General features: G+C 54.0%; 5 protein-coding genes across 7 annotated transcripts in view; 3 read left to right on the forward strand and 2 right to left on the reverse strand.

The window, feature by feature from the left end:
* The first annotated feature begins 1,225 nt into the window (after positions 1-1,225).
* E2F1 (E2F transcription factor 1) lies at positions 1,226-5,004 on the forward strand. The gene is made up of 7 exons (XM_050907589.1): positions 1,226-1,420; positions 2,140-2,230; positions 2,848-3,067; positions 3,537-3,689; positions 3,847-3,961; positions 4,076-4,280; positions 4,544-5,004. Exons 1-7 carry the CDS (start codon positions 1,226-1,228, stop codon positions 4,792-4,794), a joined length of 1,230 nt encoding a protein of 409 aa, XP_050763546.1. The 3' UTR covers positions 4,795-5,004.
* A 5,806-nt stretch (positions 5,005-10,810) lies between these two features.
* NECAB3 (N-terminal EF-hand calcium binding protein 3) lies at positions 10,811-40,617 on the forward strand. Its single transcript, XM_050907305.1, has 13 exons — positions 10,811-11,025; positions 16,060-16,084; positions 17,771-17,879; positions 24,868-24,893; positions 25,237-25,334; positions 34,625-34,761; positions 34,954-35,075; positions 35,393-35,472; positions 35,911-35,964; positions 36,633-36,745; positions 38,469-38,546; positions 38,899-38,990; positions 39,886-40,617. Exons 1-13 carry the CDS (start codon positions 10,933-10,935, stop codon positions 39,912-39,914), a joined length of 1,056 nt encoding a protein of 351 aa, XP_050763262.1. The 5' UTR covers positions 10,811-10,932; the 3' UTR covers positions 39,915-40,617.
* On the reverse strand, positions 32,033-33,151 carry ACTL10 (actin like 10). The gene has a single exon (XM_050907304.1). The coding sequence runs from the start codon at positions 33,149-33,151 to the stop codon at positions 32,033-32,035; it is 1,119 nt and encodes a 372-aa protein (XP_050763261.1).
* Positions 40,618-44,164: 3,547 nt separating the features above from the next.
* CBFA2T2 (CBFA2/RUNX1 partner transcriptional co-repressor 2) lies at positions 44,165-108,867 on the reverse strand. Of its 3 annotated transcripts, none has more exons than XM_050907235.1 (11): positions 108,814-108,867; positions 61,028-61,171; positions 56,838-57,079; positions 53,962-54,051; positions 53,195-53,376; positions 52,307-52,560; positions 51,519-51,604; positions 50,200-50,395; positions 48,192-48,260; positions 47,635-47,825; positions 44,165-45,440 (listed from the first exon to the last, which is right to left on the reverse strand). In XM_050907235.1, the coding sequence occupies exons 1-11, from the start codon at positions 108,839-108,841 to the stop codon at positions 45,147-45,149; spliced, it is 1,776 nt and encodes a 591-aa protein (XP_050763192.1). In that variant the 5' UTR covers positions 108,842-108,867; the 3' UTR covers positions 44,165-45,146. The 3 variants fall into 3 exon arrangements, with proteins under 3 accessions (XP_050763192.1, XP_050763191.1, XP_050763193.1); XM_050907234.1 differs by lacking the exon at positions 108,814-108,867 and adding an exon at positions 95,648-95,735; XM_050907236.1 differs by lacking the exons at positions 44,165-45,440; positions 108,814-108,867 and adding exons at positions 47,407-47,442; positions 95,648-95,735.
* A 25,005-nt stretch (positions 108,868-133,872) lies between these two features.
* The window catches only part of SNTA1 (syntrophin alpha 1), a 14,484-nt gene continuing 9,156 nt past the window's right edge, over positions 133,873-139,200 (forward strand). The window contains exons 1-2 of the mRNA XM_050907158.1: positions 133,873-134,146; positions 136,650-136,835. Of these exons, the coding sequence (XP_050763115.1) occupies positions 133,873-134,146; positions 136,650-136,835 (460 nt within the window). The remainder of the gene's footprint in view (positions 134,147-136,649; positions 136,836-139,200) is intronic.

Raw genomic sequence — 139,200 nt, forward strand, 5'->3', positions numbered from 1 at the left:
ATCCCAATCTTTCTGTGTGAGCTGGACCCCTCGAGCAGTATCAGAGCCCAAAGCCTCAAGACTTGCCCGACAGCCTCATCCATGGTCTTGGGGCAGCTTTGCAACAAGGGAGATGGGACAACCCTGACCTCATCCCTTCGTCCCTCCATCAGTTTTAGACACGGTACAAGAGTCCCAACATCCCCCCGAGAACGTTGCCCCACAGTACAGCAGCCCTCCTGCTCGCAGGCTGCACCCCAGCACGGCTGAGCACCCCTTGCTGCCCACCAGCTCCTGACAAGCAGGGCGTTGCTGCGGGGTGCCCCTGCAGCGAGGGGATGCTACGAGCCTGGGCAAGGCTGGGGTTACCGTCACCCCCCCGGGGAAGGGGCACATCCGGGGGGCAACCTGGGACACCCCGCAGAGCCCAAACCCGCCCTCTCCTCCATCAGGGGCCCCACGAGTGGGCAGAGTCCGCGGGAGGGCGGGGGGGGGCTGATATGAACTTTGCTCGTGGGTGTGTGCGCCAATGTCCTCCTCCGCCTTCCGGAGAGCAGGAAACCCGTCACCCCGACGGGGCAGGAACCGGAGCCCGGGCCCGGGACACAGAAAGCCCTCCGTGTTGCGTGGCGAGCTTTTCCCGAGGCTTAAACAACAACAACAAAAAAACCACGGGTGGGCAAAGCACGGGGCGGGGATGCTTCGCAGCGGGTATCCCGGGGGCGGCGGGGGGGGGGGGGGGGGGGGGGGGGGGACGACGGCGGCGGCCGCCGCCGTCCCCCCGCCCCCGCTGCCGCCCCGCCGCTCCCCCGGCCCGTCCCCGCCGCGCTCCGCACCCACGCGGCGCCCCCGCCGCCTCCCCGAGCCGCCCCCCGATTGGCCCCTGCCTCGGCTCGGCGCCGCCGATTGGCCGCCTGTCAGCGCGTCCGGCGCCGCCGTCCTCCACCAATAGGCGAGCGGCACCGCCCGTCGCTTCGGCGGCGGTGACCAATGGGACGGCGTTCCCGCGCCCCCGCCGAGGCGCCCGGCGGCGGGCGCAGCCAATGGGCGGGCGGCGGGGAGGCTCGCGCCGCTTTCGCGGCAAAAAGGATTTGGCGCGCAAAGGCGCGCGGGGCCGGCGCGCCGAACAATACGGCGGCGGGCGCGGAGCCGAGCGGAGCGGAGCGGCCCCGCGCCCGGCATGGGCCGCGCCCCTGCCCGCGCCCTGCCCGCCGCGCCGCCCGCCGCCCCGGCGGCCATGTGAGCCATGGCGGCGGCGGCGGGCGGCGCGGCGGGGCTGGCGGCGCTGCTGGGCAGCGCTTCCCCGCACCTCCTCATCGTCTCCGCCGCCGAGGAGCCCGCGGGCAGCGGCCACCCCGACGCCGACCTCCTGCTCTTCGCCACGCCGCAACCCGCCCGCCCCGGCGCCGCGCCGAGACGGCCCGCGCTGGGCCGCCCGCCGGTAACCCCCGGGACCGGGACCGGGACGGGGAGGGGGCGGTGCGGGGGCGGGGGCTGCGGAGCCCGGGACCCTGCGGGCTCCGGCGGGGCCGTGCTATATACGGGGCCGTGCTATATACCGGGCCGCCTCGAGCCGGGCTGTATACCGGGTCGGGCTATATACCGTGCCAGGCTGTGCTGTGCCACGCCGTGCTATACTGCTCCCTGCTCTGCACCATGCTGTGCCATGCCATGACCTGCTATACCCTGCTAGGTTGTGCCATGCCGCGCTCTATATCATGCCATGCTCTGTGCCATGCCGTGCCCAGCTATGCCATGCTATACCAGCCGTGCCGTGCCATACCGTGCCGTGCCACGCAGCGCACCTGCCGAGCGCGGCCCTTCCCCAGCTGCTGCTCCGGAAGCCGCACGCCCAGGCGCTGGGCCGTGCTTTGCTTCCCCCTCCTGCAGCTCGTACCTGCTTTGGGGTGCTCCCCGCAGCGTGGCGGGGCCCCCTGTGGCTGGGCCAGCCCCCCATCCCTGCTGGCGTGCATGACAGCCGGAGAGCTGCTCCCGTCAACCCATTCCTGCCGGGAGTGGGAGCTTCCATACCCCGTGGTGCTGTGCCCCTGGGGGGGTTCCCTCGGGGGGTCCCTCGCAGCCGCCCTCCGTCGCCAGCACTGTGGGGGGCAGCGGGGCCGTGGCGGTGGCCGTCCCTCTGATGAGCCCCATCCCTTGCAGGTGAAGAGGAAGCTGAACTTGGAGACGGATCACCAGTACATAGCAGAGAGCCTGCCGGTGGGCCGGGGCAAGGCCAGGAATCCCGCTAAAGGTACCGGCTCCGCTCCCCCTGACCCCCCCCGAGCCAGCCCAGCCTGGAGCAGGGGGTCTGGCAGCCCCGCTCTTGCTGCCCACGGGCTGGGCTGCGCCTCCAGGCTCATCCCTGGCAGCTTCTCCCCATCCCTTCGTGTTGGTTTGGAGAGGCTGTTCCTGGGGCCGGGCTGTTTCTGGCCACTCTCTCCAGCCCGTGCTGCTGTCCCCTGGGCTGGGGGCATGGTTGTCCATGCCTGTCTGCTGGGCACCACACTGGCTCCGTCCCTCCCTGTGGGATGGAGCCGTAGCCGCCGGCACGGTGTCGGTGCAGTGTCCCACATGGACCCTCTGTCATCTCCCCCCGAGCCCTGCCTGGCACCTTGGTGTCACAACTGAGCTTGAGGTCACGACTGAGCATGGGCGCCAGAGCCTGCGCCAGGTCCTGCAGCACCCTTCCTGTGGAGGATGTGGGGAGCTCACCTCATTGCCCTGAGAAAGCAGATGGGGTTTGGGGTGCCAGTGCTGGTCCCTGGTCCACGAGCCACCTGCGAGCGTGGGGGGGTGTTTTGGGACCTCGCAGCTCCGGCACTGCGTTTCCCTTGTGGCTAAATCACACTTGTCCTCGGCGGCTGGTAGGGGCAAAGTCTCCAGGGGAGAAGTCCCGCTATGAAACCTCGCTGAACCTCACCACCAAGCGCTTCCTGGAGCTGCTGAGCCAGTCACCCGACGGTGTGGTGGACCTCAACTGGGCGGCCGAGGTCCTGAAGGTGCAGAAGAGGCGCATCTACGATATCACCAACGTCCTGGAGGGCATCCAGCTCATCACCAAGAAGTCAAAGAACAACATCCAGTGGCTGTACGTCCCTGGGCCGGGCTCATGGGGCTATGCCTGGCCGTCCCCTGGCATGGGGGAGCCACCTGTGTCAGGCTTGGGGCGGAGCAGGGTTTTGCTGGGATGGGGAAGCTCAGAGCAGTGTCACCGGATCATCTGCTCAGGGGTTGAGTGGTGGCTGCCCCTTCACGTGGTCCACAGCCCCGGGCGAGGGCTGTGCTCAATTGCGGGTGGCTCCCGAGCAGCATCGGTATTCCTGTGTCAGCTGCAACTTCCCCTTGGGCTCCCTGAGCCAGCCCGGGGAGTGGGGGGCTGCGTCCAGGCTCGGGGAAGGGATCCCAGGGCTGTGCCCTACTGGGAAATCCCCACAAGGCTGATTCCCTGGGTATGGGAATTTAGCCTGGTCCAGGTGGGGACAGTGCATGGGGACAGTCACGGTGTGGGGCAGAGGGAGCTGTGGGATTACATTCCTGATGGCTGCGGTGCTCCCCAGGGGCAGCCAGGCCACCGTGGGGGCCCCCGGCCGGCAGCGGCTGCTGGAGAAGGAGCTGCGGGAGCTGCAGGCGGCTGAGCGGCAGCTGGACGACCTCATCCAGATGTGCACGGTGCAGCTGCGCCTGCTCACCGAGGACCCTGCCAACCAGCAATATCCTTTGGTGTGGGGCTGGGATGGGGCTGGCTGGGTGGGGGAGGACGTGGTCGAGCCCCGAGGTGAGCCCGGCTGCGTTGCAGGCAGGGCGTTTCGCAGCCTGCCCCGCTGCCGCATGAAAGCATCCCCGTGTCTGCTCCTTGACCCGCCACACCGCAGCCTACGTGACCTGCCAGGATCTCCGCAGCATTGTGGACCCCTCGGAGCAAATGGTGATGGTTATCAAAGCCCCCCCGGAGACCCAGCTGCAGGTCTCCGACCCAGCGGAGGTGAGCTGGGGCCACCCTCGGCTCCCCATGTCTGCACAGCCTTCAGCAAAGCCCAGCCCAGGCTCCTCAGGCATCCTTGCGCCTCCTCGTCTCACTCCTCTCCCCTCTCCCCAGGCTTTCCAGGTCTCCGTGCGAAGCACTCAGGGCCCCATTGACGTCTTCCTCTGCCCCGAGGACAGCTCGGGGGTCTGTAGCCCCGTCAAGAGCCCCTTCAAAGCCCCTGCAGAGGAGTTGTCTCCCAGCCATTCGCAGCCCAGAGCCTCCCCGCTCCTGCATCCCGCCCAGGACGTGAACATGCCGCTGCTGCCCGGAGAGCAAGGTGGGCGGCTGGGCCTGGGGACAGGAGGGAGCTGGGGACAGGGGTGGTGGCACGGTGGCTCTGGCCAGGGGCTCTTGCTGTGTTTGCAGCTGTGAGCCCCTCTGCCGTTGGCACAAGGAAGGAGCTAGGGTGATGCTCGGGCACCTCAGCAAGGCAGGGAGGCGGGAAGACAGGTTCTCCTGCATAGCCAAACCCAGCTTTTTTGGGGTTTGCCCAGTATTGTCACGTATTGTGGAATTTACGGCTGCTTCCCATCCCCACAGAAACACTGCTGCCAGGGATGAGCACGCTGCCCGGCAAGTGCCCGGCAGAGGAGGTGAGCCTCTCACCGCTGGCCTCCATGGACGCCCTCCTGGAGCAGAGCCGGGAGGATTTTTCGGGTTTCTTGGCGGACGAGTTCATCAACCTGTCGCCGCCGCAGGCACAGGACTACCACTTCGGCCTGGAGGAGGGCGAGGGCATCAGCGAGCTCTTCGACTGCGACTTTGGGGACTTCACGCCCTTGGACTTCTGAGGCTCTGCCCAGGTGCTCGCGGGGGAGTTGCCAGGCAGGGGGGGGCCACCCCTGGGCTCCTGCCCTCGCAGGCAGGGCAGGGCAGGCAGCCCCTCCGGCTGCAGCGCCCGCGGCTCCTCTCCCCGTCCTTTTTTGCAATATTTTCTTCTTAGCCCTCCAGCCCCCCTAGCCTGGCGGGGGCCGGCGGTGTCCCTGGCTCCAGCCCCGTCAGGGGGGATGCCAGGGTGGGGGGTCCCATCTCGGGGGACCCCCGACAGGGCCCTGATCACGGGGGGGCTGCCCAGGGCAGAGCCGCTGCCCGCCCCCCCCCGCCCTGCCCCGGGTGCCCGTTACAGAGCTTTAAGCAGTCCTGTGTATAGATTTGATTAATTTATTATTGTCCCCTGGGGACAGCGTTTAATTTCCCAGAGGGGTTGGGGGGGGCTCTGCAGCAGACTGGGGGTGCCGAGAGGTTTCATCATACTGGGAAGGGGGTGGCGGAGATGCGGGGGGCGCTGGGTCGGGGCTGTTCCCCCCTGTGTGGGGGGCTGCCCGCAGCCCGGCTGAGCGTGGGGTATTTATTTATTATTTATGGTGTGTGGGAGCTCTCCCGGGACACGGGGGGGGCAGGAGGGAGCGGGGGGACGGTGCTGGTGGGGAGGGACATGGAAGGTCCTGCCGGGGGTTACGCCAGCACGTCCTGGCATTGCTCACGGCCAAAACGGGGCTGCTGGCAAGGCCACCGCGGTGGCAGGTGGCTGCGGGAGGGGGGACGGGGCTGGATGGGGCTGGTGGCCCCGGGACCATGTGCATGTCCCCTCAGGGGGACACAGGGATGTCCCGGGGGGGGTGCATCTCTGCAGGCGAGGACCCAATGCTGTCTCCAGGCTTTTCTTCCCCTCCCCACGCAGCCGTTCAGCCTTTCGGCTCCGTCTTCCCCCTCTCTGGCCCACTGGGGCTGGGAGAGGCGGAGGGGAGGAGAGGGGGGGTCCCGGGGCCCCTGGGGCCGGGCTGGAGACGCACTTTCACTTTTACTGCCTTTTAACAAGCTTGTGTTCCTCTGAGCTTCGTGTTTAATAAAGGTTTCTACTGACTTTGGCCTTCGGTGCAGGGCTGCACTCAGGCGGCTGAGGGCCTTAGGGGTGGTGGGGACCCCAACCTGAGAAACCAAGGGGTTTGGGGTTATTTTGTGGGTTTTTTTGTCCGTTTTGAACTTGAAATGCACGAGCAGGTATGTCACTGCCTGGGGTTTGCAGGAAGTGCTTTGGTCCTTGGGGTTTTTTTTTTTTCCCCCCTGTGACTCCACGCACTCCCGTGTGTGGGATGGGAGCTGGGGCTGATCCTGCCACCCTCTGCTCCTCCAAAGAGGCCGTGCCCCAGGGGGACGGGACGATGGGTCTGGATCGGGATCGCTTCTCCTTTCAGCAGCCCCTGTCCCCACTCAGCTCCTCTCCTGCCTGGCCCCCTCCCCTGTCTTCCCCCTGGTTTTGGGGCAGCGTTTGCACAGGGGTGCCTGCCGCTGCAGCTCCTGTGCAGGGAGGAGGAAGGCAGTGGGGGGCGGATGTGAAACCAGTCCATGCATCCACCGCACCAGCAGGCTCCCAGTGACTTCCCAGCTACCCCGTTCGCCCCAGCACCTCTTGGTCCTGCCTGAAGGCAGTTGCCAGCACCAGTTTGTGGCCCAAAGTTTGAGGTCCCTGTGTCCACGCTCACTGGGGATGAGCTGGCTGCAAGCGGCAGCCCTGACCCTGAGTGCCCCAGCCTCCTTTGCAGCACACCGTCCCCTTCCCGGGGAGCGAGGGACATCGGGGACCCTCTGAGGAGGGATGCTTGGAGACTCTAGGGACCCACTGGCAGCCCGGAGCGGGCCCGGGGGGGCCATAGTCCCTGCCCCAGTGGCAGGCAGGGACATGCCACTTCCTTCCCATGTTTGTGTGCTCACTCCCCTCCTCCTTCTGCCTGGCCTCCTGCCTGTTTCTTCTTTAAACAGCCTGATAAATATTTCACCCCGGACCATGTTGTGTAAGCTCACCCCGCTCCTGTACCAGCTTTTGCAAGGAATGGGAGCCCAGGTTCTGGCTGGGCTGCCGGCCGGTGCTGGGGTGGCACGGCGAGCCCATCACCGCTGCCTAGCCCCCCACCTCCATTCTCGTGCCTCCATCCCCGCACTCAAGCGCAGTTCCCGGCTCTTTGTGCTCCCACAGGATTGTTCTTGCTGCAGGACACGCGTGGATAACGGTGTGCCGGTGTAGGGTGGCAAACCCCATGGCTCAGCCCCGTCCGTGGTGCCAGCTCCCCGCACTGTCCCCGCTCCCAGCCCTCCTCTCCGCAGCCCCCTGGGACTGGCCGGGGCTTGGGAGCGGGGCCAGCCAGGGCCCTGGCGAGGAGGGGAGCGTGCCGTGCCGTCCCAAAACCCAGTGGCCAGGAGGGCAATGGCACACACACCCTGTCTGTTCCCTGGGCTTGAGTGGGATGAGCCAGTGGCTTGCTGTCACACTGTCACCCTGTCAAATGGGGCTTTTTCAGGCAATTATACTGAAAGAGTTCTCCTGCTGCTCCCGCCCCACAGAGCCAGGGGCAGGAGGATGGGGACACCAGGGTGGGTGGGCATGGCCCCTGGTCCCCTGCCTGCTGCATCCTTCTTTATAAGGTCGATGTTGGTCACCTGAGGTGACAGAGGTGCTGAAGCTTTCATGATTTACTGCGGGGTGCCCAGCCCAGCCATATGCCAACGCGTCCTCATCCCCGCACTGAGCAAGGTCTGGCCGTCCTCCTCTCCTCTTAGTTTTGTTTTCAGGGAGGGTGATGGTGATCTGCAGAGCTGCCCAAAGGTGTGAGACTCTGGCGAGGGGAAAGCGGCCATTGGATTTCACGGGAGCCAGCGGGCGCAGGGAGAGGGGAGACGACTCACACCGACGTCCTGAGCTCTGCAGGGCTGTTCCCATGAGCGAGCTAACCCCCGGTAGCAGCACAGCTTTTCCCTTTTCCCCTGAGCAAAGGCGAACCTCTCTGACGGCATTCACCATCACATTCCCCTAATAGGGAACCTCAGGGGATGATGAGCCCTTGGGATTCCCAGTCCCCATGAAAGCAGGCCCCTTGGGAGGGACAGGACCATGTCCCCCACTGTGGCCATGCAGCCCATCTCGGGGGGAACACGTTGGCGGCTCCACGTGAGCCAGAGCACCGTAAAAATAACCGCTCTGCCTCCCAGGGATGATTCATGATGCAGCTGAAGGGCTTCCCTCCTGCTATTTCGAATCGCTGGAGAAAGAGCTGATGATAGCTCGTGTAGGGGCTCTTGTTTCTAAAGAGCACGTGGCAGCTTTGGGAAGTGGCCCTGGGCGCTGCCTGGTTTTATGAGCTATCGTCTGCACCGCGGATGCTTTTCTTTGTTGGGCAAAGCAGACACGGTGTGGGAGATGGGCACCCTCCATACATCCTGCATGCTCCATGGGTCCTCGGCTCCTGTTTGTTCCCATCTCCCATTCCCTGGCAGTAACCCTGCAGGGATCATGCCCGTCCAGCTCTGGGGGTGCCTGGTGCTGTCAGGTTGCGGTGGCGGCTCCATTGGCACCGGCAAATGCTGCAGCGGGCGGGCAGGCATCCGCAGGCTGAGCTGTGCTGGATGCAGACGTGGTGCTGAGCCCAGGCAGTCGTGGGGTCTCAGTCGTGAGGTTTGGACTCGGAGGAGTCAGGAGAGCCCAGCAGTGGGACGAGCTCTGGGACAGGCTGGCAGTGGCTGGGGGAGCAGCATTAGATGCTGACACAGCATAAAGTTTGCCAGAATTTATACCTTTAACCTAATCCCCCTTGGAGGGTCCGGGCAGGTTTTGGGGTCTCTGTAGGGCCCTGTGGTACGTCTGGCCCAAGGTGCCGTGCCCCTGCCAGCGCTGCCTGCTGCCTGCCTTGCTTCTGCATCCCGCCCCATGCTTCAATATTTCCACTTCCGAAAACCACTCGCGTTTCTTCCGCAAGGAAGTAACTCAGGGAGGTGAAGTGCAGCATTGTTTATTCAGGAGACACCGGTAAGTGGGTGCTTCATTTAATTCCTGCCCAGTTGTGGCCCTGTGCTCCCCCAACCTGAGAAGCAGAGCAGAGCCCTGGCGTCCCCCCCAGAGCCGGGGCCAAGGCCATGTCCCCCTTCCCTGCTGGTGGCTTTCGGGGTGCGCTTTGGAACCGCCTGTGGAAGGAGCTGGGGGCACCCACTGCCTCCTGCCGCTGGCAGAAGTTTTGCCCTTGACTTCGCCCTCCCTTTACAGCTGCTCCTTCCCACGCTGAACCTCATGCTGACCCCAAGGCATCCCGATAGGGACCGAGCACGGATTTTAGCAACATGGGAACGTGGAAAGGCCCTCCCCAGGGCTTTGCTTTGACCCACAGCAGAGCCCCACCATCGCCCAAGCCCCTTCCCATGCTCCCTGGCAAGGTGATCCTCTGTCCCCGCTGCTGTAGGGCCTCCCCTGCCTGCTTCTCTAGTACCTGCCTCCATTTTAGTTTGATTTGATGATGGCCATGCTCAACAGCTCCAGCTCTTGGACCTCTTTCTGCCTCCCCGGGTACAAGGGACAGCCCTGTGCCACGTGGGCTGGGTGCATGTGCTCCCCAGAGCCCTCGGATACCCCTGCCCAGTCCCAGGTGCATTTTTTCCGCCTCTTTTCCCTTGCACACACCCGAAGCAGCTGAGACATGGTAAAAATAACTGTGATGCATCCTTGCAACTGCTCCGGGCTCAGCTTGCAGCCGGTTGTCCCCGGGGGAGGAGGAGAGCGAGCAAACTACACGTGCTGTGGCTCGGTCACGTTGGGCTAGGGAAGCATCTTGGTTTTGAGACCTGGGTTAAGAGAAGCTGAGCTCAGCAAAGGGTTGGCCTCGAGAGGTCCATGTGAAGGGAGAGGTGGTGCAGATGGAGGCAAGCCTGGCTGGGATTTTGCATCCGAGCGAAACTGGTGCATGCCCCTTTCTGTAAGTAAAATCCCGGGATACTCTGAGAGGGACAGGAAGAAGCCCACCACCCCAAGAAGTGACTGCAGCACATGTACCCCTGGAGCGGTGTGAAGCTCTGCCCAGGCACAGCTTTATCTAGTTTATTTATCTAATTATCTGTTTCTTGTTTGTGAAAACCTTTGAGGACAGGCTGGGGTACAGACATGAACGTCTGTCCTATTCCTCTCCGCACACACAGGCCTCTGGGTGCCTGTGCCGGGCGGGGATGGAGACGTGGGGCCAGCAGCATCCACACCGGGACCACCCATGGCCAAACTGGGACCAACCTGGGCCAACTGGGGCAATCAGGGCTACCCTGGGGCCAACAGCCTCCACACCGGGACCACCTGTGGCCAAACTGGGACCAACCTGGGCCAACTGGGGCAATCAGGGCTACCCTGGGGCCAACAGCATCCACACTGGGACCACCCATGGCCAAACTGGGACCAGGTGGGGCAACTAGGGCTACCCTGGGGCCAACAGGGACCACAGTGGGACCACCCATGGCCAAACTAGGACCAGCTGGGGCAACTAGGGATACCCTGGCAACCGGGACCACACCGGGACCACCCATGGCCAAACCGGGACCAACTGGGGCAACCAGGGATGTTACACCACAGTGTGACCACACTGGGACCACCGTAGGCTGCACTGGAACCAACTGGGAGCACAGTGGGGTGCACTGGAGCCAACTGGGACCAACCTAGGGCAAACCCATAGCCGACTGGGCCCCGGGAACAAGCGGGGGCCGCCCGCAAGCCGAGCGGCACCCGGGGGACCGCGGTGACCGCCGCGCCGCCACCACCACCCCCGCGTCCCTCACAGCGCCGCCCCGCCCCTCTCCCCTTCGCCAACGACAGGCACGGCCCTGAGGTGCCAATCACCGGCCGCGGCCAACCGGATCGCCGCGGGGGCGGGCTCTCAGCGGAGGCAAAGTTGCCTGGCGGCTGCGGCGCTGCTCCGGTGAGTCCGGCTCCGCGCCGCGCTCCCTACGGCAGCGTACCGCGGGGCACCGCACCGCTCCCTACGGCAGCGTACCGCGGGGCACCGCACCCTACGGCATCGCAGCGCTCCCTACGGCAGCGTACCGCGGGGCTCCGCACCCTACGGCACCGCAGCGCTCCCTACGGCACCGCACCCTACGGCGCCGCAGCGCCCGCGCCCGGCGGGGCCATGATGGCGTGCGCCGAGCTGCTGGCCGTGTGCCTGCTGTCAGCCGACCGCGGCCCCGCGCCCCGCCGCCAGCCGCTCCCCATCTTCCACGACGTGAGTACCGCGGGGCGGGCCCCCAGCGAGCCCCTGTCCCACCGCCGGGGCTAGCGCGGGCCAGGCGGGCTGCGGTGCCTCCTCACAGGGAGCCGAGGCGGGGCTGCACACGTAGGCGTCAGGGTGCGGCCCTTTCCCGCCTGCCCCGGCTGAGGGACCAAACCCAAGGGACAAGCGAGCGGGCCCTGCTGCTGACCCAGGCCTGAAGCTGTGAATCAAGGCGTGGGTCATGATGTCTTAAATAATACTCGGTGTTGTGTCCTTTTTCTGAATTATGGGCCTCTGAGTGGCTAGAAATAGCCCACTCCTTATCAAGAGCTGGCTGTCGTGACTCCTGGAGCGGGAGCTGTGTGTGTCTGGCAGGAAAGCTGCAGAAGGTACTGTGTAGCTGTTAAAAGCTGTGGGATCCCACAGACAGAGTGTGTCTGTTGCCTGCTGCAGCCCCCGTCCCTGCCTGCTCCTAACGTGCCTGGAGTTGTGGAGGAAGATGCTCTTTGTGCAGGTTGGAGGTTGGCCGGGCATCCCGGTGCCTGTGGGTGGCTTGGGGGAATTGAAGATGCAGATAGTGGCCGTCTTCATTTTCATGAGACAGGTCCTGGGACAGTCCCTCCCATCACACTGCATCCCCTCAAGCCCCGTGCTGAGGGTGCTCCTGTTGAGAGGGAGCTGTGTGCCCTGGGGCCGGGGCTCTGGGGGAGGCAGTGCCTCTGCCCCTGTGGCACCCGTCAGGGCAGGCAGGCGGCTGCATACCTGGCCATCTCCCAGGGCAAGTGGCACAGCCTGGGTCAAAGCCCACCTCCAAAGTTGGAGCACGTCAGAGGTGTTCAACACCCCTGCTTCTGGCCGTCTCTCATGAGCTGCAGAGTGCCTGGGTCGGGAGGGCAGCGCCCAAATCTCCCTGGTGGGCCACCAGCCCTTGCATTCCCCTGTGTCCAGCACCACTGGGGTCTAAGTCACCCTGTGGAGCCAAGGAAACGTGTGAGCGGAGGTGCTGCCCCTGCCCTGCTGTGGGGAGGAGAAAGCAAGCGAGGGTTAAGGGTGAGGGTTGGTGTGGTGCCCCAGCACCCGGACAGCCCAGGACAGTGCCAGCTGTCATCTCCGTCCTGTCCCGGTCCGGGTGGTGCCACTCCCCATGTCCCAGTTCATCCCGGAGGAGGGGAGCAGGAGATCTCGGGCAGCGGTTTGGGAGGGTGAATGCTGTGCCTGGTCTGGTCCTCTGCCTGGAAGACCTCCTGGCATCACCAGGGAGCAGCTGGAAAGTGTGGCTCCCTCGGCCGCAGTGGTGCTCGCAGCTTCCAGCTGGGGGTCAGGGTCTCTCTCCTGCAGTGGGGGGATTTCAGACTGCAGGGCTCTCCAGCCAGCATCATTAACCACACTAATTACTTGGCTGATGGAAGATGGGCTGGAGGGGGGTTGGTGGTGACAGCTGTGTTCCAGCTCAGCTGCTCTGGGCACTCGCTGAGTCTCACATCTATCCCTCAGGGCATCATTAAGGCAATTAAAATGGGAAATGTTAACAGCACTAGCGGCTGCTTTCCGGGTTCTGGCGGCTTCCCTTCCTCTTCCCCGTGGCTCCCTTTGCTCCTGCCTCAGCTCCGGAGCTTGGCAGGGTGAGTTTAATATCTCCACTTTTGGGTCTGGGCAGTTGGCTGGTCTCCAGCTGCCCCTCCAGCCCTGTCAGGGCGAGCTGCCCCCCGCCGCAGCGTGGCAGGATCCCAGCCTGCCCCTTGGGCAGCGGGAAGGCAGGGCTGCCCATGACAGATCCCAGGTGGCAGCCGATGCTTCCCCTGGGACCGGAGCTGCTGTCTCCCTGCCTGCAGATTGCCTGCCTTCAGGAGAGGTGAGGAGGAGGAGGGTTTTGCCTGAGATGCTTCGCTGCAGGCGTGGTACAAACTGCAGTGCTGCCATCGCAGTTGTTTCTCTGTGCAGACATCTCAAGCCTCTGGGAGGTTTGTCCCCCAGGCTGGTGCTCGGGGCTTGCTTACTCCCCTCTCAGTGTATGAGAGGTTCAGAAAAGCCGCTTGGACAGCCTGCCATTCATGGCTGGTGCCTGGCCGCAGCCTGCATTAGCCTGCGGTGGGTTGATGAGCACGGTGTCCCCAGGGCAGCTGTCCCGTCCCCTCCCCAACAGCCGTTGTGTCCCTGACTGTGTGTCCAGCAGCTGTGGTTGCTTCCAGCCCTGCAGGCAGGGAGAAGCCCTATAATGTTCTTCCTTCCTGGGGTGTGGGGGGTTCATCCCCCAAATAAATGCCAGTTCAGTGCTTTTTCCATCGGTCCCAGTGTGTCTGCTGCTGCAGGCACTGAGTGGGGCTGCAACTGCTTGGATCCAAGCCCAGGAGCCGGGGACTAAGGGAAGTGTCTCGGGCTTGAGGCAGTGTCCCTGTGTTTCTGAGACTGCCAGCCCCCCGAGCACAAGCAAGGGATTGTCTGTAGGGCCTCTCCAGCACCCGAGGCAGACCTGATCCCATTCCCAGCCTGGCTTTGCATCACTGTTCCCTGGCTTTGTCCCAGGCCTGCTGTCTGCACCAGGCTCTTGCACCCGGAGCAGCACTTACCTGCCATTGCTGTGCATGTGCCTGCGCCCTGGGGGGCTGGGGGTCACCCCATGGAGCGTGGAAGCAGCTCTGTGCTATTTTTGCTTGGCTGGAGTTGGATCCTGTCTTGTGCACAGGAGCCATCGGTGTTTTCTGGTGCATGCAGCGCTCACCGAGGCACCCCTCTGCAGCTGGGGTCGGCCGAGGATGGGCTCGCTGGAGGCGGCGAGGAGCCCCGCCATCCCTGGGGGATGTGGAGCAGACGTGGCCTCGCCTTGCAGGGCTCTCGCAGCTCCACTGCTTGCGCCACGTTTATTTATTTTGACCTTCAGGCAGCTGTCGTGTGTGCACTGGCAGTGCTTTTCTAACGCATCGCTGGAGCAGAGGATCCTCTGTGTGAGGGAGAAGCGTCATCTCTGTTTGCTGAGGTTCATGCTGAATCCAGGACGGGCTCACCTCGGATTAGAGACCTTCTCAGCCTCATGGGATCCCCCCTGAAATTGTGCTCTCTGTCTGAGCCTGCAGACAGACCCTGCTGAGCAAGGTCAGCCTGTGAGTGGGAAATGTTTGGCCTCACTTGAATCTGCATTTAAGTGCCTGGGTGACACTTGACTGTCTTTGGGATGAGCTAGCTGGCCTCAGTGACATTTGGAGTCATAGAGATGTCATTGCATGAGCCATGTGTCCCTCCGATGACAGAGAGCTCTGCAGGGTGAAGCTTTTGCCTCAACAGAAAGTGGCGTGCCCGAGGCAGGGAGGCAGCAGGGTGGCACAGGCATGTGGGACCCGCTGATGCTGCCCCTGCCTGCAGGCAGAGCTGTCCCTGCAGCCGGGGAGCCCTGGCATGTGTAACCCTGCAGCCGTGAGACCCCTGATGCGCAAGCGAACCCTTTACCCTGGAGAAAGTTTTGCTTTAAAACCCAGAGAAATCCCCAGCCTGTGGGAGCTGCGGGTTCCTGTCTCAGCTGGTCGTGGTAAAGCTCCAAAGTACATCCAGTGAGTCCTGTGAGTTCAGAGAGTGCCTGCCCTGCTTTCCTGCAAGGGAAGCAGCCTGGCTGTCTGGAAGCCTGTGCCCTGGAGGGACGGTTACCTAACGCTGGTCAGCTCAGGGCAGCCTCCGTTCCCTGTAGCGGCTCTGGTCAGGAGGAGCTTGCCTTGCTCAGAAGAGCATCCTCCAAGGAGATGTCCCTGCTCCTGGTTTCGGTCACAGGGAAGGACCAGGGAGCTCCCTGCTGGGACCGGCATCTGAAAAGCCTCTGCCCAGCTGCAAGCCAGCAGCTTCCTCAGGAATGAGCAGCGGAGGTTTCTCTGGGCAACTATTTCTTTACCTCAAAGCGATTTTTCAGGGATGTTTCAGTGGCTAGATGTGGGCTTGTGCCCTCAAAACACGCAGCAAAGCTGTCAGTGAGCGGTGCAGAAGGGAGCTGGGGGCGGAGGGGGCAGCTGGCAGCAACACGTCTTCCTGTGACAGGGAGCAGAGCTGGTCCGGGGGTGGTTTTATCAGCGGTCTTCAATTTGCAGATGCGTGGAAAAGAGTGTAACAAAGTCTGCTTTCCCCTTTTCCTGCCCTTTTTCATTCCTGATCTTTCTTCAGACCTTCAGATTTCTTCATCAACCAGGATAATTAAAAAGGATGATTAAAAAGAAGAAAGTTGCCACACACACAACTTTCTGTCATTGGCTCTGTTAGGATGTGCTGGCCAAAACCTCATACTGTTTGGTCTGCAAGATGTTCCCAGGCTTTGGAAATTATGCTGTTCCTCACCGGAGTCAGCCCCGGACCTTCTGATAATTATTGGTGAAAGAGGAGCCAGGCAGGGATAAGAAGCCCAAGCTTTCTCCTGGGCTGCGGGCAGAAGCCTCGTGGTTGGGAACCTGGATTGAGACCCTGAATTGGAGCAGCTCTCCAACTGTGCTCTGTGGCAGAATTAGTTACAGATTAATTAATTCATTAATTATTAATTACAGTGTGTGTGCATGTCGAGGTGTCACAGGAAGGATTGTTGTGAAGGGTGATTACAAAGTGCAGGACGAGAGCTGCTCCTCGGTGCAGACGGTTGAAGTGTCAGTGGTGATGCACAAAGTGCTCCCGTTATGGAGTGGTTTTATGCTTAATGTTCTTTCGTTTAAAGGGTCTGAAAAATTAAACACTTTCCATCACAAGGGTGCAGTGAAGCCCTTTCTACTTCGTCTCCCTCTGTGTTCTCTAAAAGATGCTTGGTGTGAGTGCTGGGCTCGCTCGGGCGGCGGTGGCTGTGCCGAGAGCTTTGCCCATTGGAGGTGAGAAATGGTTTTAGTTGTTCGCAAAGGGGAATTTCCCCGGAGCAGCCTGTGCCGTGCTGGCCTGCCCAGCCCTGGCAGCGGGGGCTTCTGCCTGGCTCCCCCGGGCTTCAGGAGGTGGTTTTCCCACAGTGGCAGTGCGGGCTGCCGCCTGGCTTGCCATTCAGCCGTGCTGCTCTCCCTGCTGCCTTGCTAAACCCTGTTGTATTTTCTCTTGCAGATTTTCCGGCGAGCCGACAAGAATGGTGAGTGCTTTGTTCCTGCCGCTGTCTCCCCCTCGCTGCCCGGGTCTGGGCGAAGGAGTGCAGCCTGTCCTCACTGGGAGGTTTGACTGAAAGAGTGGAGGAGGATAAGGGCAAGCAGCTCTCTGGCTGCAAGAAAAATGCTTTTCTGCTTTGCCTGGAGGAGAAGGCACTGGAGCAAAGGGCCTGGCCAGAGGCTGGGGAAGTGGGCTCGCCCAATTCACCATCCGTGTGCCATGCAGGACAGAGCACTTCCAAGCCCTTCTCCTGCCTGCATGCACACGATCTCTCCTCTGCGCTGCTAGCAGCGAGAAGGGAAGGCAAAGCAAGCTGTGCAGCAGGCAGCCCAGGGGCTGTCAGGCTTCTGCTCCGTCCCTTGAAGGATTGATTCAGTCTCTGCGGTCAGTCCAGGGTTTTACAGGTGCCCTCAGTTGGGTGGCCCTGTTCCTGGATGCCCACCAGAGGCCCTGGCATTTGAAAGTTAGGCTCTGCTACCTGGTTTTTAATCTGGCACCAATAAACCAAGAAGTCCAAAATCACGAGTCATTTCTCTGAGCCTTCCCACCCCCTCTTGGGCTCTTCTCCTTCACGGTACCTTGCAGGCTCCAGGAGCCACTTTTGGTGCAGATCAAAATGCAGCCCAGGAGCTGAAGTCCTCCACAGAGAGGAAGGAAAAAGCTCTTGAGTCAATGGAGAGATTTTCTTTCCATAAAAATCTGATGCTGTCCTCACTGTGCTGTTTGTAATGGACTCTGTACTTGGACAGTCAGCTTGGACAGTCATCTAAGTACAGAGTGTCTGCATGTATGTCTGAAAACGTTTGTCCTGGTTTTGGCTGGGATAGAGTTAATTTTCTTCTTCGTAGCTGGTACAGTGCTGTGTTTTGGATTTAGTGTGAGAATAATGTTGATAACATGCTGACGTTTTAGTTGTTGCTAAGTAGCACTTGTCCTAAGTTAAGGATTTTTCAGTTCCCCATGCTCTGCCAGCAAGCAGGTGTGCAAGGAGCTGGGAGGGAGCATGGCCGGGGCAGCTGACCCCAACTAGCCAAAGGGATATTCCATACCATGGAACGTCATGCCCAGTATATAAACTGGGGGGAGTTGGCTGGGAGGGGCAGATCGCTGCTGGGGCATCAGTCAGTGGGTGGTGAGCAATTGCATTGTGCATCACTTGTCTCTTCTTGGGTTTTATTTCTCTTTTTGTTATATTCCTTTTCATTACTATTATTAGTATTATATTATTATTATTATTAGTTAGTATTATATTTTATTTTACTTTAGTTATTAAACTGTTCTTATCTCAACCCATGAGTTTTACCTTTTTTGTTTGTTTGTTTTCTTTTTCTTCCCCTTCCTCCCCACCCCACTGGGAGGGGGGAAGGGGAAGCGGCTGCGTGGTGCTGAGTTGCTGGCTGGGGTTAAACCACGACAACATTGCAGTGGGGTCTTTTGGAAGGGGCTGAAATTCCTAACTGAAATTCCAGCAGCAGTGGCCCTGCTTGCCAGCGCTCCTGGGTTTTTGATGGGGACTGGTGGGACATGCTTTCAATGAGATATGTGCTCTAATTATTATGCACAACACGCCCAACTGTCCCACGCTCCTAGAGAGGCTGCTGGGAGGATCACTGGGGCCTGTATGCTTCTTTCCGCAGATATATAATTATTCTTCCCTTTTATTTAAATGCAGATGATGGGAAGCTGTCATTTGAGGAGTTCAAGAACTATTTTGCTGATGGGATCCTGAGCTCGGAGGAGCTGTGGGAGTTGTTCAGTGGCATTGACAGGCGTCATTCAGAGTAAGTACTGTGGTGGCACAGAGGAGAGGAGACGAAGGAGAATATAAAACTGCTTGACTGTAGATGGAGGACATTTGGAGGCGGGTGCGATAAATAGTCAGGGTGAGATAAACCTACCTCTTGTAACACGCAGATGTTAAAACCCATTGAACACCAGCTACGAGCATTGGTGATGAGAGAAGCCAGACATTTTGAGAACAGTTGTTATCAGATTTACTGTAGTTCCATAAAAGCAAGCATCCATTTAAAATTACATTATGTTAGTTTGAAAAATGTATTCTAGAAATATACAGCTCTGTAGAGCAGGTTGTGTCTGCAGGAGGAGCATGTGATGGTGTGAGGATGATGCACAGACTGTGCAGAGTCACAGACTTTGCCACTGCTGACACAGGGAACCGCTTTTCACTTACGTAGGAGCTGCTTTCCACCAGAAGTGGGCCTTATGAGCGTAACTGTGAATTTAGGCCAGCTAATTTTAAAAAAAGAAACCCCCAAAGAACAGGAGAAGTAATTGCACTTAGCCCTGGTCTTCTCTTGACTGGTGCTATCTGGAGGAGTCTGTTGGGCTCGGCTGGGTTTCTCATCCCAGTCTTTCGGATGTCAGCGTGGCCTTGCTGGGGTCCCTCTGCCCTGCCGGCCGCTGTGAACGAGCATGTTTTGGCACTGGGAGAAACTGGCCATTGATAAGTTACATGTCTGGGAGCTGCCTGTTCAAATGGAGGGGTGCTGCTGGGGGAAAAGGTGGCTGCAGCTTCCTCCCGGTCTCGGGCGGCAGGCTTGGCTCTGGCTCGTGCCACTTCCCTGGCACCCCAGGAAGCACCTCCTGCACCTCTCTGACGCCCTCGGCCAGGGCAGTGTCTGAGCAGGTCCCCGCCAGGGAGAGGTAACTCAGAGCAGCCTTAGCTGCACACGCTGGCCCCAGGGCTTTGCAGGGAGCCAGGGCAGCGGCACGGAGGGCCTGTGCCACGCCGAGCTGCCAACAGCCACCGACTGCCACCGAGCCGCTGACAGCGGACACCCAGCAGTCCCTGGCTGCAAGTCCCCACATCATCCACCCAGGACTGGGGGAGTGGGGATGATTGACTCCTGCCAAGTGTTGGGGTGGTGGGTTTAGCTGATGCTCCCACTTTAGTGACGGGGCAGAGAAGTGGGCTAGTGTGTGCAGCCCCTGGTGCCAGTTTCTTTTAAGCCTGGCTGCCTGTTGCTGCCTGTCTTGCTAGTTGGGCTTGTTGGATGTGGTCAGCAGGAGGTGTCTCCTGAAAATAGCTGTCTCTTTGGGCTGTGATCCCAGGGAGTCAGCAGTGAGCCATTCCCTTTCTTCTGCAAATGATCCTTTCCTCTCGCTCCATTTTGAGGTGACCTTGGAGTCACCCCCCCATACAGTACCGCTGGAAAACATGGGTTGCAGCAAAGCAGAGAGTTTTAACCGTGCCTTTAGCTGGATGGTTAAGATCTCCTGGTTTACCATCGCTTTCAGGCCAGGCTTCTTCCATCTGTCCAGAGCAGATAAACAGGACTGACTGAAGGGCCCCGTGTGAGCGGCTGTCTGTGAGAGCCATGCACGGCCCTGGCTGCAGCGGTGCTCTCTATAACTTGTTACCCGTAATGGTGGTGCAGTAGCTATGACAACATGGCAGTTGCAGCACTGAGCTGGTGACATCTATTAGCAGGGCATGACCGTTGGCTCTTTGATCTCTTTCTGCCATGAAGAGCAGAAGGGACCCTGCGGACAGAGCTGGTTTCCAAATTCCTGCATTCAGTGACTTCAAGCAAATGTAGGAGACACCATCCCTGCAGCGCTGCGAGGATGCCCTTGTTTCTGCAAGAGCAGAAGGGAAAGTCCAGCCCTGACGCCATTGCAGGTGTAGTTCTTGTTTCTGTCCCTGGCTGGGACATGGTCCATGCGCACGTGCGCAGGGTCAGTGCATGGGACAGCTTCGGTGTGAACAGGCGGGAGCGGGATGGGACGTGGGAGGTGGCAGCAGGGAACTGTACATGATTGCTTCAGCTTCATCCCCAGCTCGAGGAGGAGGAGGAGGTGGGACCTTCCCAGAGAGGGAGCCTGGCGCTCAGCTTATTGCCTGATAAGAGGCATCCTGCCCCCTGCAAACAACGTGGGGCAGCGCTGCCTCTGCCAGAGTGCTCTGATCCTGACCCAGAGCCGTGTGCCTGCTGGGGCGAGGGACTTGGAGAGACAGGCCTGTCCTCAGGGAGGCACGACCCCATCTGTTCCCAGGGACTGCTTGCCTGCTGCACAACGGCAGGTAATGGAAATCAAGCAGTGTTCAGCGCGCTGGGCCTCGTACAGGTCTCTGTGGCTCTATGTGTAGAGCTGGACTTTCTGGCATTTGTTTTTTGGGGTGTGCAGGGGAACTTGCTCCTTTGTACAACCTCTGGTGTCTTGTAAGGGCTGTGCTGGTGCCCTGCTGTCCCCTCGACGGGGAGGCTGGACAGCCCTTTTCCTCCAGGCTGCCTGCTTGCCTTGCGCTTGCAGGAACTTAATATTTTTGAGAGCTGGCTGAAATTTGCTGCCAGATTCAAGAGTTATTACCCGAGGTAATACGCAAAGTGTTACAAAGCTAGAAAGCAACTACAAGCTCTACAAACATATCTGGCGTGCTGCTTCCATGTCCCGTAGCTTTTCTGATGGTGGGAAAGTTTCACCTGTAATCCAGTGGGTGGATTGGGCCACAAGGGTGCTGTGCTCATCAGGTCTAGGCTGAAACTTGTGTTTCTTTGTCGGTGCCAGCCTGACCCAAGGAGAGACAGCAACAGAGACCTTTATACCCAGGCACTCTCCGTGTCTGGGTAACGGAGCGCTGCCCAGACACATCCTGACCCTCACCCATCACTGCAAACCTGCAGCTGCTCCCCTGGGTCCCAAAGCTGACATCTGGGAAGATGAGTATTTCAGAGGTCTCATACATTACTTGTTCTCCTTCCAGAGAGCCCAGGGCACCACACTCTCCTTTTCTCCCCGTCCTTCCCATCTGATCTTTGCTCCACGTCCCATCCACCCGGCACTCAGGTGGGATGCTGTGGCCTGTGTGTCAGGCACCTCTGTTGGGTTCAGTTCAGATTTTACGTTTCCCCACGAGGCTTTTTTTGTTCTGCATTTCTGAAAATTGTTCCACTTTGGCTTTAAAGTATCTCCTTGCTCTAGTTCTTTGACACTTAAAAAATTACGTTGAAACTGAATTCAACTCTTTATTGCAATTTGGTACAACAGCTAGGTCCATTTCATTTAGCTTGTCAGAAAGCTCCACACCAGCTCTGGCACTGGCGCAGAACAGAAAGATTCATTCCTGGAGAAGTGCATTTTCACCCACTGAAATGTCTGGGTGAGAAGAGGCAAATGTTTTTGAAGAGATGAAGAAGCTCCGTTGCTGCAGAAGCGTCTTGGGAGATGCACAGTGCGGTTTGCTCTCTGAGCAGCCATGTGTCTGCAGCCCAGCCAGGCGGGATGGCAGCAGATCCCAGGCTCTCATGGGGACTACTTAATGGAGAGTCAGTTACAAAGGGCTTTGGACTGAATGTTGTAGTGTTGCATAGGTTGCATGCCTACTGCTCTTTGCAGGGGACTATGACACCTGCCCAGGGAAGTGTCCTGTGAAGCTTGTGTGTCTTTCTGTCCTGCATCTGTCAGGAAAATTTAGAAAAATAAGGTCTGGCAAATTCTCCTTTGCATGAGAACGATCAGATGGTGGTGGCAGGAATTGGGTACAGACTGCCCAGAGCCTGTGTCTCTGACCTTGAGCCACAAGTGAAAGAGGTGGGAGTGCTGACCTGGTGGTTTTTAAAAACTCTCAGTGGAAATAACCTCAAGCCTCTGGTTCTGTGGAAGAAGGGACTTGTGTGAACTTTTCTTCCCTCTCTTTAGTCAGCGACTCAGAGCCGCGGTGTCTGCCAGTCTCTGAATGATGGAGAGTGACTGAAACGCTCTGGGTCACACTGGAAAGGTTTGGAAACCAGATCTCTGACGGCAGCAGAGGTTCCCAACATGATAAATGATAAAAATAAAAAAATTCCCATCTACTTTGCTGAAGCTGATTGCATTTTTCTTGCATAAATTCCAGGCACATTCTGACAAAATCCCAACAGCATAATGATGACAAGATCCTTCATCATCAGTTCAAGCTTAATTACAGTTAATCAGTGGTTTGAGCACAGTCAAAATACAGCTATGTGGAAATGTGGAGAGTCTCAGGATGAGTGCTTTGGAGGCAGAGGATGGCTCTCCTCTTGAAGTGGGAGAGGGGATGGCAGAGAGAGGAGCGGAGCAAAGCCTGCTGCCCGGTTGCAGCCCTGCAAAACGAGTCAGGATTTGACGTGCAGGCTCTTTACATGAGCTCCTCCTGGTTTCTGGTATGAAGTAGCTTCTGGTAGTAGGAAAATGGCACCATTGGTCCTGTGATTTCCTTGCTGTGCTCTGTCCTGCCCCTAACTGTGCCTTGGGGGCTGCTGCAGGATGTGGAATGTGGGAAGAGGTGGCCATGCAGCAGACTGCATTGGGAAGGGAGCAGATCTGCCACTGGACAACTCCCAGAGGGCTGATTTTTGCCACAAGATCTTGGTGATCAGTTCAATGTTTAACTGTTCAGTGTTTTAGTGATTGATTAGTTAATGTTTATCTTTAAGCAGCAAACAGACAAGATAGAGTTACTAATGATCTCTGGCCTCTCCTTAGAAGCCATAGGGTTGGTGTTGATCGTAGCTCTTTGTCACGCAGATGCCTGCTCGCTAGAGCCAAGGTGGGGAGCTGGGCAGTGGGTTGAGCTGGTGGCCACCTCTTCTTCCTGGTGAAACCAGTCCCAGCCCCAGGTTCTCACTGAGGATAGGTGCAAATGCCTGGGTAACGTATGCATTAGGTGTTTCACTGTGTATTCTATTATCTTATGTCCGTATCCCCTCTTTTGTGATTTTTACCCATCTCTTGGTTGGGAACCAGTGGCTGCAGTTATTACTCTGGGGCATGGGTCTAGCAAGCAGTGCTGTGGATGCTGCAGTGCCAAGTCTCTTGTGGCAGTGCAGCAGCAGTGGCTCTGCAGGCTCCAGGCAGCTTTCAGAAATAAGTGGAAAAATTAGGAAGGAGCAAGACATTTTTCCAATTTAAATTTGTGCTTCAAACCCCAGTCACTCTATCTAGGAGAGCTGTGCTCAGATGCATGGAGCTGCTCGGAGATGGGATCAGCAAAGTTTGATGGAGTGGAGTCGTCAGAAGAAGGGGCTGTGGTTTTGCTGATTATCTGTATTGCGTCTCAAGGGAAACACTATTTATTTATCCACTTTAAAAACTGTCTGCAGTGCCAGGACAGTGCGCCAGAGCCCTACCTTAATCAGCTCCTGCGGTAGGTGTTTAAAATAGATGAGCCAAATCACATCCTAAAACTGCCTGTCTCCATTGCCTAAGCAGGCGCCTGATGCAATTAGCTAAACAGAGGGGTCTGCAGTCCCACTGCCGCGGGTCTGCCATGACATCTCGCACCAAAATATTTTCATGATTTGAAGCACTGCCTATTATTAAAGTACACTAAGTGGAGGCCCAGCAGAGAGAGAGAGATGCAGAAACCAGCCTTTGAAGTTTGGGGCAAAAGCTATAGGAAGATTTTGCTTAAATTATTACACCCGTTCCTGGCATGGCATTTTGGACGCTTTGCACACTCTCCTCTAATTTTACCTTGGGGCGTTTTTGCCCCTTTGCCCTGTGAGCAGTGTCAGAGGGGGGACAGGGTGATGCAGCCGTGGTTTGACTTTGCCTGGACAGCGGCACTGCAGCTATCCTCATGCTTGGAGTCCAGCAAGCTCCAGGTATCACTGGTTCCTCCATGTGTGACAGCACTTAAACACTTAAAAAAACTCTTTCATGCTCTTTTCTGCTTTTCCAATCAGGATTGAAAATGGTTATAATCATTTAGGGGATTTTGAGACAGCAGAATTTCTTGAGCGGAGGCTGATTTGAATAAACAATATCCTGGGGCATTTCCTTGCAGGCTCTGCAGGTGATGCCAGGTATCGCAAGCAGCTCTGCCTCCGTGGCTTTGGCCACCTGAGCGGATCCGACAGCTTCATGCAAACACATGGTTCTGCTTGACATCCCATCCTGAAAACATGACTTTCTGGACATTTCCTCCTCCCTCTCCGCCCCAACAGTGCCTTTATTAGCAACAGGAGGGACCTGTCCAAGCCCTGCAGGGATGCCAGCATTGATTCTCCAGTGCAGTGCTCCCTGTTACTGAAAAGGGGCAGGGGGCTGGCCCCTGCCTCCAGGTTTTTGGACCCAGATCCCTGCTTTAATGGCCTTCACGGCAGGAACAACCCCTCTCGTGGACCACAAAGCTATCCAGCCCCCTGCCCTGGGAGCCTAAAGGCAGCCCCACATCACCTGGGCTCTGAAGGCAGGGAAGAGGAGGAGCAGCCGGGGGCACCCGTGGTGCAGATGGGAGAGGAGGGGGCCTGGTGCCGTAGGGCAGCCATGAGGGAAGGACCTGGGCTGAGGTCAAGGGAGACGAGGAGGGAGCCCTGGCTGAATGCTTTGCACCTTTGGGGGAAGAGGTTGGGTTGAAGAAGCAGCTTCTGGGGCCCCAGAAATGGGGCTGCCAACCCAGCTGCCCAGCCCAGGGGTGCGGGGCGCTGCCTGCCTCCCCTGACCTCCCTCCCGGCCCCATCCTGCTCTCACAGACACTTTCTCAGGACATTCCAACTCCAGGAGATGTTGGTGGAGGAGCTTTGCTTGCTCCTTCAGCCCCTGAAGCAGAGGTGATGCTCTGGAGCCCTGCCTGGGTGCTGCAGATGCTGGGCATGGCTCCTGAGCTGCTGGCTCTAAACTTGTGCAGCTTTTTATTTTTCTAATACAGCTTTTGAAAATACATGGGAGGAGCAGTAAATCCACTGGGGGCTCAAGACAAACCCTCAAGACCCTGCTCACCACAACTGTTTCTCCCGAACCAGCCCACCATCTAACAAGAGCTTGTTTTTCTGTTTCTTGCAGTAATGTGGACACGGAGAAATTGTGCGGTAAGTAGGGTGATACTCCTGCCTCGGAGGGCTTCCTTTCTTGAGGGTCTGTGGTGGGGCTTTGTGCATGTCTGACCTGGGCAGGACTGGGCAGTCCAGTGGCATTGACAGTTCCTGTGCCTGAATCCCAGCACAGGATCCATGCTTTTCCCAAGGGGATGGGACATTTTATCCCTGGGTATAGGAAAGGGCTCTTCGTTTTAGTCCAGGTGGGAGCGTGACTCTGGAGAGGGATGCGAATGCCCCCCTGCAGTGCTGGGCTGTGTGTGGGAAGCAGAAAGTGCAGGGCAGGCAGAGATGGAGGCGCTCGGGAAGCTCACCGTGGTCTTCTCTCCTGCTTCAGATTATTTCTCGGCATATCTCGGAGAATACAGGAATGTGCTTTCCGCCCTTGAAGCCCTCAACTCTGCGGTCCTGGCAGCCATGGACAAAACCAAGCTGGTAAGGATGGGACCGTGGGAGGGCGGCGGGGCAGGCGAGTGTGTAACAGAAGCTGTGGTGATCTTAGCTGCTTGCTTAGCATTAAACTTAGGTGTCAGAGGCAGCAAATGTGGTACCTCCCGGATCAACGGGGTTACCTGCGTGTGCTTCGGTGGTCTCCGTGTGCAGTGAGTGCCGCAGCAGCACAGCCTGCAGCATGCCTGGAGGAGGGGAAGCCGTGCTGGAGGAGGAGGATGGTAGAGCTAGTGCTTTTGTGCTCTGGAGAAGTCTTCTTCCTCGTAGGGCTCTGGCAGCGGTTGTTCCAACAGCTCCTTGCAGACCGCTTGCAGGGTCCTGCCTGGGGACACTGTTTCTGGGAGCATCGCTGATAATCTATGATGTGTTGCATCTCTGAGCCAAAGCAAGGTCTTTTCAACAAACCAGTGTGGTGCGAAATGGGGACTCCAGGGTTGAGCCTGCGCTGGACTGACCCCAGCAGCTTGTGCTCAGCACAGCCTGTGCTCACAGCAATAAAAGTTGGCTGCCGGAGAGGGGGCAGGAGCCACTGCGGCAGGAGGGCTGCTTTGGGAAACAGCGAGGCGCTGGGGAGAAGGTTGGAAATGGTGAAATTCACTGACTCCCAGCCTTGTGCCGAGTTCATCCCTGCGGTGAATGCTCTCCCTGCAGCTTGTACTGATGGGAGGCACATTGGAGGCTGTTAATTAGGGCAAGCAGCCTCCTCCTTTGTGAGCCCCCCTGCCTTTGCGTCGGAGAGCAGAGGTCTGCAGTGCACAGCGTCACGGGCTGAATACAGCCGTGAAAAAGCAGTGGCCAATACTGGAAGGGACCCTTCTCGGGGACCAGCAGCCCCCTTTGCATCTGAAACGTATTAAATGGTTTAGCTGTGTGCTTGGGGCTGATGCTGTTTTACAGCCATGGGAAGGGCTGGCCCTTTCTTTCCCTTCAGCGTGGTGGTTTCATGCTCGGTAGGAAGCGGATGAAGGGCATCATCCACGTGCACGCTGTGCACTGACCTATTAATTGGAGAGAGAAGCGAAGGGGGACCAGTCCTGCTGTCAGCTCTGCAGAGTCATCGAAGTGGTGTTTGTGCCTCTGTAGTGTCAGTCATGATCTTGTCCTCTCTTTGAGTTTTCCTCTGGCCAAATCCAGCCTCAGCAGCATCTCCCTGTACGTTGGGAAATTTCATGCCAGGAGGGGGAATCACTTGAAAACGCATTTTCTCTTTGGTTCAGCTGCCTGGCCCCCTTCACATTTATTAAATGCAAGTCTGGAGAGAGAGAATGAATCCTCTTCAGAGAGCTATGCTTTATTTCAGTTCTTTTCTGTTTTGGTTTTTTTGGTAACAAATTTGTATATTCATTTATTTCTCCGAAGGACAGTGCAATTACATCTGCTTCACAGTATTGGCATGATGCATTCATTCACTTAATAGTTTCTGGTGCCACAGGTGTTCCCTGGAAAAGAGAAGCAGGTTTTCCCTGTTGAAACAGATTTTTGTGGACTCGCTTTTCCACCCCTGTTTGGATCCATCCGGAGTCAGGGGGCCAGGGCAGCCCGATGTTCACAGTGCTGCTCTCACCCGGGCGAGGTCTGCGCTGATCAGGTGCTCTGATCCCAGCCCTGAGCTGCTGCGTGCCCCGATGCAGATACTGACCCTTCCGGGAAGCATCTCTCTGCGCTTCCCTGGTCCGCTGGGCTCTGAGCCGGGGAGAAGGCAGGAGAGGGCAATGCTCCAACCCTGTGGTCAGGGCTCTTGCAGAGCTGTGGGAAATCTGCTGCTGCTAGGGACTGGCAGAGATGATAAACGCTGCATTCTTACCTGGCTGTGACCTGAATATATTTCCACGTTTGTATTTCCAGAATGGGACTTGATCTTGGGTTATTATGGGATTAGTGGGTTTATTAGGTTGGATTTTAGCCAAAGCTCACACCTCTCTGAGCCAGGGGAGGGGATAGAGAACAAAGATTTCCCATATTACATGTCTGTCCCTCATTTCTGTTGATTCAAACACCTCTAATGCCACCATAGCTGAGGACTGAGAGCCCCAGTTTGGCAGAGACCACCCTCCTGGAAGAGCCAAATGAAACTTCATCCCGGGGAGCTGCTTTTGCTGGAGATGTGGCTGTGCTGTGCGCTGAGCAAACTGGCAGAGTCCTGCCTGCTCCAGCGGCCCTCACCATAAAGCCCTGCTTCCAGAGCAGGGCTGTGGAGTCAACAGATGTTGAAGGATCTGCAGTCCCTGCCTGTTTTTCCCAGGCTGTATTTAGGAGAGCTTCGTGTGACTCCCGAGGAGGCAGTGATACCCAGGCTAGCTAGAAGAAGGAGAAGGGGCTCTCTGACTTGAGCTAGGTCTCACCAGTTGAACCACAGCATCTCTTGGTTAGGGCATGGTCCATCTGCAGTAGTTCCTTACTTCTGCTGCTACAGGATTGCTCACCTCTGCATGCTCCAGGTACTTACCCACAGCTGTAAATAGGCTCATGTAAATACAAGCCCACTTTACAAGCAGGAAAACAGAGAGCATGGGCTGCTTCGTTAGCACAACAAAAGCAGAGCCTGGGAGATGCGCTTGCTTGGCTTGCTCAGACCATGCCAGGGCAATGAACTACAGGGAGGAGAGAGAGGGAAATAAGGAAACCAAAGCTTGGAGGGAATATGCCACGGCTCTGTGTTTGGGAGCTGTGGTTTGAAGCAGTGCCGCCGAAAGCCTTTTTGGTATCGAGGATTCCCACCTCCATGCGTGCGGTCGCTGCAGGCCAGGGTACCCGGTGTGGATCAATAGCGTGTCTCAGTGGCTGTCTCCTCGCTGGCAGGCTCCTCGATCTGCTGCCTGCCGTGCACGTTGTTGACTGCAGGATAAACGCTGCGATAAAGCATGGGAAATGCAAGCCGGGTTCGTCCTTCTCACTGTGTAAGTAACTGCAGCAGTTACTGTAAGAAATAGTGTATGTGTGGGCAGCAAACCTGCTTGTGGTCTTTATTATGGATCCATAGGTTGGCAGGAGGAAATCAAATCATTAGGGGTTCCTATGCTCCCATCCTTCCTCACTGGGTTGGTAGAAACATGGTAAAGAATAGATGCCTTTTCAAGAAAAGAGGGGTTTTCTCCAAATTCTGTCATTCCCACTTACATTTGTAAAATACAACTTGATAGCTATGCTGCAGTATACTAGTTAAAGCTTATCTTGTGGCTTTGCGTTTGCAATATAATAGCGTCAGCGTAAGAAGCGAACTGTGGAAATACCTTGGCAAACGGCCTGATATTTCTCACAGGGGACCTGTATGCTAAAATCTTTCCATTCTCCAGTTTGCAGACACTGCAAACTAGCCCATAAATACCTCTCCAAGTCAGGCACTCTTTTATTTCTCCTTTGGCAGGAATTATGCGATCACCTATTCCATTCTGTCCCGAGCTTAACTATCATCATAAGAAACTAATAAAACCTCTCAAAAGCAGAATTATAGCAGCTCTTGGCAACTTTGGGATTTTCATCTGGGTCAGCAGAGCCGAAATACCAGTCCACGACCAAAAAGCCTTGTCTCGTGCTTGCTGAGTTATTTCCTCTGTGACTCCTTTCCATGAGTCTTTGCTATGAGCAGAAAATGCCGTGCTCAGTGAGACAGAGCACGTTTTTATTGAGCCTCTATTTACAGAGGGGTTTGAACTGTGTGGTGCAACACCTGACAAGAGGGTTTTGCTTGTTTGCCCCAAAATGAGGAGTGCAAAGGGGGCCGGGCAGCTGAACTGAAGGGAAGGTGCAATTTTCAGTTGATTCCTTCCCCTGGCACAAAATTTTCCAAGTTGATGCAGAAGGGTGAAACAGCATTTGGGGCTCTCTTGAGAGGTGGTTATTTCCATCCTTCTCTCCGGCACGTTCCCCTGGACGTGCTGTGTTTGACGAGGCAAGAGACAGGAGGCGGCTGGCTCATCGTGTGCAATGCTTGCCCGAAATACCGACGTGTCCGCCTGGGATCCTGCTTTGCCCTTGCAAGGTGGGCTGGGGTGTGCTGGGACCAGGAGGATGGGGAGCCCTCTGCATGGCGAGCTTCAGAGCCAAGTCCCCTCTGAGCATGGCATGCCCTGGGCTGGTAGTTGGGTTTTGGGGGGTGGCACCCCAGGCTGGTGCCTGTGCCTGCGTGTTTGGGGTGTAAGGACTGCGCTGGGACGAGCTGCGGGGCTCAGGGCAGGCTGAATGTGCCCCCCGCAACTGTGACACGATGTCGGTGGGAGCAGCTGCCTGCTCCTGCGATCAGACTCCATCCACTGACATCATCCACAGAGGTCATCAGGATTAGGCCGTCCTCAGGATGAAAGTTGAGAGGACGGGGAGTGCTGGGAGGCCGGCTTGACGCCGGGGCTTCTCCCAGCACCTGGCCCTTTGAAGGCGAGCGAGGCGGCTGGGGAGAAGCATCCGGCGCCCGTGCAGTGGGAAGCATCCGTATGCCAAGGCTGCGGGGGCCACCGCCGGCCCCGGCGGGGGGCTGGGGAGGATGCCTCGGAGATGGGAGCGCACCTCATTAGGCGGGTCCACATGGCTGCAGAGGCTGCTTGCTGTGGGAAGTGCCTTCTGTGCAGAAAGAGGGGTGACAGCGTTTGGATTTGGATCAACTCTCGAAATGAAATGGACTGTGCCTGGCCATTTGGCTGGATGAATAATGTATCCTTTCCGCTGCGCCCCCGTGGGGACTCAGTCAATTGGTATTCCTTGCCTTTCTTTCTGAGGCTTGTCCTGGGGAGCTTTGAGTGTCAGTTGTTCCCCTGTAAGCAGGGGATGCGTGTCTAGGCTGGTGGGAGCTGAGCAAGTGTAGAGGAGCGGTGCTGGTGGGGATTTCGGTGCTTGCACCCCTTTGGAGTGAGGAGGTGAAGGAGTGGGCACGGTTCCCTGCCCGGGGTCCCCAGCCCCGTGCTGTCTATCTTCTGGGGCTGCGGGGAAGGAAGGCTTGTGGGAGCAGGGGGGATGCTTGGCTGGGGAAAGCCTGGAGATGCAGAGCTGGAGCTCAGCTTCCCATGGCCGCATCAGCTCGCTTTTGCTGCCATCCTCTTCCTCTGGCAGAAAAATGAGATTAATTTTCAGGCACGGATGAAAACCCACTGGCAGCATGGCCGCTGGGCGGAGGGCTCTGCTCGCCCGGGTGGTGGGGGGGTGTGGGGAGTGGCTGTGGCCATCCTTCGCCCACTCCAGCATGAGCCCAGGGCAGTGCTCGGTAGGTGAGCATCCTCCCCACTTACCTTCCCCTCCCGGCCAGCTGCTGCTGTGCCAGCAGCCCCAGGCGGACGCAGCTCTGGGACTGGGCTGGTGGCTCGGCTGTGGCTCAGAGGAACCAGAAAACCATGTGGGGCTCAAGACCCTCCCCGCTGCCCCCCCTCCTCAACAGATTTTTTGACACCAGCATCGGAAGGGTTACGTCCATGTGCTTTTGTGCAGAGCTGCTGTAATTCAAGGTCTTCAGTTCTCCTGTGTGTTGGAGAGAGACACAGTAGGAATTGGAAATATTTGACCTGAGTAATGTGGTAGCATTTCTGGACTCTATTTTGGACATGAAAGAGGGAGTTCATGGTGCTCGGGGGGGTGAAGGCAGCCTGGCTGCTGGTCTGTGCCGCAGCCTTGGGGGCGCATGAGGACACCACGGGGAAGGCAGAGGTGACTGATCCAGTCTGTCTCCTCGTCTTGTCAAGGAAAGGGGTTGACCTCTCCTGGTGGATGCTCCTGTGGAGCAACCAGCCCTCCTGCATCATGTGGAGACTCCTTCCTTGACCTCCCACCACCAGTCCTGTCTCTCTTAATGCTCACAGTGATGTCCCGTGGTTTCTGTGTCCCTTGAGGAGCTGGGCACAGGGGCTGGCCAGGGGGAAAGGAGTCTGCTGTGACAGCTGGGTAGTGCTTCCCAGCTGCTTCCCCCATGCAACCTCTGATCCTTTTCTAATCATCTGCTAAGCTGAGTCAGTTCACTAAAGCAACAGCGAAGCCAGGTGAGTGCTTTTCTGCTCGTTCAGTGAGCTGAATCGGCTCCCTGAAGCACCAAATGACCTTTATACCAAAATTACAGAGAGTGAATTCAGTTCCCCTGTTTTCAGCAGCTCATCCTCTGTAGCCAGTGCTGAGCCGCTTCAGTGCCAAGATCAGAAATCATCTCCCATAGTAAAGTTGCTGCAGTGCAGGTGCCGCGTGGACCTTCTCCTCCTCAGCTCATTCCTCCCACCCCTGTGGCTCCCCACGGACCTCGGGGGTCCTGCTGCACTGACTGCTGCAAGGAGCTTTCCTGCCTGCTGGAGCAGCTCCCTTCCCTGTGCCGGCAGCTGCAGGCAGTGCATTCAGAAAGGACAGCTTTGCTGCAGTGCTCTAGACGTGCACGGCCTCCAGCCTGGCGCGTCGGGGCTCGGCTGTCGACCAGCTGTACCCAGACAGTCGGCCTGAATTCACAGCATGAGCTGTGGTTGTGTTGCCAGCCTGATCGGACACATGCTTATTAGAGTGGTGGTGGACAGGCACAGAAATAACCCGGAGTATAAATGAAAAGCAGTTTACTTCTTTGGGAGCGTTTGAATTGACTTCGCACTCCTGCAGCAGCGCAGGAGCTGGCCCTTGCTCACCGCTGCAGCTCTGCCTGGAGCAAGGCAGTGTTTCGGAGACCCTCCTCCTGCAGCAGGAGCTATGCCCCGCCGGTGGGATGCTTTGAATGCACGGTCGTCATCTGCCTACTGGAATATCTTGTGCACGTACTCGGCACCATGCTCCTGGTACTCGCCCTTTGCCATCCATGCATGCTGGAAGGATGTGAGCGATGCTGCCATCGAGCCCCCCACCCAGGCTGCTGTGCCCCTCTCTGGGCTCGCCAGGACCTGAATCTGGCAGCCCGTGCCATGTAACAGGGCGTTCAACTCTAAGCACATCCTCTCGGGAAAGCCAGGAAACATCGAGGAGCCCCCTGACAGCACGATGTTACCCACTGTGTCCCTCCTGGCGTGGTCGGGTACCTTCTGGAGGCTCTGCAAGGCCAAGTGGTGGAGCCCTGGGGAGCTTTGGTGGAGTAGCTTTGGTCGGAAGAGCGGCTCTGGGCAGCAGAACCGTTCCTTGTCCAGGGTTATCCAGTGGCCATCGGGGGCCTGAAATCTGGCTGGATGATGGTAACCTTGGTCGTGGAGGTCTCCTTCATAGTCCATGGAGACGTAGCAGCATTGCTTCTTCAGCTGGATCACTGTCGTCTTCTTCAAGGCCTTCAGCACTGAGGGGTCGTTGGGGCTCTCCATCAGCAGGCTGTGCAGGTAGCTGGAGAGGAAGCCACCAGCCACCCCGAGGCGGTAGGTCGCCTCCCTCCAGGTCTGGCCCAGGCAGACGGAGGTGGCATGGGACACTCCTGCCCCAGCCTCCACGGCCAGACCGGTGACTCTGCCGTAGGCGCAGAGGGAGAGGAACCCGGTGTTAGCCATGTGCAGGGCGGGCACCCTGAAGCTCTCGAAAAGCACCTCTGCCACCTTTTCCCTGTTGGTCGAGGGGCAAGATGGGGAGTCGGCCATGAGCACCGGCTGTTCCTCTGGGAGAGCTTTCAGGCCACAGAAGAAGAGGTGGCTCCACAGGTTTTCCATGCCGTCCCAGTCCTCAATGATGCCGTGCTTGAGTGGATAAGTCCTGGGTGCTACGGTGAAGCCTGCTGTGCTTTCAGCGATAGTGGGATGCTGCTGGGTCTCCCATGTTGTGCCTGCGCTGCAGGGATGCAGCAACACGGTTCTTAGCACAAACTTGGGCTTCTTCTGGCCTGCAAAGCCTGCCCGCGTGAAGCTGCTGCCGTTGTCTATGATGACTGCAGGCTTTGGCATGACTGGCACTCCTGAGGGATGCCGGGGGGGGAGGGAGGAAGAGCCTCACCCTGCAGTGGAACAAGAGGAGTCTCGTGGGGGCAAACCAGGCACAGGTACCTGCTCTGCAAGGGAGACTGTGGCTCAGCCCCAGTGGAGGACAGTTGTGCCTGCTCTAGAAGTGTCTGTCTCTGGGTACGTGCCTCAGCCTTTCCTCCTGTCTCCTTGCTCCCTGCCTCGCTGAGCATCCCTCCTTGGGTACCTTGTCTCCATCCCTGGGGGCCTGGAGATTTTCCCCAGGCCCTTGGGATGTCTAACAGTGCAAGGCCAAGACTCCAGGTGGTTTTAAGGAAGCAAGTGAAAACTGGACAGGAAAGTAGAGTGGTTGGACTAGGCTGCAGGGAATGGTGCTGCCAGCAGAACCCATAGCATGTGGAAAGGAGTCATGTTCCAGGCTATGGCTGTTTGTTGCACCCCGATTTTTGCCCAGGAGGATCTGTGGTCACAGCTGGCAAAGGAAGGAAGGAGTTTGGGGTGCCTCTGTGTGTGTCCAGGCGCTTCCCCACCTCTCCGTGTTTCTCAGACATGCTCCTGGGGCATGGCGTGCATCCTGACCCACTGTTCGGGTGCCCTCTGGGCCAGTTTGCCTCCTTGCCAGGATGCACAGCAACCCCTTCGTTCTCCCCAGCGCTTCTAGTGTTGTCCCCTGGACCCGCCTTTACATGCCCCCAACACTAACGCTCGTGGTGCGCACGTTGCACGTCAGACCGGGTAGGAGGGTGGTGAGGAAAGGGCACACAGCCCCGTGTTCCTGCCCGACACCCCTCCAGTGCCGTAGGGCAGATGGGCCGGGGCTCGCAGGGGCTGTCACTCACGCTCAGCGGGTGACATGGGGACGGGCTGTGGGGTGGCCCCGAGTGCAAGCGCACGTTACAAATTCAGCAGGGATCTCTTCCCATTGGAGCAGAGAGACTTGGCGCTTTCTTTCCGGGGAGAAAGGGCATGAAACCAGCCCACCGCCCTGTCCTGCCAGTGGTGGGGTGCTCCCTGGAAGGGGCTGCTTGCGTCCGGGGGGCTGCTGCAGGCTCTCAGCCGTGCCAGCCTTGTCCCAAGAGCCCCAGTGCAAGCAGAGCAGTGGGTGAACCACTGGGTGCAGCAAGGGATGCTCTGCCTGCCCCAGAGCTCTCCCTGGAGCTGGGAGCTTTTACCTTGCTGCTTGGGAGTGTCCATCTGCGGTCATCCACAGCTCCTGGGGGCTGTGGGTGCTGGGGCCGGGATGGGGGGGTTGCACTGTGCATTCCCTGTTGTGACCTCACAGGCATGCACCCAGAGGATGCTTTTGTCCTACAGTGTCATTGTTTCCTACAATAACTAAAAATTTGATTGGAATCCACCCTGTTGGGTTTATTTAAGGGCCAGCCCATTCCAAATGCGGTTCTGCTCCCCCCGTGCAGAGCCGGAGGCATCTGACAGATCCTGTCCCCTTCCCTGCAGAGGTACGAGACCTCCTCGAAGATGGAGCAGTTCCTGACCCGTTTCCTGCTGCGGGAAACCATGCACCAGCTGCAGTCCCTGCAGGCCTCGCTCGAGTGTGCCGTGGACACCGTGGAGGAGCAGGCGGGACGGGAGAGGTAATGGGGTGGGACATGCCAGTCCTCCCCCTCTCCCCACCACCGCTCGTGGGGGTCACAGCATGGGGGAGGACTCGCGGGTCCCCCTGGGAGGGACATCTGGGAGCAGGATCTGCCCTTTCCAAGCCTGCTGTGAAGCTGACCCATATAGTGAATGACTTCAACCCCTCCTTTTGCATTTTATTCTTTCAGAAAGGACATAAAGAAATCTGAGACCTTGGTTGGCCTGAGGTCAGGGAGACGATGTGGGCGGAGAGGACAGAAGAATGTCTGTCTGTCTCCGACAGACCCCTATTCTGGGATGCTAACGACAGGTATCTGCAGCCGGGCCATCCCTCGGGTTGGCATCTATGCCCCACTGGAGCCTGGAGTGGGTGTGGGAGCAGCAGCACAGGACAGCGGGGGCTTGTGCAGGACGGAACCTGGAGCATCGCAGCCAGATGCCAGCTGGAGCTTCTGTGGAGTGTTGTATCTCTTGAGCCAGAGGGAAAAGTTTCAGGAGAAAAACAAATCATTTTTTTGGTTTAAATTAGAGGTTTAGAAGCTTTTGCGGTTTTCTGTGTCTTGAGCAAGCTTTTGCAATGACAAAAGCAAGCTTTTTCAGTGAGATCTCTCTGCCCTTCCCGTGCAGGTGTTTGTGTTGAAGACAACAGCCAGTGGATGGCACAGATCAATAGGCTCCAGCAGCTCATCGAGAAACTAGAGTGCAAGGTGTGTGGCAGAGGGGAGGTGGGCTGGGGGATGCCCGGCACCTCGGTGACGGCCAGGTCAGTGCTGGGACCTCTCCCCGTGCCAACGGCCCTGGTACTCGGTCCTGGCATGGTTACAGAGCTGTGCCCATTCACCAGACCTGAACTTGGAAAGCTGCTCATCCCTTGCTGTCTCCAAAGCCCTGCTTCTCCCCTCAGCTCTGCTGACCCTCCCCTGGCTTCTCCGTGGTCCGTGCTGATCTGACAAGTCAGTCTAGACCCACCAAGCCCCACAGATGTGCAGGTCACATCCCTGTTCTCCCCCAGGTACCCAAAGGAGTGTCCCCAGAGCGGTACCCCTCTGTCACGCTGGGCTGGGCTGTGGGTAACTGCCATGTGTTATCTTGTTGCAAAGTAGTTCTCCCAGTAACGATGATTTTTCTTGGGGTGTTAAATGCAGAGCCCACGCCTGGAGCCGCTGAAGGAGGAAGCGATGTGCAAAGGAAGAGATGCAGTAAGTCCCTGTCCTGCTGCTTGTTGTTTGCAGGTAACCCCGTAGGGTGCACAGATCCCCTCTCTCGCACACACGTGTGCTCGCGCAGCCCCTGTGCCCGGAGACTGGAGTCACCTGGGTGAGCTGCTGGCTTTGGTCTGGCGGGGGGTCCGCTGCCTGGCGATGCAGCAGGATGGGAGTCAGAGCTGTGAGCTGGGCGTGGGACCATCCACAGGACAAATGCAGCTCCATCAGGTCGGTGAAAGCCCCGGGCAGTGCCCATGGCCAGCCCAGAGGAAGGCAACACTCCGCTAGCGAGTGCCCAAATCCCCCAGGTTTGCTCCGAGTGCCCGCAGACCATGCAGAGCCCTGGTGGAGGGGTCCCAAGGCCCCTTTCTGCTGGGGGAAGGACACAGGAACTGCAGCAGCCCCAAAGCAGGACCCCGCCACCGGGGGATGGAGCATCTCCTGTTGATGCGGTCCTCGTTGTAAAGGCAACCTGCCCAGGTAGAAAGAAGCCACTTTATGTTGGTGTTGTCCCCAGCATTGTGGTGCAAGCCCCTTCTTGCGGCTTCCCCTGCGGTGCTATGCTTGCTCGGCACTGCCTTGTCCCGCAGCGGGGTGGGAGCAGGGAGGGCAGGAGGGGAAAGATTAGTCCCTGATGCCACTCGTCTGCTGTCCCTTCGCAGCACATCCTGGTGGCAAAGAGGCAGATCTCGGTGGCGACGAGCAGCATTGAGGAGTTTCGCCAGGCGTTCAGGTCCTACACGGAGGTCACTGCCGGGCAGAGCAGCTGCCTGCAGTAAGTGTGGCAAGCAGCGGGGTCGTTTGTGGCGTGGCTCACCCAGAAATAGGGGCTTTTAACACGGCACCCTTGGGGGACAAAAGGGATTTTTGTGGAGTATTTTGTGTGCTGGTCAGTGCAAGGGTGGGCTCGGTGTGCGGAGGTTTGACCTTGCAGAGAGGACAAGACAATGTCACAGCTGCAGCCGTGTCTCTGCCTGCACTATCGTCCCATCTCCTGCTGCAGGTACTCCCAACAAAAACCACTTGTCAGCGTCTGGCAAGGAGGGGGGTGGTTTTTACGCCGGCAGGAATGGCTGTGGCGTGCGCATGTAAGCGACTGCACGCATTCCTCCAGCACTGAAGGACTTGAAAGTAATGGGGGAAAAGTCAAGGAGGGAGCTCATGTCAGAGCATTGCTTTATATAAAGTGTGCGTAGTGCTGGTGGGAAGCAGCCGTGAACACCTGAAGCTAACCCCCGCGTGAGAGCAAGGCTCTGCCCGCCAGAACCGCTCCGGAGCTCCGAACAGAGCTGAGGATGGAGCCCAGGTCTGACTTCAGTGACACGCCACTGCCAGCGTGTCCCTGGAGATTGCGCAGCTGCTCTTTGAGAGGCGCTTTCCTTCTCCCACAGGAGATTTCAAGCCGCTTTCAGTGGGAAATGTTCGTGCTGTTCCCATTTGAAGTGTTATTTTTCAGCTTTTCAGTTCTAACAGCACAAAATTGCGTTTTCAGTCCAAACAAAAGGAAGACACTTGTTTTGACGCACGTGGCAGAGAGAATGGTTTGTTTTTTTTTTTTTTTTCCTTTGGAATTGATGGGCTTTTCTGTCATGAAAACTATTAGTGTAGACAACTGGGTAGAGTTGCATGGGCAGGCTCTCCACGTGAGTGGATAGCTGGAGTGAAGCTGAGGAGACTCCGCTGTCCTGGTTCATGCCAGGGAATTGCAAAGCGCGTTGCGGCCCCCGCGCAGGGGGACGCAGCCTCCGAGCTGCCGGGTGTCTTGCTTTGCTCTCCCCACCCCACGCTTGGTCCCTTCCTGCAGCCCTCAGCAGCAGCTGGAGGAAACATTCATCCTCACCTGGAATTAATGATGCTGCAGTCGAGGGCAGATGGTTCCCCAGGCCCTGCACCCTGAGCCTTGCTCTCTCGCCTTCCTGCTTCTTCCCCCTCCATCTTCCCATGGACTGGAGAAAGCCCCAGCCTGGTCCTCCGGCAGGAGGGAGCGTGGGAAGCATCGCCTGGCGAGGCAGCATCACTTCGGGGGGCCGCAGCTGTGGTTTTATGCTGTAAGCTCAGCTCCTTGCACTCGTGCCTCAGTTTCTCTCTGTGTGAAGGGCGAGGGATAACACACACCTGCTCCAAAGGGCTGGAAGGATGAGCTCCTTCGTCAGGCTGTGCGCTGCAGCGCTAGGGACATGCTAAGAAATACTTAATAAAACACTTTAACACGCTTGTTTCTGAGCAGCAGCAAGGACCAGTTTGATAGCTGTAAAGCTCCTCTGCTGCCTGGCTGCAGGAACTGCGAAGCATGAAGGGTTTGGGTTCGAGATCCCCTGGAGCCGTGTGCTGGCCCCAGCAGCCACAAATTGTGGATGCATCCAGCCTGCTCTTTGAAAGCCTCGTGGTGAGGCTTGTGTGCAGACCTGCGCCCCTCGGTCCTGGGCCTGGCGGGACCGACGTGGCCGCACCGTGCCAGCTTGCCAGGCCCCGTCTCAGGGTCGCTCCTGTCCCCGCAGCGTGTCTGCCTGCAAGCTGACGGACGAGGCCTGCTTCATCCTTTACGAGTTCTGGCAGGACGTGACTTCGTGGAGAAGGTTGGAGACTTTCTTTGTGTGGGCTGGGTCTGGATGCTCTGGGTGGGGGGGCTGAAAGGGGTTTCCTTTCGGGGCTCCACCAGGACCCCGCTGCTCCCCCTCCTTGCGCAGCCTGTCTTGCCGCTGGCTGCTCGGCCCAGCGCGCCCCCGGGGCCGTTTGCAGCAGAAGGGGGATGAACACCCTGATAAAGGATTTGGGGAGCAGGCCAGGAGTGGATGTCTTGCTCTGGGGGGTGCAAAACCAGCCCTGTCCCCCGTGCGTGGGCAGGGGTCCCGGCGCACAGCCGCTCTCCTGCAACCGCGAGGCACGCACAAGCCCTGCACCCTCCTGACCCTGCACGCTGTTTTACAGCCACTTGCAGTCCAGCTGCAGCAAGACTTTCCAGCGGTCCATCATCAGCTTGCTGGAGTCCCCAGAGCTGCTCACCACCATGCTCTTCCCAGGTGAGGGGGGGCCATGGGGCCAGCTTGGGGGGCTGCGGGACCCCCACAGTCCCACGCTCCTGCTCCGGGTGTTCTGCGGAGGGCAGGAGCAGTGCGGGGAACAGACGCCTTGGCTCCTTCCAGAGCAGAAGATTGACTTGGGGGTGACCTAAATTGTGGTTTTCTAACCCGAGTGAGACCCGTTTCCCCTGGCAGGTTTGGCTGTGTGTGCTGGCAGCACCGCGGGGCCTCTCCCCTCCCTGGGGGATGCTCTCCAGCCAGGACAGCCAAGCAGCTTGGGCCACTTCCCGGGTAGCAGCTAAGCTGAGCCCTGTCTTGAATACACCTGATGCCTCATTTTTGTTATATTTCACCTGAGCCCTGAACCTGCTCTGCAAAGCGCTGGCCCTCCTGGGTCACTCCCAGTTTACAGCTCAGTGGTGCTGAGGCAGGGGAGAGACCAGCTCAGGGAAAATGCACGTTCCCCACGGTACCAATAGAAATCTGACCCAGACGTGAGGAACTGGGAGAGCTTGATGACAGATAAGACCAAATTAAGCCCCAGTTTGTTATCACTTTCAGGTCTTGTGTAAAATAACATGAAACATGGATTAATATGGACTAAATCCCACACTGGCGGAGCTCCCCCTGACCTGCCTGTCCCACTGACCGTGTTCCCAGTGCTCCCCTGCGGAAGTCACTGCAGCTCAAGCAGATCACCCAGCTCCAGGCCATGCCGTGGCCGTGCTCCCCAACCCCGGGGTGGTGGGTGCTTTAGAGCCAGGTGCCAGGGACCTGCAGAAAAGCCTCAGCTGCCCCTGAGCAGGGCCGGATCCCCCCTCTCTGCCACCCCTAAGCCCCCTCCCCTGTTTAACGCTGACTGCACATCTTTGACCCCTTCCCTCTCCCTCCCCAGCCTCCTGGTGGATCATGAACAACAACTGACCCTGGGCAGCCGCTTCCAGGACGCCGTCAGCATGCGGAAGGACACGGAGCTGTCGCCTTCCCTCGCGTTCGTCACCTCCCTGTCCCTCGTCCTCTCCTGCAGTCCTGGGGCTGCCTGCCCGTCGTCCCTGGCAGTGTTTTACCCTTTTGCTCTTTTCATGTTAATTTATTTATTCCCCCCACCAAGACGGTCTCCGTGCTGCCCGGGGGAGCGGGGCACTCCCAGCAGCGCTCGTGGGAGCTGCGTTTGGGGGTGGCAGCCTAGCCCGTGGGGGAGCACTGGTCTGGTTGCTGCGTCCTGGCAGCCCTCAGCCCCTCTCGCACCCCAGCTCCTCTTCCTGCCTGTGCTCCTCTTCCTCCTGGCTCTGAGGACAGGCCGAGGCTCCACAGGGTGCTGGGATGGGCTAGGGGACATGGCTCTGGCCAGCTGTGGCATCCCTGCGCCCGGCCTGCCAGAGCCACCCAGGGCCAGCAGTGGCTCTGCCCAGGGAGCCGGGCCGCCTCGTACAAATTGTGAATAGTGTTTTATAGAAAAAAAATTTAATTATTTCTGGCGAGGTGTGCCGGATCTGGCCCCGGCCACACCAGCAGCTTGTGCAGCCATTACAATGGCTTTGAGACTGGACTCGTGCTCCCCCCAGCTGTGCCCATGGCTGTGCACGTCCCCCCAATAAACCACTGCACACCTCCTGGGGAAGGCGAGCATGGCTCATAGCTCTGTTGCTTCATCCTGCAGCTCAATTAACATAAACCGGAGTTAGCACCAGTTTCAGTGCTGCCAGAAAGAGGTTGTAGCTGAACTCATGGTGACAGGGGTCAGTGGCGGGGGGCACAAGAAGGGGGGGGAAGCCCCCTTGGCTGCAGCGGAGCAAAGCCCACCTGGCCCATGAGTTGCACACTCGGGGTTTCTTTGTTGGTGCTGCAGAAGCAGATCCTCCGCTGAGCTGGTGTAAAATGCGCTGTTGCGAACAGCGTGGAGCACGTGCTGCCCAGGGCAAGCGGGGCTGGGCATGGCGGGCAGGGACTGGCAGGGCAGCAAATGCCTGCAGGCAAATGCCTCCTGGCATGGAAAATACCAGCATCCTTGCCCCCTTGCCTGTCCATGGCAGCTGGTGTGGTTCACCTGGCTCACCATGGGTGCCTGCACCCCCAACCCTCACTTGCCTGTGTACCTGGCACCCCCCTCAACCTCTTTTCCCACCCCCATGGGTGCTGCTCCCCAACAGCACCCCCAGAAACATTAATTTGTTTCTTCCCCAGTCCCTGGGTGCAGTAATTAAAATGCCGTTATCTGTGGCTGAAGGGGCAGTGGGTTCAGCTCCATGCTGGGGACACTGCATACAAGCTGTGCTGGGCATGTCCGGCACGGTGTCACCCCCCCGCCCCGGTACTGTGGGGCCACAACGGGGGTGGGGGAGCTGGGTTTGGGGCGCTTGCTTTGCCCCAGCAGGAGCTTCCCAGGGGCTCCCTGAGTTCGGGGTGCGGGGAGGGTGACCTGGCTGATGCCAGGAGCGATCTGCAGAGATGGGATCAGGAAAACTCTTCGTTAGAGGAGGGGGAATAGCAGCCACTGCTGCCAGCTCAGATGGGCACCCTCACACCCCATCCCATGGCAGGCTCAGGCAACCAAACAGCAGCTGCCCCCCTCCCGGGGATGGGGTGCTCACATAGCCGGACCCAGTTCCCACGTGGGACCCATCCTCCCAGCACCCAGTTATTTACCTAATTATTGATAACTCTTAATTTCCGTGGCGAAAGCCACAGTTTGCTGTGATCCCGGGGCAGTGGAGGTGGCTCCAGCCCACTGCTCAGGCAGCTGTGAGGCCGAGGGCCGCATTCCCCGCCATGAGAGCCACACACGAGGGGACCGGGGAAGCGCTGGGGCCAGAGTTGCACGGTAAGGTAGGAGCTGTGCTGGGGCAGAGCCGGGGCGGGTGGGAGACGGGCACCCAGGGCAGCCACAAATGGCAGAGCCGCAGCAGGCACCAGCTTTGGGCTTCGGGATTTCCGAGCTGCCGCCTCGGTTGGCTGCAGGGGACACCAGCAGCCTCCCCCGACGAGTGTGGGGTTTGGCCCCCAATTTTGGGTTTCTTAACCACTGGATTAGTGTTTGCAGCCGCCTGGAGCCTGAAATCCTGGAACTAGGCAAGGGTGTGCGCAGTGGGCATCCTCAAGCAGCTGGGGGGGACACAGGGCTGGCGCTGTGGCAAAAAAAAGTGCTCAGAAAAGAACATATTTGAACGTGAACCCAAAGAAATCCCAAATTACCCAGTATGGGGCTGAACGCCAGCTCTGCCTGCACTTGCTCCCCCCAGGACCTGCAGCAGCATCACCCCCCCAGGGGAGGCAGGTTTTGTCCCCCGCAGCTCGCCTGGCCACGGCCACGGCCTGGCAGCGTTCCCGCAGAAACCCCGGCAGCAGCCTGAGCACCGCAGCGAAGCTCTGCTGCTTCTGAGAGAGGAGGGGGAGCTGTATGATGAATATAGTCTTTTTATTGACTACTTTTGAGTAGAACAAACTAAATACATCTGTAACAGTTTGGGTTCCTTTATACAGTACATTAAATAAGTTATGCACAGGAATGAAGTAACAAATTTCTATTACAGAATTAAATGTCAAAAAAAATAGAAACCTCAACCGAATGTCCTCCCATGTCCAAATTTCACATTTATCATTCCATGTTTTTAAAAAAAAAAAAAAAAAAAAGGCAATCATTCTAATCATGACTGTTAGTATTTCATTCATTTACACTGGGGTTAATTTTAGTACACGGCCATCAAAGTTGCATGAGAATTATGGAAGACAATCTATTTACAAGCAATTTCTTCCAGCCCTGCCCTGCTCTTCTTTCCGCATCCTGCCTCGCAGCAGCTGGCCGCCGCTGACCCGCGGTGTTAGCTCAGGACTGCGGGTGAGGATTGGGACGTCGCACCCGGACGTTACTTACCTGAGGCTGCTCCGAATTTGCACGTGTGCCCTCATGGCAGGAAAGCCCTTCAGCCCCCCCGGCTCCCGGGAGAGGAGTGGGGGTACAAGGGCAGCCCCCCGCCCCGGTGCTCTGGCGAGCCCAAAGCATTTGCGGTTCCTCCCCGCTCGACACAGCATCCTCCTCCGTGCTACACGCTCGGGCACAGCAAATCTTCTTAAGCTTTGCCGCAGCGGCACGGACAGAGCCGCTTCCCAGGACCTTTGCGACGGGCGCAGCAGGCAGGGCAGCACGGAGCTGCCGCGGTTTGGGGCTCACCCCGCCGCCTCCGTCTCTCCTGGGGCGAACACCTCCAGGCGGGGTGATGCCTTCCCCGGGCTGCCGCGGCCTCGCTGCTGCTGCAGGTCAGGGTGGCTCGAGTGCCACCCCATTCGGGGCTGCCTTAATCCCAGCGGCACAGCACTGGCGTGCTCGGCTCCCAGGAGCCGTGTCCGTGCAAAGGGCTCTGCCGCAGCCGGGAGCCCCGGTGCTGTCTCCTGGGGGACACAGGGGAGACGCTCCCAACTGCCACCCAGAGCTCTCCTGAACACCAGGTGACTTCGTGGCTTTTTTTGCATAATAAAACCTCACAGACACGGGAATCGCCCCCTCTATCCCACGACAGCGGCTTCCGAAACAGCTTTCCCTAAGGGACAAAGCTGGTTCAGCGGGTCGCTCATTTATCCCTGGGCAGCCAGCAGCCAGCTACACCACTGCAAACTCAATGACGATTCATTACATCTCTATTATTCGCCTCCAATTTAAAAAGTAATCAAAAATAATTTGGGAATTACTCGCCTCATTGGGCTCCAGCCCAGCAATCGTACAAAAACAGTCACGGAAACACGGCTTTGCTGAATAGATGGTTTTCTAGAGCCCGTTTGTGTGCAGCGTGGGAAATCGGTGCGGCTCCCCAGAGGGCCCGTGCCCATCCCTCCCACGGGCTGCGCCTCCGATGACCTCCGTGAAGCATCCGAGATGAGCCCCGCTGCGCCCTGAAACAGCCCTTCTGGGGGTCGGTCTCGATGATCGGGTTTGCGCTGCCCTGAATCCCTCCTTCCACACCACAGCAGGGACTCTCCGAGCGATGGATCTTCCCAGGCTGACCACGGCATCCCCGCAGGACCTCACTCTCTGAGCCTGCGTTTTCGGGACGGTCTCCGAAGGCTGGACGAGGCAGTGGTGGCTGCGCATCCCTGGGCATCTCCGGGGAGAGGAGCGCAGCCGGCATCGGAGCAGCACCGCAGGAGCCCCGCGGGGCTGGGGGTAAGAACCGACGCAGGACACCAAGTCCTGCGTTTTTTTTTTAATAGTTTGGCCAACACGCATGGAGAGAACAGACTATAAATAATCCATCGCAATCGCGTGAGGATCTCTGTGGTTAAAAACAACAGCAACAACTCTCAAACCAACAACTTCCATGCAGTGAAAAAAAACGCTTTCTGCATAGCAAAATAATGGTACCCAGGTGAAAAGGGCAATAACCGCCCGCAACCAACCCAGATTTGCTCCGCGCTTTCCCCAAGCAAAGGTCCCACCCAGGGTAACACGCAACTGCCTGTCCCGTCACAGAATGGGATTAAAACCAGGCCATCCAGAAGTGACCAGCCGTACTTCCCTGCTACGGACATTTGGTTTAGAGCAGATGAATCCTCTCCTCCCTCTCTGCAACCATCAGCAGCCAACCTGCAGGCGGGAGAAGAGAAGACGGCTTGGCTTTTGCCATTGCACTAGAGGATGAGATGCTCCTGCTGGGAAAATCGGCTCCGGTCTGTTCACAGCAACAACCAGCCAGCGCGGCCATCTGAGACACCACTGTCTGGGAGCAAGGCAAAAAAATAGATGCATACTATGGAAGAAAGGTAGCTGAAGGAGGAGGTGGCTCAGACACCTCAGGAAAGGAGCTTGAGCACGTTTGACCCATGAGGACGGGGCTCAGCATCTTCCGCGTGCGCCGGCAGCGCTCTCCACCAAGTCCAGGTCCCCCCGAGCGAGTGCCGGGCCTCCTCCAGGTCCCCAGTGATGCTCTGGTACCCCCCCTGCAGAGAGACGGGCACGGAGGCGCCGTGGGCAAGGCCAGCCCCAGTTCTTCACGAGCCACAAAAGAAAAAAGGCAGAACGAGATGGCACAGCCCGAGTGTCGGCGCTCTGAGGAGGCGGCGCGATGTGTCAAATGTGTCAAGTGATAAAAGTTGCTGTGGGGTTTTTTTTCGGCTTAAAAAAACCCCAGGGAAACTAATCAAATGGACTGAACCAAAACTTCCCCTTTAGAGTCCGTTCGTATCTATTGCTGTCACGGATGCCGGAGTGGAGGACCGGGAAGTGGTCGCCGAAGTCTTCTCGAGGGCCGGGCTGGGCACGCCGTCGAGGCTCTTGGCGGCGGCGGCAGCTGCCGATCGGCCCGTGGGCAGAGCCAGCGGCTTGCTCTGGCTGTGCAGGCCTTGGCCGCAGATTCGGTGGTGCCTCTCCCAGTCCTTGTGCTGGCAGAAGGAGCCGCAGTACCGGGCGATGTTGCAGCCGCTGCATGTCTCGCTGGCTTTGCGACCGCAGTTCCAGCAACTCTGCAAGACCAAAGATGCCGCACTTTAAAATGGGTTTAGTTTCCAAGAACCGCAGGACTCAAGGTGCTGACTCAACAGCTCTGGAGGGGACTGTTCATCCCCCTCTGGCCTCGATTTAGTAATATTAAAGTGAGCAAACCATTAATTCCTGCTATTTCACAGCCCTTTGCCAAGGGTACTAACCCCTACTCCTCCGCTCTGCCCAAAACCGCCTGCCAGACTGCACCGGTCACATCCTCTCCCCCAGATCCACCCAAATGCATAGAGGAAACAGCAGGCAAGGACTAAAAAACGCGCTGCAGATGCTGCTATTCGGTCTTTTTATTTCCTGTTTTAAGCAGCTCTATTTTGGTATCGCTCCGAGCCAAGTGCTCTCTGCAGGGATTACAGCGTGCTGCACAGGCACCATTTGCTTTGCACCCTGCCTAGCTGCACAAGAGGTCGGAGCAGGCTAATTTGGAAAAAGAAAAGCTCATTTGAAAGCCTCCCAGCCAGGTGGAAGCACTGCCAGAGCCCGAGCTTCAATCTGGAAGCAGAGCAAAGCCCCTCTGGCCGCTGGGAGAGGCGTCAGCTGGTGGGCTTACGGCGTGCCACTGCTTCCCGATGAGCACGGGGGCAAGGGGCCAGCGCCGGGAGCTGCGGCTGCAGCTGCTCCGAGGAGGGGAGCGGGCGGATTAGCTTTCCTGCAGCTGGACTCGCGCCTTAGCAATCGCATACTGGGGAGGGCAAGTTCAGCTGCGGAAAAGCAGCCTCCGCCGGAGCCGGCCTGCCTCTAACCCTGCCCAACGGGGCACCTTTCGCTGGCCACCGCTTCTGCGAGCGCAAGGAAAAAGCTGTCGAAGCAGGAAAGCGGGGTGGTGGGAGATGCTGGCCTGTATCGGACAGCCCTGTTGCGAGGAAGGCAGTGAAATTCCTCGCTCCCGGGGTCCGCACCGGAGCCACTAGCTCCTGGCGATGATTTATGGGCTAGCAGTGAAGCGCCAAAGCGAGCTGGTCAGGAGCGAGCTGCTCCACAGCCAGCACGTCCCTGATGCTTCTCGGTCTTCCAGGAGAAGCAGGACTCGTGACCAAAAAAAAAAAAAAACCAAAAAAAAAAAACCCCACCAAAGCCTGTGGTAACTCTTGGAAAACCAGGTCACTGCTTTACAGCTGTTTACACTTCAAGCGGTGTTTTTAAACTGTATTTCAAAGGTTACATGGCATGCCAGAATACGTGACAGCTTTTCAACATGGCCTTTAGAGAAAGGCTCTGGGGCTTGCACAGGAGTGTGCTGGCGGGGGAATGCTCGGCTGCTCCCGAGGTCCCGCACTGCTCCCCGGGACGGCCAGAGGAGGACACTCCTCTGGTATTCCCCTACAGAGAAATCATTGCTTGTCTCATTTCTTCCATGGCTTCCTGAGCCGTTCCACCCACTCCCATCATATGTTTACCAACTGGTGCATTCAACCTTCAGTGATTTAATCGGGAAATACCAGAGTATATACATACTTCTCTGTAATCACACCTAATACTTACATGGTTCCTGCCGTGCACGGGGACCCTGGCACCAGAGCTTCCCAAGCCCCGGTCAGCAGGGTGAACTGAAACCCTGCAGGAGGAGGGAAACGGACTTGCTGCCCGCACAGCCCCAGCGGACATTAACTCCACGTTCCCATCAGATTTTTGCTTGGCAGAAACAGAGGCAAAGCCTCTGCTCTTGCGTTTGTGCAGAGAAAATAAAACAAGAAGCAAACCACAACGTGGCTGGGCTGTGGTGACGCAGGAATTAACCACGCAATTCTCCTTGCCCAGTCCAGCTGAGATCTCCAAAGCTTAATGAAGTGAGCTTCCCGTTAAGGAACAGTGAAGGTAATTAACGACTGAGGAGTAGAAAGACGTTCTCTAAGACACCCATTCAGCAGGTGTCGCTGGCTATGACAAACTAAGTCATCTCTTCTTTGCCAACGTGCAAATGGCTCATTAGGTGTTATGAGGCTTTGTAACTTACTCAGGCCGATTCCCCTGCCAGCAAAATCAAAAGCAAAAGGGTTTTGTTTAGGGTATCGATTCATCCTTTTAGTTACTGATTGGAGAGAGACTTTTAAAAGGGAAAAGGGACAGGGGACCTGCAGGCTCCGAGTCACTGCCGGGCAGAACCTGGAGACCTTCTGAGTCTTTGGAGTTCCCTTCCTAGGATGTCCCCTGGCACCTTACCTCCGTAGACTCCTCCTGTTCGTTTATCACTAAGAAAGCATCCTCGGTGGCCTGGCGCTTGGCGTCCGCGATGGTCTGCTCCATCCGAGCCCTCTCGGAGGCAATCATCTCAAACGCCTTCTGCTCGGCCTCCGCCACCGCTTTCTGCACCTCCGACATGGCCTGGCGCTTCACCTCATTCACGGCTTCTTCTGGAAGAAACGAGCAGCTTTACGACCCGCCCGAGGAGCGGGGTGAGCCTCCGAGAGACGTCGAGATGCAGCGGCGTGTTCCCTGCGGCTGGGACGCCTGCGGGTCACGGTCAGCACCAGCATCACGACCGCTCCTGGGAGCGACGAGGCCAGGCTCAGCCCCACGGGATCCCCACTGGCATCGTACAGAAGGAGCAGAGCCCTTTGGAAAACCCAGGCCGGGGGCGTTGGTAGCCAGATGTGCACATCCTGGGGCGTTCCTGCAGCTGGGCTTCTCCTGTTTCTGCAGAGCAAATCTGCAGCATCTGTGTTTACCTCAACTGATCCGGCAGAATCCCTCGCTGAGGTTACTAAGCAAACACTTACCAGCTTTTTTCCATATCTCTTCAGTGACGTAGCCCGTTCCCGACCTGCTGCTGAACTCCCGCAACGAATCTGTTGGAATAAGGGACACAGGGAAAGGTTGGCAAAGCCTCGTCTCACCCAACTGCTGCTTAAGTGCCCAGCGGTACCTCGCTACATCGTGGGGCAGGGTAGAATTAACCGGCTAAAACTCAAAGCAGAGGACTCCTACAGTTAAAGCCATTCATCAAACACTCAGATGATAAATTACAACATTTAATTAGTGCCTTGCATAATTTATGATACTGTATAACCCATTTCCATCTCCTGGTACTCCATAACAACAGGCAATGCTTATAAATATATGCCATCAAACATCTGCACTGTCCAGCGACTTTGAGCATCAATCCATACGACCAGCAGTTTACATTAAATGCAGCACTTCCCACTCCCAAGGGCAATTCAAAGGCTTGAATTAACAGACAAACTGTCCTGCAAGACCTCTTACGGCGAGAGGTGTATGCATTCCCCAGCACCCTACGCCTGCGAAGAGCCTACGTGACAGATGGGGACGGTCACACGAGGACCTAAGCACAGACTGCAGTCACACAGGGAAGCTTTTCAGAAGCCTCGTCCTGTGTTCTATCTGCATCCGTTTTTTTAAGGCTTCAGAGTAATTTTCTGAAGGGTCAAACCAAAAACTGATTCGTGTCAAAGGCTGGTGGGAGAACAAAAGCACTCCATGAAGGCGGTGAGGTTATTTAAGCCTGCGGCACACCGGGGGATGCTTCTTGATGTTTAACTGCACCTTCTCGCACCAGCAATGGAGCTTGAAAATTAGCCCTAGGTCCCATGAGGGGAGAAAGCATCAACAACGTTCCTAATTTATTAAAAAAAACAAATTAAATTATACCACCTTTAACAACATGAGCCTGTAAGTGTATTAGTCGTGGTATACTTACATATAGAAGGGCTAAAACCTGGCTGTGCTCACCAGGTCGTCACACACACCCAGCCATGCCACGGGCTCGCCGCACGCTGCTCTGCCGTTACGGCTGGAGCCACGGGTGCTTGGTTTCGAGAAAGTCCGATTAATATATTCTATTTTAGCTCCTTTTGCTTGCATATTTGTTATTGTTTTCCCAGGAAATACTCGTTCTCGCTGTCTGGGAACTATCAAAACTTGTTCGATCGCAGCTAAATCTGGGCTGGGCTCTAATTCGGATGTTCTTTTTGACATGCAAGAGGATTCACTCTTTATTTTGTATACAAACAAGTTGAATGTGTATAAAATTGAGAGTTTTAGCTTGACATTTACTATTATTGTTAGAAAACATCCATCTTCATTACTGAATGATCAGGGGTTTTTTTTCAGCATTTGATTTGCAGCAAATTTATTTGGATGGAAATTAGAATTACATCCAAATGCATAAAATCAGCATTTCAGACTTGTTTTTTGTAAAGGGTCAAAATCTCTGCACACTGGAATGGAAAACCAGGCAGCTTTAATAAAGTTAAGTTGACTCATGATACAAAAATAGAATTAATAACTCAGGTAGTAGCTCTTACACTTACAGCAGTCTTTGGTATTTTTAGAATTAGTAGACCTTGACATTTAAAATCCGTTCGGCAAGACAGACTGGAAGGGGAAGAGGGGTGGAACCAACCACCTCTCCTGCCTTTTCACCCCCCGGTTTCTCAGCTTTGGATGAACTTGGCTCCGTTTGGTCGGCAAGTACGGCTCAGCGACAAGGAAGACGCTCTTCTCCTGGCACCAGCAGAAGGTGCTGCTGCTGCCCGAAGGCGCCTTCAGACGTTCGCAAACGCTGCTTCTAGGAGCTCACCCAGGAGCTTTCATGTGTCCGACGACTTGTGCCTCTTCAAAGCTTTGAGAACAGCTATGCACCGCTTAAGTATTTGATTTATATTTTAATTGGAAGATTTTATCATCACTTTATGCCTAATATAGCTTTGTCGTAATTAGACACCTACTGAAAAAGGCCCTGGCACAGCACACCCACCCCTCGCTTACCGCTGCCGATGGAGTCGGAGCTGCTGGGGCTGTGCTGCCTGGAGATGAGCTCGCTGCCCGCCTTCCGCGGCTCGGCTGTCTCGCTGCACCGCCTCTTCCAGTAGTTGAGCTCTTCCCGATCGGCCTCCTGACAGCGCCGCAGCACGGCCATCGAGCGCCGGGTTTTCTCCACCATCTCCATGATGCAGTTCAGTGCCTGCAGGGAGGAAGGCGTTTTCAGTCTTGCTCATGAGGTCGTCTCCCGAATTTCTCGTCGGAGGGACCATCCCAGGAAGATGAAACATGAGGTCATTTCACAGGAACAGGCTCTGAGCACCGTATTTTGGATGACGCCGTATTCAAACGGGGCGGGTAAGACTGGGTCCCGTACCCGCATGCACAGCAGCGATGCTGAGCAGGGACGCAGCACCGGGTGGAAGGAGGGGGTCACACCTGCACCGTAAGGCCTTGGTCACCACAGGAGGTGGCTAAACACCTTCAGGCCATGCTCCTAAAGGTGGAGGGGAAAAAACTCACCACTTTCCTATGGGAACAGGATGCCCGTGCAAGGGTTGGCTGTGATCCTGGTGCCAGCTCTCCATAGCCACATCCCAACTCGCAAATATTCAGCCATGGGGCCTCTACTTCACTCCGCTCCCCGCCCCCCCCCAAAAACCATCAGCTTTAGAGCATAAGCAAGCATGAGGTCTCTCTGCATTTATTATCAAAGCTGAATTTCAATCCCTTCTCTTTGGGGAAACACTCCAGTGAAGTGCTTGGATGAGCAGCCTTGCTCAGAGGGAAAAAGCTGACTGCAGAAAGTCTGCCAGAAGTACCAAGTCTTGCTGTCGGTGCCTAGTTGAGGCCCATAAAAGGCTGGCATCTCCGGAAAAAAAGTCTTTAAAAAAAAACAATGATGGGTTTACTTCTTTTGTGAGCTCCATATCCTTACGGCACATGGCACATCTGCACGCTCGTCGGTCCAGTGCTGGCCAGGGCTGCGGCAGAAAAGACCCGTGCGGGGACAAAGTTGGGTTTGGTTGCTCAGCCAGCCAGGGCAGCACATGGCCTTGCTCTGCAGGAGAAGCTCCCCAACTCCAGACACTCTGTCCAGAGTGATTTTGGATTCCACTGACCACGGGCAGAGAAAACCTGCCAGGAAAGTGCTACTGCTACTATGTCCACCCCACCATCCACCTTCTTGTGGTGGCTTGTTCCTCTACACGCCACTAGGAAAGCCTGGATATGGTACCAACAAGAAGAAAATCACAAATTGGAGCAGGTGGAACACTGGGTTGCTGCTTCCCACAGAGCTTCCCACACCTCCTGCCGTTCCTTACGTGATCGAGATGCTTCCACTCGTCAGCCCACTCTCTCTCTGTTAAGCGGTGGTCCACCAGCTCGTCCTGGTATCCTCCATTCAAACCTGCAACAAACCACAGCCAGAAGAGTGATTAGATGGACCGAGTGCTTTCAGTGCTGGAGAGGGAAGGTGGCCCCGAAGCGATAATAAAGAGCTGTATTTCCAGCTACACATAGCTGGGATTTTAAAACACATCTCAAGGAGGTGGCTCTACAAGGGCAATGCCACACCGGTGCTTTTATCCTTGTCTGTGTCACTGTCTCGGAAGTGCTACAATCCACTCACGGGTCTGGATCTGACCGGCTTGGGGAGCTGGCTCCCTTATTATGAGCCCACAGGAGCTCAGAGCTTGTGATTCAGGCTGCCCTGTTGGAAACACAGCATGCAGCTCCCACACACCCCCGGGGAGAAATGGGGCGGGGGGCCAGGCTCTGCTCTCCTGCTTTAGTGATCTTGGAAAGGTTCATTTCTATTTCCCTGCCCTCCACTCTTGCCTGCTGGGTTGGCTACACTCAACTTACACACCGGGTCCTTCCCGGTGGCTCCAGCCTTTATGTGTATACAGGGAAATGCAAACTCTCAATCTTCCCATTTTTAACCTCCCACGGTCAGTTGTTTTCTTCAAATTCCCTGCAAAATCTCTGCCGAGGACATGCCCAGCATTACACAGCTTTGGGTGCAAGTGGCCGAGCAAGGACCGATGCCGAAGCTCAGCTGCTGGATTTCACAGCTCCTACGACTAAAAGCCCTCCAAGGCTTTCTCACCAAGACTGCCGTGCCTGTCCCGAATCTCTCGGTGCTCCAACATCTTGCTGGGGTCCCTGTAGAGATGGGATGTCGCGATATCTTCCAAGGTGTAGTGCTGGAGGGGCGGCGGGGTGGGGTGGAACTGTCCCCCGGGGTTCATCAGGGGGATTGTCAGGGCAGGGCTGTGCCGGGGCGCGGGGCTGATGGTGCACACCCTCTTGGCCGGAGGCTCCGTCGGCAGCGGCTCCCTCTCAAAGCTGCTGTCTTCCCTTCTGCAACCACACCGGCAGAGAGAGGTATTCGTTAGCACCGCATAAACATATTCGGAAAGGGAAAGATGCAGATTTCAAATCAGCAGAGTTTGGGCAGCGATGATTTTACCGGGGGGGTAAAGGCAGGGAGCTAAAACAAACATGCTCAGCTTGTGAACAAATCCACAAAATGACCCTGTCAAAGAAAAAGGTCAAGATGCCCGAGTGTTGTGATTCATCTTTCTGAGCATGACCAAATTAAAATTTCACAGTTTTTATAAATTTGAGGCATGCTCCACATCATTACATAACAACTTTTAACTTGGAATAAAAAGTGGCGGAAACGAACGGCATCTTTCCCAGCCCTGACAGTGCCTCCGCTCGCCGCCCGGGGAGGTGGAGAACTGCTCGGCTCTCCAGCTCAGGCTTTTCAGTGCTACCCAACAAGTCCCTCTGGGACAGAACCTGCCCGAAAGAGGATCCCAACTTGAATTCACAGTGCAGGAGGACAATCATCGGTGTTTTATTAACAGCCAGAATACTTGTTGGGAGTGAGAAGATGCTACAGTTTAGCCCTGGATGCTGCTTGAAGCTTTGACAGCAGCAAAGCTGAAAAAGAAGTCACAATTCAAGAACTTGGCAGAGCTCTTTTTACCTGTCCGGACTGTGCCTCTTCCCATTCCCGTTCACCTCGATGAGCAGCTCGGAGGAGTCAGCGGGGGACGTGGTGTTTGTGTTCAGCAGGATGTGCTCGTGCTGCGCCAGGTACTGGGAGGGCGTCTGCTTGGCAGCCCGGGCGCAGTGCAGCAGCTCTCTCTGCAGCAGCGGGAGGTTGGCCTGGAAAACAAGCGTGGCTCTGGTTTATGCAGGCTGCGGGCAGGCGTTTCCAGCCGTTCGCAGAAGGTTTGCTCTGCACACGTAATCTCTCAGAGCAGTAACACCGAGAGCCTGCAGCCCCCACTCAGGATCCTCCAGCTCCCAGTGTCCGCACTGTCGGATTTACCTGTATTTTCTCAAGAGCTGAGGACGACCTGATGTCGGTGCACCCAAAACCCAAGTGTCACGGGAAGCACTCTGCGCTTCCAGCATCTAACCACCCCAGACATGCTCCGTATGCCAACGCTTCAAGGATTCTAGATCTGAACATTCGCAAATAAGATTATAGGATCAGAAGCTGCTGAACGGAGCTTGGTTTGTCTCCTTTATCCCTAACATACAGACAGACATATGTGGCACTTCTTATCACGTTAGCTTTCCACAAGCCAGTCCCACATGGCCACCGCTACGGTCTGTGCAGTCTGTCTTGGACTTTAACAAAATTGCCGTGGTGCTTGAAACGAGAGCTTTCCCAGCAATGACACGCTGCCAAGCGGCACAGACCAGCACACGGAGCATCAGCGAGCCCCACCAGCTCCCTGTCACCTTCAGAAAGGGGATCACAAACGGCCGGAGGGGGAAGTTCGTCGCCTCTTGCAGCTTGCAGTGAAATTCCTCGATTGTCACCGTTGAATTCTGAGAAAAGAAATTAAGAAATGAAATGATAATTTGTTCTTATTTTTAGACACGTCGGAAACAGCTCCAAACGAACAGAACTGGAAGGGAGACTTCATCTGCCACTACAGGACCGACAACGTTTGCATCGGATCCTGCCTAACGCAGCCAAAAAGACGCAGGCCAATGGAGTAGAAACGCTGCACTAGGTGAGGGGCGAATGCTGCGCACAGCTGGGTGCTGCCTGGCCCAGCACCCTCCCAGCTCCGGGGCTGGGAGGCAGGGCCCGGCTCTGGGGAGGCAGCAGGGCCCAGCTGGCATCTCCTGCACCCTGCCCAGGTGGCCTGGGCCAGGCTGCGGGGAGCCAGACAGCCATTCCAGCTGCTCAGAGCTGCACGCCTTCCTCTCCTCCTTCCTTCCTTTCAGCTCATCTCATCTAATCCATCCACCATCCGCGAAGTCACGACCAGCCCGCTGCTCACCCCACTGGCACGGTCCTCCCCTGGCCTGACCCTGCATCCCCCGTGGCCGTTTAGGCTGGGTGCTCCCTGGGACAAGCAGCATTTGATAACCTGCACGTACAAAGTTCATCCCTGCAGCAATTACTGCAACCAGTGGTGAGAACGACAGTCAGAGGAACCTGGACAGCTTATCACTTCCTTTCCAAAAGAGTAAGCTAAGGTACTACCCTACACCCATGGAAATATATACGCCTTCCTTCAGCAGCAGCAGCAACAGCTTTTCGCATCCAGTGCTCAAGCCCTGTGAAAGCTCCAAAGGCCATGGACAGAGCCGCGTTTTCTCTGCGCATGCCAATCTTGGAAGCAGAAATACTCCCGGCTGCCTGCAGTCTAGCTGCCTTCGCTGCATGCTGAGCCTCTGTCCTGGTTTTGGCTGGGATAGAGTTAATTTTCTTCTTAGTAGCTGGTACAGTGCTGTGTTTTGGATTTAGTGTGAGAATAATGTTGATAACACGCTGATGTTTTAGTTGTTGCTAAGTAGCGCTTATCTTAAGCCAAGGACTTTTCAGTTTCCCGTGCTCTGCCAGCAAGCAGGTGGCAAGGAGCTGGGAGGGAGCATGGCCGGGGCAGCTGACCCCAACTAGCCAAAGGGCTATTCCATACCATGGAACATCATGCCCAGTATATAAACTGGGGGGAGGTGGCCGGGAGGGGCAGATTGCTGCTGGGGCATCGGTCAGCGGGTGGTGAGCAACTGCATTGTGCATCATTTGTCTTTTCTTGGGTTTTATTTCTCTCTTTTTTTGTTATATTCCTTTTCATTACAATTATTATTATTATATTTTTATTATTATTAGTTAGTATTATATTTTATTTTACTTTAGTTATTAAACTGTTCTTATCTCAACCCATGAGTTTTACTTTTTTTTTTCGCTGATCCTCCTCCCCATCCCACTGGGAGGGGGGAGCGGGGAGCAGCTGCATGGTGCCTAGTTGCCGACTGGGGTTAAACCACGACAGCCTCAAAAGAAATCTGCCAAAAAGCTGAGATCAGCTTGGGAGCAGCGCTGGGTGCCGCACCGGACCGCAGCCAGGCAGGCGGCGTGGTGCTGTGCTCCAGGGTATGGGTTTGCACACCATTTCTACCAGTCAGTTTGTATACCTGCAAATATTAGTCACAATTCCTCAGCAAGACCTGTTCAGTTGTTTTTTGAAGGGTGCTTTCAAGTTGTTCGTACCTGCAAAAGGGCGTGAGGGCATACACGCACTGTTTATGCATGCACACACTGCCACCAACCCCAGCTCTCGCAAATCCAAGCGCAGGAGTGCAGAAGAAGGGCAGAAGATGCATACAAGTTATTTACCAAGCCTCTTCCTGTAGCTGCACCTTCAGACTGTCACAAGCAAAGAACCAATGCCTTTGGTAATGCGGGCAAATATGCAATCAGCAAAGCAGGAGCACACCAGAAGCCCAGACCTCCTATTTTGCAACAGCAGCCTTCCCATCCTCTGCAGACATTGGCAACAGTCAACCTTGCTGTGCTAGTGGGCCTGTTTAAGACATGCAGGAGCAGCCCATAAAGAGGAAAAAAAACCATTAAATACATCACTGCGTATCATAAATGAAGTCTTTGAAGTGTCATGATATTCTCTACGCACTCAAGAGCGGAGAAGCACTACCAGCTTTCCAGAGCAAGCCCCTGCTAGCGCCAGGACCCAGTTCCCGACCAGCACTCCTGCTTTTTCCATTACACCTGGCTGCCTTGCCGAGCAAAGCAGCGTTGAGTTTGAGCACACTGAAGTCAGGGCAGCACTAACAAAGCGGTGGCTGGAACTGGCATTTCTTTGTGTGGAAGCAGATCAGAGGCAAGCTGATCCATGGTCAGGGCCAGGCAATCATAAATCTGCACGAGCAGGAAAACGCTTTCCTAGTACAAAACTACAGGCTCCTCTGAATTGCGTGAAAAGTTTCATTTACAAGGGGAAATGGAGAAGCCCAGCGCAGCCCATGGCTTCCAGTGAGCCCATGGCACCAGACCTGTGGCCTTTATAGAAAAGCTTAGTCCAAATCCTTCCAAGTTTTCTTAAGTTCAGCTGCACCCAAGCTCATGCCAAAGCCACTGGACAAAACAGCTTTTTGAAACCCACTGAAGACGAGAGAAAAAGAAGACAACAAGTTTAGCAGAAAGCATTAAACATTACACAGTCTTGCTCAGTCAACAGCTCTGCTTATAAAGATACAAACAGATAATATTGTGTAACATGGGCACGCGCTGGCTGCCAGGATCCCATCCCTAAAGCAGTCTGGCAAAAGCAAGGCAGCCTGGGCCGGTGTGCGGGGCTTACCACTAATGCCAGGACGAGGGTCCGGACCTTCTCCCCGATCTCTGGCGAAATGTCATTGCCGAACTGCTGCAGGGTAGTGAGGAAGCGCTTCAGCTTGCTGAGCTGCCGGGCGCCGCACGTGGCTGGGAGCTGCTGGTTTGTCAGCGAGGAGGAGGAGGAGGAGGAAGGACCGTTGCTAAACCTCTGGGGTGGGGATGGTGCCCCGTTCAGCGTCGGAGGGGAATGGTTTATTCCATTGGGCACTGCAAATGGGAGACAGAAGCGTTACTGAGCGTCAGATGGGCATGTCCAGGCAGTCTGGTGTTTAAGAAGATCCATCTTCCACCCACGAGCCTGCTGCTGATGGTTAATCGCTGCTAGTGAACAGGGCAAGAACCAGAAAAGGGGCTATGGCCAGAGCAGAGCCTGCATGCCGTGCCGGAGGGCACCCAGCTATGGAGCTGGTCACGGGCAATGTGCGTGCCTTCTTCTCAACCTTCCCCTGAGCTCGTGGGGATGCTCTGCAGCCGCCAGCATGTAAGAACCACACACCCAGCCAAGGCATCCGCAGGAGTTTTCCTTATGGGATTGCTCAGGTGTGATTTACACCACGGCCAGTGACTTCCCCGGCATTTCTCTCCTCCGCCAGCCTCCGCTCAGCGAGCTTCATTTCCAGGGCCATCAAACACCGCAGGATTAGGGCTCAGCAGAGCAGGCACACCTCCATTCGCATTTGAGGCAGCCCAGGAGGACATGGGGTCAGGCTGCATAAAGCCAATGCCGCGGCAGACCGAGTCGTGCCGTACGCTCAGCCCAAGGAATTAAATGTGCTTTAGCTCAAAGTTTACAGCCCTCGGCAAGAATTACCAAACAGCGTTTTCTGGTCTGCGTCAGGCCAAAAATGACACCAGATGATCCAAGGATCCTTCCCAGCCCCATCATTTGCAATAAGTCATCAGTGCTCATTACAGCCGGGGTCCCACTAGCAGACACTGCAGCTCAGGTGCCTTCACCTCACCCTGGGGATGGCTGACAGCATCCTGCCCCGCGGCGCCTGCCCGCTGTACCTCCCCGGGGATTTACAGGGAGTTTCGCAAACACGGTTGTTTTTTCCAACCTGGTCCCATCTGCAACTTCGCCTCCTGTAAGCGGCGAGCATGTCGAAACAGACTGAAGGGCTGGAAATCTGGGAACTCGGCAAGGGATTAGAATAAATTGTTGACATCCCTGCACCGCCGTTGTGCAATCTAGAGCCCTGTCTGAAGAGCAGCTGTGCGCTTGGGGCCCCAACTCAGTATAAACCCAGAATTTTAGAGGTGAAAAGTACATCATCGTAAATATAGTTTTAGCTGATCCACTGGGTTATCCTTAAAAGCCCAGCCCTGAATCGCTTATGGATGCAAGCACTGAACAGAAGGCCACAAGCTATAAAAACCATTTCAAATGACAGCGTTCAGAGCAGAAGCACTGAAGCCACTCGGCAGAGCTGCCCCTTGCACGTGGGGCAGGGGAAGGTGCGTGCCGTGATGGAGCAGCAGCTTGCAAAAAAAAAAAAAAAAAAAAAAAAAAAAGGTGCCAAAATTTCCGCTGCACCTTTGCGAGGATCATACCAAATCCTCATGACCCCAGTGAGGGTTTTTCGGAGAAGGCGGCAGGAGGTACTTGAACAGTTAAACCACTCTGGGGCACGGCGGGGTCGGAGGCTGGAAAGGCTCCACGCACCTGGACCTGCCGTGGTGAGCACAGGAGGGAACCCGAGAAGATTAACCAGAGTCAGTTAAGATGCAAGGGAAAGATAAGGCTAAAGAGACAGTCAAAGGTGATTCCTGCTAACCACGGGGTGACGGGCTCTTCTGGGGCATAGCAAAGACGTGCCCTTTCATAGGCAGAGAGATGATGAAATGAAGGCGAAGGCAAGGATTGAGAGGATGGAGGTGCAAAGGCAAAGCGAGCTCATGCCTTTTGTTACGGAGCAATGCAACCTGAAAAACTCCTGTCCACACCGGCTTCCCCAAAGCAGCAAAGGAACAGAGATGTCCTGCAGAGACGGCATGTACTCACAGGGTTAGCTACCATGGAGTACCAGCAAACGCAGAGCTATGTGAAAGGCAAGGCTTCTGGCAATTACTCATAAATAGCATTTATTTCACGATAAAAGTGTTATAAATAGCGGGGAAAGCCACCCAGAGAAGCTCCTCTCAAACAGAGGAGGACTGTGCAGCTCTGCACTCTCCGGTGGCCACGAACAAGGCGCTTTACCCCCTTCTTTATTTCGCTTCCTCTTATTCTTTCAAATGAAAGACTAGGGAGAGCAACGAGCTCTATTTATACCCCGGGAGAAGTAGGGGCTGTGTGACCCCCCCAGGGGCCGGGGGGCTGCGGGGGACCCTCGGGAGAGGCTGCCAAGGATGGGAGCGGCGGACGTTGATGGACTCGGGTGATGCCACGGAAGCGGAGCGAGATGGGTTGGCTCAGGGCTGCCGTTAGACACAGCCCCCGTAACCACTCTCTGCGTTTTTAGGCTTACCCTGCCTGACCCTCCTGCAAACGGCGTTACCGCAGGGCGGCTGGCAGTTATCTGATCCTGCGCATCGCCAGGATCTGCTCCACCACAGACCACAGAGCTGGGCTGGGGCCTCTATTTCCAGGTGAGAGGACAGTGATGAAGCAAGTGAGGTGGCGTACCGAGACCGGTGGGATTACAGCTGGGGGGAGAGGAGGATGCTAAATTCCTGGGAACACAAAAGTCATCATCTAGGGCTGCTCTGTTAGATTCTGCCTTAAGTCCTCAATGCTCAAAGGCTTTCCCTGTTTCTCCAACCCTTTTGTTACTGATCCGCAGGCAGGCATGGGCTTCCTCCCGCCTGGTCCTCCTCGCCTGCCCAAGCCATGGGCTTTTACAGGGCAGGGCACGCATGCACTGACTCTGACAAAGACCCTTTGGTGAAACTGAGAAGTAAAAAGCAAGAATAAACTTCACCCCAGGTTGCATCTCTCATCTCTCTTGGAAAGAGCAATCAAGTCATCTGCAATCAGCAGTTTCAGGCTCCTTGGCCCTTAGCAGTGTGCCAAGCAACCTCTTTGGAAAAATTAATTTCTGTCACTTTGCTAATGGTCTTTTTCTGGCTGAGCAAAAGGAGAGCCATTAAAAACCCCTCAGTGCATAAAGATGGGGACAACATGTCTGGCGGGATAACCCGGCGATTAGTGCTATTGCCAGCATCATGCAATACATCACCGTGTGTCCTGAAAGAGGCTGGACTGTAAATCTCTGAAATCCACTGCCAGTGTGAAACTGTGAGATATCCCAGACACCATCGTGGACAGCAAAGCAACGCAGAACCAGCTAGGGAGACGCTCAGCGCAGGGGAGGAGAGCTGAGGACAGCCCGGAAAATACGTACATCCCACGTGCAGGGGTCAGATAACTCCATGCCCAACAAAGTAAAGCAGCTTTGCTCCAGAATGATGCTTTTTAAAACGCATTAAATGACTTAAATGTCAGCTAAGGGAGAAAAAAAAAAAAAGAGCCTGTGCTCTTTCGAGGCTGTGAGAAAAGGCTGTACGACCATCCCGTCCGCAGAGTCACCTCTGTGCAACACCCTGCTAGAAGAAGTGGGTGCGAGGCTGTGCTGTGGCTGGGCAGGGCCAGGATCTACTGTGGCTTAATAGCAAAGATTATAAAGCAAAGATGGAGAAAAGAGAAGCTGGATGGACAGCAAGGAATTTCTGAGGCTGGGAAATGAAAAAAAAAAAAGGAAAACTTCCTAATCTCAGCTGCAGAAATGTTGTCTGCAAAGAGAGATACAGCAGAGAGGGAATTAACTCCTCCAAAAGATACAGTGAAAAGCCTGGCTCTTGGCTTGTTTGAAGTTGACCTGATAAAAGACTTCAATTTCTTAAGGAATTTATGGTGGAAATCAAGGCTGCACCTGCAAGGAGAAGGACTCAAGGCAGCACCGGGAGTAAGGTAGGAGCAGGCAGGGGGGTAAGGGGGGATTACAAAACCTGTTATACATCCCACATACGTAGCAGAACAGCAGGAAAACCCCAGTCCCCCCTTCCTTACAGCCCTGCAGCATGGCTAACGCTCGCTGTGCTGGCAAACAGCCCTGGCCGATGGCCGAGACATCCCCGGTGACTTCTACAAGCAGAACCTTTCCTCACGGCTAGAGCTGGTCCCAGGGAAAAGCAGCGTTACTGGGGTCTTACGTGCAGTCGGGGTGAAGGACACCGGCCGGGGGCCGCCGGGGTTCACGGGGGGCAGTGGTGGCATGTTGGGAGGAGAGGACCTGGACTGTATCTTCACTTCCACAGGCGATCCGGGCATCACTGGCACCCTCTTCTCACCAGCAACTGTATGAAGAGAAGGTGGTAACGCTTATAGACAGTCACAGACAAGCATTTCCCCGCCCAGCACGTGAAGTACAGTTGCAAGGGTGAAGATGGGGGGGTGGGGGGGAAGTCACACAAGGCTCCCACGCTGCTCTGCATGGCCTCGAACCGCCACGGGGAAGAGGCAGGGTACGGCCCCGAGCAGGCAGGCAGGCAGGCAGCTGGGGAGCAGCGGCTGTCCTCAGATGCTGCCGGGCAGGCTCAGGGTACCCATGTTAACTATCCCAGTCTCTCAGCCGCATCTTCTCACCCCTCGTGCCCGAAGATGCTTCCTCAAAGTATTTCTGCCTGTTCACTTTGTTTCCCCCCCCGCTTAAGATCCCCTCGGCACTCCCCAGGCATGCCCACATGCATCTCACCGGTGTGCACGGGGTGGCACTGGCGAGGGGTGCCGAGGTTTCACCTCCAGCCCTGCTCCCCAAGCAACAAAAACACACTCTGAAGCAGCCACTTTGGCAAACAGCTCTCTGACCACCTCTGCATGTCTGCTTTTTAAAAAAACCCTCACAAATTAAATGTTCCTGCACCTCCTCTCCCTTGCATCAGGGTGGTCCTTGCTGCCCAGTGCGGCATCCCCACGGCTGCATACACACAGCCTTGCACGCCATACCCACATCGACGCTGCCTGGCCCTGAGACGGCTTCTCCGGAGGAACTGCCAGCTCGCAGCCATGCAACAGGCAACCCGGTTTTTGCGTGGGTGCCGGCCCACTGTGCAGGGAGCTTTGGTGCAATGTTGGCAGCAGCTGTGCCAGCAAGCGACCGAAATGGTCATGGTGTTGTAAAAATGAGCTGACATCAGCTATTCAGACTCTCTCTCCTGCTTGGAGTTTCTAGTGTCTAATACAGTGCCAGCTCACACTGCTGCTTCTTTTTCACCCTCTGAGGGTCCCTCCTGAGGACCCAAGCTCTGGTGGGACGTCCCAGCTCAGCTGAACAGTGTGGCCACGCTCCTGGCTCCAGTGTGGCTGAAATCAGCCTCAAAAGGCATCCTTGGGGGGGAAACAAGAGAAAAGGAGGAAATATGTGCTTATGCAAGCCGTAGGGGTTTTTTGGGATTTTTTTCAGGGGTTTGTTTTTGGTTTTTTGTTTTTTTTAAAACCAGACAGCTCAGCAAACAAAGCCTAAGCATCTCCAAAAGCACAGCTCCCATGGGAGCCAACACAACCCCCTCGGGGTGCTCCATGTCACACTGCCGGTGGCTCCGACGCCCGCCTGGCTGCAGAGCTCGTGACCCCGGACGATGCGACGCGAGGCGAATCGCCCCTCCAAGAACGCGGTCACTGCTCCCTGCTCCCCAAGCCACTGCTCGCCTCGCTCGATTAGCTCGCTAACGAGTTGTGACCGCGCACCAGCACGTCCCCGAGCAGGAACGCGGACGGGTTCCCAGCACGCCCATCTGCACCCCGGCTCGGGGGCGAGGGAGGTGCAGACGCTTGTCTTTCACCTCTCTCCAGTGCAAGCAAGCTGGGCTTCAGACCGGTGAATTTTCTCAGGCAGTTGTTGGCTTTTGGCGAATGGAAAAGTCTGCCGGACCTTCAGGGCAGCAGCCAAGCACACCGCTTCGGATGCAGGAGCTCGCACACAAGCGAGCATCGCCGCTCAGCGAGGCAGCCGAAGGGGCTCCCTGTGCACCCCCTTGAAGGGGGCACGGCCAAAAAACGACACGTGCACAGGGGCTCTGTGCTGCCTGGGATCAGTCCTGATGCTGCTTTAAGCCACTGAGGAAAGGTATTAAAGCGCATGCTGTAATCTAATCAAATTAGATTACAATCTAATTTGTAATGCACAGTTTTTACAAATATCTATGGACTGTAAGAAATTCAGCTTTCAAGTTCTGGCAAAGCAATTAAATGCTGTATTCCCGCAGAGCGGGGAAGCGCTGAATAATGGCAAAGTTTTGCACTGAAATACAACCACAAAACCTGCTACTTTGCAACTCCTGACAACAAAAATGCTGCTTTCAAGAGCAGAGAAGATGCAAACTGGCACCCAAGCCCTTCGTGCCGCTTGCCTGGAATTGGCTCCGTGAGCCACTAGCACCTGCTCTGCCACCATGCACCAGGCAAGAGCCGGCTCATTTATTTTCCTTATGGCAAGTCATCGTTAACGCCAGCAAGGTAACAAATGAAGTGTATTATTCCTAGCATTTTTTTTTGCTCTTTGCAGGACAATTTGTGGACGGGGGAGCAGAGACGAATACATGCTGAAAACCCATGTTTTCCTCCCATTTCAGTGCAGCTGGAATAACTGAGGTGGTGGGGCTGGAATCACTATAAAACCTGTGTGCACGATACTTCCATGGCAGAAAGTTTGTGTCTTCATTTATTTAAACTTGCCTTCAAAAAAAAAAAAAAAAAAAAAAAAAAAGAAATTTCTAGGCTTTGCTTTCATGAACAAAGTGGGGACCCACCAAACTTTAACATATAATAACTACGTTAATATAATATTGCAAACTACTATTCACATACATTTGGTCCAACTTTCCTATGATTTAATACTGATGTGCAGACTCTCCCTCTCATATCCACACATGAATATGACATTCAGGTGAATAACACTACATTGATGTAGTAATAGAACATCATTCATGCGCACAGGTACCTATTCCAGCAGGTGAGTTTATTGGCAAGAGCAGGAGACAAACTCCTGCCTTTCCTCCCACTTGAAATAAATGCAGCAAAATAGTCAAAGAGCAGGGTTTGGGCATGAAGTTAGGGGCATTTCTAGCACAAAAAGTCTGAGTTCACTCACCCAGGCAGGGAAGGGAAATGTTGCTAAACGACCCAGATTTTTCAATCAAAACAGTACTAATTGTGCCTATCCACCACTCGGTGCCAGCTGCCTGATGGCCATCAGGGGACAGAAACATGTTTGCTCACAATACGGGAATAATTGCAAAACCGTGAGCTAACGCACAAGAACCACGACCTGTTTGTACACCGTCCACGGACAGAGACATGAGATGTGGTTCACGCTCTTCTCTGCAAGCTCTCTGCCCACCTCTATGCCTGCCCAGCTGCAGGCATGCCAAGGAGAGAGCATCGCATCACCCCCTGCCTGCTGCTAGCCCTTTCCCACAGCACACCCCAAATACCAACGCACTGCCACCCGCCCGCCTCGTTTGATCTTCTTCACCCCCTTCCTTTGAAACCCTCTTCCCCAGGCGTATACGGCCAACCTGATATTGCCATGCTGTGGAGAGAAACAGAGCGTGAAAGCAATCCTTAAGGTTTCTCCTCTTTCCTCCTAAAACGCTCCTAGGGCACATTAAGAAAGCAGAACTAATTTGGTTAATTTACGGGGGGGGGGGGGGGAAGTCACATGGAATTTATAACCCCAAAATAAAACCAGCTACTGCTGGGCTACTGCATGAGACACCAAAACCAAAGCCCACGAGAAGCCAACACCTTCTTTTCCGAGCTCACTCCGACAGACAAGAAGCAAACAGGATTGTTAAATTTAAAAGCTTCCTGCTAATGACCTGGGGCATCTATAAACGCAGATAAAAAACATCTTTCTAAAACTCCTCATTTTTAGCCTAAACACATCCGTTTAATGAGAATCATGTGAGTAAACCAGACTGCGAATGAGGACTTGAGTCAGCCTCGAGTTGACCTGGGGCTAAAAATGAGCCAGTGAGATGGTCCCTGGAGAAACGCCGCCTTCCCGGTCTCTTTCTTCCGCATTTCACTGTTCAGAAGTATTTACTGGCTCACCAACGGCAACATTTTGGAGCTGCCTTCAGATGCACAGAGAGGATGCTGAGATGCTCCTCAAAATGCCTGCAAGTCACTCCACCGTATCAGTCATCTGAAATCATGCTAAAGAGTCAAATGCCGTAACAGATTTTTGGACACTCCACGTGCCAGAGCGGGACACCTGCCTCAACTGGAAACATTGGGTTGTTTTCCTTCAAAAACTCCTCCTTCCAAACCCTACCTGGACTTAGAAACATTTACAAATGTTGTGGTGTTATTTTTCAAGCAGTGCCTGCAGAACACAGATGGAACATGTTTATGGCACAACACTTTTGCTGTCAAGCTGCCAAATGTCAAAACTTTGCAGTGACACGTGCTCAACTTTGCATCCAGGACCTGCAAAGGTTAGTCAGGGAAAGAGGCATCAGCGACGTGGCCATCGGGCCGGGTGGGAGAGCTGCCTTCCCAGCCTTGGATTTTCACATGGGAAGACGATTCACTCTGAGTAAAACGAAACCCGATCACAGAGATGCTGTTTTAGTCTTGGCTTGCTGCAAGAATTTCATCTTCTCCAAAAGCCGATGAAGCCTGAAGACCAGATTTCACAGCGATTGGAGTTACAGATTTCAGATGCTGCAAAGCTGCTGTCTGGGTAAGGACAGCTGTAGGCACATATCAGTTTATGCTGCGTGCCCTATATATTCATGTGTCCCATTTAAGGAGCCCAGGTGTACAAGAGACTAGAAAGCCCCAGAGCTTTGAATACACCTGAAACCCTTCATCCCGCTGCTCTCCAGCAACACGCTGCAAGGCCCCGGTTTTACTTGACTCTGTGCTGACAGTCAGTATGCACCGTACTTCCTTTGCTGCTCCAGTTCTCATCCAGAGCATAACAAATTAAAAAGGAGCATATGTCAAGATTAAGTGCAGCTGATGATTTTCCTTTCTGGAGAGGAGAAAGAGCGAAGTGATATAACAGGACAGCACGCCAGGAGAAAACCTGGGGTCTCGACCGGTCCTCAGAGAAGTCCCACTCCTGTGCTCCCGGGGGATCGAGGCTCCAGCTCTCCAACACAGCAGCACATTTTAGAGGGGGCAGTTTCAACACCCACTGGAGACATATTTCATCGTATTTATTTTCTTTAAAGAAGTCTTCCACCTATGGTGTTTAGTACAAAGAGAGTGTTGCTGTGATAGGTAACCTCTGAAGAATGGCTAGCATTTACTTGTGTTGTAAACTGTATAAAGAAGCCGTTTTATTAATCTCTTCATGCCTGTGGGTTTGAGAAAAGGGAAAAGGCACAAGAAGAAAAATAGTGACAAGTTAGGGAGTATCTCAAGTACATTGAAATTTAAATTAATCCTTAAATGCCTTTGGCAATTAGAGAATAAACTAAGTGATGAAAAAGAAATAAAAACACTGCATGAGGAAAACTGGATGTCACCTTCCCCCAAAAAGCAAGATAAGGAACCGGAGAAGAGAGCCAGGAATAACCCCAGGGGGCAGAGAGACACAAACGGTCTCCTCCCCATCCGCTTCCCAAAGTCCAAAATATAGTTCCAACAGACAGCAGAATAGTATCAGGATGGGAGATTTATACTTATTAACAGAAAGCAGATTGTGAACCCGTCTCTCATCCTTGCTGGGGCCACGACTCCTGGGTTGCATCTCCCATACGCACGGTTGCATTTCGGAGAGGCGATGGGCAGTTATGAAGTGCCGAGGCTGGCGGTGCTCCGCTCTGCAGGATGATGCTCAAGAGAAAGCCTTGATCTAGCTGCGATGGCAGAGCTGTGAGCTTGCTGAGAGCAAGGGGAGAGACAAAGAGCCACTGCTATGGTGCAGAAAACGTGGATGCTTTATACAGATTTACACCGTAGTGTCTGCATGGGCACTATTTAACACCATCCAGCAACCTCTGTGAGTGAGCACATGGGGTATGTGCAGGCTCCTAAACCCTGCTATCAGCTCAAGACAGTAAAGCCTTTCCTCCTCCCTCACGGGAAACGCATTTAAAGTCTGTGGCTGGGTGTTTGGAGGGCACGCACAGCATGAACACTGATATCTTCAAGCCATTCTTGATGCAGGTGTAGGATTCCCCTTGATTCACTGTCATGAGAGTTAAGAAAGAAGGAGGAACCTGCCTGGCCTGGGAGCAATTTTGTAGAACCTGTTCATAAATAAGCTGCACGGAGTCGAAACTGCTTCTCACAAACCCGTTTGCCAGACTTGAGCACTCCAGCTTTCTGCAGAAGTCAAAACATGAAACATATTGGAAGAAATAAGAGAAAAAACACATTAAACATGAGACAGCACTGCATAACTGGCAGGTATACACAAGTAAGGGTTTGCTCTTCCCTTTTGCAGTTTGCAGGACAGAGAGAGCAGACTCAAAATCAGACCTTGTCAACAAGGCTTTGACCACTAAGTGGTTAGATTGAAAGTCTGTAAATTAACAAAGTTTTGGTTTTAGTTGATGTCTTTTGAACAACAGACTGTGTACAAGGGTTTGCCCAGTGGTTCAGAGTCTCAGGAGTGAAAGCAGGTCACAGTTTCATACAGAAAGAAGAGGTTTAATCAGAGCAGATGTTTTCGACTTTCATCTAGAACAGGCAGAATATGCTCATAACCTACAAGCCACTCCTCACCTCAAAAAGTTAAGAGCCCAAAATTCATACCTGCCTCTTGAGAGCAAGGGACTGGAGAATTGTCCCAGTAGCAGCAGCCAAGGTTAAGTCTGGCAGGAGAAATTCTTTGGTCACCCAGGAGCCGGGTCCAAGCTTGTTCTGGAGCCAACGGACAGACAGACATCCCCAAAGGCGATTCTGCCCATCCCAAAACATTCATCAAAGCAAGGGAGATAAGCCACACTCCAGACACACCTCTCTTTCCACTGGCCCTACCACCTCAGATGACCACTCGGACTAGAGGCATGAATTATAGATCGCCTACAAGTCAGCAAAACTAACCCTTCCTAGAAACAGTCCTTTGAACCAGAGGCTCGTTTCCCCACCGTTTACATGGGTAAGAGTCTCTGGTTTAAGATAAAGCAACGCAAAGCTTGTCTAAATGGATAAAGAGACCATTTGAAGGAGGGAAACAAAGGAAGGACACACCTCAGTGCCCTCTCCGGCGGCTGGCAGGACCCTGCCTACAGCCTAGGAGAGCTGTTTTAAGATAACTAGCTCAATATATCGTCCTGGAGAAAAAGCCAGGGAAATGGCCCAAACCCATCCATTCCAGCCCAAACACTTCTATGATGAAAAGGACACGCTGCAGTTGGCTTGCATCGCAGGGTTCCCTGTTGATAGTCTGAATGCAAACGAGAGGCAGCATCAGTGTAACCTGACCTGATAATGTAAATAGGGTGAAATGAAATATGGTTCGCCACCTCCCCAGCTTTGGCGAATGTTTATTTTGAATAACATGCTTATCTGCTCCAACTGCTCACCATCTGTTTTCAGTCTCCACCAAGCTAATATTTTTCACATTTAGGAACTGAGAAATGGGAAGAATTACATTTAAATTTTATTAACATCTTTCCTCCGCTCTAAGGTTGCCTTTCCCTCCCCTTGACGGCTCTAAGCCATCTGTAGAGCACCTTTGCAGTTCTCCAAGGCATGCAGATGAGAGGTTATCTACATGCAAAACAAGAGTATCATTACTCAGACTTCCAGAAGATGCCATTTACCACTACTCCACTGCAATCCCTCCATCACCTGCTTCCAGACAGCTTCCCCCAAGCTCAAACTGAAATCACATCCGTCGAGGAAAGAGCCAATATTTTATCTTTTTGCAGCATCACTGCCTCAAAAAGCGATGGAGGGGGAAGACTGAAGATAAGCATTGAAAACAAGGCAGCCAATACAGCTGCCTTAGGAAAAAAAGGATGATTGGGTTAGTCCCAATTTGGTGGAGAAGGAGACATTAAGAGGTTTGCAGTCAAGATTACATTTCTATACAAATATTGACATTTATTTGCATGTAGGATGGTTTCCAGAGGTCTCCCTTTGCTCGAGTCAATAAATGATAATTTACAACCAGAACTGGGAGACACAAGCACGTCACATAAACAGGTCAGCAGCAAACGTTGGTCAACTGAGGTCCTTCTCCGTCCTCCTCCCTCCACGCCAAAGCACGGAGCTGGCTAAGAGTTGGGTTGCAGCGGGTAACTTATGTTACTGTACGGATACTTCCTCCACTAAATGCGATCAGCCTATTTTTACCCTGTTTAGCTTGGTTTTATAGCACATCTAGGCTCCTGAGCTGCAAGATGCTGTGGGAGTGGAGAGGACTCGGCACCTCGCAGGAGAGCCTCGCATCACACAGGAGGGAGCTGCTGAGCCTAGGATAGGCATTTTATAAATCAAAAATAAACGCGTGTATCTCCATTGCCATCTATTCCTCTCCCACACACAGCTGTTTCACTTTAAATCTTAATTCAATGTGAAACTCAGATAGAAGAACTTGAAAGAGCAAAGTATGTTATCGTTCGCAACCAGTCCAGAAAGCAGTTAATAAGGGAAATAAGATTAATAATTTATTCCTGAAGGCAGACTGCAGATCTTTATCTGTCTTGCCCTTCAGTGATTTTTCTAAAAACCTATTAATGTGCCTGGCTCTACAAACTCATCAGTAGCACAGGTTGGACTTCACAGCAGTTCTCTTCTGCTGTGTTCCCACCCCGACAAGACGGTTGCAGCTCCGCCTCTGCCCTTGCCTTGGCCACGTCAGACCCATCAGCACAAACCCACCTGCACGGCATCCCTGCCTCCTTAGCTCTGGTTTCCTCTTGGTCCACGGACTCATACCAGGGCCAGCGGTGCAAACCCATGGATGCAGGATCCACCCCACAAACTATCGCATCCGACAGCCCACAGAGTGGGGTATACATCAAGCCCCCCAAATTCTGGTTGTCTTGCTTCTACAAGAACACAAACCACTTTGGCGTGGAACCCCCCACTCTCCCGCTCTCTTTTGCACGAAGGAGCGAGGGAATAGTTACTCAGACCATGAAAGCTGCCCTAAAAACCACTTACACATGGTGCGGCAGCCACCTGGGAGCTGTTGCTGCTCTTAGGAACACACCATAGCAATTCCCTTCCCACACTGCTAATGTCCATGCAAATAAGTTTTGGGGACCCAAGTTCATCTCTTGATGTCCCTGCCAACAGCTTTTGCTCATCGGCTGTCTCAAAGGGATGCAGTAAGCACTGCCGGGGAGCCTGCGATACCCCAGGACGGGGAACCCTCCTCATCCTCGCCAGCCACTTGCTCTGCCCCCATCAGAGACAGCCAGCCTGAAGGGAGGGATATACTCCTGGAATATATCCCAGCAGAATATATTCCAGGAAACCAAAGCCTACAGAGCAGCCAGCGTTTCAGTTTTAGGATGGGAAGCACTTTGGGGATTGGGGGGAGCGCTCCTCCCTCCCCAAAACCACCCCTCTGGTTGCTCAGACCTCTTTGGCCGGGGTTATAACCTGGGACACGGGCAGGGGCTGGGCAGGGCAGCTGTGTTCAAGCAAAGCCAGAGACGCTCACTAATTCATTTCATTAGTTACTGCTAAAGTATTTTGGTAATTTTTCATTAGTTCATTGTTCCATTTAAAGTTACAGAATCGAGACTTTTTTTTTTTTTAAATCATCCACTCCTATTACAGTATTAAGAAATATTTACTCCTCCGCACTATTTACTTATTAGGCTAAAGCACTCTGAATGAAAAATGAAAGCAGTTACAGATATCAAACAGGCAATTATCACAATCATGGAAAAATTAGTTCTTAAAAGTCTCAGCCTGCTGCATGGCTCTCCAAATCCTCCGACTCCGAGCTAAACGACGGTGGCGGGAGCAAAGTTTCCAGATGGGAACATCTGTCTCTCATTTGCCGCAGGGAAGAAAACATCGGGAAGATTAACAGCTCCCAAGTCCGGTGGAGCCCAGACACAACACGTACAAAAGGGATACCATTTAGAAAGAGACTCGGAGCAACAGCTCGGTATCAAAGATTTTTTTTTTTTTTTTTAAATGATTATTTTGTGGGGCTTCTACATACAGAGAAATGTTACGTCAGGAAAAATAAGAGCTTCAGTTTCGCTTATAGTAAATGCTATGTATAACGAAAGCAAGAATTGAGTTAACTATGCTTATATGAATGATATATGGCACTTTTACCATCTCAGCTACTTTTTAGATACGAAAAGTCATTTAAAAAGTTAGCTTTAAGGGATTACCCCCAAAAGGTCTGAAATCACTCCCTGCCCGAGCAGCAAGGCCATGGACGGGGCGATTCGCCCCTCTCAGGTCCAGAGAGTAAACACCAAGTTTACTCGAGAGAGTAAAACGTGACCCAACACGTGGGAAACTCCCGGCTGAAGGACACGCTAACCCAGCCTCCCCCAGCAATGCTAGCACCAAAAGTCCATTCCTCTTATTAGTATTCTTTAAACTCAGCCTCGGTTTAGGGACCACCTTTACAAAGGTAGGCAGGCGTTTTGCCCAGGCTCCATCCTCTCCAGCCACCCGTGCACACACCACACAGCCCAAATCAAAGCGTCGGACACTAATGCTCACTTCGGCCACGGTTCAGCAGCACAGCGAACGTGCAAGACGTACAAGCCATCCTCTGCACTTCAACGCCAAAGCCACCAGTTCTGCCACCGCTCCACACCCAGCATCGGCATATCACAGCTTGCCTCCCTGTCTTCAATGTTCCTCAGCAGCACTTTTTAATTGTGGAGGTACCCATTACAGCAACTCATAAACTCTTCTTATTTCTAATTAGCAGCCTAGTTCTTGATGTCTATTCAATACTCACCAGTTTTAGCTGGCCTAAGCCCTCCCTGGAAGAGCACCAGCCTGTTGTACAGGGTAACAACATTAAATGCAGTTAATTCTGAAACAGGATCCAAGTATTGAAAAAAGAAAACTTCAGAACGGATGCAACTGCCTTTAAAACTTTAGGCTTTTGCAAGTACTGGTTTTATACCAAAGTTGTGCTAAACTCTGCTGAGGTATAAAGAAAATAATTTGTTACCAAAAAATCCCATAGGTTATATAGAAGAACAACTGAGCACTGTAATTTCGGGAGCGGAAATCTTTTTTTCTTCCTGCTTAGGGTAAACGCCGTAGAGTAAATAAAGCTGCAACTTTTGTACCTGTAAAATTTTGGGCGACCCAAAAGAGGGAAAACACAGTGAAACAAGCTCTAACTTTTGAAACCGTTTTCCACCCTAACAGAGGCTTTGAGACAGTCTTTAGGACATGATTTTATCTAGCATTCATAAATCCTTTTAAAACTTGGATTGCTGGCCATTTAACAGGCAGCTCCACCCTTCTCCTGCTCTCCAGATGAAACACATACGCACCAGGCTCCATTTTGTTACCTTCCTCTCCAACCCAGCAGTATCAGAAAAGCAGCACTAGAGCCTGGGGAGCAGTGTTTAATTGGCATCCTCTTATTACTAATTAGCTCCGAGGGGCTCTCCACAGCTCATAATGGTCAACAGAAATGCATCCACTGATTTAAACGGCTTTGGAGCAGCAGAGATGCTGGAGCAGACTCCTAGGAATGACCCCGCTGCAGTCGGGCGAACCCGGCCACCACCGCAGCTCCCCATGGAGGAGCCGGCACGGGGGGCCGCTGCCGCTGCAGCCCTTGCTGGGCTTCTCTGGTCGCAGGTACGGGTCTGGAGGAGCCTCGGGGAGGCCAGGGTTGTCTCACCCAGGGGAAGTGTTCCCGGAGGGTTCTGGCTCCTATGCAGCTTCTCTGCAGCGCATCCTGCACAAGAGCCTCTCGCATGGACACCGTGATTAGAGGTGTCCGAGCAGGCACAACATCAGCAGTGCTCATTGCTTAAAATCCATCAGCAAGACCTCGACAGAAGAGATTTAAGCCACAAATTCATCTCATCACCACTCAACAAACTCCATTTGAGAGTCTGGGACCCCATGCCTCCTCGGCTGCCCTACTTTATTCTTTAACACAACAGTTCAGAAAAGAGGAATCTGTGAAAAGCATTTCAGCAGTAGCAGCGCTGCGATTTTGCAGCGCCGTGCTGCTCACAGTCGGCCGAGCCGAAGAGCCGCCGGTGCTGCACACACAGCAAGGCCACAGCTACGACACTGCAGCAGCGCTCACTAGCAAAGCAGCCCCCTTCTCCCTGCTGGGCTGCTGCAAAAAGCCCAGGTGAGTGCTGCGGGTCTGGCATTCCCATGGCTTCCCCAGGGGAGCCGCATTTCTACCCAAGCCCCTTCCCGGGGGATTTTTGCTGGGTCCTGCAGCTTCCACGCTGTGAGCCTCCTTCATTCCTGGAAGCTGGGGAAAAAGAAAAGTGATGGTCTATTCTGAGATACCAGGCTAGCGACCCTTCTTTTTCACTGCCTGGTGTTTTATATCCGAGCTCTTAGTTTCAGTAGGAAAAATAAAGTTGTGGAAGAGGAGGTAATTTTCTAGCCAATTCTGTAAGAAATTTAGCAGATGTCGAGAAGGATGCTGTTTCTGGGTCAGCATAGCGAGCCCCTTTGCTTAAAGGCTTCCCACCAGCGGTCCCTCCCTGCTCACTGCAGGATGAATCCCTGCCTGCTTGGGAGCAATCCTTTAGGGAGTTTCCTTTGAGAAAAGCATCACATCAAGCAGGGGCCATTTCACTCCCTGGTGCATTTTTAACCCCTGACTCCAAGCAGCTAAGTGATGGTGTGAAGCCCTGTGCCACAGCGCCGGGGGAGCTCGGATCCCAACACCACAGCTCCTGGGGGCTTCAAGTCCTGCCCACCGCTGCGCCTCTGCTCCCTGTTAGCTGCTGGAAACCAGTTTGGTCACACACAGCACCAGTTCCTACCAGGATGCGTACAGGTTGTTTTGTTTGTATGGAAGCTCCCATAGATTGCTAAAAGGATCTTTTGGAGCAATAGGTCTCAGGTAAAGAAAATCCCTGTGCCCCGGACCTGAGGCTCCTGGCTGCAGACTCAGTCCAACACCCATCTGCTCTCCAGCATGCCATAGGGGAACTCCCAAGTAGCTCATAACCACAAAGCTTTGGGGATCAAAATAGCAGGTTTTCTGCTGCCCTTCAGAGCCCACATGAACCAGGAGGGGTGTCAAGAAACACCATGAGCAACTCCCGCAGTGGACAGAGCTGGCGCGGGCTCTGCTGCCCAGGCAGCCCCAGCAGCACCCTGCGGGGCAGCAGAAAGAGCACCCACATGTGATGAGCGATGGCATGGCCTGGGCTGGCAGAATGCTGCTGACAGCAAGGTTTACTTGAGTTTTGTGTTGTCAGAGAACCCAGAAATGCTTCAACCACAGCAGCAAGAGGAAAACACAAGCCGCCTTCAGGAGAGACAGCCCTTGTCTATATAAGCTTGTCTTTCAACCTGAGCATCCCTGAGATTAGATTGCACCTTCACAGCGATCCTGCCTCACCTGCCTTGTTGGGTGCAACAAACACGGGCATTGCCCATGACCTGGACAAGTTCTCAGTCCTGCACTACTCGGTGTGACCGGAGAGGCAAGTACAGACACACCTCACAGAAACATATAGCCTATGTAGGGCAGAGCCATCCCAGAGCACCTCAGAAGTTCATACAACACAAGGTAAAAGGGGAACAGCCTGAAAATCATTAGAGGAGGAAACAGTCTCACTTAAAATAAGAGGATGGATTTAAAACCACCACAAATTCCCCTTAAAATCATCCAGTAATTGAAGATTTAAGAACTTTAAACCTGGTTACTAAAGACATACAGAAGGAGGTTTAAGTCAGAAGCTTTAAAACAACAATTTAAGAATACATGCCTTTCTCAGTCCTCCATCTTCCAAGCCCTGCTGCTTGATGATTTGGTTCCCACCACTATAAATCAACCTAAAAAACCACCACTGACCTCAAAAAATAGCCAGTACTGAGCAAATCTGGATTTCTTATAGCACCACAAATGCCACTGAGCATGCGGGGATCTGAAGCTAAGGAGAACTGGTACAGCAGATCTGGATCTAAGGCGTGAGGGATCCAGTGAGTAGAAAATACTCAAACTGAGTAACACAGGAACTGAGATAAAAAAGTCTATGCGTACAAGACAGACCCAAAGTACCAGCGCCAGCAGCCCAAGCACCACTACCAACAACTGGTAAATAACGCCACTTAAAAAAAGCAAGGCCATTTCTTATAGAAGTGAGATCTCAAGGCAGAATACCACATTTAATCCGTAACAATCAGTTAGACCAGAGAGGCACAAATAATACCAAGGACACCCAAAGCTATTACCAAAAGCCTAAATTAAACTAGAAAAAAACAAAACCATTTGTTAAGCATAGAACAGGTACAAGTCCTGACCATCTGGGGAAGGAAGCAGTCCAGAAGCTCACAGTCAGAAGGGCTAGTTTAGATGAAAACAATGGTCATTTTTGCAAAAACAAAACAAAACAAAAAATCCGACCCAAAACAAACCACTATCCAAGTTCTACCACAAACCCAAAATGAAGCAATCAAGGAAGGATACAGAAAAACAATCCCCCTTGGGTCCCTGAAGTCATACCATTTGCTCTCTTTTCCAAATATAAAGCAGAGTCAAGGGAGTCTCCCTTCTCTGGATGGAGGCTGAAGAGCAGGAGCTCACCCACTGCCAGCCAGCTCCAGGGCTAAAGTTCCACCAAACCTCATCCAAAACTGGGCAAGCTGTCCAAGAAATCAAAGAGGAACTTGGAAAAGACTTGGGAAGTCTTTTTCTTCCCCATTATTTACAACTTCCTACCAGTGCCAAAGTCTGAACCAAGGACCACAAACGTCCCTCACCCCACAGCCCACTGTGGCTTTACTACTACAGCCCTTGCACCGATGCTGGCAGTGCTGCACGCACTAACACCCGTCTTGCTACCCCATCGATGTACCTAAGGTAGCCAAGACTCACTAATCACTCCATAATTCACGCTGGCTCTCTTTAGAGAGCATGCTTCATTCACTTGGGCGCTAAGTACATTAACTGCTGCCCAGCTAATATTCACTCCCGATCAATGACACACATAGGAGCCCTGCCAAGATGACAATTCTGCCTCTTAAAAACACTCCTCACGTCACTACACAAATTGCTCTTCCCCTTCGCCCCAAACCTGATCAGCATGTGGAAAGCTTTCCAACGTCCCACGGAGCTGGAAGCACAGGAGCAACGCATTTAGGGATGGGGTTTAGAGGTGTTTAGGAGCCTGATGATGTAGATGGGCACCTACACACCTTTAGGAGCGGGGCCACTGGTGCGGTGCTGGAGCACCACGAGCCAGCATCTCCTGCAGAGCCCAGGTATGGAGAGATGGGGGTGGACAGGAGAGCCATTAAAGCTCGCTACTTCTTGGTCTCTTCAGGGAACGACCCCAGCAGAGATAGATGCACAGCAGTTACTGTCTCTGCTGTGCCTCCTTCCCCTCTCTCTCATAGGCAGCAGAGGTGGAGATTTTCCATGGATAACCTCTGGAGATTCAGTGATGCACAGTGAAGGTGTTGGCTCAGCTGCTGATGCACTCGCTTTCAAAGCATCATGCTGCAACACAGCACAGAAAAGACTTTCCAACTCGTCATTCTTAGGGTTGTCCTAAACTAGTTACTAGTAACCTGCATTAGCCTGCTCACCATCAACTGGAGCACAAAGGAAAGACAAAGACTACGTTAACCGAGAAGCACAACCACCAAAATTGCAAGACCAGGAAACGGAGAGCCCACCCCGCAAACAAAAAAACCCCAGCAAAACCCCAAGTTTGTTTTAAACTGCTATTTTCCTCCCCCGGTCACAGCAAAGCCTGTGACACAGCGCCTACAAATTTCCTCTAATGATGCTGCAGTGAGGCAGAGACCCATCTGTGCTTGGGCACAGGTGAGACTTTTCACTATCGTGCAAGTGCAGGCTGCCTTTCAATTACACTCACCAGCCCATTAGGCAAATTAGATTTGCATACGAGAGGATAAATAGAAAGTCAAGAAACAGGCCCTGAAGTAAAATACGTTTTATAACCTACATATCCCTGGGAAGATGTGGACACTGACTTTGCTAGTCAATCCAGGGCTATGTTAGATGTTATGGTCTTCAGGTTTCTGCTCTTAGCGCTGGTGTGATTTTGAAGACAGTCTCTCCACCACACAGAACCGAAGCCAGACAAAGACATCTGCGTACCCTGCATCCCCACCTCCCTAAAAATATGCCCATTTCTGCGGGGCTTTGCATCATTTGCAGGTTCTGCCTTGCAGTATGCCTGATGATAGGAGATTAAAATATTACTGGCCCCAGAGAATTTAAATTGATTCCACCTGGGTTTCAATAAATATACCACTAAACTACAGAATTATTTCCAGCACCCTAAGAAGGCGTACCGGCACATGCTGCCCAGTGGTATGGCATTACACTGGTGTCCCATGTCACCAAGGACATTCGTGTGGACTAAATGGTTCTGCTCAGGTGATCCTGAAGAATTAATCTGCCTGCACACACTTTTTTTTTCCTTGGTGAGTGTATGCAAAACAGAGACAACCTAGCTCATCTCCCAGAATCCAGATGGCACTTGCAAACCTTGTCTGTGTATCAAATGTTGTTTTTTAGATCAAGTGTCCCTGGTTGACAACACAGAACTTCACGATGCTATCTTTAGAGAGGCTTCTCTGCAAAGAAACACCCTTTGAGCATACGTTACAGGGAATATGCTAATGTGGCAGGGTGTTTTCAGCGGACGCAAATGTATCTGTTTCTGGGAGCTCAGATACCCCAGAACAAGCTGAGCCCGGCTGAAGATGAAGGGTCATCCAGCTACCCTTTTTAACACTAAGCCCCTACAGAAAAGATGCATCAACAAGTTAAGATTGCAGAGAAAGGTTAACGTACACCACTGGAGAGATGCAGGATGAGCTCACAGCAAAGTCCACTCACACACAAGAAATATGCTTACCAAAAAACCCTACTAAATGAGTTAGAGTAGCTGAAAACAGACAGCAAAATCCAGGACTTCTCATTCCTTCATTTCTCCTACAGGTTTAGAAATTCTTACCCTACCTTCCTGTTCATCTAAATGCAAGGGTCTGATAATAAACCAATGGTTTTCTTCCTCAAGGTCTTCATTTCCTCCTCCAGATTTCATTTAAAGATAAAAGCAGCACATGCAAAGTAACTTCTTTTTTTTTAAAACAGCCCATTAATAAAGAACAAAACTGTACAAAACTTTCAGTTTCACACATTCCTGAGATGGTAATGTTACCGCCAACAAAAAAGTAAGTAGTAGTTGTTAAAAATAACACCACCACCCCCAAAAAACCCACCGCCCTGAGTTGTTTTCTATGCTCCTCAGCTCCAAGAACAAGAATCATTACCTGCATGTGAAAAAGCATGAAAAACCCCTGACCTGTACACACTCCCACTAAGCAGCAAAACGGCATTACAAAAGCCGGGAGAAGACAAAGAAGGCTGCAGAAACAGAAAAGGTTATGATATAGCTCATCCCCAGGATCAGAAGGTGACACCAACAGCAGCGAGGTGGCTGAAATAACCCCTCGCGCCCGCTGCTGAAAAGAACATTTCAGAACAGTGACATCAGGTAAAGCAGCTTCTTTTGAAAAAAGAAAGTGATCCAGGAGGTAGCTCCTTCCATATTGCAGGCGCTCACAGTAAACACCATATGGCCTGTTAATTTAATTAGGGAGAAGAAACCCCCTAAGTTTGAGATTTGACTTTGAAACGTTTAAAACAAGTATGAGGAAAATCGCTCAAGATACTCTATTAGGTTGTCTTGCTAGCTTCATCCATCCTTCTGACCTGATTTGGCTGGTGGCTCTCCCCACGCTGCACAGCCCCTCTAAGCGGCTGATTTTTTTGTTTTAGAAGTCACTACCAGATGTGCACAACCTACACCGCTGCACCTGCACGGCTGCTTCCCAGGAAGATCTGGGTGGTCCACGCCGGGCAGCCAAGCCAGGACAGGTCTGTATCAGGAAAGAGGTACGTGCAGTAAATAACCTGAGTCCTTCACCTAAACCCATCTTCTCAGATACCAACCAGAATTTTTATTTTCAATCCTTCTCACAAACTACATCGGTGGGTCCCACCTGTCAAGGCAGGATGACCTCAAGGTAGAGGTCAACCTGACAAATGCCAAAGAACCAACGCTGAGACACAAAGTCTCAGGACAAGTCCATTCCCCGTCTGTAAGTTTGCATTTGTAATCTTGAGGTCAACCATCCAAGCCCCAGCCGTTCCCAAAGACTTCTGTATCTGAGCAAAGACTCACTGCAGCATCTGCTTCCAGGCTAGCAAGAAGGACTCTTTGCCCAAAGGGGCTGTGTTATCTGAATAAAAAGTCATTCTCCGTTTTGAACATGTCTTCCATGTCTTGCTCTGAGGAGAGAGGAGCACATCTAGAATCTCTTCTAGCTAGAGGTTTGCATACGTTCATCTGTACTGCAACAGGAGACTGCAGCACCACTGTCACACCGGAGCACCCTGCCAGGTCTCAGCACGAGCTGCCCGGGGCTGCCCAGTGCATCACTGGCAGGGAACAAGACAGATCCCATGGAAGTGGCTGCTGGGACACCACCAAGAATGCAAAGACACAAAACCTACTGATTATCTATGAAATAGCCTCACAAGCCGTAACGGCTGAGGCTTACCGGGCTTTGATGGGCTTTTGTCTTCAAGCAGCCTGCTCAGGCCCAGGCAGCAGCATGCAACACCTCGGCCGTGGTGCGTTGAGGACCATCATCCCCCAGCAAGCTGCTCTGTCAGGAGCCACCAGCACAAACCTCGTCAGCTGCCACGCCGCAGCGTAACCAAACTCCTTTTGGGAGGCCCAGTGTGCCATAAGGGAAACCCAGCGTTTCTCCATAGAGGTACATACTCTGACTGACAGAGCTCCAGACTCGGACAGGGCTTTGTCACCCAAGCTGTTCGGACAGAAGCACAGAGGAAAGCTATGCCTGATGCCTCCAATGCGGAGACGAGCTGCCACTCTCCTCCATTCCTGCCTGGCACAAAGTAGGTCAGGGCTGCGTGGGCTGGTCCCCTCGTCACAGGACACGACCCACCCGTTCTCCTCGCTGGAGATGCTCCGTGCCTCTGCAGAACAGGTTCATTTTCAAGCCCTAGGTAGGGCAGCAAGAGATGCCCCCTCTCTCTCTCCTGTTACTAACTGCAGCACATCTCACCTCGAGGCAAACCTAGGCTGCTCCATGCCACTCTGCCAGCGGGAAACCCAGAAGAGATTTCGGGGGGGTTTGGGGTTTCATGCAACCTGCTGCCCTGCAGATGAATCGTACCAGGAGAAAAATCACGTCGTTCCTAGAATTTTGTAACCTCAGTTGGCGTGTAGTTTCTCTTTGGCTCCTCTCAACAGCTGACTATGCTCACAAATTACCAACCCACTTGTTCAATTATTTTTTCCTTTTCTATCCAGACCCAGGTTGGGATCTGTGTGTCCCTTTAATAGGTGTGCCACAGCAATATGCCAGAGACCAGCTTCCCATTTTCTAGTTAAAAAAGCCCCCAAATAACCAAACATCTAAAGCCCAGCAGACTTCTTCCTGCTAGCAAGAAAACCTCCTCTCAGGACACTGCAAAGATTTAATTTACTACCAATTGCCCTCTGGTTATTTTACATTTATGGGGTGGGGGCTGAAGAAAGGAAGAAAGCAGGGAGAGGGTGTAATTAGCTTTGCTTGTAAAATGTTCATCCCAGTTGTAATAGCAACTGGAGCCTATCGGGGGCTTAATAGATTTCAGGGGTTTGTTCCTTGCGAGTGCTGAAGTGGCTGGGTGGGGTGGGGGGAATAAAAAAGGGGGGAAAAAAAATATTAAAAAAAAAAATCAATAAGTGGATCCTACTTCTTGCCACAACCCCATATGGAAGTAATCAAGCACAAGGGTGGCAGCTGGGGCCAATAACAGTCACCTGCAGTTGAGGGACGTGGGGGTTTCGGATGGGTTTTTAATGCTAATTTCCTGGAGAAACAATGAGGGAGCGGGCACGGAGCGGCAGCCGAGGGCGGATGAATAGGGACCAGCCGGAACAATGGCTGCACCTGGTGCCGGGAGCAGCGGCACAGAGCCGGCACGCGGCAACAGCGCACGGCACATCTGTTCCCCGCACAATAACCCGCTCCCCCCGACGCTCCGCCAGCATCCTAAGTAATATCGGGTCTTTAAACATTCACAGCTTGCCGCGGAGCAACAGGTTTGAGCTGTTTCAGGGCTGCAGCGTGCTCCTCCTCCTCCTCCCTTGTTTGGGGTGAGCTCAATAACAGCTATCAATAGTTTTGCGGCTTTCTTGGCTTTTTTGGTGAAAGAGATGCCTTTGAAAGGGATGGCTACGCAGCATCCCACCGTCAGGTTGTGCCGTCCTGTTGCCGGAAGGAAAACTGACTCTTGGCTTTCTAGTTTCCATAGGACTAGGACCGGAGAGTAATCGAGCAGCAGATCTGCAACAGTCCTGATTCTTCTAAATGGTCTTCTGGCCACCTGCGACTGTCCTCCTTCAATAGCACAAGTCCTGCCGCGGACACGAAAGACAGGAGTCCTGCAGCCGGGAGCGTGCCGAGGAAATTCAATACACATTATTCTAAAACCTTAAGCTTGGCTTATAAAAATGCCGCTGCCCAGCCCAATAAAAGGCATGATAGTTAAACTTTAAAATGCTTTGAAACCTCTGAAATCACTATTGTCCTTTTGGACGTAAGCCGCTGACACACAAAGCGGCACTAAGGTCAAGGTCTAGCCTCAGAAAATTGCTTGCAGACCCAGGAACTGAACCCAAGCCTCTAGGTGCTCCGCTTCAACTGCGGGATCATCGCTCGCCAGTTCTTCCTGGCTTCTGCTCTTGCTCTAAACAAAGGTTTTTCCAGCCTTTCCCTGAACGCTGCATGAATTAAGACAGTCTCCATCATAAAAACAAAAGTTGAACAAGCTCCCAGAGACCTGCAGTGAGGCTGCCCCCAGGGACCGCTCTGGAGTGTCTGTCGAAACACATTTCATACCTAGCTTCTAACAAGCAATCGGATATGTAAATTGTCACTAGATGCTAGGATAAAGGCAAGCTTACAATCTAGCCCAGAACAAGTATAGATAAGCCAGCCCTTATAGTGGGAAAAAACCCAATAGGCAACAGATTACGACCATCTCCTGTTCAGATTTAAGAACTAGCCAGCGTTGCCTTAAATCTGCTACATATGCCCAAGTCCTCAAAAGACTTTATTCAGCTATCCAGATATACTATAAACATTGCACATGCACGTCAAACAAATCTTGTTTTTTGTCCAAACCCTAAAAAAACAGAGCTGGAAAAAACAAGAGGCCACCTGGCTCACCCATCCCAGCACATAACCGTGGGAGAGCGCTGCCTCCTGCACTGCTGATGGTTACTGCGTTTATCGGTCAATTTGGGGACCGAAGAGCTGGTTGCCTTGAAAACTCAGCTCCTGAAGTAAAACCACGCTCTTTCCCTCTTGCCTACTGTCCCCCAACGATAACCTCTACAAGCCAAAATCCACCGTGAGCAACGCCTGACAAACCCCTGTAAAGCAGCAGTAAAATAATTTGGGACTCCCACTCGAATCAACAGACAAGGCAGCATTAAGAAGTGAAACCCCACTCTCTTGGGGCAGTGGTCCTGTAAGACTAAGAGGAATAAAACAGAAGAAAAAAAAAAACCAAGAGCCTGACCCACAGTTCACGTGAGAAAAGCTCCCTTCGCTTTTGGCTTCAGCGGGTTTAAACAAGCCTCTGCAAAAACCAGCAGATGCAACTTGCAAAAATAGCAGCATCTTGGAAGTAAGCAGGGGCCGTGGCTCCAGTCCCCGGGCAGAGCAGAACCCGACTTGGCAGCACTGTTTTGGCCTTTTCACTATTAAATGGAGTTTCTGCTCTTTTCCTTGGGGCATTCCCTGTGTAATAGACTTCTCAGATTAACGATTTATTCTCCTTGCCTTTAGCAATTCTGCTCCTTCCTCAGACCCTTCAAATCCTTCACTTGGCTTACTGCGCTTTCCTGTTGGCAGTATTTCCTCAAACTGCCTTTGCTTTACCCCTTTTGCCTTGTTTTTTTACACTGGGGTCTCTTAGTTTTGCATTATTTGCAGGTTTCTCTAACCGGTGGATGTGCTGGGGTAGGGGTACCTGGCTGGGGAGGACCCACAGTCATTTAGGTGAAGCCTAGGTAGTCCCAAAAAATCAGACTACACATCTTCTCCACATTAGTAATGAAAATCACGTCATCCAGCAGACAATTCTGAAGCAAAAAAGTCTTCACTTGGATGTGCTACCCCATTTCTATAGAATTATTATGACTGGCCACCAAGTTTCAGGCCACCCTCTTCCCCAAAATACAACCACTTCTCTCACCTAAGCACTCAGCTCGTCAGGCACCCCAAATACTTTCCAAAAATAGAGGAACCTGAGAAGAAAAAAAAGTTTCCCGCAGGGCTTGAGCAAGACACCGGCAAATTAGTTGTTTAATGGCCAAATCATGCCGCGCTGATGCCGGCAAAACTTCCGTTTGCTTAATCAGAGCCCGTCCTGCAAAGAGACCGCAGGAGCAGATGCTCCAACACTCTGCGCTGCGTTCACAAATTTGGGAAGCCTTCGGGAGAGCTGTAGCAGAGGAGCGCAGCTCTTTGCTTTTAGATATCACCACACTCTGTATGGCTTTGCTGGAGATTTTTTGGTTTTCATTCCTCCTTTGTGCTGAGATGTTGAAGTCGCAGAGCATGAGGCAGCCCGCACTCCTCTGCCTCCTCTCTGGGGACAGCGAGGGATACATAGGAGGTGTTTGGCGTGTCTGTAGAAGCAGACTGACAATATATGTTTTTTAAAAAGCCTATACCCAAATGCTTCCATGCTGCAAGAGAAGAAAAACCTTAAGGTGGCACACGCAGTGGCCGAACCGGACGAGCGCGGAGCTGCAGCCCATGCAGCAGCACAGCACCCTGCCAGGGAGCCCGGCCAGGCTGCACCACACTCTCCCCAGGGAAACCCTGTCATTTGGCATGCTTAAAACTAACCCGGACAAAGCAACAGCAAAGTGCCCCAAAGGGAATCATCCTGCACCAGACAGCCTAGCAAATATTCCTCTCTCTTTTTCCAGCTTGATAGCAGGCGACCCTCAGCCACATTTTTAGCTCCCCAAACTTTGAGTGCTGATTTTGGTGCATCTCCCGCGGCTGGGCAGGATTTTGCCGGCACACAAAATGGACTGCGAGTACCATCACGCAGGAGCCGAGTGCTGCGGGGGGGAGAAAAAAGCCGGTAATATTTTGCAGAGCGCACCCCCGGGGCAGCGGCTCAGCAAACGTGCAACAGAGGGATCTTTACAACAAGCTACTACGGAGGGTTGGAGGAGCAATTTCAACTGCTGAACCTTCCCAAAAAACGGAGCGGGGGGGAGGGAAGCGCAGGTTTAAATTACATATGCAGGATTGGGAGATTACAATGGAATAAGAGAAAATACAGCAGTCTGCAGCCCGACAGCAAAAATATATAGGGCAGGGAGGTCTGTTCCAGTCTCATAAAATTGATCCGAGAGATGTAGATGCTGGTAGCATCAGTTGCTGCTCGAGGAGCGCAAAGACAAAAAGGGAGCAGCCTCTGCCACAATGCAGAGAAGCACTGAAAATACAGAGAAAATTAAGGAAATTTGGGAGCTGATGGAAGAAATCCACCTCTGCAGATTTACCCCCCCAGCTTCAATATCAGCATGCAGAAAGGAGAGTAAGGCTAGGCACAGCGGAAAAACACATTCTGTTAAAATACACAAAAACCTTCCTGCTTTTCCATTTCCCCAGAAAATGCTGAATCCCAGCCTTCTGCTCACGGGAGGTGGGGGGGGGGAATAAAAATAAGAAAAAAAAAAATAATAAACCATTCCATAGCAACATAGAGAGAGCTCGAACACAGCTCTCCTCAGAGAGAGTTTAGTATTTTTTCAGCTGCAGAATCCACGCATGCAGCCGGCTCCTCTATGGAAGTTTTCCCCCAGCAGAGCCACTGCAGTCAACCGGAGGCAGGCTGGGTGGCGAAGCGCTGCGGACGGCGCCGCTCCCGCTCCCACCCTCTCCCTCTACCTGTGCCCACGGTTGAGGCTCTCCCCAGACAGCCAGCGAAACCCACGTCGCTCTTCAAACCTACTTGGCGGCACGGCGGCGAAGCACCCCCCCCCGAGCATCCCCCACTGCCCCTAGATATGCTGCGCCCTACCCAGTCCCATTTAAAAATAGACCCATCTATTGCTTACCCTAAACAGCAAGGTTGCAAGGATCCAGCTGCTGTTGAATACACCTAGTTTCTTTGAAATATAAATAAAAGCGCTCTTCCTCCTCCTCCGCTCGTGATCTTCGAGCACAGCCGGAGCCCAGCCTGCCTTCTCCTTTCATTAGCTGGACATGTGTCAGGTCCCGCACATCTGCGATTTCTCACTGCCTGGAGCCGCCTGTCCGATTCCAGGGAAACACAGATGGATCCCAGATGGGAAGGTCCTGCCAAACAGACCAGCTCTCCACCTTGCCAGAATACCCAGCTTAGAGGCACACACCCTCGGCTCCCTGCCTGCTCCCTGCCTGCGCCGCGCTGCTGCCAGGCTGCTTGCCAGCTGATGTCACCAAGCACACACCTACCAGCGCCTCGCAGCCGGGCTGACATTAACTTGTTAAATACACGTAATTTGTTTATGGCCGGCAATAACAGCGAGACGGCGGCAGGGCGGTGAGAGGAAAGGAGGGCTTTGCCGACATAGGCGCTGCGGGTTGTTTCCACCGGAGCGACCCTCCCAAAATCAGCTCTGCCTTACGCAGCGCAGGGTGTAAATCAGCCTTCGTCTTAGCCCTCAATTTTGAAATCTGGATAAGCTGTTGGGTAAACTAGCAAATTAATTTTCTGAAGGTTTCCCCATGCATGTAAATCTTCCCTGTAAACTCCCCTCCAAGCCCCAGCGCCAGAGTTTGCAGCGCTGGAAAGCTGGCATGTGTTAGCAATTAGAAGCAACAACAAGATAACAAGATACTGATGTTGCAAGGGTACCAAACGAGGACTGGAAAATTCAAAGGAAGAGCAATTAAATGTGTAACATATTACTCGGATCGAAGAGGAAGTGTTAAAGGAAAATGTAAATCCGAAATGTTTTATACGGGAAGTAAACTCCACCAGGGATCTCACAGCAGCAAGGGAGGCTCGTAACACAAACCCACTGGACACAACTACATTTGACCGTTTTTCCCCCCCTTAATACGCAGATGTGGCAGCTCTGTCACCTACAAACCTCCTGGTAATTCTGAATAGCCGCTCCCCGACATGCGGTGTGAACAACAGATATTAACTGGAGGCCCCTGACTAATCCCATCAGCCCAGCACCATTCACTGCAAGCCGGGCGCTGGGGAAACACGGATTTACACACAGCATTCCTCACCAGGCAGATGGGTGTCCCTGGCTGCCTGCGGTACTGCCCCAGAGAAGAGGCAACCACCCCTCCAGTTACTGCCCAAACCATCCTCCTCCATGCCATCCTCCTCCCAGCTCCCATAAAACCACCCGAGGAGGAGAAGCAGTGTTTGCATTTTGCTTGCAGACCATGCACAGGCACATTTTAAGGTCTCAGGAGGGTTCCACCACTCCAGTCCATCCTCCTCTGAACCGAGAGGCTTCAGGTCTCAATATAACCCTTTCCAAACCTTTGCAGGCAACACTAACTCTCCCTCCAGCTACTTTTTTGAGAACCAGAGACCTACATACCTTGCCGGGACAGCAAACTAAAAGCCTGCCATTGCCCAAGCCAAGGGATGCTGGTTTTTTAAAAGTCCAGAAATCACGAGCTGCATTCTCCGCAGTTGGTATAAGCGTGGCGGGATATTTACTCGCTCACAGACAGCAAAATGCTTCTTTTCATGAAATTTCCAGTGCTTCGGTAGGCTACTGCTAACTGCCAAGCCATGTCCATAAACCTCCTAAAAGTACTGCCCCACGGCATCCCACCTAACCCTTCACCCCCGGCTTCTCTGCCTCTTACTCCTAATTAGTTTAAGGTACCTCTACTTCCCTTTGGGAGGGGAAAAGGCTGTAAAGGGAGGAAAAAAAGTGCTTTAAAAAGTATTAAAAAGCACTCTGCAAGCAGGCACAGCATGCATTCATGAAGACATGGGCCATGATCTCCTCCCGCGGAGGACAGGCCCCCCAGCACAGGCAGGATGCTGGATGGTAACTGGGGGGAGGCATTTGGGCAGGAGACCTTCAGCTGTTGTAGGAGCACACGAAGCTGCTGCAGCCTCGGCTGGGTGAGCACATCACCCCGAGAAGGGCAGCCCGGCTGCAGGCAGAGGGGGCACAGATTTACAGCTATCCTCTCACCTCCAAACCTCAACTAAAAGAGTAGCAATTTCACATGCTTCAGTTAAAAAAAAAAGTGAATCACAATCAAACGTCAGCGCACGGATACCTGGAGCACCCTGCGAAGCGATGCTTGGGCAGCAAAGCGGGTTGGAACGGGCAGACACTGCAGGCAGATCCACCAGCGCCTCCTGGCACCCACTTCTTTCTGCGCCCCAGTCCCCGCTGGTAGGGCTGCTGGCAAGGCACGTCAATAAAATATTTAATTTCAGAAAGTTTAGCTCACTGGGGCTTCTGACGCTTCTGGTGAAGGTTGCGCAAAATACTGAAGCTCTCAATATTTCATAAGCTGAGATGGAAAAATAATCTCTAAATTATACAGACAATGAAGGGAGACAAAAAACAAGCAGCTCCACGAGCACCAGAATTAATAAAGTTATTTTCCTATGGACTTGCGTCTCATTATTTGCTCCCCAGCGCCTCGCGCTGTGAGGTCCCCAACAGAAGCCCTCCCCGGCCAGGGTCATGCCGACAGTGGTGGCTCTCATGTGGATTCTCTGATGTCTTATAAGGAGCGAGCTCATGTTGCAGCTTTGCCCCCAGTGGAGATGGTACCAGGCAGATGGATGCAGCCCTATGCTTAAGGCATGAAGCATTTAGCATCAGACACCACTGTTCCCTATCCAGCCCTGTCCCGACATCACCAAACCAGCCTGAAACCAGCCAGTGAATTTAAAAGCTGACCTCGATCTGAGCATGAGAGAGGAGGGGGATGCTGTATGACGAACAGAAGATGCTCAAGAGATGCAGCCTGGGAGCTGCCAGGTCTCTGGGTCAAAGTCATCAGAGAAAGCCCTCTTACAAGGTACATGGGATGGCCTGGGGCTTGGGGGTTTATTTGAAATAGGTAACTAGCACTAAATGTTCCCTCACTTACTTTTTTAATCATATTTTAACTTAAGGACCTCAACAACTTGTAAATGTTTCACTTTACATAAACAAAAGCTGTCCCCAACTATGACAACTGGGTAGTAACTACCATTTGTCAACCCATGGCCTAATAAATCTTTTCCCTATTTTTACAACCTAAAGTAGTTTGAAACATCAAAAACTCAGGCCACTCCAAGTATTTTAAGTATAGTTACAATGATTTGACTTTATAAACCTTTATGAAAATGTACGCACTCTTTGCCATGGTGTCCACAGGCCAACTTCTACCAAAAACCCAACATCCTCAGGAAAGACATCCCCACTTCTGGCTAGAGGGGCAGGAATACGCCAGACCTCATGGCTCGGCCTCGGAGTAAGGAAGATGCACATATGGTTTTGGGCTCTCAAGGCATAAAAACTAAAGGTGGGGACGCCTGGGCGCCCTGAGTAGTAGCCACTGCAAAGCCTCCTTTGAAAGGCTCGTGGATTGTATGTTAAACATGACCCACATGCCTAAGCTCGCTCAAACCATGATCCATCCCTAAGCTCACCCAAACTGCGACCCACTCCTAAGCTCACCACTGGCAGAGGCAAGTCTGTGGAGCCGCAGGCAAGCATGCTGCCGCCAGCCCGTCTCTCCAGCAGCGCCGATGCGGCAGCTCCCGTTACTGCAAAGCGAGCCAGGAGAAAGCATACGGCACGCCATGCCCTGCTCAGCCGCCGCCTTTGCAAACGGAGGAGGGGGAAGCAGAGGCAACGCACTAATAGAAGACACCGAGATATGTCATCTGCCGACCTCGAGCAGCACCTCTACGTAACCAAGAGGCTAGCCTGCTCCCCAAATATGCATTAAAATAGATTTTGTAACCCAGACATCACCACTACAGTGGAAGGAAGGAGGACTGCAGGCAGCATGGGGGAAACTGCTTTCCCCGGCTTGCTGCGTTAATCTGCTTCTGCTTTCTTCTCCTGGGAATGTTCCATGGAAAGAACGATGCAAACAAAGTTTGAACACTGGGAGCTATTGATACCTGCTGCTAAGTGTGGTTTCTGAGGAAAGCGAGGAAATCTGAAGAATTTTTCCAGTTTCCAGTGGAATTTTTATGCCTATCACAGCCCATTGCCACAGCAAGCACAAGAGACCCGAACTACTTGTGAATTCTCTTCTATTCCACCCGTTATTTCATGACATGCCACGGCCTTATTTTTTTGCCTGCTGTGTTCTTACCTCGGAAAGAAGCTTCACTTGTATTCACGGCAACCCTGGAAAGCCTTTGCCTTTTTAAGCTGACCACTTTCCATCGCACAGAAAAATAAATCCAAATGCACCAAGGCAGCCAAAGCCATTTATCAGGCTAAGTGGAAACCGTAAATTCATGCTAACTGGAATCTGATGGAAACCAATTGGGATCCTCCTCCTCCTCCAGGCTCAGGTCTGGCAGGAAAGTCAAACATTTTATTGCCTTCTTTATGCCTTACTTACAAGTCAGCAGAGCCAAGAAGGGACTGCTCCCTTTGAAGCGATGCTGGTGGGGTTGCAGGGGAGGCTCGCCGACTTGAGTTCAAGCGCAGCAGAGGCATGCATCCCCCCCCAAATGGAGATTAGACCTCTCCATTCCTAGCAAATTTATCACATTTAACAAACATCCTCTTTTCAATACACCCATTATTTAAATTAGCACATGGCAGATTATGTTAACAAGCTTAATTTGTCAAGTAAATCTAATCATATTGCCTCCTTCAGGAGTGAACGCGAGTAGTGTTTGGCTTTTGTGCCATTTCAATACTGCCCAGAGAGGGGAAAAAACCTATTAAAAGTTGGCCTTAACTGAGCTGGCAGAATTTACACCCAGAACGACTATGATCAGAGAATGCAAAAAAACAGTGGGAGCAAAGGTGCAACAAGGAATTAAGCACAACCTAAACAAGTTACTGAAACTTTATTTCTGGCCACTGATTTAGGGCTGGGGTGGGGGGGATGACACCTGAGCAAAAGCTGCCTTATTCCTGCTATGTGACTGCATATGTAAAGAAAAAACACCCAGGAACTGATGTCCTATCCAAAAAATCCCCCCCAAAACAACACACCAATTCCTAAATCGAACACCCTTGCTCTGATTAGAAATCCAAGTCTCTGTAGCTGTCATGGGTATTTAAACCAAACACAGAAATACGGAAAAAATGAGTAATCCTATTTGGAGAGAGTAAAACCCAGCCTGCAGAGGATTAAGTCTAGTCCAACAGCTCTGCAGCTTGACAATATTTTCCAGATCAATAGCAGCGCCGTTCGATTACAGAGATTTGTTAAAATACATACATCCACTCCCCTCCAATTGTAATTTTGGTGACGCCTGCCTTTAATTGCCCAGCATGCCAGGTGGGGGATGAGGAGCACTTCTGGCTTTGGAAGCTGTGCTGATGGAGCTCGCTGCTGCAGCTGACTCGGGCACCTCCCTGCTGCTTTAGAAAACCCAGTTACCTGCCTAGATCTGACATTTTTGCCCGAGTCCTTACAGGGCCATCCGCTTTAGCATGTGTTTATGGTGCAGACAAGCTTTGGAATCAGAAATCCTCCCTTTTGCAGGCGAGATGATGTGCTTTGAGAGCTGTGTCCCGGATCAGACACCCTACTCTGGGCTCCCAGTACTCCCCACCACCTCCCCTGTGGAAGATATTTAACAATTAAGAAAGCACACGTTAAAGCTTATCAAAGCAGGACTTGTCAGTGGAACTTGTGGTTTTGGTCTTGTCCCAGAAAGGACAGCATTTACAATCAAAAATATGAGCAATAAAATGCATGCGATGGATCCCAAGCCCCTTCCCTACAGCAGGGTCACTACATCCCAGCTCGCTTCCTGCACCTCCCTCCACCGGTGACTTCCCTTCTGCAGGCTGTGGCTTTTCCCCTGATAACAGCTTTTCCTTCTTTATCTTGGGCTTTTTCAACAGAAGCCTTTTTCCCCGCTTCATCCTGAGCTTCCCTCCCCTCCAGTCCCTGGGACTGCCGCATCTGTGAGTGCTGCTGGGGCTCTGGTCCTTGCCTGGCCCTTTGGAGGAGGTGGTACCTCCCCATCTCATTGCCTAGCCACGTCCTGGCATCGGACAGCCACCAAAGGAGGTTTCTTTTCTCGTTAATTAGTTGTCACTAACCTGGTAACCTTGATTAAAAATATCCAAATTTCTCACCCAAACCACAGCCTCCCTTTAAGATACGTAAAAAAAAAAAAAAAAAAAAAAAAATCCTCAGTTGTTTTGTTCATTTTACCCAGCAAAACCACCCGATCGGATTTTAAGCAGGGCTTTCCAGTAGCATTCCAATTTGTTGGCTTTGCAGGTTTAGCACTGAACAAGGTTCCCTCCCGTCCAGCCTCACCAAACAACAACAAAAAATTATGATTTAAATGGGCTTTTTAGGGGGGTTATTTTTGGGTTTTATTTTTATTTTTTAAACATTTTTCTTTGCAAAGCCCATCCTTGCCAGCTCCCTCTCCTGCTGTCAGTTGGCCCTTTGGACCCAACAAATGGTGGGTTTGGGGAAAGAAAAAAAAAAAAAAAAAAAGAAACAACCCAGCGCAGCCCTTTGCGCCTGGCCCGGCATTCCAACTCTCCGCTCCCGGCTCCACCAAGTCTGATTTAGTAGCACTGCTGGGAGCTATTAGTTTACGAAAGAACCAGCACGCCCACCCAAGCGCAGACGACTGCGAGAGGCTCCTTTTACACCGCTGCCATGTGCCTTTCATTCTGCCCGGAGAAGTCGGAAAGGTTGCGGTTTCGCTTAGGGCGGGAAGCCAAGGAGAAACCAGCACGGCGGCGAGCGAGGACAGTGTGGAGGTCAGGCTGAGAAGGGCTGGATTTCATCCACACCTCGGTGCTGCCGCATGAGAAAGTATTAATTAATGGGATGCTTATTAAGAGAGTTCAGCCTCCATCCAGATCTTCCTTTTATCCTGCCTGTTGCTCCTTGTTTCCATGTCCTGTAACCACTCCTCCTTCCTTTCTATATCCTTTTTCCCTTTCCACTACCGTGCTTTTAATGTCTTTTTTCGCCTTATTTCTGCTTCCCTTCTCCACTCTCTGCTTCCACCATCTCCCAGCCCCTCGCCTGCCTCCACCCCTTCCCTGACAGCACAAAGAAGCCCGAGCATCCCTTACAGTCAATCCTGAAGATCAGCATGGTCATGCCCAACCATTATAAGCCCACGGTCTCTGCCAAGCTCAACCACTGGCCCAGGTGTCTGCTACCTGTCTCTGCTACCTACACAGAAATAAAGCATGCATCAGCCTCCAAAAACCACCCAGCATAGGGAACCAGGCAGCTATTCTCCGTGTGCTGCTGCCTCTTCTCCCAGAGAGCTATGGGCACGCTTGTCTTGGCATCAGGAGAAGGAAGGTAAAGCACACGGCTTGCTAGCTGCAGCTTCATGTTGCATCGGCGTTACAAGGCAGAGAGAGCAGCCGGCTGCTGCCGGCAGCCCCCAGCCCCTGGGTCAGGCCCCCAGCCCCGTGTGGGACGAGGCTCACAAGCTGCTGCTGCATGAAACGCAGAAGAGCGAAGTGTTAAGCGTAGAAGGGGAAAACCAACAACTAGTGTGGGTTATGTGTCCCACCAGATCTCCTCTTGGAGGCAGAAATAACAGCAAGATTAAGTGACATGGGTGGTAACATGCAAAGTCTTCTAATAGCTGCCTGAATCTGGCCAGCTTGTTATCCAAAACTGCCTGTTTTGGATGTAGGATAGAGTTAACTCTGAAGATTAGTTCTGTGGTGGGAAAGGCAGGGGAGAAACGAAAGGAGAAAACAAGCAATGAAGCATCATTTCAGAGTCATTGGGGTTTTGAGATTCTCCAACTGGCATCTATTAGGATTGCATCCGTATTTGGGTGCCTAAAGAAAAGGGGAAAAAATAAAGAGAAAGACTCATTTCCAGAGGTGCAGAGCAATCAGCAGGTTCCCTCCTGTGCCTCTGCACTTCCACTGCCTCTGGGGTGCTTGGATGCAGCTCAAGGAGGACCAGGCGCAGTGAACGAGGACCTGAAATTTTATTACCTTCATCTTCTGTCGGAAGCAGAGCTTATTTGCAGATTTACAGCTCGTGTCAACAGGAAGTTCATGTTTACAAGGTTCCAGGAAAAAAAGCCAGCATTCCTGTCCTATGCGATAGCTCGGTGGGGATGCTGTCTCACGTGGGAGTTCTCAGATTGGTATGCTAGACAGGAATGAGTTTTAGCCATGTAAAACATCCAGACAAAAAGATAAAGCTATGAAAAAAATTGAAGGCCAGAAGGAAAACAGTAATTCAGCAATTTGGTGGAAAATACACAGCAAGACAGCATAGCCATGTCTGGAAAAATACTTTTGTAGCATCTGGGATTCACACTTCAAAGAAACAGAAGAATTTTAAGAGAATGAAAAACTATATTCAGGCGCTAACACGAATGTTTCTCCTCTGGTCCAAATCTGTTGTCATTCCCATTACACTGTTCCTCCAAGGGTCAGCAGCCAAGCTCGGCCCACGGTCACACCGGGGTGGCCCCTTCCCTCCCAACAAGCGCACGCATGGGACCATAGTGGTGTCTGGTGGTGCTTCTGGATCCATCAGGACCTGCCAGGATCCACCAGGATCCATCCTCCCCCTCTGAGCTCAACCCCAGATCAAGCCCCCTCTTCTCTGCAGCCACCAGCGACCAGAGAGGTTTGAGTGATGGTGAAACCACAGCTCATAACCCGAAAGCATCTGTAGCGGCAGCTCGCTTTAACCCCGAAGCAGGGCCGTGCCAGCTGCAGAGCAGATCTCTGGCAGGAGTGCCACCTCGAAGCCTTCCTGAAAGGGAAGCGCAGAAGGCTGGTTTGCACAAAGGCGCTCCAGCACCCTGCGCATCTCTGCAGACGGCGTTAGTGCAGCAGCTGGTACGCTGCAAATTCACACCCGAATTTCGCAGCAAGTTCCCCGTGCAGAAAAGCCACGTTGTCTGAGTAAAACTTTGAATGCTAAACCTCGAGCTGAGGACACCATTTATTGCCTTCAGCAAGCAGGAGGCCTGGGCAGAAAGAGCCCCATCCTGTGAAACCTGGAGTTAAAATCTTCCCCTTCCATATGGTTATTAAAAAAAAACCCAAACCAAACAAAAAACCCAACCCTCTTTCAAAAATTACACAAAACAAGGAGACATCAGGACAGCCAAAGGTCAAGCAGCCAGCACTCTACCAGGATGCCAAAGAATCATATTCAAATCAGTAAATATTTATTTAGGCCATGTCATACAGTTTAGTAAATACAATTACAAAGCGCCTACAGTGGTTTCTGATCTCCTGAGCATGTATTGGTCCCAGGGAAAGTTTCTGTCTTGACAAATGGACATTTTCCAGCAGAAGAATGATTCAATCAGAAGAGTCTTCTGAAACAAACTCATTCAACGAAACACAACAGGTACAGATAATCAAGTCTCAAAAAAAGACAGCTTGCTTCTCTCTACAGAAACAGCTGCAGAAAACCAGGCTGACAAAGCACACAACCCACCCACCCTTAAAAACTTTCAGGATTTAACATGCAGAAGGTCAAGACCAACCCAGCTAAAGAGGAAGCCCATAATTGCTGGAGGCATCAGCTCCCTCCAACACCACCACGTCTGTACCCAACACTTTCAGCTGTAGCTGCCCCCAGCACAGATTTAGGGTGACCCACCTCACCCAGAGGTGCACATCTCCACTCACTCCCTGGGCATTCGAGCTCTTTCCATATCAACCCAGCAGCACTAACAACAAAATTCCCCACGGAGTCAGAGAGATGGAGAGGAGAGAGTCATGCAAAGTTCCCAAAACTTATTTTTTCATCCTAAGTCCTTAGGAGGAAACACACCATTACCGAGGAGCTGCCTGCCCTGCATCCGAGCATTTTACATCCAGGTGACACCATCCCTATGCAAGGGGACAGGAGCCATCAGATCCCTTATCATTTCTACACAGGAGAAAGGGGGACCCGCTTGTGCTCGGTGCTCCTCCTGGCAAGCTCCCTGTGGCAGTGGAGCGAGCAGAGCGAGCGCTCAGCACCCTGCTCTGCTTCGTGCACGCCCAGCACCCCCTGCCTCTGCCTGCTCCCACAAACCTGGTAAGTAATATGCTGAAAAACACCTGAGACAGTTCAAAGAGAGATTTTTCAACAGACTGAAAGGCGCATTTGGTGAGAGCATCACATCAAAGAAGTCAAGAGGTCTTCCACCCCATGCACCGGACATACACGTTCATACAACTATCAAGAGCTAGAAGTCATCAAATGTCTGTATGTTGAAGTTAATTAACATGCCCATAGGGCAAAAAGGAAGAGGCCAAAAATTACCTTCAATCCAAAACTCAAATTTACTAAACCTGAAACTTCAACAGCCGTCAAAATCTTGATTTTCTACACCATGAGTCATTTAAAAAAAAAAAATCTCAGGGGAAAGAATAAGAAAGAAACATCTTAATTTAAAAAACAATAATAAAAACCTGGAGTAGGAGATGAAAAAAAGATATTCATCAGCAAAGCTTCTCCAAAGTGGGGTTGGATTTGATGGCACAGGCGGTTAAAAGGCAGCATTCTGGAAATAGCTGATTTGATTTGGCTGTCTTGCTGCTGAGAAAAAGAAAAAATAAATAAACCAGCTCGAGCATACATTTACTTCCTCTTCATTTCATTAATCCTACCCAGAGCCGTCGCTGATGTGAAGCCGTGTTTATTGCCAGCAATTCTGCTTCAGGGTGCGCTCTGCCCAGGTGAACTAGCACTTTGTGGGGCTGCTCTTAACTTTTCCCAGCTGTATTTTGCTGACGGTCCCGACCGTCCCCACCTGCTTCTGCAGATGGAGCAGCTGCAGCGGAAGGCAGGCACCTGGCTCGCCGCAGCCCTGCCCCGCGCTGGGGGGAGATCAGAGTTACAGCACCTCCTGCCCTACTTTGCTATTTGGATTATAAATGCTGCGTTCGTGGTTAATAACCTGCCCGCTTTGAGCTCAAGTAACCTGAAACACTGCACGCTGGGTTTTGAGTTCAGCACGACTCATTTACGTACAGATAACGACCACGGTCAGCTTTCCACTGACTGGCCACCAAAAAGAAACCTGAAGGTGTGGAAGGGATGAGTGACACATACACCACCGGTCCTACTCAGAGCTGTAGACCACCATCAGATGCCCCAACGATTGTACACTTACAACCAGTTGCACCCCTCACACAACAGCTTTGGGTTGCACCAACCCAACCGGGGCTGCTGGTGGGACTCAGGCCGGGCCAGGGCAGGCGCGAGTACGGCATGCCGCAGCTTCTCCAGCGTCGCTGCAGCTGAGCCCAGCCACCACGACGTGTTCCTGGCAGCCAGGCTCGCAGGATGCTCTGCTCAGTGTAGGGGAAGGCAGACCACGCGTGCTGTTAGCTGCTCATGTTTGACCTGATGCTCCAAGCTATAGCGTGAGTACTTTGAATTTTACTTCTCTGCAGATCTAGAAAACTAGATGACAAATACATATCCTCTAGGGAACGTCATTATGAGCAGAGCGAGAGAAGTACTAAAACCGTTTCCTGAGGGATTTTTACAGCAGCCATTTCAAATAACACCTCTCTTCAAGTTAATACTGCAGTCTGAGCAGGCTTCTAGTCCAAGAGTTCATTCTTCTTCTTGGAGACTTCTTACAAGAAAATAGCAGTGTAATACATCTACCTGATTAGCAGTGCTGCTTCAGCATTTCTTTTCACTATTTTCCTGCAAGTCCTTGTTCAGTGATGACAATATTTATATTAGGAACACGAGAATATGCAACTATGTGACTACAAACTGTAGAGACAGATAGTGCACTTAAAAAAAACCAAACAAAACCACTTCCCAATAGGCTCCAAACGTCTGGACACTACAGCATCAGTAAAAGAAGCTGTCTGTTAGTTAGTAATGATTTTCAGGTGACTCGAACCTAATTCAGAATCACAGTCATACGGGAAAAAAACAAATCCATGAGATGTAATAAACTGTTGGAAGAAAGATAATTTGAGGACAAAAATTAGATCTTGCAAAGCCAAACTGACAGGAATTAGTTCAAGAAAGCCTGCAGGGTCAACTTGTATTGACTATAGAAGATCCTTGTACAAATTAAAAGGTCTTCCCGCCTGCTTGTTTCAGCATATGGAAAAGCTGCAAATTCTCCCCCTGAGGTTCGCACCAACGACAGAGGCTGTTTAACGCCAGAAGGAGTCTCGGAGATGGGATGTTTGAATGATAAGAAGTGCTGGAAGTGCAGCCCACTATAATTCTTCCATGTGTTCAAGGGCCAAGGCCAATCAAACCAACATTTGTAAAAGCTCCTCTTGGGCCCTGTTTCCAAGCTCCTGCATCCCTGTGTCTCCTGGGTACTTAGCCTCCCACTTGCCTCGGCCGTTTCACAGTACATCTCTGCAGGCACGAGAAGTTTACTATGAAAATGGAGCGTGGCTGTCCTCTTGACCCATGCAGAACAGCTAATCCCAGAGGGATAATCCTGCTTTAATGAGGAAACAATAGGACCTTTGATAAAGCATATAAATTTTATAAAAGCCCTACTAAAACATTCCTTAGTCTCTGGGACTGAACGACGGACCTCTAAAATGAATTTTGTATGCGCCTGACTCAAGCTGTGTAACGTAACACGAGGCGGGGAGAGCAGACTGCTCTTTCTTGTTTGCAAGACACCGTAAAATCTGTAACGGCACTGGAGGGAAATTTCCCATGCCTATTGACATCTGCGTGCCACCCCTTCAACAAAATGCCTCATCCTCTGCCTGGTGGAGGAGCCAGAAGACACCACAATCTCCAGCTCATCCAACTCCATCTCTCCAACTCACAGCACACCTCCTGCATGCCAAAAATGGGACCAACCGTGGCAGAGCTGACCTGTCCCCAAGAAAGTGGGCCAAACCCACCAGCTGATTTCATACAGACCAACAAACAGCTGTGAGACAGCAGGAACTTCGTCAAAGCCAACCTGGGCTGCAGTTGAGCTGGTGACCTCCAAGCTGAACCTTCAAGCCTCTGCAAAACTGAGAATCAGTCCTAGATTTTGCATTAAAAACAAACATTAGGTTTGAAAACAATTCCTCATTACAACCTAGATGTAGAAATCCACTTTATGCTCATTGTACAGAAATCCTCAGACACTCTTTTTTGACCTCATGAGACCTTGCTCCAGCACCAGAGAAGAACCCAATGAATTGACATTTCAACACTTTCTTTTACCCGCAAGTATAAACACGCAACTGCTGAGAAAAAACAGTGATGCTCTGACCTGACACAACCAGTCGCGTCGAGGGATAATTCCTGCGCTGTATCAGTGACTGGAATTACCAGAGCTTTGCCAACAGCTTAATGAGATGGAAACTCACGCTCCCACTGCCAGAATTTGTTTGTCGGGGTATAAACTATTTGGATGCCCTGAATATTTTGCTTCTGTGTTATAAAACAGGTGTGACGAGGTGTATCTCCATTCACAGAGCCACTGCTCGGAGAAGCACAGCCATTTGGACAGTACCGTCGGTGATGGATTTAAATTCCTGGCGCGCTGTAGGTACGCAGGCAGATCTGTCCGTTGGCTCATCCTCACCTCGGTTGTTCCTGCTGATCTACAGACTCACCCCATGTTGGAGAAGCAGAGTCAGCAGAGAGAAGGCTACTGCACATGGTCACCTGAACAAGCCCACGCATGCCACCGCTTCTCGTCCCATCCGGGTTTTTTTTGCTTTTCTTTGGGGCTATCTGGAGAACCAGCATCGCCCTGGCCTTCAGACCGGGAGGACCAGCAACGGCTGTAGAAATCCTGCACAAAGGAGCGGAAAAAGCAAGTTGCTGTAAAATTCTGCCGAGGGAGGCTTCTTGCAGGGCAGAGCGGGGTGGCTGGTGCGTTTGGGGAGGCACCTTGGTACCGCTGCAGCCCAGCGGCACAGCGCGGGGAAGTGCCCCTCCGGCGACTGTTCCTAACAGGGCTCACTCACAGGTCACTGAGCAGAGGAAATACTCCTGAAATAACATCGGGCTTTCACAGAATGGGGCTTTCAGAGCCTGGATGGTGGCTGGGTCATGTCTGCCCAGAGTCCACCTGAAGCAGGACCAGCTCCGTGCAGTGCTGCCAGGTTCTCCAGGGCTTCCTGGGCCACCTTACACCACCAAGAGCACCGGCAGGACAGTAAAAGCACAGTGCTAGTGGGAACTGAGGCAATCCTTATCGACACACGCAAAAGGGAAAGCAGAGATCGTACACCAACCGAACTATTGTGCACAGTACCTGTGAGACCGAAGGCAAGAATTTCTGCACGGACCAGACCCTGGTCTCTGACCATCAGAAAAGTCATCAGTACTGACAGAGGGTCAAGGAAAACAGGACATGTGGTAAACGATGTTCAGGAGTAGTGACTGAGTCTACAAATGTTATTTTTGTGAGCACACTTTACCATAAAAATATAACAAATTTCATTCCATTAACTTTATATCAAACTTCGCTTTCTTAATTAGAGGTACAGGGCTCAAGGGAAACTGCTGTAATTTTTAAACGGAAAATAAAACCTGATGAAAGTGGTAGCTGCAGTGACTGAAGACTTAACATTTAAATAAAACCAGTAGCAGGCAAATCAAGAAACATCTAAATATTACCTGCCCAACAATTTGTGTGCACACTTCAACAACTATCAAGTTGTTTACCCATTCACGTGCACAAAGAGGTTTTATTTTTCCTCTTGCTAAAATCAATACTACACAGTGCAAAATAAGGTTTGTTCAATGAGACAAGTATATTCAAGAAGAAAAAGGACGGACAAGTGCCTGTGAACATTTCTGGAGTACCGCAGTGCAAAACCAGTGCAAGGCCAAGCGGGGGCTGTTAGATATGGGCAGCAGGGATGGCAATGCTAAAATCAAAGCGGGCGCAGGTTGCCTCCGCTGCTCCCTTTGCAAGGTCCTCATCCACAGGCTTTCCAAAAGAGGGGTATCTGCTGCTGTCCAAGATTTTTCCTAAGAAGATTCCATCAAATTAACTTCTAGGTGCTCAGCATACCTAGATACAGAGGACAGACCACACTTTCAGAGAAAAAATCGTCCCCCGGGGGAAAAAAAGGCACCAACCAGTATATTTTGAAATGTGGAGACTCGCATGGACTAAGAGCTGCAATGTGGAGCCAGAGCTTTTGCAGCAGAGGAGTAAATGAACAGTAGTAAACGGATGCAGACGACTCACCAAAATTTCAATTTTGCATGACGCCCACTTGCGGTCCCTGTTACCCCATGGTCAGATTCACAAGCTCCATGAACAAGCCACTGCCTGCATCTAAATTCTCACCCCTCCTTTCTGCATACACCTTTATAGCTGAGAGGTGGCTTGGCTGGAGAAATGGATGCACGGATGACAACAGAGACCAGGTTAAGGATCTGTTCCTGCCTCTGTGCTTCTCCATCCCACAGCCCTGAATGGTTTCATCTCCACGAAGGTCCCTGGGATGCTCTCTCAGATCTGCTAAACTAGTTTGCTTCGTGGTTGCCACAAATTTGCTGTTTGTTTGGGTTTTTTTTTTCTGGAAACCATCCTCCAGATTGCTGCCTTTTCTCTCTACCCCTAAGCAGATCTCCTGGAAAAATTCGGTCCTGGGAAGCAGACAGCTCCGCGATGAGGACATCAAGTTTAATACAACTTCCATCTATGAAGAGGGAGGAAGAAGAGAGTAGAGAATGCACAGAAAGCTAGAAACCTGGATGCATCAGCTTGTACGTGCACCCAACTGTGGCACAAGCCTGCTACAGCCTCAAGTACGTGCCCAGGCTCATACAGGAGGTAGGTGTTCAGGCTGACACAAGCGATCTCAAGCTAGGCTTGAAGGTTTTTCAGTGCTGCCTGATCTGCGATGGTTTAGGCATGGGAATGCATCTCTGAAAGAACATTCCTGAAGACGACAGAGTTTCTCAGCACAACGTAAAGTACGGCTTGTATCGTTACTCACCACGGGAAGGTGATCCATTAACATCTGTAGTGTGAAGAGGGAAGCAAACAGCAGAAGGAAAGCAAAGCACTAGAAAGAATTTCTGGCTAGAATTTGCTGCTTTAAATTTTCCTGTGAACACGGGCTGTGTGCTGCAGAATGCCACGCTCGCATTGCGAAAGCAAAATGGGCACAAGGCTTCCATCCAACTTGGATTTAATGGCAGAGAAGATAGATCCGCTCGTTGAGAAAAATCCCAATTGTTGATTTCTATTTTGTCTGGCGATGGAGCACAGTATTCCTCCTTCCTTCCTGCCAAAAGTGGTGGAAGTACGATGTACTTCAAAGCAATTACAGGAGCTCATCCCAGAAATGGATGCATTTCAAACTAAGCAGGAGGTGCAGGAGTGGGGAGTGGCTCCCTGATGAATGTTTAACCTGCCTTCAGACCTCGAGATAAGAAGATGTTCTCCAAAACAAACCATTGCTGTTTGCTTCCAATACCTGTCCAATTTGTCTCCCTTTTGCCTGCCTAACCCTGCTAGCACCTCCATGCTATGGCTGGCAAATCCAGGGCAGCACGGCCCCAGCGTGGCAGCCGCTGGCAGGAGCTGCCTTCCTACAAAGATGCTCAGCTTGAGCCAGGCTTTTTTTTGTTGAACTGATGTCTCTCTGACTCCTCAGAAAAACAGGCTAACATTTGGCCGTGCCAACCCTGTACCCTCCTAAATACACAGCCTGGGTTTTGCCGTACGCCTGGAAGTGTTCCGTATTCTGATTATGGGTAGAACAGCCACAATTATCCAAATAAAACTATTACTATATTGGGCCTTAGATCATAAATAGAACTTAATGGATTTTATTACATCCCAGGAAGCAAGAGCTACAGAAGGAAAAGTATTGCTAAGAATGCATTGCTACGACCTATCAATTTCTTCTAAACACTCAGCACTTAAGAAATACCCAAAGAAACATACTGCTCCCACAGCATAACTATTTCAAATTCCCCTCTGAGCTCTTCCCTTTCAGCCAACTCGCATGGTACGTTTTAGCAGCTGAAAATTAAAGGGTCACAATATTGAGCCTTCAGGTATCAAGTTCACAATGGAAACAGCAGCTGACACAGAAAGGGCGCCGCTGAGCACGGCGGTAATAATTCTGTTGCCTCAGAGCTGGAAGCGGCTCCCTAACACAAAGTTTGTTATTTAACTCAGCGAGAAATGAAAGAAAATGCCACAGCCGTGGATTTATGCCTTACACAGCCTCTTTCAAATCATACTCCAAAACCGGAGCCACGCAGTGGGAGTCTTTAACTCCGGCTGCAGCATCCTCTTTAATCCAAGTAACTCCCTATCAAGTGCTGGTGAACGCAGTGATGGTGATGGCCTAAGTGAGGGCTGCTTGTCCTTCAAGCCCATGCAAGCCCTTCTGCTGCAGCCCAACCTCCAGAAACCTCCACGGGAGCGAAACGCAACTAGATGCCTGGGATCCAACAGCAACCAACGACAAATCTGGGATGTCTGACAGCCACCGACCTCACGGAGAAGGGCAGGAACAAGGAGGGCTTCTGCAGGGCCATGGGAAGCCAGCCAGATATGCCTGCTGCCCGTTTGCCCCTCCTCACATCATCCAGGAAAAGCCATCTTGCCACCCCCGGGGACTCCCCACCTGGCCCTGCTCCACGGTGACAGCCCAGGCCTGCTGTTATCTCCCAAACAGATGCATTTATTCTCTTGAGAGCCTCCCACGTCTTATCTAGCTGGCAGTTTCCAAACGTCGATCGCCAAGTCCAGCTAAAACCACTTTAAGCTCTTTTAGGCAACTATTCCTGAAAGCGTTTCGGCTGGGGAGCGAGGAAGGCAGAACGGCAGCCCCGCGGCAGGGTCCCCCCCCTCGCCGTCCTGCCGGGATGGGTATGGAAAGCACCCCCTGCACCCCGCTCCGGTGCCGCTGTAAACAGAACCTGGCACGGGAATGGATGTACAGTTTACAAAGATCCCTTGCTTCAAGCAAATTTGCCTCTCAACACATGGCCAAACTCTCACGCAATAAATTAACTATTTGGCAACCACCGAACTAGCGCTGGAGCCAAACCAATTAGGGTTTAATGTGATCCCAATTTCCTATTTCTGAGACGGGGGTCGGGGAGTAGGGGGAGAGAAGGGGGAAGAGGAGGGAGGGAGAGAGAAGTAAATCCCCTCCTGGTTTATAAATCCTTGCCAATCATCCCAGATAAACCTGTCACCCACAGCTCTAAATCTGTATTTGCACTCGCGTGCTCCAAGGGACGCTATGGGAAAAGGCGCATTGGACACAGCCAGCCTGACTCCCGACATGTGTTTTCCATACTTGGGAAATTCAATCATTTAAAAAATATTTACCAAGCTTTGTCTTTAATTAGAAAAACATGACGACGGATAAGGCGAGTTATTGTTTCTAAGCTAGAAATGTCAGAGATCCTAATGATGTCAGAAGATAAACCCCATTACCGGTCCACGTACACACTGCCAGGGCGGCAAATGTTTCGAAGGTTTTTTTCATCTCCGCTCAAAGTTCAGTGCTTTACAGTCAAAATTCATCAGTGGCTTCTTGGCCCCCACCATACTTCATCAGGGAGGAGGAGGAGGGAAGACTTCTGCCTGCAGATCTGCTAGACGGGGTGTTTTAATGCAAAAGAGCTTGCACAGTGGGGGAGGAACATGGGAGCCATTTGACTTCTTTGTGTTTTAACATCCTGACTACAGTACCCCCCCTGCACATGCAATTACCTGCCATCACCTAAGATAAGCAAATTAATCTCATCCACACCTGGAAATGCCGCAGGCTGAGATATCCCCATCCTTTAAAAAAGTGTTAAATTAAGTTTCTGCTTAACCAAGACCCACCGAAATGTTTGCTCCCAAGAATATAGCCACAAAATATTGTATCCCACAACACTCACATAAGAAAAGAAAGCTGACTGTGCTCCAAGCACACAACCATGAGTGGCTGCCTGCCCAGGACCACGTGCGACCATACAGATGTACCCCACGCTACAGCCCCTCTTCCATCTCCGTTCGTTCAAGCACCTCCAGCCAGATGCAAAGAGACTCCTCAGGCAGGATGCACAACAACTTAGAAGTATAAAGCAAATATTTGTTGGCTAACAGGCACAAAAGATAGCCGGGATGTAATGAGTTATTAGGCTAAGCATTTGTGTGCTCACCGCTCCTGATAAGGCATCTGAAGAGCCTTTGCCGGCCAGGCGGGTGTCAGGGAGGGTCCCTGGATCGGCTCCCCAGTGCTGCCAAGCTGCTGTCTGCCACCAGCCCAGTCCCACCAGTGCCGGCGACTGCTCGCCCCAACTGTCCCTCGCCACTCCCTGGCCAGACCAGCCTACTCCCACGTACACCAACCACGTACAGCCTCCCTGTTTTCTTTCCTTTAGGATTTTATACCTCCTTCTCCTCCTCCTGTTGCCTCCTGTCAGAAATGGCGTGATAAAATGCATACAAAAGCCAGGTGGGAGCATCCCAGGTGATATATTTGGAGGAACTTGCTGCTACAGCAACTAGGTACACTATTAGGAAGTGACAGACCAACTCCCAAGAGATCACGAGGACTAAAAAATAAGGATGTATTTAGTTCAGGGAGAAGCTGGTATTGATGCTAACAAACTGGTGTGTCTATCGAGTCCACTCGGAGAAAAGCAGCAGTAATTCTGCAAGCATTCACTAAGTATTCATCCGATTATTTTCTGACATCCACAGAAAAAAATGGCTAATGCTACACTTTCCATTCAAAACCATACCTGTAATGAGAGAATTCTGTAATATTTCAAAAAGCTTCAAAGTGACATCTATGGACCCAAAGTCAAGACAACAGCATGCCATTTATCTTCTGAAAATATCCCTGCAACCCAAGGTTGAGGGTTATTATCAACTAGTCTCTTAAATATCAACATAAATCTACACTGGAGAAAATCCATGCCTGAATAGTCTGATCCTTTAAATTATACCAAGACTGCAAAACACATCGTCAAGGAAAACATATGTGCAGATTTTGACCTCAAAAGTCCAACTGCCAGATAAGTTACTATTAGAAGAACATGAAATGGAGTAAAGAATGTTTTAGCTGAGCTCAAAGGTCAGGGTTGATGAACCTGGAGTGCACAAATACAGCCAAAACGATGTCCATGACACCTTCGTAGCCAAATCAAACATGGGTGTGTGCACACATGTGGGATGCACCACGAAGGGATGAGAAGGTGACAGGGACACAGGTGAAATTTTCTGACCCAGACACTGGCTGGACAAGTGCCTTCAGGAAGGTGGCTTTCAGTCTGGAAGAGTTCCAGGTAAATCGCCTGTCTGGGTGGAAGCACTGTCTCTGGGACTTTCTACATCAGAGGGGGAGAGACAGATTCACTTCTCACCTTCGTGAGTTTTACAGCCACCTCCTTCTTCTGAAGTCAGAGAGTTTACCTCTGATTCTTGCCAGCAAAAGGGAAACCTGAGCACTCCTCCTCCCCTCTCCAGTGGTTTATGGCAACATCTTGAGGTAGCTGTGAAGCCTTGGCAGCTCAGGCCAATGGAAACCGCACTCAGTTCACTATTCCACTCCAGTCCTGCTTTTAAAAGAGTCAACTACATGAGCTCTACCTGAAGTACATGCTCTTTTCTATCCTCAGAGAAGCTGCAAATCAAAAAAACCCTTTTCTTTTCTCTGACTGCTTTAAAAAGTCAGTTTATTTCACTCTCCCGAACACTGGTGCAAGGGAAGAGTAACACATTAAGCTTTTTATTTTACAGCATATGAAAATCAAGACTAAGTCCCTGAAAGATCCATTTTAATTTCTGCTCATTGGAAATACTCATGTAAGAAAAGCATGTTCATGAGAGTCAGTATGTGCCTTAAACTAATATGGAACATCCCAAAGTTTCAAAGCAGTGCCACATTTCTTCTTTCTTTCCAGATGATTCGTTTCACACTGAGCACTGAACCATTTCTCTGTAATACATACCCAAAGAAATCAAGCAACCTCCTGACATTGCCAGTAACTGTATTTATAACACAGCAGAAATCACTGGGCTGATAACCAAGGCAATGCATATAATTTGTGCTTATAAAAATTATGAGTCTACAGCTGATTATTCACTTTCTTGAGACCAAAGATAAAATCCAACAGTGTTCTGGGGCAGACACTACGCCCAAGAACTAAGTGATGTCTTCTGCCAGCATTCAGCCTGTTCAATAACTGGCACTAACAGGACATCGTTACCCGCTCTATCTATAAAGCTGCCGAAGGCTGTAACACATATTTATGTGCTTATCCTTATAAAACAGCTGTATGGCTCACCAGGGTTATCATTAGCACTTCACCAATGGATGCTGAGCCACAGGTATATTAAAGATGCATAAGAAATGATGCTTTAGCTGCCGCCGAGTCATCCGAAGCATCCCCTTCGGAGGTGTCACCCTCTCTTGCCAGGGGCTACAGCCTTGCTGCACCTGCTGGCATAAGGGCAGCGCAATCGCTTCCTGACTCGGTTCTATCAACGGGACCCAGATGAAAAGCCCTAATCTCAGACATGGTTTAATATTGCAAAACTGAGCGGCTACATATACATTTATACGTTCCTGCCACGATCCAGAAAAACATTCAAACAACTTGCCGAAGGTTGCAGAAAGTGTCACAGCTGAGAGAGGAACTGGTTTCACATACCCACCCCGAAGCTATGGCTTTAGGCACAATATCGCTGTCTTCCTTAGCTTCAGTTATTTTTAAGGAGGATTTCAAAGGCTTGTCTCTCCTCCAGTGCTCAGTCTAAGAGAAACAGGGAATCTCACCAGTCTCTGCATACACCATCAAGCTGCACCATGAGCAGACACACTGGGTGGGATTTGTTTCATCTAACTTCTTGTTGCCAAAGCCTAAGCCAGCTATCCTGGATGCCCCTTGCAGTCAATGAAAAGGCTCAGGCACCTCCAGCACGTAATTTATCTCATCCAGAGAGAGGTGTCCAAGACTGGTGAGATGAATCACCCTCAGAAGCGCCTGTTTCTCTGCTGCGACTGCAAAGGGAGCTTGGAGAAAGGAGATAAGGCACAGAGGGCTGACTTCTGGACAGTGAGGTTAAAGCAGATGATCTTACCCGAGCTCCTCCTGTGGGGCCTTTTCTTCAAGGCAGACAAAATGAAGAGCCCTCCCCGGCAGCGAGGTTAGGAGCCTGTCCACCAGGTACCAGTGTTCTGCAAACCCACGTGGATGTTAACACGGCCTGCGCACCGCTGTGCCCTCCTCCCGCCGCAGCTGCCTGGGCCACTGGCTGTTTCAAGTCTGCATGCTTTGACAGATTAATACTTGTAACTGCCCTAAGGGATAACAACCTCACTCCGAACATCTCCATACATTTTGCACTAAGCAGCACAATAAAGTATTTACCCACCCTCTGCAATTTCTGTCACTTGGTAATTCCTTCTCCATATCAGGAACGCAGCTTTCAAGGTGGTTTCCACATTAGTGTCAGCATCTATCTTTACATTGCTTCCCTATGAGCAATCACACTTCATTTTAAAATTCCCTCATTTCCTCTGAGCTTTGGGATGTGCTTTTAACTGCTTTTCTCCCTTCACTGAACTATGACTTATCAACAGAGTCGCCTCGAGGCTGTGATCCAGCCCGTGCGTAAATGGCCCATCCAGGCTGTCAGCCTGGACATCCGTTACCCACGGACATCGCGGCTCCATCCGGCACCTCGCTCCTCAGCCCGGGACGGCTCACAGTCCATTCCCGCCTGTGGATAAACAAATGCTGTGCACACAAGCAGATGAGAAAAATGATCAGGAGGTTAATATGGTGAGAGGCACAGGCTAACCATCTACCCTGCTCCTTGGCGGCAGCAGCAACACGCTTCCCTGCTCTCCTGCCGACCTCATCGCTTTCAGAGAGAGTGCAACTCTTCTGGAAACAAACCTCCTGTTTTGAGAAATTCAGGAAAACAGAGCTCCAGTTATTCACCTTCCCAACCCCACGTAGTGGAGGATGCTGCAACAGACAGGCTTCACGTACACACACACACACACACGCGCCCGCTCGCTGCCCATCTGAGTGCACGTTATGGGTCTGGCCACTGCCAAACCCACCGGCCTGCTCCTGGCCAAGCGACGGGGTGACCCGGGGGGCTGCAGGGAGCAGCCCTGCCGCTGCCCACCCTGCCCTGCGCCGGCGCTGGGTCACAAAACCCCATCCAGCCTGGAAATTAAACATAAACCCAGCGGGCCGTCCCGCGGGGCTGCTGCTGGGCTAGTTTTGCAGGTGGGGGTCCCTAAGGCCGCTCCTGGCCCAGCTGGCCGACACTTTGAGGGCAATGAACCGCATGCTGAGAAATATACACTAACCAAACATGTACATTACACATTTTTATAGATAAACGTGTGCAGCTGGAAGAGCCGAGCAGGGCGCCGCACCCCTCCCTGCACCCCCCGGCCGGGCAGTGCAGGCCCCGGGGTGGCTGAGCCCGGCGGCGGGGCCGGCACCAGCGCTGCCCCCCGCTCCCCCCACCGGCCGCGCCGCCCCTCGCCGCCCGAGGCCCGGCCAGGCCGAGGCGTCCCCGCCGCCGCCGCCGCCGCCGCCCGGCCCCGCTAGGCCCTTCGCCCCCGTCCGAGCGGCGCCGAGCGGGTCGGCGCCTCCCCCCCCGCGCCGCGGCTCTTACACTGGCAGCCGCCCGGGATCCCCACCATCGCCCGGCTCCTCGGCGCCTCCTCCCGCTCCCCGCCGTGGCCCCACCGGCCCGGCCCGGCCCGGCCCTTCGCCGTGACGCTACCGGGGGCGCGGCCTACCCGGCCCGCCCCGGCAAGGCCGCGGGAGACCCGGCCTGCTGCTGGTTAGCGGAGCAGGAAGCCGGTGTTTGGTCAGAGGCGACGCTTTATATATTAATTTAATTATGAATTTTAGCCTAATTGTGGCGTATGGCGTCCCCAAAACCATCTCGCCTTCTTCCCCCGCTCTGCACTGAGGCCTCACTACTAACCCAGAGATGTTACAATACCTTCGTGCCGCAGCCCAGCACCGGGGCCTCAGGTATTGTAACCAAAGCGTTTGAGCTGCCTCCTGGCACTTCCCACAGCCCAACTGCAGCCCCATGCCTCAAGGGGCAGGTTTCAATTGAGGTGGCCAGGTTGGCATGGAGGGACACCAGGTCCTGGAGATGATGTTTCAAGAGTTGGCAGGACAAGCGGGATGAAGAATGGTGGGGTGGTTGGGTTGGAAGGGACCTTTGGAGATCATCTAGTCCAACTCCAGGGACATCTTGCACTAGATGAGGTTGCTCAAAGCCTCAACCAACCTTCATGCCCCAATAATGGGGCATCCACAACTTCTCGGGCAACCGGTGTCTCACCACCTTCATCGTAAAAACCTTCTTCCTTATATCCGATCTCAAGTGACCCTCTTTCTGTTTAAAACCACTGCCCCTTGTTCTGACACTACGAGCCTTGGTAAAAAGTCTCTCCCCATCTTTCTTATAAGCCTTTATCTGTTGAAAGGCTGCAATAAGGAAGAATGGGGCTCTTCCCAAGGACCAGCTAACTCCATGGGTCCTTCTTCTGTGGAAAGGGGGGGACCTGAAAAGCCTTGCTACAAGCTCTCATGGTTAGGTGTGACTTTGTTGGCCAGGGAGCTTTGTGTGTCAGGAGATCTCCCATGGACTGCTGCCTTTCCTCAAAAGCCCCAGGGAATCTGGCCACAGGAAAACACATTTAGATTTACATGGAAAAAAACCCCAGAAGTTAAGTCAAATATCCACATCAGAGCTGAGACGTGAGTGTTTTGACTGATAAAGTCCAAAGCTTGAGTGCCATTTAGCTCTGGTAGGTACCTCAAAGCCCAGAAATGCCGGAGTTTGTGATCATGAGAGCTTCACCGAGAGCCTGAGAGTCCTGCCTGGGGTTTGTTGAGGCTGCAGCCTCGTGCTGAAGTCCAACTGGCATCCGAAAACTAAGCACAACCCTGCTCCCATCCTGGAGGGATTTGCCATGATAGGTGTTCTCTAGGGAAACTGCAAGTCGGCCAGCTGGGTCAGGGACTTCCCGAAAGACTTGGCAGTAGCTGTAGGAGGAAGATTATGTGTCTGCAAACTGGGTTATAGCCGGGGTTTCTGTTCCCAGCAATAAAACATATATGTGGTCCTGGAAGCAGGGCCAGGACCCAGTCTCCTGTCCTAGGTAGATGTCCTCATCACCAGTTAGCAAGTCATGCTGGTATCAGTGTGGCTCTTGATGCCCTGCTATCTCTTGGCTCAGGCTTGGCAGAGCTCATCACCAGTGAAGGAGAGCTCTTGGGATGGAGCAGGAGATCCAAACGGGCTGCCCTAAGGCACTATCCATCCCCTCAAGTCGCTGCCTGTATAATCAAGGCAGTAAGAAAGAGCTGTGAGCCCTGCTCGGCTCTTGGGAAAAAAAGGCACACAGATCAGGGCTGCTGTTTCCCAGTAGGACCATGCTCCCAACAAACTGGGTTTGAACTCCCCCAGTTCTGGGCTGGTGGTTGCTGGCCAGCAGCCTGTTGAAAGTCCAGCTACGGGTGAGCGGCGTTGCACTGCAGCTTGGCAGTGGTTAGCTCTAGATGCTCAGGGAGCCACGGGCTCGTTTTGAGTTTGCTGGCCAGGAACAGGCATCTCTTGGGCCCAGATGTCCCATGATGGAGCAGATCCAAATTTGCGCTGAAATGACAGGAGCATCCATCCAGTCCCATCGTCCTCGTTTTAACCTTGTGGCTTTGCCTCCTCCCCTTGCAAGGCACCAGCGCTTCCCTGGACCAGCCTGTCTGCCAGAGCCTGCATCCCCCGCGCAGCTCTTATCTCCTGCCGCGCTGGCTGCAGCTTGGCTCTGGCCATTGTTTACCACCACTTCATTTCAGTGTCATCTACAGCCTCGCTGTGGCCAAAGTTACACTGGTGAAGCAGAAAGGTCTGTTGTGTGGGGTGCTGATAAGGGCTTTGTTTTAATTTAGCTGGTCTCCAAAGCCTGTGAAGCCCCTAGGAGAGCGGCAGGCTGGGCTCCATCAGAGGCTTCACCAACGTGATGGGAGCAGCTCCCCAAGCCACCTGGCCGTGCTCCCCAGCCGCAGCCTGGCATCTCCCCGAGGGCTCACCACGCTGGAGCCCTCCATGTGCCTGAGCGCAGAGGAGGAGATGGAAACTGCTGCGCTGATGGCGTGGGGCTGTTGCTGCCCTGCTCCGTGTCCCGTCCCTCCCGGGCACCACGACCTTGGGGGGACGTGCCCTGGTGTGAAGTGTCACTGCTCGGAATGGGGAAGAGGCAAGGAGGGCTGGGACCGCAAAGCAGAGCGCCGAGATGTGCTGGGGAGAGCTTCGAAGGAGGAGCTAACGTATTTGCATCTTCCTTTCTGTTCAACAGCTTTGGTGTTGCCCAAAGTAAAGCCATGGTGGGCACAGAGCAGCTCCATTACAGGGTCTGCATTGCTGCTTTGTTTCTAAAGGTGAAAGAGCTGTAGAGGGAAACCCCAAAGAGGAGAGGATTGTGCTAAATAACACTCATAATACCCGTGGAGTACCAGGATAGGGTACATACAGGGCTTGATCTTGCAGACCTTAATGCCGATGAAAGACGTAGGAGCTCAGGACAGCATCTTTGGGGACGTTTACATAGTTATATGTGACTTCCCCACAGAAGCAAGCTCATGTTTTAAATGTGGCCATCCTGCCGCTCCTCCAGCAAGTGTCTTCTACAGAGATGGAGAGGGGGAGCAGGGAACGGGCTCTCCGTGCTCTTTCTCAGGAGATCTGAGATGAGTGGTGCCAGGGTTGTGGGCGAGACCTGGGGTATGGGCATGGTCCTGCAGGGAGGATGAGCTCTGGATCCTGATGGTCTGTCAGCAGGGGGACCATGTCACCCTGAGACACATGCTGCCGTAGCCTGCCCTGCGGGGAGCACCCCTTTCCCACCTCCAGCCCCCCAGATTTTAAGCCATACAGTGAGCTGAGCTTGTCTCGTGCTCTCTGGAGCTGGGGTAGAGGTTAGGAAACATCAACAGCCATCAAACGAAGGGATCAGTTGCAATTTTTGCTCTGTTGGTACATTGGTACACAGAGCAGCATTTATTTGCTCTAAGAAAAAAACCCACCCAGCCTTTGTGAGTATGGATTTATGTTCTGTGTCCAACAGAGCAACACCTGTTCACTTAGCTGATGTTTCTCTCTGTCCTTGAAATAGGCTTGTGTATTAGAGAAGAAGCTCTACAGGCACGTGGACTTTATTTGCAACCCTTTTCTTTTTATCATTTAAACGTGATGTATTCAGGATAAGAAAAAGACGACTTCTCAGCCCAGTGCAGTATGCGGGCACACACATCCTAGAGAGGTAGATATGTATGTCTGAATATATATACATGTATCACACCCGACTGAGCATTCACAGTTTTGCAAACAGCATTTTTAGGACTATAAATACACAGCCGCTCTACACGTTATATATCTATGGCCAGTAAAACACAAAACCCCTTAAAATGTTCATACATGCACTCCACAAGTCAAGAAATTCTCCCATCATCTTTAACACATTGAATTGCATATCAGACAAACAGTCAAGTCACGGGCTGTGTTTTTCCATGGTGTACTTCTCTGGTGCATGGGGGAACGGTGCTTGCCCTATGAGCAGGTACTTGGCGTCTGCTCTGCTTATTTGCTGGCATCCCACACCACAGCTCGTGCCACGCTGAGCGAGCTGTGCTCTGAAGACGGGTTTTTTTCAGTTCTGTTTGCTGTCCTGCCACATCCTCACCTGTACCTGAGCACTGATGTAAAGCACCCTTCTGGGTTTGATTCTCTTTCACTCACTGCGCTCCTTCCAGCTTCTGCTCCAGCTCCTGCAAAGGTCCTACCAAAGGAAACCTCCTTCATTGCAAGGCTTTGAGTCCCCCTCTGAATAAAGCCTGTGACATGTTGCATGCCAACATGACAAAGGTTGGTGTGCGGGTGGGAAGCTCAGTCTCTGGAAGCAGGACTTTGCAACCTTGCTCCTGTTCTTCTGAAGTGTGGGTTTGTGTGAGCCCCCACCTCGAGGGAGGCCCTGTACAGCAGGGTACGGAGCGAGGTGGGTCACCAGCAGGTCTGAGGTGCTGAGGTATCTCTCCCGGACTCTGTCCCTGCAGCTGGCAAGGCAGCTGAGAGCAGCTGAAGGTTGTTCTGCTCTCTGCAGACCCGCGTTAAAAGGAGGGAGCGGGATGCTGAGCTGCAGGGCTCCCAGATGGGGGGAAGCCTCAGCTGATGACCATGGCCCTGGGCTGGAACGAGCTCTCTCGGGCAAAGATGTATGCCCATTCTTGCTCCCCACAGCTCAGCTCCTTCAGCCTTGTCCTGCCTCTTCCTCACCCCTTTGCTGTCCCCTCCCAGGTCCCACGCCAGCTCAGTCCTCCCATTTCCTCTACAGGGGAGGCAAATCTGGTGGCAAGGATTAACGGGTCTGATCAAAGAACAGCAAGAGGGAACGTTATTTGGAAATCTCTCATCTCACAGGCGTGTAGCTCTAAAAATGCTGAAGAAAGAGTAATTACTGTCATAAAAATGAGTGGGAAATGAGATAAAGGGTTTATCTCATGGGGCAGGTCATGGCAGAGTAACCTGCCTGCTTCCTTCGCTGGGAACTGGTTTTCAAAACAAGGCAAAATGGAAAGTTTAGTACAAGCATCATTAACACGGGCAAGAACTGAGCGAAAGGAGAGCGTGGCAGATGGTGCCAGAAGAGGAGGTCTGGAGCTTGGTGGAGTTTCCCAAGGTCAGTCCTGGTGTCCGGTCAGTGTTTCTCCTGGCACGATGTGAGTGCACGAAGGCAGGTCAGCATTGCCCGGAGAGGCAGGCGTGCCCGGTGGGAGGGGGATGGGACCTTATCGAGCAAAAACCGCTGGAGGAGAGGAGAGGTGGGATGAGACCTGTTCACCAGGTGGGAGGCAGAGCACACAGCGGCTATCGAGCCCGAACAGGCAATCATTCTGTGATAAAATCTGGGGACATTATTTATCACGCAGGTCCCTTTCTTCAGACATGAATATTTGAACCTGAGAGTGTCCAGCCCAGCTTAGAAGCTGTAATCCTGTCCCTGAAACCATCTCGGATCTTCCTTGTTTGTATATTCAAGCTGATGGGTGTCTACTGCAGCCATAAAGGTGGTGATACTGTCTTGAATATCATATTTGTTTTCCAAAGGCCATCTGGCTGCATTTCTTTATTGTTTGAGAAAGCAGGGACACTGGCAGTGCTCATTGCCCCCAAAATGCCCTGTGCTGGGAGGGTAAACGACTGGAGAGGCGGAAAAGAGACGTGTGAGCATTCAGTAGTCAGGGCGGTGTTTCAGGGATGTGCATCACTTTGCGAGATCTCTCAGCTCTTCACTGAGATGAAGAAACTCGCCGTTCAGGATCTCAGGAGACAGCAAGCAGGTCCTCTCCCATGTCATCTGCTCCTCCAGGTCACCGGCTGGCCGGGCACCCACGCACTTCGGCAGCTCAGGGTTTCGGCTCTGAGTTTCTCACTGGGTGCATGCAAACCGTGATGGCCTCTGCAGGGTCCACAGACCTGCTCCCTGTACGCAGTGAGAGAGCTCAGTGCCAGGCAGGATCAGGCCAAGGTAATGCAAAGCCAGCGAGTCAAAGGCAAGTTGTCAGACCCTGCCCTGGCTCCGATGCACGGCAAGCGCTGAGGAAAGCCCAGCCCTTGCACTGGTTTGGACTTGTCAGAGGATAGTGGTTGCCAGGTTGTCTTGCTTTTGGCTTCTGCCACGCTCTTGGGGGCAGGCACACCACCCAGCCTCAGGGACCTGCAGCCACAAAACTGCTCAAACTTTTAACTGTGCAGTCTCAAACCACCCCTTTTTCTTGCTTCAGAGCAGCACTCAGCTAAGCCCGTGCCTAGCCGCGCAGGCTGCCTGCCATCTGGCACAAGCAGGACCAAGTAGAGTTAAATAAATGTTAAATACACACTAATACCATGTGACAACTAGCAAAAGGCAATGACTTCAAGCTCGAAGAGTCTGGTTATGTAAACAGCATCCTGAAATTAATATTTACCTTTTAAAACAAACAGATATTTGAGGTGTTTCATAGTCTTTCTGCCTAGCAGATGCCAAGAACAACAGCTTGGTACTGCAGGGAATTGGCTTGACAGCTCAGGGGACAGTAAACTCCCCACCAGTCTCCAGACTGCGGGGTCAGAGCTGGTCCTCTCTCTTTTCAAGCAGATAAATTCGCACAAGCGCCAGATTAATCTTTGCTCAGGGGCTGCGACCTCTAATGAAGAGCGGGAGCCGCCTCGACGTCGCAGCCCGGGGGTGGGGATTCAAGTGGCAGATGGGCTGGAGAACGAAGGGTTTGGGGATGCTCGGAGCGGACCCTTGGCCGGAGAGGCTCTGGGGAGGCAAAAGGGCTGTCCCGGGGTGGGAAACGCTGCTTGGGTGGCAGCATCGCCACCAGCCCGGCCGCTGTGCTCCATTTCTAGCCAGACCTGGACCTGTGGGGTAGATCCTATAATTTGTCTAAGGGGTGATCGTTTTGCAAATCGCAACCAAAGCCCCCGTCAGAGCACAGCCAGGCTCGGGGATGGGGGCTCGCTGCGCACCCCCGGAGTGCCCCCGGTTTCTGCTGCTCCTTCATGAAGAGATCTCGTGGCCATCCCCATCCTCATGTGAGCACCCAGTGCTTTTCTGGGGTTTGCTACGATGTTTTTATCATTTTTTATCATTTTCCAGCAACGGGGCATGTGTGCTTAGCACAGACACAAAGCAAAAGTCAGCTGCCACCCTGGAGGTGCTCGGGATCTCAGCAAGTAGGGGATGAGTGGAGGCAGGGGTAGGAGCCCGATTTCAGTTTTAATAGGATATTTTTTGCAGATGTCTGAAGCAGAAGGAACTTTAGGTGCATCTTGCAGCTCTCCACTTCTGCCATCACCCCCTGTTTGACTTTATTTCACCCCTCTGCTCCTAACGCACCTCCTCGGCTTCATCCCTGGCACTGTGCTTTCATCCTCTTCCTCACAGCTGGGGACAGCTCTTCTTGGTCGGCTCTTCTTGTGGTGCTCATCCCCTCCTGCATCCCGTGTCTGGCTGTGGGTGCACTCGTCCCACCCGGCAGCTCAGCGAGGGTTTTGGGCTGGCGTGGCTGTGCGGGGATCATGCTCACAGCCACCACGTGCCCGTCCTGGCGCTCAGCTGGCTCCTACCTTGGATTTTCAACTCCCCCCAGCAGATCCGCGGTGCATTTTTCAACTTCCCTTGGAAAGGGAGAGAAGGGGCACGGAGAACCGGCGGGGCCGGAGATGCGGCGGAGCTCGGAGCGGAGCCAGGGATCCCGAATCCGGCCCTCCAGGACACACTGATCCCACGAGCATCATGCCCCGCGTGAGGGGACGTGGGGCTGCCACCTGCTACTCGCCCGCCGCGCAGCTGCCGGCTTGGGATGACAAACTGACACCCGCTTTCGGAGGCCGTTACCTGCCAGGCACGGCAAAGTAAACCCATTAATGCCGGCAGCGCGTGGGTTGGAGCCGGGGCCGGGAGGATGTGGGCAAGCTCTATTACCCCTATAAAATAAAAACCAACAACGACGCCGGCGTGGCTGTGAGTGGGGCCCCTCTGCGGGCAATGGGGGGGTGATGGGGACCGATTAAACAGATGACACCCCAAAAGCAATGTCAAGCCAAGCTGAACGCACCAAACCGCACGAGCTATAGGATGCTCGGGTGCCAGTGAAGGGCTGCACCCAGCCTGGGTGCTCAGCATTTCCAGAGTGCCTGTGCTGGAAAAAATAGTGTATTTGAGTAAGGATTCTTGTTGAATACCTCTTTCTTTTGAAATCTAAACCTCTTTGCATTTAAACTGCTGACAATGTAGGTCAAGGCTTGCAGTTACGGTGATTTAATACATGATAGCGAGCGGTGAGCAATGCATCTGCGATGCCAAAGTCGAACGGGGAACCTGCAGCTCATTGCAGGGCACCGGGGCTGGGTGATGCAACAAACAAGCTTTGACAGCGATCACCTCATCAGGAAGGGCCGTTGGGCTATCTTCCGACTTTGCTTCCTTCAATTAGTTCAGTTCGCTGATGAGGTCAGCCAAAGTTGAGCTGGAGAAAGCGGAGGAGTTTTCCTATCGAGTGACAACTTCAGGCTAAAGCTAGGAGGATGGGATTGGGTCACCCGGACGTCTGCGGGGACGCAGGGACAGGGGCATGACAGCCGGGTCTGGGGGGTGCCATCAGCCCTCCCGCTTCCTGGGCCAGGTCCAGCTCCGGAGGGGGGTGTCCAAAACATGCTTGTGTTTCGTGTCTGCACCGCATCTCAGCGTCCCCTTGCTAATTAAAACCAATTGGTTATGATGTTTGGTGGATGGTAACCGAATGCCAATTTTCCCTAAATAGTGGTTGATATAAATAAGACAAACCCTGAATCTCTGCTATTAAAATGAATGAGTTACTTGCATTTTATATGAAAGCCTAGAAACCAAGGCTCCAAATAAGCAGACTCAAATAATCTTCTCCGAACTGGAAAAAAAGAAATATGGGAGTTTTGAGGAAGAGCCATGCCCTGGTATAAACGGGCACGGTTTCAGAGCTGGGAGCAGGAGTCGGTCTTTCTTCAGGGAAACAACCACAGAGCTCGGTTAGGGGTGATGGTTTAGAGCTAGTTTTCGTGCCAGCTGATTTCGATCACGGACTTTAATCATTCTGCTGTGCCCGTTTCCAGCTTGACAATGGGTTTTGTCTGAGGATTTGTATGCCCTGGCGTTTCTAAGAAGTATTTATATAACATACAAGAATAATATAAAAGAAATATTTATATAAGAATATATATAAAACATACAAATACAAATAAATATATGAAATATAAATATATATAATATTTATGTAAGAATTATACGAAAGATTTAGTTATATTATATACAGCAAGGTAGGAGGGTTTCATGGCCATGGAGATGCCCTGCAGAGGGCTCAGAGGGGCATGTCGGCTCGCGGATGCTCTGCCCGGTGCTTGGCACGTGCCGTGGCCCCAGCTCCGGTGCTGGCCACCTTCCCACAGAGCTTGCTTTCCTAGAAAGCTCTCCCTGCTGCTGGCTGGCCCGTCCCAAAGCGCTCGCTGCTCCCCGGCCCCGACACCAGAGATGCCATCAGCCTAAAGCCGAGCAGGGAGAAAACCCAGCAGTGCCGGGGCTCCTTCCATCGCCGCGCCGGGGCTGCCGAGCCCCAAATAAGCCCTGCCGGAGCGACCAGCTGTGTTTGGGTTCACGGGCGTGCGTGTGCGTGAGTGTGAAACGACACACGGGTGTGCTCCTCCTACCCTGCCACATCGCCCGGCTCTGCCCGGCCGCCGCTGCTGGCTGTTGGTGGGTCCCCCCAGCAAAGGGGCTCTGGGTGTCAGTGGGAGGGTGCTTAATCCAATTTGGTTATGGCTTTTTTTTTTAATAAATTTTGGGGGAAAAAAAAATCCAGGAATGCTAGGGAATTAAAATAAGCGTAACATCTAAGCCTTGAATGCAGCCTTCTCTCCCAGCCATCTCCTGCCCTGGGCTGGGGCTCGATGCCCTCGGCTGCCAGATGATGTGGCACAGGGTGGCTTCTGCTGGAGCAGAGGGGAAATTTCAGCTGGGCAATGCCCTGTGTTAATTTAGATGGAATTTCATTTTGGAAAAGACGAGGGAACAAGCATGTGACATTTTTGTTCCAAACTCAGGCTTCGTTTTATGTGATAAGCCATAGAGCTGGAGATCAGCAGAAACTGAAATAATGAATTTCACTGTTACCAACTTTAAAAAAAAAAATCCATTAAATGGCAAATTCTGAAATGTCATGATTTGTCCGGCTGTTCAGCACAAAAACCAATCTGGAAGTGTCAGCATCTGAGCCCCCATCAGCCCTGCGAGCCTGGATGGCTCCCGAGACCTTGGCAGATCCCCGGCTGGATCCCCGTTTGCTTTGGCTTCCTTAGAGGGGCACCTGGCTGCACATCGCGTTTTTTGCATGAGGACATCAGCCTCGCCGGCATCTCCGAGTGGCGTCTGGGGCTCTGCCCAAAGTACCAAGAGGGCGAGGGGTTTTTTTGGCAGTTTTGCTCACGGCTGGACCACCCGCCTCGGTTGCCGTTGCGGTACCTGCCCCAGGATCGCACTTCTCCCGACCGGAGCCAGACCAACCGGCAGCACAGGGTGCCCTGGGAGCAGCCAGCTCAAACGGGGAGCAGTGGGTAGCGCAAAGCCCATATCAGCAATGATTTCCTGACAAACAGTGCGGCTCATTGTCTGTTCTCATTTATAAACTGCTCCACACCAGCCATCTGATATCCATTATTACAATTACAAACAACCCACAGTAACTCTCCAGCTGGTCAGCTCCATCCTAACAGCACTGCAGCCATTCAAGGATGCCATATGGTACCAGAGTTTCCAAAGCAGCATTGTCAATCAGCCTTATTAATTTCTGAGTTCATGTCTTTTCCTTTTAGGGATATATTTTTTTTTTCCTTTCTATATAAGACAGAGACACTTCTCTGGCCTTAATTTGGAATATGCAGCTTGACAGAATAATTGAAACATGTACATCTACAAGGCAGCTGGCAGGGAAAGGAAGAGCCTGAACTCCGCGAGCAGCCCCCCGAGTAATGGTGCTCATGCAAGACCTCCAAGTGTCTCTTACCATATATACCACAGTGCGTGCCACGAGAATATTAAAAACCCATTAGATCCGGAGTGCCGGACATGGCTGGCTTTTTTACTGCAGATGGAGGGTTGCTAATGGCCATTTCCCTTCGATCTCTTAGTCTCCTTTGAGCTATATTTATTTTTTCCCCAACATTTTGGAGCCTCCGGGTGGTATTATTGGAGACGGTTGCAGATGCTGCCGGCTCTGCCTGTGCCTGTCCTGTGGCGAGCGGGCACCCGGGTGCATCCCCAAGTGCTGCCCGACCAGGTCTGTGCTGCTGCCATCAGGTGGACCCTCACTTTGGGGTGATTTATGGGGAAAGAGTCACTTTTGTGCCGGGCCACTTCCACGTGGCACCGTTGCAGCTGGCTGTGTTGGGTGTCTGTCGCTGTGTCGTCGCAGCTAGCAGTAAGGCCAAGGGTTGTGTCTAGCACGGGTGCAGGCGCTGGATGCGGCCACTTCCAGCCCTGTAAACGCATCAGGTTGTAGTGACCAGGCATTGCATCTTCTGCATTCACAGCAGCCAGCTGCAGGGACCGGTGGGGTTTATTTTTTGCTTTGCTTTTGTATTTTAAAGCAAAACCAGCAATGAACAAGGGACGGTTTCTTTTCTCGGCTTGAGGGGGCTGGATTTTGTGGTTCTGAAATGCTCAGCCCTGGCTAAAGCTCAGCACCTGAGCTCCAGCAGGATTTTCCTTCCCCAAGGGTGGGATAGAGGTGATGGGGGGAGCGGAGAAGGGGACCTTTCAGGATGAGCCACCAGCAGGGTGGCACCCTCAAACTGTCCCCATGAAAATGTCTCAACACGCTTTCATGTTTGATCTCTCCCCCGTCGACCGTGTGTGTTTACGTCCCAGAGCAAAAGCTGCCTGTCAGGCTACGAGTGCCTCCGGCAGCATCCCCAAAAGTGCTGGGCTGCAGGTACCCGTGCCTGGAGGGCTGGCAGAGCTGTTCGGCACGTGGTTTCGCTCCCGGCTGCAATACATGGCCAGAGAAATAGGAAGCAGGCTGAGAAGAGAGAGGAACATCCAGGAGCTCTGTGTGACATGGCGGGTGAGAGCAGCACGTTTCAGGGGCTGTGCATTATGCATATCGCATGGGATTATGTAAAACCTCTTTGTTCATCCTCCCTGTCAAGGGCAAAGAGCTCCGCAGGGCCAGGACAGTTTGGGGGGGGGAATGTGCAGCCACACAGATGGTGACACCGGGGCTCCAGCCACCGGAGGAGGACCTTCCCTGCCTGCCTGTCCCGCAGTCCCTACGGGCACTTCCCACATTGCTTTTAGCTCTTTGGAGGCAGGTCGCAGCCTTGGGGAGCCCAGCGAGGATCCAGCACCAAGCTACAGCCTAGCCCAGCTCTGCCAGGGGCTTTGCTTATCCCAGAGCCGTGGCCAATGTCCACCTCCGGAGGCAAGCGCTGGGAATGTCTCAGCCATCTCAAGTAGCATCTCTTCAATGATTGCTGTTTGCTAGTGAGCAATATTCACCGCTGCAGGTGCCTACACACGTGAAAAGTGCAGTTCATGGTGCTCCTACCTACACTTGCTCCTCGGCATGGGCTGGGAGCCCCTTTCACACAGTTATTCCTTACTGCCATCATTTTTGTCTTATCCAGTGGACACACTTTGAAGGCGACATTGAACTGGGTGGATTGTTTGATTTATTTATGATAACAAAAGATCATCTTTTGTTGCTGTTTCACACTTGTTTGGCTCCCAGCACCGAGCCCTGGTCCCCACCTGGGACTCTGCAGCCATGGTTTGGTGCCCAGCTCACACACCCGTGGGGATGCAGCAGGGCATGGGTGCTCTCCTCGTGGGCGAGGGTGGCTTGTGTCGCCACGGATGAGTTCCTGCCCGGCTTGAGTGCCGTGTGTGACCTGATCTCACCCGACGTAGCTCATCGTGGCGGTGCTGTGATGTTGGGGCAGCAGCCTGAAGCCCTCCCTCATATCTGTGAGCCGCGTGGGCTGGGCTTATGTCACTGCTGAATTTTCATCTGGCTTTCCCCTACTCCTCTGGCCCTCTCCAGGGTACAGATGAAGAAGGGGCCCCGGCCCTGTTTGGCATGGACACCCAGCTGAAGCTCGCTCTCCTGCCACTTTGCTGCAGCTCTGAGTCGAGCACTGGTATTTTCCCTGCTTTTTGCCGCATTCGCACCAGGACTGTGCAAAGCCCCGTCCTTTGAGTCCCTGCTCCCCTCCGCGGCTGGGTGTCCGGGGCTTTCCAGGAGGGCTGGAGGGCCGGGGTTGGGTGCAGTCCCCAGCAGCGATGGGCAGGGCCCCTCTCCTCTCCCCATCCCACCACCATCCAGCACTGTCCCCCCGTCCTGCCCGCAGCCCCCAGAAAAGCTCTTCCGCTCACAGCCTCTCCCCGCAGGGCACAGAGACCTCCCTTTGCCTGCTGGTTACACCTTTTTGTTTGCGTTTCTGAATTTGTGACATTTTGGTTGATTTTCCCGTGTCTTTCCCCCTCTGGCTCTCAGTGAACCACCCCACACCTTCTGCAGGAGGCTGCTCGCTTGCTCTGCATCTCTCTTGCTGTGGCCACGGGGAGGTCTGAGCCTCCATGGAGCAGCCCCTCTGCCTCTCCCTCTTGCTAATCTGGCGCAAACGAGTTTGTCGTTCAAGATGTGATAGTGCCGTGAGTCAGGCATTTTGCAGAGCCTGGCGTTGTGCAGCTCTATTGTTTCCCCAGACTCTCGATGACACTTGTTCAAAGAAGCCCTCGCGGCCACGACATTTCTCGTGGGTTGGGAATGCACTGGGAGACTCTCCAGGATCTCACGTGGGTCCTTCCAGCCCACCGCTGCAGGGCCAGATGCTGCAGGGCCATGTGGTGCCCTTTGACTGTCCCGCAGCAGAAGGCCACTGCTCTTGGGTTTGTTTTCCTTTTTCCCCGGCCCTGATGCAATTTTGCAGTTATCCCATTGCACCCTGAAGAGCGTCCAGTTGCTAAACCCGTCCTCTTTCATGTCTCTGCCCAGCGCCAAGGCTCTGGGATCTGCACCATCGCTGTTGCTTTTGCTTGAGGGTTGTTGTTTTTTTTTTTCCCCCACAATTTTTTTTTGTGGGATTTTGCTGTTTTCTCAGCATTCTTCAATTATGATTTCACATACCTCCCGGAGCTGACTCACTGCTGACACCATCTTCTCTGCATATTGGAGGGGAAGCCAAGCCAACGTGACTTTCTGGTCTTATTCCTTCCTCTGCCTACACAATTCCTTCTTCTCCTCCAGTCCTTCCTGACAAGCACAGTTCCCTGCGTGCCATCGCTTCCTCGGGGACATCTCACCATGAGCACGGTGCACACCTCGCTTCATGCAACATGTGGCCATTGTGCTCTGGGTGAGTCCTGGCATCGCCTGCAGCCATCTCTGCCGACGCTCCCAGGGCTCGGAGCACAGGCTGAGCAGGGGAAGCCTCCGTGTTAGCACCCCTCCTGACATTGCGATTGCAATTTATGCTAAGATGGACAGAGGAGAGAATATTTCCCCTTTTTTCCCCAAGTCCTTGAGGGTATTGGAGGAAAAAAAGTCTGCTCTGCCAGCTGCTTTGCCCCGGGGGCTGCTGCCTGGAACTGCCTGCACCAGGGATGGGAGCGAAGCGGGCAAGCACCCATCCAACACCCTCAGCCCCATGGCATGATGCCGAGGTCAGCGTTTGCTCCAGAGCCTGGCCCGCACCAGCTTTCCAAGAAACTTTGGAGCAGGAAAAAAAAAAAAACCCTAACCTTCTTTTTTCATTTGCAGCTGGAGCGAGGCCAGATTTTGCAGCAGGACATTTTTTGGTGAAAATGGAGCTGTTGTCTTCTGGCCAGCACTCGTTGAACGGCTACTGCCCGGCCACCACCGTGGGACAGCAGAGCTGGGGCTGGGAGAGGAGAGCCGAGGGGCACCGGCCCGCTGCCCAGAGGGTTTTGGGGCCGAGCCCGCTCCCCGCTGTGTCCCCAGCAAGGTGCCGCCAGAGGGGACTGGCTGCCTCTCCTGCGGGCTGCGATTGCAACTTTTCTTTGAAAACTCTCCAGTGCTTTGTTCTCTCCCTGATACAATCCATTTGGAGCAAATGCAGTCTCGGAGCATCTTGCCAAGCCCGCAAGCTTTGGGGAGGCTGCTGCGAAGCATTAGCGGCAGATAAGGCCTCCTCGGGGATGGATGTCTGGCGAGGGAGGAGGCGGTGGCGGAGTCTCGCCTCTTCTTGTCCCTGGCCTGGGGACACCGCTGACCGGGCAGAGGAGCCTGCGGGGCCTCCGCCAGCCAGGGGATGCCAGCGTCCGCCCCGGCTCCTTTTCCCAATGGGCTCCAGGGCCTGACCCTCCACACTGCTGCTCCTTGCATCCCATTGCTGCTGGTCCCCTGCCTGTGGGGCACCCCGGGGTGCCCAGCATCCCCCCAGCTCCCTGGGGAGCTTGGTGCTGGACCAAGCAAGGGGCAAGAGCACGTGGCTTGGTGGCAGTGGGGTTGGGATGGAGCTCCTGTGCTGGGGGTCCTGGTCCTGAGCCCCAGCACTGTGGGAGCCAAGGCCGGACTCACCCTACCTGCAGCCACAGGAGTGCGGGAACTTTTCAAGCCCCTGGAGGCAAATTCCCCTCCTGCCTTGTCCTGCCTGGTCCCTGTCCAGGCATCGCTCCTGACACCCATCTCCTGCGCCCTCCCAAGGGGTGAGCCAACCAGGTCTGCCTGCCTGACATCCCGGCTGGGCACAGCGGGGCTGCTGCAAGCCCTGGCACTCCCCTCGGCTGCCCCCGCTCCCCCGGCCCCTGGGGCTCCGTGACTCTGCATTTCTGTATGCAGCATCAATAAGCAGCGTTTATATGTGCTGCATGTGTGTCGTGCAGCATTTGCACGTAGCGCTTACACCATGCAGCAGTGACATGCAGCATTGACACATAGCATTTACATGCAACATTTATATGCAACATTTACATGCAGTATTTTCACCATGATGTTAGGAGGGGAGAAGAGAGGAGATTTCCAGCCCCGCTCTGTGCGTGGGTTAGCCTGCAGGCAGGCAGTGTTAGAGGTGCAGGCAGGGATGCCCATGCCTGGGAGGTGCAGGCTGGTGGTGGGTGAGCGGTGCGATAAGCCCGGGATGCAGGCTGTCCCCAGCCCGACGGCCCCGTGGGGGACCCGGGGCTCTCCGTGACCGTTGACGGGGAGGGGTGGGAGCGGGGCAGGGCGCAGCGGGGGAGGTTAATGCCGTTATCAGCTGGGGCAGGGGGTCTCCAACAGACGAGGCCTCGCCGGCCAGATGGGGAGACTCGTCTGCTGCTCGCCGGGGCCACAAAGGAGGGTCCCCTGGTAGCAGCTGGTCCCAAGGAAGAGGTTAAGGAGACACGTGTCGGGGCAAAGCCCAAGGGTGGCAGACGCGGCCCCGGCCTTTGTCGGGGGTCACCTCCCATCTGACGGGGAGCAGGTGGGGCGGGAGCCGCCCGCGCCTGGGGCCGGAGGGGAGGCAGGATGGCTCCATCACGGCCCCGCCGGGCAGCGGCCGGCTGCGGGGCCACGGCATCGCCTGCGAGAGCTATTCAGCACCGCGCTGCCTTTGTTGCTCTTCCAGATAATGAATCTTTTTTTTTCCTCTTTTCTTTTTTTCCCGAAAAAGAATGGGAACAGCCCCATGGTGGGAACCCCGGATGCCCCAGACCAGAGCAGGGGACAAGGCAGGGGACAACGAGAGGGTTAGAGGCTTGAGAGCAGGGGCAGGGTCCAGCCGAGCATCCTCCTGGTCTGACTTGCAGAAGCCTGACAGGGACCAGGATGGGCGTCCATCCTGCCTACTCACTTCTGGTACCATCGGGCAAACTCCAGGCAATAATTCATCCCTGGAGCTGGGACTGGCAGAGCTGCAGCCCCATGGGCACTGCTGGCCCCAGGACCCACTGTGGGTGGTGCACAGTGGGTGCCAGGATCTGGCCGGGGGTCAGAGCTCACCCCTCGGCACAGATCTGCACCCCTCACCCGGCTCAGGCCCCCGCTGCCCCCTCTGCACCCCCTCGCCAGTGGCATGGGGCTAATTTCAATTATCTTCTCCAGGCCGTATGAATTCTATTAATATCAAAGTAATGAGGTAATTACTGTGATTCGGAGGAACGGCTGGGGAATTGCTTGGGATAGGATTTCGCCAGCGAGAGGGTAAATTAAAACCTCTGTTTGGAAAGGAGCAAAGGGCTGTATCAGAGGTGAGTGGGGGCTAGCCCAGGGCACTGGGTGATGTTCAGGGTGTCCTTTCCTGGGGGGCCACTACTGCTGTCCCTGGGTCCTCTCTTGTGCTGGCAGGGCTCTCTGGAGATGCCATAGGTGGGATGGGGAGCCCGCAGCAGTGGTGATGCCCCCCATCCCCTTGCCACAGCCCCTCCAGCCCCTGCACAAAGCCCTTCAGGGCTTATGCCTGGAGCATCCACCCTGGAATGCAGATGGATCTCCCTGCTCAGCCTTCCCCAAGCTGTATGGGTTCAAGCTGCTGCCCTGATGCTTGGTTTAGGGAGCCCTTAAAAGCGGCACTGAGATGGGCAGTGTGTGTCCTGCAGCCAGCAGCAGCCCAGGCTCGGGGCTGTGGCGGGTCCCCTCGAGGCACACGGGGTCCAGCAGCCCAGGTAAGGATGAGGAGTGCTCACAGACCCTGCCTGGCTCCCGAACCCAAGGAGCTGAGGCTTTTCCAGGTCCAACACCCTTCCCTGACCATCAAAAAGACCTGGCAAAGCTCCCGGCGCCAGTCCCCTGGGGAGCCCTGAGCTCACTTGAGGGACCTGGGCCAGGGACCTGTAAAGACCATTGGGAAGGGGGAAATAGCAGGGCCCATGTATATATGTATAGGTCCTCCTATAAAACAAGCGCCAGCTACTTGTCAGGCTGAAAAAAGAGCTTTGCACAGGGTGATGGATGGGCCCCGCAAAAATGATGCCTGCAAACGAAGGGAAGGGGCCCCTCCTGCAACCCCCCCCGGTTGCGGGGTGTTTGGGGGTTGCAAGCAGAGCCTGGCCCCAGCTGCAGCGGGGTCCCAGCCGGGAAGTGGGGATGGTGCTGGGCACGGGGAGGGCAGGAGGCTGAGCCGGGGGAGCGTGTGTGCAGCAAGGGGGTAAAAATAGCTCTTGTTGCGGAGCAGGAGTGTTGTGGACGCCTGCCAAGCGGGGAGGGAGCGTGAGGTGCCTCCCCAGTCTTTTTGAAAGGAATTCGGTAAGGAAGGGGAGGGTGGGTTTTGGGGCCATGGTGCTGAGCAGAAAGCCAGGGCATGCCGGGGGACCCTGCTGGACACCACCCCGAAAAAATCCAGGCTGGGGCTAACCCAGAGCCCAGACTAACTGGGCAGTGAGAAGAGGTGAGACTCCCTCTCCAGTGCCCCCTTAGCCCAGATAAGGAAGGAATTTTTTCACGATGACCTTGGTGAGACATGGAACCAGGTTGCCCAGAGAAGCTGTGGATGGGGACATCAAGGTCAGGCTGGATGGGGCTTTGAGCAACCTGATCTAGTGGAAGATGTCCCTGCCCATGGCAGGGGTTGGACTGGATGGTCTTTGAAGGTCCCTTCCAACCCAAACCACTCTGTGAGCCTGTGATAACGAACAGGCTGAGCAGGCAGCGGCCGGCCCAGGGGAAGCGTGTCCCCTGTCCCCTGTGGGTGCTGGCCTTGGGCTCTGGGGCACAAAGCTGTGCCTGGCGAGATGAGCCAGAGGGAGCAACGTCCCTCATTTCTCTCATCAGTGCCAACAGTTTTGCAGCAGCCGTGGCCCCACTCGCTCCCCCGGGCTGGAAGGGGGGTCAGGGCAGATGCTACAATTTGTGAGCTGAGTGGGGGGGTTCTCAGCTGGCTGCAAAGCACTGCCTGCACTCCTCCGGGTCCCAGGAGGGGTTTGCCCTCCAGCAGGCAGCACCCAGCCAGATGGGTGGGTTTGGGCAGAAGGTGCCCCAGCGCCCAGGGTTGGGGGACTCCGGCCACCCCTCTGCCCATGACAGGCCCCGGCTGGCTGCAGAGCGGCTCTTTGCTGGCATCTGCTGTCAGCTTGAAATCCTGCAGCTGCCTTTTTCCACGGAGCGATACTGAAACACGGCCCACAGCTGTTCCTCAGCCCACTCGTGGGAAGGAGGAACGGTCCCTGGGAGGATGGGTCCGTCATCCGCCTGCAGCATCCGCAAGGCCAGCAGTGCCCCGCAGGGACGTGGCCCTTGCAGGGAAGGTGAATCCCCGGTAGAAGGATGCGCTGAACTCAAAAACCTGATGCTGAAGGTGGCTTTCCAGCTAGAAGTGGGAAAACATCCCTCAGGGCTCATAAAACAGCCTTTTCCCGGGACACAAGGCTCTTCCCATCCCTCCTGCACCTCTGCGTTGTGCTTGGGACAGGAGCCTCTTCCTGCAGCATCCCCTGAGCCAGGGAACGAAATAACATCCATCGAGGTCTCCTGCTCCAGTCAGTCTCAGTGTTGTCATGTTGATGGGCCATCAGAAAGAAACAACAGCAGCGGAAAGAAGTGACATTTATCGAAGCTCTATTATTTGTTGAGTTAAAAAAAGCCCAGGGAAGCTGCGAGTGCCGGGACGCTGCCAGGTCCCTGTGCCGGAGGAACTGGCATTTCCCACGGGCATCCCACTGCGATAGAGGAGCCAGGAGGGGACGGGGCTTTCAGCCCGCGGCTTTCCTGGGGCGCATCGGCGTTTGCACGGGCACAGAGGCACCGGGAGGGGTGCGCGGGGGTCCCTGTCTGCAGGGCTGCATCCAGAAGCCCTCTCCATGCGTGGGACTGCGTTTGCCAGGGAGGAGGGTTTTGCTTGCAAGTGTGTTTGTCCGTCTGTCCATCGCCCCCCCTGAACTCGCAGCCTGCCCCAGGATTTTAGCAACCTCCCTAGCAAACACATGGGATGCAACTAAAGCCAGACTGGAGCAGCTGGGGAGCAGGGAAGGGTTTGATATTGCTAAATAAAGCACTTGGAGGTCAAATGCCCCAGCAGGCAGCATTGCCTGGGCACGTGCTGCCCGGAGGGAAGATGCTGCCCATGCCCACAGGAGAGGCCACGTCACCAGTGTTGGCCAGCAGACAACATCTCCGAGCCCCCATGCATTGCCTGTGCAGCCAGGAAACACGGCAGCGATGCACCCAGCGCTCCTTGCAGGCCTGGTTTGAGCTAGAACTTGCCCACCCTCACTCCGTGCCTCAGTTTCCCCATGAGCTCTGGCTCTGGTGCCACAGATACTGCAGCCACGGTGCCAGGGGACATACAGAATCATGGGTGGTATCTCCAGAGGTGTATCCCACCAACTCTGCAGTCCAAGAGATGCCTCTTCCCCGGTGCCCAGCAGGGAGGAAACAGCATTTTCATTTGCAAGCTGCAAATTAACCAAAACACAGGGTGTTTGCCCCGTTCCCTACAGAAGAGGCCAGCGGGGTGAATCAGCCCAATCGAAACTGCAAACATGACGGTGGATTTTACAATCTGCAGTTCCTGTGCTGACTTTTATGATTAATTTATGTCCATTAAATTACCCTAGGGGCTGATTGAAGTCCCTGCCACTGATGCCGCTTGCTCTTAGAGCATCTGAGAGCCAGAAGCTGCAGCAGGCAGTGAATATTGGGCTTTAATGTGTGACAACTTTCGCCTTTCCCAAAGCTGTTTTAGCTCCGGGTGCTGCTTTTTCCCATCCAGTCTCTTGTTCTTCAATAGAAATGATTCTGCCCTGATAACATAAGATCTGCCATGTGGTAGCAAAAGTGTTTTCACACCATGAGAACCCAGCTGATTGTGGCTATCTTACAAGGATCCAGTAAGGGAAGAGTGAGATGGAAGAAACTTTGTAGGGACTAATTATGTCCCAAAGCAAACAGAAAGTGCTCTCAAGTTCCTTTAACTCGGAGATTCCAGTGATTTTAAAGTCAGACAATGCCATTTCGCTGCGTTTCTTGCATAACAAAAGATGAATCCATCAGTTAAATACATATTGCATATCTAAATCTATTAATATCTCTATTAAGTCTATCTATATGAATATCTATCTATATAATAAAAGCTATTTTATTTCCCTTCCATCCCTTGCAGGGTTTTCACGGGGCTCAGTCCTGCGGGGCAGGGTTGGTGCCATGCCCCCTCCGTGAATTCCCAGGGGACACTGAGCAGAGCAGCACTTCCCTGGTGCTGAGGGCTAAGGACTGTCGGAGCATCCCGAGCACCGCTGGCAGCCTGAGATCCTACCTGCATCCCCGCGGTTCGGCAACGTTGTCCCAGGGACTGAACGCGAGCTCTTAAGGTCTTTTATTTTGCTTCAAAAGGGATTAATTTAATTAACACAAGTAACAAAACATCTCACGGCACTCTATAAATAGACTGGTGGGCTCTGACACAGCTCCTAGCTATGCCAAGAAATGAGTCTAATAATAGCTGCTTAACGACGAAGTTCAGGGGGCTGGAGAGATTACGCAGAGAAAATGCCAGGACGGGCTCAGCCCTGCGATGGCAATCAGCTGGGGAAGCAGCATCCGAACAGGTCGCTGAGAAAGCGCCGCTGCAGGGAACGGCTTGGCGTGGGGGACACAGAGCCCATCGCTGCCCGCACCACCAGGTCCTCCTCCTGGGGACCGTTCGGAGGACGGCTGGAGACAAGCGATGCTCTTTCCAGCTAAAAAGTAGTGATTTCCCCCAGGGCTGGGGTCAGGGCCCTGGCAGCACCCCCGGCCTGCACCGCAGCCTCCCGTGCTCCCCAGCCCCTTCCCCTCCCACCGCTCCTGCTGCCAGGGAGAAATTCCCAGCTGGGCTTTTGTCACCAACGCACGCGTGTTTCTGCGGGAAGTTTCTATTTCTGTGAATAGCAATTTTTCAAGCAGCTTCCCCCCCGCCTGCTTCCCTTCAGCAGGAGCCCTGACGAACGCCGCTGGCATGCCTGGAAGCTGCGACTCACTCCCGCGTGCCAGCCCCGGCCAGAGCCTTTGTCCTCCTCCCTCCCATCCCGCAGTCCATCCTGCAGCACCATGGCACGGGAATTATGCTCGCAGTATCTTGCAGAGGGTCAAATCGAGCCAGGACCACCCCACGTGCTGAGCTCCCAGTGCTCACCGTGTGCCCTGGGACATGAAGGGGCTCCTAAGAAATGAAGGAGCCTGAGCAAAAGCAGGCTTGAGAGCCTGGCTGGGGGAGCCAAGCCGTGGGAAAGTCCCAAAAGCAGCAGCACCTCTGCTTGGGGGGCACCAGGACCCCCAAGAACGTCCTGGAGTGCCCACCCTCCCCAGGCCACAGCTCTCGCCTGACCCGGCTGTGCAGAGGAGCCAGCAAATGATTTTTGTCTTTGATTAAAGCCTAGAGCCAAGCTCCCCAGTGCTGCGCCGGTCTGCCGAGCCCTATCACTCCCCTCCCGACGTACCCCCTACTCAAGCTGAGCCTCCCAATTTGGGACCAGGGTCATAAGGGCACTTTGGACTCCCGATTTGCATTAGAAGAAACCAACACCTGCAATACTTGCCTTGGGTCTCCATCCCACGTAAGTAATTGAGGCAATTGCCAAAGGAATATTAATTGCTGAAGAAGGGGAGAGCAGGCAGTCCCGCAGCCGTACAGAAGCGGTGGCCGTGGGACGAGCTTTCTACCGTGCCTGCACGTCAGCCTCGCCGTGCTGGCGGGGTAAGGCTGTTTCTCCGAGGGAGGTGAAGTCTGCGTGCCGTGCCCTGGCTCCGGGGACCGTGGTGTTTTCTCCGTCCCAGCAGCGGGACAGGGAAAGGCAGGGCTTCTCCCTCTGCCTGGCATTGCCACCATCTGGATGGCTTCTGTGCATCCAGGCCATGCTTCTCAGCATCTGTGCTGCCGGGCACAGAGCTGAGAAATGAAAGAAAACAACCCAAACGGTGCCGTTCTGCTGCACTAAAAGCAGTATTTAGTGTTCCCGCCGCCGCTTCAGATGGGAACGTGGCCTTAAAGGCTGGAAATATCAAAAGCAGCACTGGGAAGGAAAAAAACCCGGACAAACTGCTGATTGCAGCTGCCTGGCTGGCAAATAAAGTGAGTGCTGCCAGAGCGGGTGGCACAGGGAAAATGAGCCCTGTCTCCACTCGAGGACCAAAGGACAAAATTCCTCTCTGCTGTAGACGGACCGAGCGGCACGGGCAGCCGGAGCAGGGCCTGGACGGCCGCGTGGGGTGTGCAGGGGACGGGATCATAGGGAAATACCTTTGGCTGGGTGACGGGGAGGTGTAGAAGTGCTTGCTACAGTGAGCAGCACCGTACCACAAAGACGACGAGTCAAGCCAAACCCCGGACTTCTTAGCAAAAAGAAAATCAGGAATATGTGAACCGTCTGTTTTGTAAAGAAATAACCTTCAGGGTTTCCTCTGCTGCAACCTCAAGAAATTCCACAGCTGCTGCTGCGTGGGAGGGAGCCCGGGGAGCATTTTTCCCCTCTGTGCGTGGCCGATGCTCAGGGCTGGCTGTGGCCCCCAGCCGGGGAAGGGCTGTGCTGAGCAGTGCACGCTGCAGCCCCCCTGCCCTGTGCGGCCAGAGCCCCTCGCTCTGTCCCCTTCCCAGCCTCCGGTAAATGTTAGTGAATTCTTATAAATCCTTGTGTTTTGCAGAGGGTCTGGGACCTCGGTAGCCCCATCCCGGAGGCCCCTGGAGCTGCCTGAAGCGCTAGGAGTGCAAGGGACGCAGGGGATGTGCCAAGAGGTATTTGCTACTCCTGGAGGTATTTTCTACTCCTAATTGCTGCCTTGGCTGCAGAAAAAAATGCAGGTCTGCCAAAGGAAACAAAATATTGTTCCTGTTTTCAAGATCTAGGGCAAGCAAGGGAAAAGCAACACAGACTCTTCTGAATGTCTGCAAAGACCAGCTCCCTCTGCCTCGCTGCTGCTTGACACCCGCTGGGGCTGCTAGGAGGTGCCTGCCCTGGGGTCACTGCAAAGAAACCGGCTACCGAGAAACAGCTTGGTCCAGGGCTGGATGCAGGCAGTCCCTGCCCTGCCCTGCCCGCTGGGGCCTCCTGAGCCACCGCCTGCCTGCCCCTGTGCCACCACTGACCCCTATAAAGGAGCCAGAAGTGTTTTGGGAAGCTGGTGCATTGCACAGAAACGCCTGTAACACAGCGCCCACCCCGAGGTGCCCCGCAGGGTCTGGCTGGGCAGGGACACAGGAGCGGGGTGCTCCCTGGGCTCCCCGAGCATCCTGCCCGGCCCTGCAGATCCAGCCCCAGGCCTTCAGCCCGGTGCTCTTGCTCCGCAGCCAGATGCTGCTGCCGCTGGGCACCCCATCGCGGGCGCGGGCTGCAGGCGGGGGGGCTGTGACTGTCGGGGGGCTGTGGCTTTTGGGGGACACAGGAAGGGCCGAGCCAGCTGCCCCTTGTCCAGCTCCTGCTGCTCCTCCCGTGACACAGCCTGGCTCGGGGACCCCCAGCACATCCAGGCCTAGACCCGGGACCAGCAACGGAGCACTGGGGTCCCGGGTCCCTCCCAGTGCCCCATCCCAGGCCGGAGTGGGGAGCACCGGGGAGCCGTGTCCCTCCCGGTGCCCCATCCCGGGCCAGAACTGGGAGCACCGGGGAGCACCAGGTCCTCCCGGTGCCCATCCCAGGCCGGAGCGGGGAGCACTGGGGAGCCGTGTCCCTCCCGGTGCCCCATCCCGGGCCAGAACTGGGAGCACCGGGAGCACCGGGTCCTCCCGGTGCCCCATCCCAGGCCGGAGCGGGGAGCACCGGGAGCACCGGGTCCTCCCGGTGCCCCATCCCAGGCTGGAGTGGGGAACACCGGGGAGCCGTGTCCCTCCCGGTGCCCCATCCCGGGCCAGAACTGGGAGCACCGGGGAGCACCGGGTCCTCCCGGTGCCCCATCCCAGGCCGGAGCGGGGAGCACCGGGGAGCCGTGTCCCTCCCGGTGCCCCATCCCGGGCCGGAACTGGGAGCACCGGGGAGCACCGGGTCCTCCCGGTGCCCCATCCCAGGCCGGAGCGGGGAGCAGCGGGGAGCCGGGCCCCGCCCCGTGCCGCATCCCGGGCCGGAGCGGGGCGCACCCGGCCGCCGCCGTCCCGGCGGGGCGGTGCGCGGGGCGGTGCGCGGGGCGCGGAGCGGCGCGGAGCGGGGGGGTGGGAGCGGCGAGGGCGGCGCGGCAGGCGCGGAAGATGGCGGCGGGCAGGCGCGCCCCGCGCACCGGGCTGCTGGAGCTGCGCGGCCCCGGCGGGCAGTGGCTCCGCGTCCTCCTCACCCTGGGCGAGGACGTGCTGGGGGTGAGCCCGGCCGACGGCCCCGGCCCCGCTGCCGGCCCCGGCGAGGCACCGGCGGCGCAGCTGAACGGCGGCGAACCGGGCTCCGCCGTGCCCGAGGCTCTCGCCAACATCAGGCGCACGGTGCGCGTCGTCAAGCAGGACGTGGGGGGGCTCGGCATCAGCATCAAAGGTGAGGGCCGGGCCGGTGTGGGGAGGGTGTCCCGGGGAGGGGGGGGAGGCACCGGGCACCGGGACCTGTTGCTGCCGCCTTTCCAGCAGCTCGTTCCCACGCTGGGAAGAAAACCCCGCAGGGGGGAGCGGAGCTGGGGCAGGGGCTGGGGTCGGGGTCTTCCCACGCCGTGGCACTGCCCTAACCCAGCCCTTGTGCAGGACGAGGAAGGGCACGCGTGGCAACAACGGGACCCGGAACGTCCCCAGCCCACGGAAAGAGCGGCGCTTTGGGGTGCGGCAGTGACCGGCCAGCCCCTGCCCGCCGTGCCCCGGCCGGAGTGGGGGTCCCCGGCGTTTGGGAGCTGGAGGGGGCTCCCGCTACCCCTTTGCATGTAGGGGTAGGGGGCTGTCTCATGAGGCAGGTGGGACGCACAGGGTACCGGGTTACACAAAAGCTGCCCTTTTGCAGCCAAAGGGAGGGCTCTGCCGGCGTGTCCTTGTCCCCTCCGTGCCGCTGTGCTGAGAAATGCCCCTTTTAAACTGTCAGCAAAACGAAGGAAGCGATTGTAAAGCCCTTGGAGATCTCCAGGCACAGAGAGCTGGGGTGTTAAACCAATGCGCTCAGGCTTGGAGGTGTCCGCTCCTGAAGAGCTGAGCAGCAAGAAGCCTCCGTGTTATAATCCCCGTTTTCCCTCCCGAGCTGCCCCGCTGCTCAGTGGCTCGCCTGAACTTCAGGCTGGAAACTTCTTGGGGCAAGGATGGCGTTTCTGCCTGCCTTTGCTTGTGACACGGCTCTGAGCGTGTTGGAAACTCTGTGAAGGGAGGATGAAACAGGCAGCAAACGGGCAGGCAAAGGGCTGTCACGGTGTGTGGGTGAGAGGGTTCATAACTCCGTGTGCGGGCAGGGCAGGCAGCATGCTCGGCAGCCCCAGGGGCAGCGGCAGGGCGGCTCTCGCCTCCTGACGTGGCTTCTCCTCCCAGCTCGGAGGGGACGCGGCCGCAGCCTCCGGCTCCCTCTGGAAGTGGGGAGGTTTTGCGATGTGGATGTCCGGGTGCCGGGACTGGGTCGAAACGGTGCCGCTGGCTGTGTCTGCGGGGTGCCCGAGCCTGCCAGCCCTTCTTTTTGGGAAGCATAAAGCCCCCTTCGTAATAACCCCTTGGCCGCCAAGTTATTGCTAGCTCTGTGGCACTCCCAGAAAAGGAGGAACATCACTTGGTTCAGTTAAAACTTTATTTTTGCGGTGACGTACGTGGAAACCAAGTCGTTGTCATCTAAAATGGGAGCTAGAAGCTGTTACAGGCGGTGGGGCAGCCCTGCCGGTGCCACCGCTGCTGCTGGGGCAGGCCATCGCTCCTCCTCACCAGGGATGCTGATGCTTTTGAGTTAAAAAGCGTGCCAGCCATGTTTCACCCGGGGATGCTTTACCGCAAACCGGGGTGTGGGTGAGGTGTCCTGCCTTGGGACGTGGCGAGGGGGCAGGCGCCGTAGCTGCTGGGCTGGCCTTCCCCTGGCTGGCAGGACAGCGGGGAGCAGGGCAAGAGCCGAGCTGACGGAGGCTCCTGGCCCTGGCAGGGGCTCTGGGTGCAGGCAGCCTGGGCGAGGAGCCGCTGCTGTAAGGAACGGGCTCGGCAGCTTGGAGCAGCCCCCGCGGGGGCCTCTGACAGCTGATAACCGGAGCCCTCCAAAGGGCTTGGCAGGCGTCTGAGCGAGGAAATGCCTGTGGCACTGGCTGGGAGCAGCCCCGGGGCGGGCGGTGACAACATCTCCCTCCAGGATGAGAAATCATCTCTTGGAGGCTCCTCGGGACAGGCCGTCCTGGGGCGTAGGGCACGTCAGGGGCTGCCGATCCCCGGCTGCTCCTACCCGGGCTGGGGCTTGGCAGTAGCTGCTGCACCCCTTCTCCCTGGCACGGAGGCAGCAACGCTGTTCGGATCTCCCTGCGGGTTCAAAAGTTAACGTGCAAATTGATCTCCTCAAGCTGCTGGGAGGTTTGAATAGCATCCTTTTAGACTGGAGAATGGGAGCAGCAGGTAAATAGGGCTACTGTGCGGAGAGGAGCAAACAGCCAGATTGATTCACTTCTCCCTGGCTCTTTTGCCTCTCCAAAAACATTCAGCTGTCTTATCTGTTTAGATCGTGAAGTCCTTGGAGCAGGGATAGTTGCTCAGCACACACGATTAATAATGCAAATGAAGACATCCTTTTCTGCCAAAATTGATGGGGAGATGGCCAGGTTACGTGTTCGCTCTGTGAGGAAATCTGCAACCTTTCGGTGTGGTTTTGGAGCAGTCATCTTTGTCTGCTGTAAAGCCTCATGGTATTTTGACTACTGTGGTTGTTACAGGCGTGCCACGGGCATCCGAGGAAATGGGGCAGCAGGCTGTGCCGGCACAGCGTGGCCGAGTGCTGGGAGAAGGGCTCAGCCTCGCTGGGGCTGGCTGGTACCCGAGCATCCCCCTCCCCACCCGCTCCTCCGTGTGCTCCAACAGCCACAACCGCTTCGTTTCTCTTCTGTTTCAAGGTGGCCGAGAGAATAAAATGCCCATCTTGATCTCCAAGATATTTAAGGGGCTGGCAGCGGATCAGACCGAGGCGCTGTACGTGGGGGACGCCATCCTCTCCGTCAACGGGACCGACCTTTCTGAGGCAACACACGATGAGGCGGTGCAGGCGTTGAAGAAGACGGGCAAGGAGGTGGTCTTGGAAGGTAGGAGACGAGGGTGCGAGGGGGGACAAGGGTCCTCCTGTTTCTAGGGGGCTGAACTGTGTTTTTCCTGGCGATGTACTGGGAGCACTGGGATGGCACATCATCTGCACACGCATTTGTATACTCTTTCAAATGGAAAATGACATGTGCAGACTGGTTTATCTGGTCATCTGGAGAGCTGGAGGTAGCTGCTGGGATCTCCCTATCTCCCTCCACAGAGGGAGAGATGTGTGTGTCACCGCTCGATGCCCAGCGGCTCCATCTCCCCGCTGCGGGACCGCAGGCAGGCAGCGATGGGAGGCGTGGGGCGGGTTTATGGGGTTTGCGACTCTTCTGTTGTACAGCATCACCCTGAGGTCTGCAGTTCCTGGGGCAGTGGAAAACTTTTTCTGCTTTTTCCGTGATTTTCATTTAAACCCACGTCCTTGGCTGGTGCGGCTCTGCAGGCGTACGCCAGTGGGGACGGGGTACGCTGGCACCCCGCTCCTGGCTGAGCACCTTTCGGTTTGCTGGGGTGGATTTTGGGCAGGCAGGAGGAGCAGGCTGCTGGGTGCAGGCAGGGCCAGCTCAGGAGCGTAGCCACAGGAGCTGCCTCCCCAGGGGATCCCCAGGAGCTGAACCCCAACTGCAGCCCCCCCAGATCTGGCAGCTGAGGCTACAAACTTCCCAGGGATGCAGCCTTCACCATCCCAGGGGAGACTGGAGCTGGTCCCCTGGGAATGGGCTCCCCCTTGGTACCGGGTGGCCGGTCCCTGGTGTCTCCCAGCCCTGCGGGGGCTGGCACACTGCAGGAGCCCCCCGAACCCCGCTTGGGGAGTGGGTGAGGGCTGGTGGGTTGGGACTGTGGGAGCCCTGAGGGAGAGACCCCATTCTTCTCCCATTACCCTTCACATCACGTCTGTCCGTGCTTGCCCACCCTCTGCCAGTTCAGCCGGGCAGGGGTGAGCACCCAGGATTTGTCCCTCAGGACAGGACCCTTCCTTCCCCTCCCCTCACTGCCATCCAGCCCCCCGGGTCGCCCTGGCTGACCGAGAGGGTCTTGGCACCAGAGACCCTTCCCAGTGCAGTTGTAGGGCTGCAGATCCCAAAGGGAGGTTTTATTTGGGGGCAGCGCTTTGGGCTCTGCCTGGACAAAGAAGTGCTCTGTGTCTTCTGCTGCCAGTGACCGCCACGGCTCTTGCTTTCCTGCGCCTTCCCCACATTGTCTTTGCTCCAGATTTTCATTTTTAGCTTCGCTCAGCCCTTTCTGCTGTGGGTTCCTCCTCTCCTGGGAGCCGCAGGACCATGGTTCAGCCGGAGGAATGTGCTGCTCTGCACAGCTGCTGGGAGCAGATAGGGTTGGGGTTTTTTTTTTTTTGACCAAAGAGAAATACAAGAGCCTCTTTCTCTGGGAGTCTGCGAAATTCTTCCTCGTAGCTGCTGTTCTTGGACCACCCTCTCTCTGTTATTTGCTTTTCATCTTTTACTTTGGCGTGGGTTTCCTTTCTGCTAGAGGTCCTGCGGGAGGTGGAGATGAGCTGCCCTTTCTGTGGAGAACAACTTCTCTCCCTGGACCTCCTCCTCCTCCTCCTCCTCCATCCCCCTGGGGAGCCGGGCGCTGCCAGGTTGCCCTCCCAGGAGGCAGCTGCAGGCAGGGCCTTTGCTGTAGCTCGCTGAGCTCAGGTATGACCTGCTGGGCTTCGTAATTAATTAAAACTCCCAGCGGGTACCCTTGGGAGGAGAGCGGGGCTGGGCTGGCTCCCACCACGACACTCGGGAGGCTTTGTGATTAGTTTGTAGCTGATGCCGTTGGGCTCCCGCAGTGCGGTGTTGCTCAGAGGTGCTGCAGGCAGCAGCCGGAGCAGGGCAGGGGTCTCTGCTGCTCGTCCGATCGTGGACGTCAGGTATAAACATGGTGCATCTCCATCTCCTCCCCGTTTTGGGTTTGCCGGCGCGGTACAGCCCTGCCCGTGGAGGATGGCGGGGCTGGCACTGCAGCGTGGTCCCCATCAGGCTGGCACTGCCCTGCAGAGGTGATGGCCTTGCCTTGGGACGGGGTGTCCCCTGCCTTGTACCTGTCACCCCGATGGCTCTCCAGGAGCTGGCTGGCCAAGTGCCCTGCCCCAGGGAGGGGTGACAGGGCTTGAGGGCAGAGGGTGGCCTTAAGGTGCCTGAAAGCTATTAAAGGGGGGGCTTCCCTGCTCCCTTCTCCTGCTTGGGCTCACTCCAAAGCTTGGAGAAAAGCACCTTAACGTCACTTAGGTGCTTTCTGGTCCCCACGTGCTGCCAGCTGTGACTCCGACTTCCCTTACGGTTGCTGTAAGTACCAAAACCGAGTAATTTGGCACAGCGGGTATCTGTTTGCTGCCTTGCTCCTCCTGGCTGC

Source organism: Gymnogyps californianus, chromosome 17 (genome assembly GCF_018139145.2).
Source record: "Gymnogyps californianus isolate 813 chromosome 17, ASM1813914v2, whole genome shotgun sequence".
Lineage (NCBI taxonomy): Eukaryota > Metazoa > Chordata > Aves > Accipitriformes > Cathartidae > Gymnogyps > Gymnogyps californianus.

What these genes read in the sequence shown, in the direction of transcription:
- E2F1 (XM_050907589.1), top strand. Translation starts at nt 1,226, where the DNA reads ATGGCGGCGGCGGCGGGCGGCGCGGCGGGGCTGGCGGCGCTGCTGGGC. An exon ending in AGGTCTCCGACCCAGCGGAG is followed by an intron (nt 3,962 to 4,075) that starts GTGAGCTGGGGC and finishes CCCTCTCCCCAG; the next exon opens with GCTTTCCAGGTCTCCGTGCG. An exon ending in GCTGCTGCCCGGAGAGCAAG is followed by an intron (nt 4,281 to 4,543) that starts GTGGGCGGCTGG and finishes CCATCCCCACAG; the next exon opens with AAACACTGCTGCCAGGGATG.
- NECAB3 (XM_050907305.1), top strand. Translation starts at nt 10,933, where the DNA reads ATGATGGCGTGCGCCGAGCTGCTGGCCGTGTGCCTGCTGTCAGCCGAC. An exon ending in ATTGACAGGCGTCATTCAGA is followed by an intron (nt 17,880 to 24,867) that starts GTAAGTACTGTG and finishes TGTTTCTTGCAG; the next exon opens with TAATGTGGACACGGAGAAAT. An exon ending in TTCTGGGATGCTAACGACAG is followed by an intron (nt 35,076 to 35,392) that starts GTATCTGCAGCC and finishes CTTCCCGTGCAG; the next exon opens with GTGTTTGTGTTGAAGACAAC.
- ACTL10 (XM_050907304.1), bottom strand. Translation starts at nt 33,151, where the DNA reads ATGCCAAAGCCTGCAGTCATCATAGACAACGGCAGCAGCTTCACGCGG.
- CBFA2T2 (XM_050907234.1), bottom strand. Translation starts at nt 95,678, where the DNA reads ATGAATATCTTTTTTTCATCTCCTACTCCAG. An exon ending in AAGAGGCACAGTCCGGACAG is followed by an intron (nt 52,561 to 53,194) that starts GTAAAAAGAGCT and finishes GTGTGGTTGCAG; the next exon opens with AAGGGAAGACAGCAGCTTTG. An exon ending in CTCCGACTCCATCGGCAGCG is followed by an intron (nt 48,261 to 50,199) that starts GTAAGCGAGGGG and finishes TTATTCCAACAG; the next exon opens with ATTCGTTGCGGGAGTTCAGC.